General features: G+C 34.3%; 4 protein-coding genes and 2 long non-coding RNA genes across 68 annotated transcripts in view; 4 read left to right on the forward strand and 2 right to left on the reverse strand.

Moving 5' to 3' along the window:
• The window catches only part of LOC127854955 (uncharacterized), a 5481-nt gene extending 162 nt beyond the window's left edge, over nt 1-5319 (forward strand). The window contains exons 1-2 of the long non-coding RNA XR_008037250.1: nt 1-318; nt 2871-5319. The exon at nt 1-318 is cut by the window's left edge and continues 162 nt beyond it. This is a non-coding gene — a long non-coding RNA (uncharacterized LOC127854955). The remainder of the gene's footprint in view (nt 319-2870) is intronic.
• LOC127854943 (prolyl 4-hydroxylase subunit alpha-2-like) overlaps nt 1-12586 on the reverse strand; it is an 18487-nt gene extending 5901 nt beyond the window's left edge. Inside the window, exons 1-6 of one of the 4 annotated variants that reach the window (XM_052390129.1) lie at nt 12467-12586; nt 11008-12129; nt 9381-9568; nt 8406-8600; nt 7091-7210; nt 6212-6350 (exon numbers count right to left, since the gene is read on the reverse strand). In XM_052390129.1, the coding sequence (XP_052246089.1) occupies nt 6212-6350; nt 7091-7210; nt 8406-8600; nt 9381-9568; nt 11008-12098 (1733 nt within the window). In that variant the 5' untranslated portion in view covers nt 12099-12129; nt 12467-12586. The other 3 variants (XM_052390131.1, XM_052390130.1, XM_052390132.1) reach the window with 3 other exon arrangements.
• A 1588-nt stretch (nt 12587-14174) lies between these two features.
• LOC127854939 (ankyrin and armadillo repeat-containing protein-like) lies at nt 14175-106482 on the forward strand. 4 transcript variants are annotated; one of them, XM_052390110.1, is made up of 25 exons: nt 14175-14303; nt 20752-21379; nt 22813-23247; nt 37137-37169; nt 43051-43155; nt 47635-47803; nt 48865-49048; nt 51057-51279; nt 54685-54747; nt 62676-62877; nt 71956-72164; nt 72405-72509; nt 75997-76094; nt 76826-77141; nt 81534-81627; nt 81938-82085; nt 87883-88045; nt 90319-90440; nt 95635-95695; nt 96175-96287; nt 97405-97521; nt 98598-98756; nt 99321-99745; nt 103116-103171; nt 103741-106482. In XM_052390110.1, exons 2-25 carry the CDS (start codon nt 20797-20799, stop codon nt 104016-104018), a joined length of 4461 nt encoding a protein of 1486 aa, XP_052246070.1. In that variant the 5' UTR covers nt 14175-14303; nt 20752-20796; the 3' UTR covers nt 104019-106482. The 4 variants fall into 4 exon arrangements, with proteins under 4 accessions (XP_052246070.1, XP_052246073.1, XP_052246071.1 ...); XM_052390113.1 differs by lacking the exon at nt 54685-54747; XM_052390111.1 differs by lacking the exon at nt 37137-37169.
• Nucleotides 106483-107800: 1318 nt separating this feature from the next.
• On the forward strand, nt 107801-118153 carry LOC127855748 (sushi, von Willebrand factor type A, EGF and pentraxin domain-containing protein 1-like). Of its 8 annotated transcripts, none has more exons than XM_052391546.1 (9): nt 107801-108810; nt 109234-109308; nt 109909-109945; nt 111087-111286; nt 111827-112018; nt 113496-113567; nt 115264-115359; nt 115800-115882; nt 117202-118153. In XM_052391546.1, exons 2-8 carry the CDS (start codon nt 109260-109262, stop codon nt 115871-115873), a joined length of 720 nt encoding a protein of 239 aa, XP_052247506.1. In that variant the 5' UTR covers nt 107801-108810; nt 109234-109259; the 3' UTR covers nt 115874-115882; nt 117202-118153. The 8 variants fall into 8 exon arrangements, with proteins under 8 accessions (XP_052247506.1, XP_052247507.1, XP_052247505.1 ...); XM_052391547.1 differs by having other exon boundaries at nt 107802-108810; nt 115267-115359; nt 115800-115887; XM_052391545.1 differs by having other exon boundaries at nt 107802-108810; nt 113496-113561; nt 115258-115359; nt 115800-115887.
• Nucleotides 118154-133660: 15507 nt separating this feature from the next.
• Nucleotides 133661-138739, forward strand: LOC127855525 (uncharacterized). Of its 50 annotated transcripts, none has more exons than XM_052391207.1 (9): nt 133661-133794; nt 134908-134977; nt 135184-135981; nt 136039-136152; nt 136210-136725; nt 136840-137070; nt 137242-137466; nt 137935-138046; nt 138524-138739. In XM_052391207.1, the coding sequence occupies exons 2-8, from the start codon at nt 134914-134916 to the stop codon at nt 138039-138041; spliced, it is 2055 nt and encodes a 684-aa protein (XP_052247167.1). In that variant the 5' UTR covers nt 133661-133794; nt 134908-134913; the 3' UTR covers nt 138042-138046; nt 138524-138739. The 50 variants fall into 50 exon arrangements, with proteins under 50 accessions (XP_052247167.1, XP_052247183.1, XP_052247185.1 ...); XM_052391223.1 differs by having other exon boundaries at nt 136267-136725; XM_052391225.1 differs by having other exon boundaries at nt 136039-136095.
• Nucleotides 138740-142487: 3748 nt separating this feature from the next.
• LOC127856302 (uncharacterized) lies at nt 142488-143830 on the reverse strand. The gene is made up of 2 exons (XR_008037951.1): nt 143739-143830; nt 142488-143137 (listed from the first exon to the last, which is right to left on the reverse strand). It is a non-coding gene; the product is annotated as an uncharacterized LOC127856302 (long non-coding RNA).
• Nucleotides 143831-144179: the final 349 nt, after the last annotated feature.

Below are 144179 nucleotides of genomic sequence, written 5' to 3' on the forward strand. Positions count from 1 at the left end.
TATGGAGAGTTCAATCAATAAAGGATGTGACTATATTTTTGACTTTAATTGTTTCACCTGTCAGGAAACTGACAGAAATACAGAGGCTGAATTTTACTGTGAGGAGTATTCTAAATTTTACTGTAACAAATGTGTGGAGTATCATAACTATCTTTTCAAGAAGCATGCAATTTTGAGCAAGAAAAACATCAGCCAGTGGCCTGAGACTGATGTGGTTGAACAATAGAAATGTAAGGAGCACAGGAAAGAAAAACTGACCATATTATGTGAGGACCACAGTCAGCTGATTTGTCATGTCTGCCATGTCCACAATCATCAGTAAGTACAGGTGCACTTGTTATCAAGATATTTTTGCACCTTTGTTTTCAATTTAATTCTTTAGAAAAGAACATTTTCTCACTTTATTCCAGAGTCAGGATATACACCGAATATTTCTTGTTTATACTTAGATTTGACTAAGTTATTTGATGCACATGACCTAGATTAAAACTTGGATAAGAAACTGATATTTCCCAGATAAACATTCCCACCAAGTTTCATCAACATTAGATGAAAACTGTAGCCTTTAGAGTGATAACAAGCTAAAAGTTGACAACGACAACTATATATTAGACACGGAATGCTGCACGGTGATAGATTCCAACCATAAGGCGATCACAACAGCTCACCTTGAGCACTTTGTTCAAAGCTGAACTTAAAATATAAGTTAACAGTATTAAATATTTTCAGTTTTTCACTGTAACAACATTTTCTTTATTACCAAATCAAAACAGTTATTCTATAAGTGATGGTAAACATTTTCGGTGTCAGAATTTGCAAAAATGACCTCATTATTTTTACCATCGATATTATATTGCAAAAAATTTGTCAAGTAAAACACTGACATTATTTAGAAAAGCATAAAAGCATTTAAAAAAATCTTTGTTTTCCTAAATAATTGATTTTTACCCATTGCATCATGTTAAAAATGTACACTGCAAAGCTTCAATTTATTTTGTAGAAACAAATTTATTGTTTCAATCACATCCCAATTGATCCTAATCCTCAACCTGTTGACCTCTAAATTGAAAGGCGCTTTCCTCTCCTCTAAATAACCAATTTACATTTTTGTAGGTGAAAGCATTATCAAAATAACCAATTTACATGTTTGTAGTTATAAGCATTCTTTAAATAACCAATTGTCATGGTTGAAGGTCAAAGCATTCTCTAAATAACAAATTAACATGGTTGTAGGTAAAGGCATCCTCTAAATAACCAATTTAAATGGTTGTAGGTCAAAGCATTCTCTTAATAACCAATTTTCATGGTTGTAGGTCAAAGCATTCTCTAAACAACCAATTTGCATTGTTGTAGGTAAAAGCATTCTCTAAATAACCAATTAACATGGTTGTATGTCAAAGCATTCTCTAAATAACCAGTTTGCATGGTTGTAGGTGAAAGCATTCTCTAAATAACCAATTTACATTGTTGTTGGTCAAAGTATTCTCTAAATAACCAGTTTGCATGGTTGTAGGTCAAAGCATTCTCTAAACAACCAATTTGCATTGTTGTAGGTAAAAGTATTCTCTAAATAACCAATTTACATGTTTGTAGGTAAACGCATTCTCTAAATAACCAATTGTTATGGTTGTAGGTCAAAGCATTCTCTAAATAACCAATTAAAATTTTTGTATGTCAAAGCATTCTCTAAATAACCAGTTTGCATGGTTGTAGGTGAAAGCATTCTCTAAATAACCAATTTAGATGGTTGTAGGTCAAAGCATTCTCTAAATAACCTTTTAGCATGGTTGTAGGTCAAAGCATTCTCTAAATTTCCAATTTACATTGTTGTTGGTCAAAGTATTCTCTTAAGAACCAATTTACATGGTTGTAAGTAAAAGCATTCTCTAAATAACCAATTTACATCATTGTAGGTGGAAACTTTCTCTAAATAAAGAATTTATATGGTTGTAGGTCAAAGCATTCTCTGAATAAACAATTTAAATGGTTGTAATGAAATGCATTCTCTAAATATTAACATGGTTGTATGTCAAAGCATTATCTAAATAACCAATTTAATTGTTGTAGGTCAAAGCATTCTCTATATTACCAATTAACATGGTTGGAGGTCAAAGCATTCTCTTAATAACCAATTTGCATGGTTGTAGGTCAAAGCATTCCCTAAATAACCAATTAACATGGTTGAAGGTAAAATCATTCCCTAAATAACCAATTTAAATGTTTGTAGGTCAAAGCATTCTCTAAATTATCAATTAACACAGTTGTAGATCGAAGCATTCCCAAAATTACCAATTAACATGGTTATAGGTCAAAGCAATCTCTAAATTACCAATTAACGTAGTTGTAGGTCAAAGCATTTTATAAATTACCAATTAACATGGTTTTATGTCAAAGCATTCTCAAAATAACCAATACACGTTGTTGTAGTACAGACAATCTCTAAATTACCAATTTACATGGTTGTAGGTCAAAGCACTGTCTAGATAACTCACAAAAATGAATGATCTAAGGACTGCACGCCCAAAGTAGGGACACATATGCAAAGCAATATAACCCCCAATTTCTTTGAATATGGGCAATAACATTAATCCCCATGACCGCTTGTGTTTGAAAAGCGATAATCTACCAAAACCAATCATTTACTATGTATAAAAGTATGCAAGTAAATTATCATTAAATGCTATCTGCCATTCTGGTCTTAATTACAGCGTTAAAATATTTATTTGGGAAGATAAATTCACATTCTTAAGTTTAAAAATTGCAGCAAAAATACTTGTTTTTCATGACATTTGTTTTAAAACATATTTCACGTGACAAAATTACTTGATTCAAATGCATAGGAAAACACATAAATGATGGTTCTCTTTAAGGAAATGCAGTCATGTGGTACTAATAGCTGACAAAGAAAAAGACCTTCACCAAAAAGGAGACTTTAAGCAGTTGTCAGCATCGTTTGATACACAATACCAGGTGTTGATACGTAAAAAAGATGACTTGGAGGAAAATATGAAGTATCTGGAGAAATCGCACAAGAAAATAATGGAAGAAATCAATGCTTTACGAAAGAAAATTAATGATTCTTTGGATCAACTGGAGAAAAATACCAAGAGGGAGTTGGACACATTTCTAATCAATATGAGGACATCAATTCAAACTGACATCAAAAAAATGCACTGAGTCAATCAAGAATATAGCACGCTTAAAAGAAGATTGGCTGGGAAGAAAAGAACTTAATGAAGTGCAGAGTTTAATCAAGTATAGAAGATGCCTTGACCAGTCCCTCAAGGTAGAAGACATTTTACAAGAAATGACAAAAAAGAATGAGATGACACTAACCTTTAATCCTGATACAACTATCAAATAAACCTTGTCCACTCTCTCAGGATTAGGACATATTCTGAGCATAGTGAAACAATCACATCTGGCTAAAATTACTAAACAGAACACAGTTACCAGACATAATAAGCCTAAAGCATCCAGCCAGTCTGCCTCTGGAAACCAAACAGCTCAAGAATTCAAAGTAAACAAGTCCAATCCAGAATCCAGTTCATCCAGACAGTACAGCCCTGGAAACAAAACAAGTGATCTGACCAAGACAGGCCAGGGGTCTGATCAAGTATCAAGTCCATCACACCAGCTGGTCCAGGGCCATAAAATAGGGGCAGTAAACAAGCCTGATCAAATCATAAAAGTGAAGAGTAGTAAGAAGTACAGTGTGAATATTAAGGGTGCTGAACACAAATGCATTATACGCGGTATTTGTGAGACAGGTTCTGGAGAATTCCTCATCATAGATGAGGCAAACTATAAAGTGAAGCTCCTGGATCAGACCTACAAGGTGGTGGCCCACTTGGATTTGCCTGGGCAACAAGTGTCCATGTGCAGCATTGATGACAGTCTGGTGGCTGTCACTATGTATAAAAAGCAGGTCCACTTCATCAGAGTGTCCAATAGACAGTTGATAAAGGACAGGATACTGGAACTCCAACATGGTTGCAGGGGTATTGCCCATCAGCATAGTAACATGTACATTACAGATGGTACAACTCTGTATCTCTATACTATGGAAGGGAGGCTGGTGACCAAGATGTATGATGTTGGTGAATTATGTTGGGACACAGGTAATAATTATCACTAGCATTATTCTAATTTTCTTAACTTATAAGACCCGTGCTTCTATGGTAATTGAAGTCAACAGATAGTAAGCTTCACATACCAATAACCTTATGAAACAAATGCATGTTTTGTAAATAATAATCTAAAAACGTTGAACCATTAAAATAATGTAGTTTTTATTCTGATTCCCAAATACAGTTTAATTGAGTATTTTTTATTATCAGTTTTTATAACGATATTATGAAGTTAGACAATGATGTCTTAGATAATGACATGTATTCACAAACTAAAGAACTTAACCAATGTATCAAAATAGAAAATAACCATCCATGTATATCCAATTCACAATACATCTGATCTTAATAGTTTACATTTACTGTCCTTTATGTAAACAGTGTTATTTATTAATATTATTAAACAATACGTACGGTAGACTTACTACTTTTTATATCATATCATTTGTTTACATATAGTAACAACCTTTCATTCTCACTGTCTTCCATACCACAGTTACCTCCTGTGCAGTGAGTCCAGATGGAGACAGGATATACATGTTTGTGACCAACGCGGCCAGTAACCAGCTGGTCACTCTGTCCAGGGATGGCACAGTGATTTCCACCCTGACTGTACCTGGACTGGACTCACCAGTACAAGTACCTGGCCTCCATGTGACAATGACAAATTCAGGACAAGTTCTTGTGTGTGGATTCATGTCCCACACAATCTACCAGGTGGACAGGGATGGGAGACAGCGCCTGGCAGTGGTGGTCACACAGAAAGATGGTGTGGCTATACCTACATCTGTCTACTACAGTACAAACACAGGCTCGCTTATTGTAGGAATGTTATACACTAATGACATTATAGTGTTTTATTCACAGTGACTATTGGAGTTGGACTATGTTTGTTTTTAACCATTTATACAGTATATGTATCTTTATCATTAAAAACAATTTTACAGTTTTGTATACACTGTATATAATACGCAGTGACATGAAACCTGTCTTGAAAAAAACGATATCATTATGAAATTCGATTTGAAATATTCTCACGTGTTATTTGCAAAAACACCATAATTGGTTCAATCAAAACAAGGTTTTAAAGGTTTGTATAAACATTTAATAACAGTGAGTCTATTCACATGATTTCATTTGAGAGAATGCGTTAACTTATTGTTTGTAAATATTATCTTATGATATTGTTCATGATGTGCATGTTATTCATACTTTTATCAACATTGTGTGGTAGTGTGTCAAGTATTGTTCAAAATCATATTTATTTGAGAATAATATCTTACAATTATACCCAATTTTCCAAATGACACATCAAATAAAAAAATAGGTCGACGTGGTGTAATGGATATGGTGTCCGCCTAGCGACCGGGAGGTCACGGGTTCGATCCCCACCGTGGGAGCGTTCTTTAGATCTCCCCCAAAGACACCAAGTACTGGTTCTAGGCCCAGGAAACGGACTCGAGAGCGTTTATATAAGCCTTAGGCTTTCAATGCAATCGAGCTAAAAATAAATAGGTTTAAACTAAATAAAATAATATGAGACTCTGCAACCAGTAATTTAAAGATAAAAGGATTTAAAATCCATGAACAGCTTGATCCAAAAGTTCGAAATAAAAATTTAAAAAATGAAATCCATTTTAATTGAAATTACTCATCCTTATGTTTTGAGAAAGGGCCCTCCACCTGCCACTTTGTCACGGGGATTTGTAGTCTAGTCTTAAGAACTGCTTTCCCAAAATGCAAGCTTCCTACCTACGAAGTTTCATCTGGCTACCTAGCTACCTCATATTTAAGTCATGATTAACCATAGACAAAATAAAAGTATGAACATTCACAAGAGCAGTAACTGTGAAATTATGAAAGCAAGAGTTATGGTTTTAATGCACTGATATTTCACTCATTGAGATCTAATTACAAATTAAGTTCTACGTTTATACCTCTAACAAGTTTCCAGGCATACTCTGGACAAAATATAAGTATACAATATGTTTAGAGGGCAATAACTCTTCATATGGAAGCAAGGGTTATGACTCTTGTGAAAGTAACATTCCAACTGCTTATTAAATCGACAAGAATATTACCATCTCTGCAATATGACTTTGCGTCCCTTGATTACTTTATTGGCGCTGTGTACAGACAGGGGTTCGCACAAGCCTCCTGGGCTCATGTTGTTCCACACGATGGCCCGACCTTTCCGGGGCCGAGCCCATATTCCCAACTCTAAAAAGTGACAGAAATAAAGTAAGCTTTTGTTAGTCCTTTCCCACTCAGATAAACAAATATAAACACATTTTTACAAAGAAGGATTTAAACTGCATATGTGGAGCTTTAAATCACATGAAACGATGCATACAAGTTTGAATTGTGATTGAAATGTTGAATGTTGTATGCTTTGATAGAACTTACGTGTTCTTACTATCGATTGTATTTATTTGTGTTTGTATTCGTTAATGAATATTATTTGTTAGTTCATGTTATGTTGTTATGTCTGCTTATGTGACATAAAATAATGTGTGTATCTAAGCATAAAGATGATGTACATTTGTATAAGTCTGAATATACTTATCTGAATCTGTCTGTCTGTGTATGACAAGTGTACTGTGTTAACCTCGTTTGTGTATCTTTTGACAGACAGAAGGACAGAATAATCATTGACCTCCATTGTGAATCCAATATCGCCCATCTACATTTAAGTTTCAGGGGGTTCAACCCTTTCCCTCTCAGATTCTCATTTTGACGTATTTATAAAAAATATACATGTAATAACTATAAAGACCTTTCTTACTATGTCCATGTTTAAAAGGCTTTATTTGCAAGATACTAAGATACTTATGAGCAACAAACAGCATAAAACCTGAACAGCCTGCGAGTAACTTGCAGCCTGTTCTGGTTTTCTGCTGGTTGTATAAAGCCATTTTCACTTTGCTTCTGGATGGGAAAGGGTTTATAAAAGCACCAACCTGGGAAGTCTGTCTCGCCTCCCCCACCCTCCTCAATGGTGTCTAGGTAGACAAGGATGGTTGCAACGCGGTCTCGCTCGTCCAAAACATTCTCAGTGCAGTCTGTGTGTGACTTGTAACCTGTGAAACGAGAACAAGTAAAACCTATGAGTATAGTAGTAGGACTTGTAACCTGTGAAACGAGAACAAGTAAAAACTATGAGTATAGTCACATGACAACGAACATTTATAAATGAGAACAAGTAATAACTATGAGTAAAGTCACAGGACTTGTAACCTGTGAAACAAGACACTGTAAAAGACTGTTACACATAACAAGGAGCATTTATAAACCAATTGAAAACAAATACACAATAAAGGAATACAAATATATATACAAGATCATTTGTTTGAAAATAATGTGTGATTTTTTAACAAGTCAGCTTTGATCAATTTCATAAAACTTTGAATTTACCAAGATTGATTTGAGATTGTGCTTTTAGAGCATATTGGGTAAAGGTAAAGGTTACTACATGTAGTACTAAAAATATACAAATGGTTTCAATGAAAACAAATAAACAGATAAAATATAAATAAAATATCTATGGTTTCAAAATTATTGTATTCTTGTTATTTGTTCTCCGAAATCTATTTTTTATATTTTGAGGATTGCATAATGCCCAGCTACTCTTAATCTTGACTACAAGTATGATTACCAGGGTAAATCTTAACATACTCTTAAGAGGCATTTTGGAATTAAAAATTTATGACAAAATTCAATAATTATGGCTTGCAAAATCATAAAATATTAATCATTTTTAAATATTCACTTGTTTTAAACATGTTAAAGTAAAAAGACCTTAAGACAAACTAACCACATACAAGGAATTTTATGAATTTAATGAATTTCCTGAGGTTTCTCCTAATGAGCTTTGCAAATATTTGAACAAATGCGGGTTGACAAACTCGTAAGTTTAGCGGTGCTCATAGAGAAACAGAAAAGTCTACACTCACTGCTATGCAGTAAATGATTCCCCCAAATACTATTATAAGTATATAAAATATTATAATAATATCATTACACCATTATAATTTTTTTGGTAATAATTATTTCAGACAATGTGTTAAAAGAAATTTACAATGTGTACTGTACAGAAGTGTATAATTTGACAAGTGAATCACATAATAAACTTACAGATTGCAATCGGGTAAGAAGGTATTTGAAATTTCCTGACATCAAAATGGTTTATGGTTATATATTATTTCAGACAGACAGTCATTTTAGAAGCTTTCCATGCACACTGTACTAGAGTGTAATACGAGTAAAAAATCTTACCGATTCCTGTTGGGTAAGACGTGATTTGAAATTTCCCGCCATTTTCTGGCATCAAACCGGTTGCTTGCTTTACCCGGTCTTCAAACACTGCGGCAAACCGGCTTTCCCCCGGATAAAAGGCCGTGCTATAGCTCCAGTTGCCTTTTAACCAATCTTGAAGTTGACCCGAGAAAGATGCATTGACACATGTTGTCCCTGGAAAAAAGCACAAGCACCCGATTTCTCCTTAACATTATAACAAGAGTAAAACTTAATAACACGTGTTACTTAGCTAACTATTTTCTTTTATGCAAAGAAGAGTGCAATTACAAAATTGGCATTAAATGGTCTTTAAAAATCAAAATACATGTAGTTATTGGATCCTCAGATCTGAACCAAAAACAAAACATTCTTAGGAAAGAAAATGTTCCATGTCAAAAGCTTTGTCACAGATGAAACAGCAGTCCACTTGGTGAGTTATCGCGGGATCCCTATTTGGACTGACAGATGGAGAGACTGATCAACTGGGAGATAACTTATCCCCTCTGCCTTCACTAGTATGTAACTATAAAGGTTGAATATATATTACTTCGAAGCGATTAACAATGAGACATAGTCATTTCATTGTTTTCCTTCAATCTACTATTGGCATCCAGTGACTTCATACTTTAAATAATTGTGTATGTACTTATAGGCCCGTATTTTCAAACCATTTTAAGACTTAAAAGAATACAGAATAGACTTAAAACCAAGAAAATACATCCAGCGTTTGAATATATACAGGCTTCGACTGGTGATCATGTCCTTATTTAGTCTAAAATATTTTACAAACAGAATGATGTAGATAGAGGTGATTAATACCAAGTTTGACTAAGTCATTCCAATTTAAAGAATATTCTTTATTGAAGTCAAATAATTTATTGTTGAATACCGGAACAAGCCCATGTTACATGCGCATGCAGCATTTAATTGATTTACTTTTTATCGTGAGGATACCTTGCGTGAAGTCTCGTGGTGAAACGTTGATTTGTATCTTTACATTCTTCAGGTGTTTACGGAGCGTCGCTATGCTGTCAAAGCAGAGGATGGGATTGTCCTTTGACAGCTCCTGTACGTGCCTGTCATGCACTCGGATCAGACCCTCGCATTCCTCATTCGAGAGAAATTCTTCAAACAACCAGACTCTAAAATAGACAGAAAACAACCATACTCTAAAATAGAACAACCAGACTCTAAAATATAACTGACTCTAAAATAGAACAAACATACTCTAAAATAGAACAACCAGACCGAAAAAATAGAACAACCAGACTCTAAAGTATAACAAATGGACTTTATAAAAACAACCAGACTCTAAATAAGAACAACCAAACTCTTGAATATATAATATGTACCCTTTTATAAAACAACCAGAATCCTAAAAAAATAGACTGTAAAATAGAACAACCAGACTCAAAAATAGAACAAGTCTCTAAAACAGAAAAACCAGACGCGTATATAGAAAGACCAGACTCTCCAAAAGAACAACCAGACTCTAAAATAGAACAACTAGACTCTAAAAAAGAACAAACAGACACTAAAATAGAACAACCAGACTTTAAAATAGAACAAACGTACTCTAAAATATGACGACCGGACACTAACATAGAGTAACCAGACTTTAACATTGAACAACCATACCTTTTTTGGGAAGGGAGGGTTCGAAGTGCATTTACATGAAAGCTATATTTTGTATAAACTCCACTCATCTCTTAACAATGTGAACTCATCCAGTCTTATATACTTGTAATTGACATAATTGAATAATAAAATAAAGAATATGCCATCAATTTCATTCATAAACATTCAACAAATGACCAACAAGACTTTAAAGCATAAGTTTTTTTGGGGCATTGTGCTAATTTACAGTGCATATTTCCAGTGTTTTGTGCTGCTGGAAATTTCTGGAAATTATTTAGCAATTAACTTTCAATTTGTCTATCCAGGATCGAGACACAGCATCTTATAGGCTGCAGTTGAATATAATTGTGCATGGTTTTTTATTTAATCGATCGACTTCCAATCCTTGTGAAAAAGGCTGGACAAACAGAACAGCAGATCAATATACAATTTTTGTTAGATCTTGTTACACCTTTGCAATTTGTTATTTTTTGTTTTTTGTTTTTCTTGTTGCTTTGTCCCTAAAAGACTAAGGGAGTAAACTAAATTCATAAAATAATAAGCCCTGATGCAGTGTTCTCCCTTATATAAAAAATAAGTGAAAAAAATGGCAGGGGTCGTTTGATTTGTTGTCTCTAGGTGTTCTAAGAGATGCAAAACTTAAAAAAAACCACTATACACCCTACTTAACAAAATAAAATGATATATAATAAGCTGTTCTTTTAATATACAAAACGAAGGGAATTCAATAGCACTACTATACCAAATTAATAAAATATAGTCATTGTTTTTGTTTTGTACAAAGAAATAAATTATAACTAAATAAACTGAACAAAACAATCTAAAATCCTCTACCCGCTTGATTACTTTCTATTTGCTATGATTGTTCGTTCTAAAATGAAAGATGTAAAAGTTATTTAACAAGTGATATTAGTAACAGGAAAACACCACAGATTTCCCATACCTGACACTGCTATTATGTTCCTTCTGAGCCAACAGTTCCATTGGCGGAATCCTTCTCCCATCAGCAAATATCTTCTTTGGAGTAAGCTCCCTTTGATAACTTGCCTTAAAGTTCCTTATTTCCTCTGGTAGTTCCTTATCTGCTAAGTTGCCTTCTACATCTTTATCATTGTCTTCTTTTTTCTGTTTCTTTCCTTTATTAGTTGTCTTTTTTGATTTCCCTATTGAGTCTTTAGTTTTCTTTTCAGCTTTTCCCAAAGTCTTGGACTCCTTGTCACCTTCTTTTCCTTCTACCTTTTGTGTATCATCCACCAATGTTTTCCTAGTCAATTTAACTTCTTCTGCATCATCATTTGTACCTTTACCATCATCTACACCATCCATTTTAATAGGAAGTTCATGAAGAATGACCTTTTCAGTTCTGTCCCCTTCATTGTTTTCTTTATATGAAACCTCATTTATATCGTCATCAAGAGAAATCATTCCATCGTCTTCATCAATCATCAGATCTCCATTTTTCTTAGACACGTGAGCCCCACGTTCGGTGTCTTCTGTTTTCTTAATTGATGCTTTTACATCTGTTTCCAGCTTTTTATTCTTTTCTGCAGACAATGCTTCTATGGAAACATGTGATTTTCTGTGAAATACATTTTCCTCTTTAATTATTGTTGTTTCTTTTGCTTCTGTCACATTCCTTTGTAATACTGAGTCCCTATGCTCATCACCATCATCATCTTCATCAGTTCTTCCAAAATATTCCCCTGTGTCATCAATTTCATTCCTTTTGTGAATTTCATTGTTCACTGTTTGTACATTATCAACTGTTATACGTTTAACGTCAACATTTTCAGCATCTTTAGTTTTTAAGAAATGTTCCAGCTTAGGATAAGTGAGAGCTACTAGCAGCACAGCCAGTGTAATAAAGAATAAATATTTATATATATTATCAGACCCTTGATTATGTAAGTTCTCAAGTCTTTGCAAGCGTATTTCTAATTCTTCTTTGTCTCTTGTATTCTCTGCTTTTGCATCAGTAGTTTTCTCAACATGATTGTCCGGACCAGGCTTTTCTCTGTTCTTGATCTTCCCCATTGTCTTCCAATAAGCAGAAGTTGTTTATTCCCTGAAATGCATGAATGAATACTGATTAAAATTCACTTCATATGTCAATCTGTCACAGACATTTGAAAAAAATCAAGAACAAAAAACAAACAGCAACATTGTATTTCGCTTAGTTTACAACACTGTTAATGATTATTACAAAACTGTTAAGAGTATTAAAACTGATGATCGTTAATGAATAGCTCATTCAATATCGACAATATTACATCAACAGTTTGTCTATATTGACAAAACACACAGTTTATAAAATACAGAAAGATGAAAATATTGAAAATAAACTGTTAAATTATTAATATAGTATTCAGATAAATATTAATAAAATGTAGATAAGTCCACACTTTGTGTATTTACAATTGTAGATACAGTTTGTACTGTTGGATAAACCATATAAATTGACTGAGGTTAAGATAATATCTTAATAAAGTGTTATCTATGTTGGATATGATATGAGTGACTGTATCACTGTATTTCACAGACCTGTTGCACCAGCTCCTGATAATTTAACTTTGTGGTAAGATTGCAGTAAATAGTAAGATTTTACATTTGATCAGCAGTCATTGCGGGTCTCTTAAATGATTTAGGGAAAAAGAAGAAGAAATAATATAATTGTTTTATCATGGTTTGTTGTCAAATAACAGACAGTCAGGAGCATAGATGTGAAGGAATAAAATCACAATTTTCCAATGGTATCTCTGCCGAGTTCAAATTTGGGCATCATGGGGTCAATAACCAGGTCAATAGGTTATACTATAGAAGTCATATTTTTACCCAATCATTACAAAAACTTGCTCATAATTTGTTCTGATGATATCTCTGCTGAGTGTTAAAATTGCTTGTGTACATTGAGAAATATGGTTGTGTTGGAAAACTAACTGCTAAGAATAGTTAAGCTTCTTCAATCTCAGCTGAGCACCTTAGAGCATATGACACTCATACTTACAGAATGCATCTATGTTATAAACATGGCCACACTCACTTTCAGAAATTGTGTTTAGCAATGGTTTCATTTTTTTCTTTATTTTATGTTTTCTATAATTTAATTTCTACATTTCTCATCAGCACACACAAATTATTGAAAATTAAGGAAAATTAGGTAAAATTCCAGAAATTTAAGTACAGAAATACATGTACCCCATTTCCCTGATTTGAAAATTCAGGCACTTTGCTTAAGGGGGAAAAGCCTTTATATATGTAAACATTTTTAGATGACTTGTAACCTATCCCTGATAAGTTAATTGTTCGTTGTTGAATTAATTAATTTTGACCATTCTATTACCAAATCCTGTGCATACTTTTAACTTCAATTTTATTTTAAAGTATATTAAAAATACCAGAAAACAAGATATTATAATAGCTAATAAGCTAAGATATTTTGTAACATTTTAATTTGTGCGCTGATATAATCTACTTGACCTTCAAGAACAGGACAGGGGACGACTACTTTTAATTTGATCTAATGTGAAGAATGTATTTTTTGATTAGTTAATATTTTTACAATAGGCTAATTTTAATCTTGAATCAAAATGTTTAATTTATGACGCAAGTTTATTCTGGTTCAAAGATGTTACTTTACCTTTCTAAAAATAGATTTATGAGCGAAGTTAACTTTCACCTTTTTTATGATTGGACGAATTGCAAAGTTGGAAACAATACTTATTTAAATCTGAGTGTGGTTTTACAAAATGTGCGAACACAGTACCTATGTATATATTTGTAATGATACATCAATAAAAGACATTTATCTATAATAAATTAAATATCACATTTCTTTATGGGTTTCAATTTACATATTCCCATTAAACATTCTCCCCATTGTCTGTACAGTTTAACATGGTTTCATATCTAAAATTCAAATTTATTTATGTAATTTACTGAGTTTTATATTTCTCTAAAGCAATTTCGTGTATAATTGTGCTTTTAAAGATATTAAATGACAAACAATACTTGAAAAAGGAAAATTAAACATAAGAAATCATTACGACAGCAAGATTAAATTTCGCGCGCTTCAATCTGCTTACGGAATTTAACGAGAAGTTACGGAAATCACCGGGTTCCATTAATTGAACAGGTGCTTGTGTTTGCAAACACATTGTGAAAATTGTTGTCAATGAACAATTAATAAAATGGATACAATGTGCCGTTTGATAAAATAACGCATATAACGCACTTCAAATGGTAGGTTTATTAACCCTTGTTCAGTTTAAGTATTTTAAACGCGTATTTACTTAAAGTCTGAGTTTAATCTTGGTTACTTAGGACGCCAATTGGTGGGTGGGGTAACGAATACGAATTTGTTTTTTTGTTCAAATTTTCCTAGCAAGTACATACCGATGCTTAAAATGAGTTTCATTTCAATTAAGAGATGTTTGCTGCTTGCTCTTTCATTTATTGTGTTGTCGCGTACCAGGAATTAGTTGAAACAGTTAATAAATTACCTTTTAAAAATGCAACAATCTGAAGTCATTTTCTAATTGCATGCTTTATTATACCAAAGCAAATGATAACCTTAGAGGAAGATTTAGCCTGGTTTTAACCCATAATAACTAGCATTCATTCAATTTAACTGTCTGTCTAAAGCTGGGTTCCCACTGCCGATCCGTTCAACTCGATCAATCCTGACCAAACGGTCGGGTACTGGTCTGGTTCGGTTGGCATGAGTGGTCGGGGGCGGTCAGGTAGGTCGGCATTGGTCGGGCTTCCTACCAGATATTTTTTGACATGTTAAAAAATATCGAGAAGCGGTCGAGTAGGAAATAGATCGAGAAGCGCTCCTGAAGTGGTCGTGTATTAGTCGAGTAGAAGATCGAATTGATCATGAAGCAATCGTGTGGCAATCGGATTGACATCTTTTACACGATCTCTACCCGATCCGCTAGACCTCTACCCGAGTTATTTTAGATCGCAACACGATCCACTCGACCTCTATTCGATTTGATGTACAGATTTACTAGACTGCTACCCGACGGCTACTCGACCGTACACGATCACTTCCCGATTGCTATTCGACCGTACACGAGCTCTGTACCCGATCAGCTCGACCTCTACCCGAGTTCTTTTAGATCGCTTTATACGACTGTAGTATGACCATCACGATCTGATCGTGTGAAGATCTGGTGGCGATCGAGCTGAGGTCCACTTGGACGAGCTGAGATCGTATAGGGCTCGCGTATTGGTTGAGATGATCAAGCGGAAATCGGAAAGATGGTTGAGTGGACGTTGTGAATGAGTCATGTAGGGGGTCGTGTGTTATCAACAAGAGGTCGAGAAGAAGTTGTGTATACCCTTTTTAGTCGAGTTTGGTTGGGTTTGGTAGGGAAATTTCGGTGCTCGGGATGATCGAGTTGATCGGATCGGCAGTGGGAACCCACCTTAATTAATGTATGAAACCAGTGCTTCTTTGTACATATGAACACTGTTTAAATTGTCAGGCCATACTTGGTTATTAAAAGGTAAATAATAAAGCTAATTCTAAATTTCACAGGCCTAAATTGTGCATATTAAAAAAAAAAAAATTCAAAAAATTGCTGTGTTTCAGACTCCACTCTTTAGCCAAAATAATTATTTTGTGTAAGTACGTTTTTTGGGACATGCCGGTTTTCATCCATAATTAATGTTTCTACATTTTCTGAGGGTCTATTTTACAATGCTATTTCACCAGAAGTCTTCCCTGTTGCGCTAATCTGATGACACTTTTCATGTCTTTTTACAACCTGGCAGACAAGCGCCTTAAGGCAATGGACCATTACATTTGCAATATTGTGTAAATAACCATGTAAATGACGCTATACACAATTACAAATACTCAAGTTCTTGTATTTTTAGTCTCTAAATTTTCAGAAACCTGCAATATTTTTTATCTAAAAAATATGATTTTTAGTGTGTGAAGAACCTACAGTTATTACAGTTACTCTTTGTAATAATTCAAATTATAAGTACAAATCATATAAATTATACTTATATACTGTAATAGATGTAATTGAAATTAAATTGAGATATAATTCTCAGAAGACACTTCTTTTAATAAAAAAAATATGAATGTACTTTTGTTCAAATTGAGATTTTATTTACCATTTTGCTTTGGGAACATGTTCGTTTAAACGTTAATTTACTCATCAATTCCCCAGGAATAGACTTGGCAAGGAATTTTTTTGTTGGGCAAGTTTTTGCCCCCACTCCTGCAGGCTAGTGTTTGCAATATAAGCCGGGAATCTCTTTTCAAAATTAAAATGAAGTCACTAGTGCAAGGCTTTCAGATTTATGCTAGTGACAAGTGTTGAGAAATGGCTGTTGTAAGGCTATTGTAAGAGCCTTGTCCCTGTAAAAAGGCAAAGAAAAGGTAACCATGTGACCGAGCAGTTTTTTTTTCCAACTTTTTGGGAAAAGGGACAGGTCGCTTTGTATTGGGAAAATTAGTCGTGTTTTGACTTAAATTGGGAAATTAGTGTTGTTGTTGTTTTGCTGAAAAATGCTTCAAAATCGAGAATAAATGTGTTTTCAGTATTATATTTTACTTAGGTTTAGCTTCTATAGCTGGATGATGAACAAAATGTTGAGATTTAAAAAATAATATATTTTTTGGAAACATTCAAATGGGAATTTGTTGGTCCCATTTCGGAAAAATAAGCACTTTTCCATTGGGAATGGAACCGAATACTATACCCAATTTTTAACAAAAATACACTGCTGAGAAATTTTGGTTAAAGATATTTTGGCTATGCAACCATAACTTTAATAGGCAAAGAAAAGTTACTACATTTGTCTCAAAAAACCTTGGGAAAAAAAGTGACCCGCATATTTTGGCTATGCAACCATAACTCAACCATTAAATTTCAGGCATTCTTATAATATTGTAATAAATTGTCAGTCTTGGCTTCAACTACCGTACTTGAATGTATTGTATCATCAGTGTTTTTTATCATTCCAATTTGGGTTTGGTAGGGGGACCCATTCCCAATGGAAAAAAGGATATATTTTTCCCAAATGGGACCAAAACTTCCCATTTGATGGTTTCCACATTTTTTTTTTCATAGGTTCACACATGTCAATTATCTCCAAATCTAGCTTTATAAATTAAATTTTAGATAGTATAATATTGAAATCACTTTACAGAGCTCCAGATAAGGGTCGTATTTTCGTAATTACGAATTATTTTCAAGTCCGTTACGTATTTATTTTAAAATCTTGTCGTACCATTAAGAATTACAAAATCAAGTTACGAATATTATTTTTACATCGGTTCGTATCGATTTTTTATTGAGTTCTGTTCGCGTATTAAAGATCTTTGCGGTGCTTATATAGAATGGTTATCGGGTTTGTTTAACAAAGCGCATTTTTTCAATAAAAGCGGCGTATACAGTCTATCTGTCAAAAACAATTGCGGCGCCCAGAGAGCGTCCTAAAAAGCTGCAAAGCGCCCAAAAACACGCTTTTAACATATTGTACGCAAAATGAGCCGAAGTTAAATGTTTAGAAAGACATTATAGAAAAAATATTATACGATGTTGTATGTTCAGTTTCCGACACAGTCGGAAAAGCTAAACAAAAATGCGACACGACGGGTCCAAACTTAATCACAAAATAACATTGAACGAGTGGAAGAGACAAGTCCCGTGGCTAATCGTTGAAAAGATTGAAGGGGAGACCCGTTTAAATTGTGAAATATGTAAAAATTCATCTAAGGCATGCATTCTAAGCACAGTTTGGGCATATGAAGGTACACATATTTAACAAAATAAAATTGTATAATACTGAAAAGACACTGTTGAACTCGTATAAATAAAGTTGCTAGTATGTTTATTTTATTTTTTTTTGCATGAAAATAGCCATTATTATTTATTTTTAGGTCATTTATAAAAAATAAGTATTATTTTCCAAAACTTAGTTGTAACGTTAAGAATGAAATTTCAGAGTTAAGAATTCTTTTTGAAAATCTGGTAGTAATTTAAGAATTTCACAAAACCTTATCTGGAGCTCTGACTTTAATTATCAATTTGATAGAATAGGTAAGCATAAAATCAACGCAATTTATTTCCTGATTTGAGTCAAAAAGACGCGATTTTTCCCAATCCAAAGGCACCCGAAATGGTGAAAAAAAACACTGATCATGCTGGTAAGATAGTCCAAAGTTTGTTATCTTGGTCAAAGAATATCAACATTCATCTTATGCTGATAATTTTACTTAATCCAAATTCGAAAAGCTTTGGGTTTAAGATAATTTTTAATTGTCCATTCTGTTAGCGACAAAAATATTTCTAGACCGACCAGCATGCAGACGGAGCTAATGTCAATACGGAAAGATTACAACAAGTGGGGCAAAAGTTTCAATTTCTTAAATGTCTTGCTTTGGTAATTATGTTTAATACGATTTAATACCACATGCAGTTTTTGTATGCACTTTATCTTAATTTATCTTCATTTTAAGATTGTCATAAAATATTTTTTGTTAGCTCTTCTGTCTCTTATAATTCAGGACTTAATTTATTTATTAAAATTGGTTCAAATTTGCTGGCTACTAATTGTATAAGTTTTCCTCATAACATTTTGACAGTATTTTGCAGCATAAATCTTCAACATTTTATGATGAAAATTATTTAATAATAACTTTAAGGTTTTATTAAAAAATATTTATTTTTGTTGGTTTATACAGTACAGGCACCGTGTACTTAAACAAACGCCACTCGCCGCGGTGTTCATCTCACTGTGTTCGCCTACCAATATAAACCCTGCGATGGGTGTTCAGATAAAATGTCGCGGGGCCCGTTTGCAATAATAAAAGGGAACACCGGGAATCACCACGGACCTATAATACATGTATCTACCGCGGTGTTCATCGTGTTCGCTAAAAATAATTAATTGAACATAAACGTACTGTATTGATCCCTTTCATTTAAGTGATAATGAATAATTTTTTTCACACCCATGCCCATGACAGTGTTTACTGTCTTTTTAAGCGCGGCGTATAGAAGAAAACCATGTTTGCACCTAGCTGTAACATACCGCACCTGGAGGAGTGTTAATTGCGTGTTTGATTATGCAATTAACAGTTTGATGCAATGGAGAACTCATCACAACTGTTTGTAGTAATCGTATTATCCCAAGTCTCTGGATTACCCGATACATACGTGTCAACTGTCTCAATCGCATACATGCAACTTCTCCCATCTTTATCCATTACTCGATAATCCCATAAATGCCCGATTTCCATTTTTAAACGCAAATAATTGAACATGAACGTATTGATCCCTTTCATTAAATTATAAGTGTTATTATTGACGACAAAAGTAAAGTATCAAATGAATTTCGGCATATGTTTCTATTTAAAGATTTGATGAAATAAGCCTCCAATCGGGACAAGGGTATTCCTACGTGCGTACATGTAAATCACCTAATATGGTGTGCGCGCATCGTGTACAATTCATGTTCTGTTACAAATTGTAGCCACAAATAAATACATGTATATGCCCATGATATTTTCATGTCCAGTTTTGTCTTGACAAAAAGCGCGGGAAAATAGGCGGGGGTGTATTAATTTATACACAAAAAACTGCGAAGAGCAGACAACATTGTAAAAGCTTCGTAGTGAATTTCCATTCAAGTATTGGGGTACACATGTATCTCGAAAATGATTTGGAATTGGCATTTCCTCTGAATAAATAAAAGGCAAAAATGCTGTGTCATTATCATCTTTTAGTTCGTTCAATATTGCAACAATTATTGTACTGTACAGTGTATGTGCAAAATTAGTCTGTGAAAGAGGTATCTTTTCAGATAATTATTTTTTCTTCCAACGTGCTCATTCTTATTGTTAATTGTTACAAAATGAAACTTCCATCAATGCAACCCATATTCCTATAAAAATTTACCATAAAAAATACATGCAACAGTTTAATGCTAAATATCCTTGATTTCAATTTTTTCTTTAATATTTCTATTTATTGTGCCTTTTCTATCCTCAAATTTTGCAGTTTCATAAAATGCAGGAAGAAAGCTAATATATTTCTTAAATTTCAATGTTGTAAGATAAATTTTAAACATTTTTCTTTTGAAGAATTCATAAAGTAAACTAAATTGTTGTAGTGGATAAGGTGTCTAATAAACAATCAGGAGCTAACAGGTAAGATTCACACTGTGGGAGTGTTCTTGAAATCTACTAAAAACACCAAGTCAGGGCCCTCACTTGGCCGTATACTTAAAATAGTATACTTTTTCTCCTATTTCAGCTGAAAATTCCCCCCTCAAATTTTTTTTATTTTTTTTTATTTTTTACTTTTATACCTATGTTGCCAACTGGTATCGTGCTATTAACCTTTGATTAAATGTATACTTATGTAAATTACATTAAAATATAGCAATTTTAAGTGTTGAATGGTTGGTGAAAAGATCTTCTAAAATTCCCCTTTTCGCCCAAAACAACGTGGAATTCCCCCCTCTAAGGGCCCTGGCCCCAATCCCCCAAAGTGTAGCAAGGGCCCTGCAAGTACTGTTTTTACCTATGTAACAGGCTCAACATTGTTTATATAAACCTTAGGCTTTTGATGAAATCAAGCTAAAATAAATAGGTTCAGTGAGCCAGAAGGGAGAATGGCTTGTACAGGTAATGGTGAAGATTTTTCTCTTGTTGCAGATTTAACCCAAAGAAACCAAAGAGCCCACAAGGGAACAAAATAAAATGGCCGCCCCAGGAACTGAACCTGACAAAACTGAGGAGCAGCTTCAAGCTATTAGCATCGCTCGAAATGCTGTCAACTACATTGAGAAGTTTGAGCGATACGATTGCCAAGAAAACCTAGCGTTCATGCAGACGCATTGGATGCTCTCGACGGAGGATTTTCGCTACCCAACGGACCCGCCCATGGGGCTTATCAGTAATATTAACCCACAGAACTCCAACACTTGTGTTATACTCATACCCGAGGAGGATCACACTCCTCCGTTGGACTATCGAGAACTGCACCAAATAGTTCGCGAATTGACGATGGGCTTGTACGTGCTGAACCAGACGCCCACACTCTCTTTGGAGGCGAATTTTGATCAGAGTACGACCTGTCAGTTGCCGCCGGCGTATCAGGACACTAGGATAGGTCAGATAATGATCAGCGTGGATTACATGATGAAGTGCCTATGGCACGGGTGCTATTTCCCGAAAGACAAACGGACAAAATTTTCCGAAAAGTGGAGATCGAGTTTGGACGTGAATGCAAATGGGAAACCGGAGACAAAAAAGACGCTGATAACGGAATTTTTAAATTGTGGTATGTTACGTGCATGCATTTCAATCACAACTTTTTCTGATCTTAACGTAATTTTCCGCATTCAGGCTGCTTAAGTGGGAAATTAAATGTTTCCCAAAAAAGGTTCCAAGGACTAATTAAAAATTGCAGTTCTTTGAGTTTTGTTCCTTTGACCTTTTAAATTGGTCTCTCAAATTTATTTTGTATTTTCAATAAAAACATGATCAATTTTCATGTGAACCAGACAAAATTTGCAACAGCTGATTGTTATTGCAATTTAGCTTGAAATAACATCTTGATGCAACTGATATTGCTATTGATTTGGAAACTTTAAAAGGACATGCTAATTTTTAATCATACTTCACATGTTTTATTGCAAGATAAAACATATAGTTTCTAATATTCTAAACACAAGATGACATTTGAAAGCAAAACATTATTGTAATATACAGAAACAAAATATGACTTAACGCATTCATTCCTAGTGGACCCTCCCATCATTCTTAATTGGATCAATTTATTTCCAAAATTAGGGATGTCTAGTATATTTATTTCTATATTTAGAATATTTCTTACAGAAATTTCTTTAAGCAAACAGCGCAGACCCTGATGAGACGCCGCATCATGCGGCGTCTCATCTGGATTAACGCTGTTTGTCAAGGCCTTTTTCTAGACGCTAGGCATAAATGGGCTAAGCATTATGCCTCAGGAAATGTATATTTTGATATTTTTTAAGTTATAATTTTTTCATTTTACTTAGGACTGGCTTTAAATGTGTGGTCCTTGATTTCAGTTGAAGCAGAATCCTGCCTTTTGATGCAATCATTTTGCGTTTGACTCCTTCAACGTAGCTCCCTTGCATCATTTTGATGCAAATTTGATTAATTTTTTTTCTCAAATATAGTTTATACAGAGATTTTTTCCTTTTTTCTAAACTACCCTTAAAAGGTACTTTCCCAATTGAGGATTAACAACAAAATTCCCGATTGCCGTCTGAAAAATGCCCAAAAGCAAGACAAATTTCGTCATTTTTTTTCCCAAAAGTGCATTTTCTGCAAGTGAACAAATAAAATGAGCACTGAAACTTAACATTAAGCCAAAATGTGTGTAAATGAATATTTTACTTGGTTTATGCAATTTATACCATTCAATTAAAAAAAACCATAACTTCCAACTATGAGGATTTCATGATTGCGAGTTTTCATAATTTCAGGGTTTTTGCGCTAAATTTTCCCAATTGGTTTGGTACTGGTCCTTTTCCAATTGGGCAACAAAAAAATCGCTGTTATATCATACAATTTGTGTTGTTTGCATAGTGTTACAATCAAGTTCACACAAATTAACATATTTAGAGTATTTTATAAATAATATGCAGAAAGACGATTTCATGCATGGGGGTTATTTGATGCTTGATGTTCAAAATCTGTTGAAATCCTTGATTTATTTGTTTTCAGGGCTGCAAGACATTACTAAGGACCCTGACTATGCAACTGCGTATGACAAACTCCCAGTCGAGTCGTCCGGCGACACGGAAATGGCGGAAGAGCGTCGATTCTTCATGTCGCACGCGGACGACTTAACAGTGCAGATGACATTGTTTCAAAAGCATGTGACTCATTACAAAGATATGTTCGTCATGGATTCTGATTGGGTGGTCTCAAGTGTTGTAAAAGTTCTTGATGACAGACTCGACGCTTTGTCGTATGAACGTCTAAACTCTCGTCTGCAACTTCATGAGCAGCTGATCATGGAAAACCTCGATAAAAAGGCGGAGATTCGACGTCAGTTGTACCTGCTGAAGGTCATTGGGTACATGACCCCATTTTTGATAGGGATGAAAAAAAGGATGAAGATACCAGATATTAACCGTCTTCTCCCCAATCTAACAGGTACACATAGTTGAAAATATTTGTCTATATAAGCCTAGTTCTGGGAAGACTTGGCTTAATGCATGTGCATAAAATGTCATCCCAGATAGGCCTGAGCACTCCGCAAAGGCTAATCTAAAGAATCACACTTTCTCCTTAGTCAGGTTTTTTTTTGGCCCAATTTTATAGCCAAAATTCGACTATGTTCCCAATCTCAAAAAGTATACTTTTTTCCCAAAATGTGACAAAAAATTCTCAATTTCCATAAAAAAAAAAATTTTTTTTTTTTTTTAGAAAGAATTCTTATGCGTATTTTATCTAAATTTTAATTCAATTACATCTTATAAAGTATTATATGATTTTGTTCTTTTAATTTGAATGATTATAAAGAGTTATATTAAATTTAGTATTTCCCTAATCAGTAGACTTTTGGTGTGGAAAAAAAGGCTAATGAATTTATTTTTCCAATTTCATGAAAATGCCGATAAAATTCCCAATTCCAAAGCCATGGGCTATCTTCCCAAAAAGTGGAAAAAAAACCTGCTAGTAGACTTGATTTTTGTTCAGTAGAGGCTTTCTTTAAACAAAAATTCCCATAAAAGCGGACAGGCACAGGCTAATCTTGGATGACACTTTACGCATATGCGTTAAGCCCCGGTTTCCCAGGACAGGGCTCATTCAAATTCTTGTCCATTATTATCAGGCTTTCTTGATAGTTAAATTCTTGATTTTGCCGTTTTCTTAAATATTTACATATTCTTGCTTATCATTCCTGGTTTTGTAGGTTATTGAAATCTTAACAAATGCACCGTTTTTATCAAAATTCTCATTTTTAATTAGTATATATTCATATATATTAGTATCTGTACCTTTCATAGTCTTTTGAAGTATCAATTTATAGCTTGTATAATGTAATTTTGGCATAGTCTTTGCTTATATCAGTTCATTGATGATTGATTGCTTTTTATGCCAGTTTGCCATTCATTAAAATTTAAAGGATATTTTTTCAGCGTTAATTGAAGGAAAAGGTTGTTATTAATCCTATGACCTTATATATTCTATATCACTTTTTTAATCGAGTCTGTGAAATATAATGTGGAAACAAGAGATGAGAAATATGCATTAAAAAGTAAATAAAAAATATTCCATCTGATACAGTACACTCCACGCGTTTTCCCCAATTTCCCTCCATACTCCGCGGGTTTCGACCTGGAGGGAGATTAAGAAAATCCCGCTATACGCGGCGTTTGCATGATTTTGGATGCGGCGGTTAACGATCGGCAAAACTGATAAGCCGACGCGGCGGCCCTCGGCGTTGGCAACGCGGGGGAAACTCCGCGTTTTACGAGATAACGATCAATTTAATTTTGTTTGACTTCCTGATTTTCAAATAAAATTACATTTATTAAAAGTACATACATGTACATGTAGTATAATGTTTACAATTAAACAAAAACAACCAAGATAGATCGATCCCGACGTGGTTGTAGAAGTAGTTGTTGTTGTATAGAAAACTCGTTGATTTACGACACACAAAACGTCGTCTTTTAACTAATACTTACCAATTAATATAAACACAGTTTGCAACATTGTTTTTATTTTGATAATTTAATCCAAAGTGTTCATGTTAGCAGGTGATTTTCTATACTGAACATGTATACAAATGACCAAGGACCCTAAAAATCTCGCAAATCTGTGTGAATTGACAGTTTGACGTAATCAAAGAAAAGCCGCTTCCTGTCTAAAGGCATAACTTACTCAAGTAAACACGTTCAACGAATGCATAAGGAATGGTTTTAATTGTCGGAACAAAGTCAATTCTCTGCTCGCTAATGCATTGATTTTCTCTTTGTTTGTAGGTTATTCCATTGATTGCTAAAAGGTGGTACATTTGTAACTATTGAGTTGATAATTGCATTTAATATTCACAGTTGTATTCTTGTTGCGTCGACATTCTAAACAATGTTTACCAGTAATTATGGACCAAATCGGCAGAGTGACATTCACACATGTTAATCCCTTTTGTCAAAACACCGCAGACAGCAGTAGACAAGCTTTGCGTGTTTTCATAACGTCAAACACTTAAAATCCAGTTCCGCCCAGATGTCTTCTGTAATCAGTTTACAGTACAATTAGTGTTTAAATAATTACTCTACTAAAATACCGTATCGATAAAGATTCGGCGTGTTCGATTTGAAATTATTTTAGAGGAAATATCAACTTATTCGAGATATAATTTCGTAAATAAATACCAAAGAAACTTTTAACCGAAATCAACAATGTTCTCTGCGCTAAAAAGTTTGTATAAAAAAAATCAATAAACGCACGCTTTGCAGGAGTATACGTTGTACCTTGACCTTGTACATTGCAGCATAATTTTCGCGCGCTTTTGTCGGGAAATATACATGAGGACTGTATATTGGAAGCATTTGTAAACGTCGTGTTAACAATTAAAAATCGTAGTGTGTTTCGGATTACTAATTATTATTCTCATTTGGAAATTTTACGGAACATTTATTCTTGTGTCATATGTGTTGATTTAAATATTAATTTGTCAAATGTATTATATTAGACTAATTCATATTGTAGACGTACCTGTGAATTAAAAAACATAATTTTTATATGTATTAATTTTCTCTACAAATATCTTTTTTATACATGTACTACAGTATTTAAACAATTTATTATAACAATGTTTTTATTTTTTGGCATGCCCAGTAGCACACTGCTAACGCGGCGTTGCGCGGCGATCACTGATAAGAACGGAAAGTGTCTGCATTTACCGACTAGCCTAAAGTAATACACGCCGCGGGAATTAGCGAACGCGGCGTAACGCCGAGCGTTTTATCGAGTTCACCTCGCTCTTCCAACGCCGCGTGAACACTCGCTAGCAAAAAAAACCCGCGGAGGGAGCGCGTTTTTTGGGGAAAACGCGTGGAGTGTACTGTATTATTCCATAAAATGCAAATACTTTTTTGAACAAAAGTATCTCTGTTTCAAGATTTTTAATATTAAAAAAAAAATTGAAAAATTTATTTAAAAAGTGATTTTAATACAGTTCATTGCAACTGCTTTGTTTCACAGACTTTCCTTATAAATTCTGTTATTTGCAAACCATTCATATCCACCGAGTTAATTAATAATGTAAAATTAACTAATTACCGAGTGTGTTAAACTATTGTTATTATTAATTTTTCATTTTCAGCATTGTTGTAAAAATGCTCCCTTTACCACCAATCAAAGATTTGTCTAAAGTTAAAAATTAAATTTGGACAAGGTCACAATGACAGAATGTCTGTACTTGTGACTCTTAATTGATCAAAGTTTTAGGTTAAATATCCGCTCTGGAAACATTTTCAAGATGTTCGTCAAAGACACCCTGGAATACTGGTTCTACCCATCAAGAGAACTTGTGGAATTCTTTATTAGCCATTGGATTTCAATTTAATAAAAAAATAAAGTTTAATAAAATAAATGAATGAAAACGTAAGTTTATATAATTAAGTGAACTCTCTCACACACACACACACAAATAAGACATTACAGTGTAAAAGAAGATTTAAGTTCTAATTAAAGCTTGATTTAAGCTTGCCTAAGTCAAAGTACTGGTTTTACCCAGGAGACATACTCAAAGGCATTTGGTAAGCCACATACTTTTTATATACAACTATGTATTATAGTAAAAAATGAGTGCTAAACCAAAAATATGTATGGTAAAACTGAAGTTCAATCTGTCAATTCCTGATCATCAACCATCAACAATTTAATAAAATGAAAGAAATCTTTGTAACCAGTACCAATTTATTTCATTGATGTATCCAGGTAGTGGTTATTTACTAAATTAATTGGCCCATTAGGGCCCTAATCTCTTGGTTGAGGAAATGTTAAACTTAAAAAAAAAGGGGCCACGCTTTTTTAAAAGAGGGTTTAATGCATGTGCATAAAGTGTCATCCTAGACTAGCCTGTGCAGTCAGAAAAGGCTAATCAGGGACAACACTTTTCTCTGCTTTTATGATATTTTTAGCTCACGGTGAGTCACCTGATTGCTCAGGTGAGCTTTTGTGACCCGTCTTTGTCCGTCCTATGTCCGTCCGTCTGTCCGTTAACATTTGCTCGTTAACACTCTAGAGGCCACATTTCTTTTCCCATCTTCATGAATCTTGGTCAGAAGCTTTGTCCCAATGAAATCTCGGCCGAGTTTAAAACTGGGTTGTGCCGGGTCAAAACCTAGGTCACTAGGTCAAAAGAAGAAAAACCTTGTAAACACTGTAGAAGTCACATTTCATGCCCAATCTTCATGTAACTTTGTCAAAATGTTTGTCTTAATGATATCTTGGTTGAGTTGAAAAGTGGTTCCAATCCGTTGAAAAACATGGCCGCCAGTGGGTGGGGCAGTTTTCCTTATTTGGCTATAGAGAAACCTTGTAAACACTCTAGAAATCACAATTTTTGCACAATCATCATAAAATTTGGTCAAAACATTAGTTCAATTGATGTCTCGAACTAGTTTGAAAATGGTTGAGATCAGTGAAAAAAAGTGGCCGCCAGTGGGCGGGGCATTTTTCTCTATATTTGTATAGTGGCAGTTTTCCCTATTTGGCTATAGAGAAACCTTGTAAACACTCTAGAAGTCACAATTTTTGCCCAATCATCATGAAAATTGGTCAAAACATTGGTTTTATTGATATCTCGGACGAGTATGAAAATGGTCGGGATCGGTGAAAAAACATGGCCGCCAGTGGGCGGGGCATTTTTCTGTATATGTATATAGTGAAAACATGTGAACACAGTAGAAGTCACATTTTTGGCCCAATTTTCACATAATTTGCTCAGAACATTTGTTTCCTTGATACAAGAGTTGAGTTAAAAAATGGTTCCGGTCAGTTGAATAACATGGCTGCTGGGAGGGGGGCAGTTTTCTCATTATGCCCCCCTCCCTTTCGAAGAAGAGGGGGTATATTGTTTTGCTCATGTCAGTCCGTCCGTCCACCAGATGGTTTCCGGATGATAAGTCAAGAGCGCTTATGCCAAGGATCATGAAACTTCATAGGTACATTGATCATGACTCGCAGATGATCCCTGTTGATTTTCAGGTCCCCAGGTAAAAGGTCAAGGTTATGATGACCCGAAATAATAAAATTGTTTCCGGATGATAACTCAAGAACACTTATGCCTAGGATCATGAAACTTCATAGATACATTGATCATGACTTGCAGATGACCTCTATTGATTTTCAGGTCACTAGGTCAAAGGTCAAGGTCACGGTGACCCAAAGCAGTAAAATGGTTTCCCGATGATAACTCAAGAACGCTTATGCCTAGGATCATGAAACTTCATAGATACATTGATCATTACTCGCAGATAACCCCTACTGATTTTCAGGTCACTAGGCCAAAGGTCAATGTCATGATGACTGAAATAGTAAAATGGTTTCAGGATGATAACTCAAGAACGCTTAGGCCTAGAATCTAGAAACTTCATAGGTACATTGATCAAAACTCGTAAATGACCCCTATTAATTTCAGGTCACTAGGTCAAAGGTCAAGGTCAAGATGACCCGAAATAGTAAAATGGTTTCTGGATGATAACTGAAGAACGCTAAGGCCTAGGATCATGAAACTTCATAGGTACATTGATCATGACTCGTAGATGACCCCTATTGATTTTCACTATGTCAAAGATCAAGGTCACGGTGACCCAAATTGTAAAATGGTTTCTAGATGATAACGCAAGAACGCTTATGCCTAGGATCATGAAACTTCATAGGTACATTGATCATGACTCGAAGATGACCCCTATTGATTTTCAGGTCACTAGGTCAAAGGTCAAGGTCACGGATACCTGAAATAGTAAAATGGTTTCTGGATGATAACTCAAGAACGCTTATGCCTAGGACCATGAAACTTCATAGGTACAATGATCATGACTCCCAGATGACCCCTATTGATTTTCAGGTTGCTAGGTCAAAGGTCAAGGTCACGTTGACCTGAAATAGTAAAATGGTTTCTGGATGATAACTCAAGAACGCTTATGCCTAGGTTCATGAAACTTCGTAGGTATATTGATTATGACTAGCAGATGACCCCTATTGATTATCAGGTCACTAGGTCAAAGGTCAAGGTCCTGCAGTGCCAAAAAAACGTATTCACAAAATGGCTGTCAAGGTCACGGTGACTCAACTTAGAAAAATGGTTTCCAGATGATAACTCAAGATAACTTACGCCTAGGATCATGAAACTGCATAGGTACATTGATCATGACTCGCAGATGAAATAATGATGAAATTTGACCAGGATGTTGGTCTGGACAATATCTAGGTCAAGTAAGACATTTCTTAAAGATTGAATGAACCGACTCCTCTCAGGTGAGCGAACTAGGGCCATCTTGGCCCTCTTGTTTGTTTAAAGAAAATCTCTTCTTAGCAAAAATCCAATTCAGGCAGAAAGTGTCATCCCTGATAAGCCTGTATGGACACCTTAAGTACGTACATTAAACCCCCTTTTCACAGAACGGGGCTTAAATATATTATGTTTGCATAAATTTTTTATTGAATGTTTAAATTATGTCATAAAACACTAGAAATGTTTTTAAATTTGGCAAATACAAAGTATTAGATGTCCATTTGAAATCAAGTGTTTTTTTTAAGATCCTATTAGAACATTCAAAAAGGTGTTTTATATCCAGGTATTCCAATTACTAACTGTATCCATGAAAATAATGATTTAATGTTGTTGTTTTTCGGACAGAAAAGCATGTAAAGAAAAGTAAGCTACAGCGAGCTATTCTTGTTCAATGTTTGCTTTTTTTGTTCTCTGTATGAAATATGTGTGCAATATTTGTAATCTGTTTAAAATTTGTTTTTATGAAATAATTATAGTGAATAGGTATACATATACAAAGAATAAATAAGTAGTAAATTATGAAAATAAGATTTTTTTTAAACTTAAAATTATAAATTTGGAGAGACAACATGCTCTTGAATTGTGTGATGATGAATTTTATCCTCGAGAAATTAAAGATGTTAAATATCTTGGCCCACGAGCCTGGTGCCTGGTGTTTAATTCAGGGCATACTCTTACCTTTGAGGGAAAGGGTAGAAAAAGCATGGGGGAATTTGAATGCAGAATACCTTACAAGGAGTGATATAAGAATATGTACATTAAATAATGAATATTAGATACTAAATTAAATAGATACCTTGTTGAAATTAATTGCAGACATCTATTTTATAGCATTTCATTACTTTTTTTTACTAAAATTATCTGAAAATTATAATTCTTCATATTTTTTTTTAATCAGATTTTTTTAAATATAATTTGCAGAAAAAAAATAAAAATTTTCTGGGGAGGGGGAAAATATTAACAAAAAAGCCCTGGCCTTCCATGTTATGTATAAAATGTGTTTCATGTACTGGCATTTGGAGATTTCGAATTTAATTAATATTCATGCCTTTAACCGTTTGTTGCCACAGTTGTTATTGTCACCCTGTTTTAACTACGTGTCCAGATTAATACACTTAAATCACATAAACCTCTTAACCATTGACCATATCAATGCTTCAATATTTGAATGTTGATAGCACATTATCATAAGGCAAACGTTAAGTACATGAAGTCAAAATTGGTTTATAATCTTCTTCAGATTGCCGCTTGTGTAATAGTTCAAATTGACCGTATATAATCAGTCCATTGCCAAATTGAATAAAAAATCACTTTCAAAAGCTGAACTTGGTTTAATTGGCACTCTGACAAAATTGCTGAGTGGGAAATTGACAATACAATTCACCGATATTGTCATTTTGTTTACGCCTTTGTGCCCTAACCTTGATCGAACTAACAGATAACAATAAATCTACGTTTGACGAGTGTTCCTGACTAACAGTTGGTTGTTTTGAGTTTTTTGGTTATCTGACATGATAACTAATTTAAGCATTGTTTCTCATATATTACTTAACTTTTCAAGTGTCTCTTACTGTAGTTTTCAATATAAAGTTGTTCTATAATTAACATGTAACATGAATTTGTAAATATTGCATAATACAAGTTACACAATTGCCTCTTTTTTTAAAACAGGTAAGATATGTAGATCTAGCCTTAATACATATTAAGGTAATTTTTATTTTGATATTGCACTGTGTTTGAGGTTATAACAAGACAACAAACCCAGAACTGAGTCAATTATACCTCTGGAAGCTTTTGAAGTATTTAATTTCTAGATTTTAATGAATGAAAGTACAGAATCTTATATCAAGAAAGAGTGCTGCGTCTTAGGAAGAAATAACACGTTTTCCACTCTTTAGTAATTTGAAAGGGTTAGAGTGACTTTACCAATGACTACATTATCTTTTATGCTTTCCGGTGGTTTATAGAGAAATATCAGTAAATTGAAACTGATTATATAATTCACTGTTTCAAACACAGTGTGTATTTTTTCATTCAAATTTGGGTCCGGTAGGGTGACCCATTCCCAATGGAAAAAAGTATCTTTGTTTCACAAATGGGACCTAATAATTCCCAATTTAAAGTTTCCAAAAAAGATTTTCTTTTAATAAGTCTAAACATGTCTATCTCCAAATCCAGCTCCATGAGTAGAACCTTAGAAAATATAATATTGAAATCACTTTTATTATGCCCCCCTTCGAAGAAGAGGGGGTATATTGCTTTGCTCATGTCAGTCTGTCGGTCGGTCCGTCTGTCGGTCCGTCCACCAGGTGGTTGTCAGACGATAACTCAAGAACGCTTTGGCCTAGGATCATGAAACTTCATAGGTACATTGATCATGACTCGCAGATGACCCCTATTGATTTTGAGGTCACTTGGTCAAAGGTCAAGGTCACGGTGACCAGAAATAGTAAAATGGTTTTTGAATGATAACTCAAGAACGCATACGCCTAGGATCATGAAACTTCATAAGTAGATTGATCATGACTTGCAGATGACCCCTATTGATTTTGAGGTCACTAGGTCAAAGGTCAAGGTCACGGTGACCCGAAATAGTAAAATGGTTTCTGGATGATAACTCAAGAACGCATACGCCTAGGATCATGAAACTTCATGAGTAGATTGATCATGACTCGCAGTTGACCCCTATTGATTTTGAGGTCACTAGGTCATAGGTCAAGGTCACGGTGACCCGAAATAGTAAAATGGATTTTGGATGATAACTCAAGAACGCATACGCCTAGGATCATGAAACTTCATAGGTAGATTGATCATGACTTGCAGATGACCCCTAATGATTTTGAGGTCACAAGGTCAAAGGTCAAGGTCACGGTGACCCGAAATAGTAAAATGATTTTCGGATGATAACTCAAGAAAGCTTTTGCCTAGGATCATGACACTTCATAGGTACATTGATCGTGACCCGCAGATGACCCCTATTGATTTTCAGGTCACTAGGTCAAAGGTCAAGGTCACAGTGACAAAAATCGTATTCACACAATGGCTGCAACTACAACGGACAGCCCATATGGAGGGCATGCATGTTTTACAAACAGCCCTTTAAGCATTAAATCAACAACATAAATTTCCCAATTTGAGTAAAAAAGACGCGATATTTCCCAATCCAAAGGGACCCGGCCCCATTCCCAAAATGGTGAAAAAAACACTGAAACAGCGAAAATGATCAATAATTTTCACTGTGATACTGTGAAATGACGTTGCATTTATTCAGTTACTACGTCATTTTTTCAGCAAAACTACACAAATAATCATTTGCAAGAATAAAATCAATCTCTCCTGGACATATAAATAGAAAGGGAAGTGCATTGGACATATAAATAGAAAAGGAAGTGCATTACCAATTTATTTTTATGTCCCCCACCACTATAGTGAGGGACATATTTTTTTGTGTCCCCCACTACTATAGTGGGGGACATATTGTTTTTGCCCTGTCTGTTGGTTTGTTGGTGTGTGTGTTTGTTTGCTCCAACTTTAACATTTTGCCATAACTTTTGCAATATTGAAGATAGCAACTTCATATTTGGCATGCATGTGTATCTCATGGAGCTGCACATTTTGAGTGGTGAAAGGTCAAGGTCATCCTTCAAGGTCAAAGGTCAAATATATAGCTTCAAAGCAGTGCAGAAGGGGACATAGTGTTCCTGACAAACACATATCTTGTTTCAATCTGTAATTTTATAAACTTAAATAAATTTTATAAATAACATTTGTGCAGTGGTGTTTTAACCCATTTTTACACTGCATTGTATTGAACAAAAGCCAGTTAGTTAGTTAATGATTTTACTGTTGAAACAAGTGTCTACATTTCTATCATGTTTTATGAAGAATCACGTTACCGAGGCGCGAAAGGTGCGTAAAACCCCTGTAGCTAAAAATAGACGTTAATATGTCATGTCACCTCTAAATTTAGAATCGTGCAATTATTGATTTATTCACTCACTCATATTTTAGTTGAGTTCCTTATATTTTAGTTGATAATTCCTTATATTTGAATGTACCACTACATTATTAATCTAATTAGCTATATAATATACTAAATAGGTCATGCCATCCACTGTCTGTATAATAGACTAAAAATGTCACTTGTAATATTGTCCCATAAAGCATGACATAGAGCATGTTTAACAAACTAAATAGATAATTCACATGATTATCTTAAACTCGCGTTACCTGAAATAGTTAATTCACATGATTATCTTAAACTCGCGTAACCTGAAATAGTTAATTCACATGATTATCTTAAACTCGCGTTACCTGAAATAGTTAATTCACATGATTATCTTAAACTCGCGTTACCTGAAATAGTTAATTCACATGATTATCTTAAACTCGTGTTACCTGAAATAGTTAATTCACATGATTATCTTAAACTCGCGTTACCTGAAATAGTTAATTCACATGATTATCTTAAACTCGTGTTACCTGCAATAGTTAATTCACATGATTATCTTAAACTTGCGTTACCTAAAAAGTTAATTCACATGATTATCTTAAACTCGCGTTACCTGAAATAGTTAATTCACATGATTATCTTAAACTCGCGTAACCTGAAATAGTTAATTCACATGATTATCTTAAACTCGCGTTACCTGAAATAGTTAATTCACATGATTATCTTAAACTCGCGTAACCTGAAATAGTTAATTCACATGATTATCTTAAACTCGCGTAACCTGAAATAGTTAATTCACATGATTATCTTAAACTCGCGTAACCTGAAATAGTTAATTCACATGATTATCTTAAACTCGCGTTACCTGGATGTTTTAGTTTTCATTTAATGTTCGTAGAAGACTAAAAGAGTGCACAATATTAAAATATGTCCTTTCCATTCACTTTTGCATACAAAGTATGTATTAAAAAAGTATTTTAAAATGTTTAAATGGTGCAAGTCCATGGTTACAATTTTATGCAAACCGATACTGAACATTTATCAAATGTTTTCTTTCTTGACAAATGTCTTGTTATCAAGTATTCAACAATTGTTTCGTTATCCATAACTATGCAGTTTTCCTATTATTCTCTACAAGGTATAAAATTTTGTCCTATTATCCTTTACTACTGGCAGCAGAGCTCCAGATAAGGTTTTGTGAAATTCTTAACGTAACTACCAGATTTTCAAAAATAATTCTTAACTCTGAAATTTTATTCTTAACGTTACTACTAAGTTTTGGAAAATAATTCTTAACTTTTCTAAATAACCTAAATATAAATAATAATGGTTATTTTCATGCAAAAAATCAAAATAAACATACTAGCAACTTTATTTATACGAGTTCAACAGTGTCTAGTCAGTATTACACAATTTTATTTTTCAAATACCTTCATATGCCCAAACTGTGCTTAGATTGCATGCCTTAGATGAATCTTTACATATTTCACAATTAAAACGGGTCTCCCCTTCAATCTTTTCAACGATTAGCCACGGGAATAGTCCCTTCCACTCGTTCAATGTTTTTTTAGTTTAAGTTTGGACCCGTTGTGTCGCGTTTTTTTAAATAATTTTCCAACTGTGTCGGCAACTAAACATACAACATCGAATAAGATCTTTTCTATAATGTCTTAACATTCAACTTCGGCTCACTTTGCGTACAATATGTTAAAAGCGTGTTTTTGCATGCTTTGCAGTTTTTTAGGACGCTCTTTGGGCGCCGAAATTGTTTTTTGACAGATAGACTGTACACGCCGCTTTTATTGGAAAAAAATGCGCTTTGTTAAACAAACCCGATAACCATTCTATATAAGCACCGAAAAGATGTTTAAGTCGCGAACAGAATTCAATAAAAATCGATACGAACCAATGTAAAAATAATATTCATAACTTGATTATGTAATTCTTAATGGTACGACAAGATTTAAAAATAAATTCGTAACAGACTTGAAAATAATTCGTAATTACGAAAATATGACCCTTATCTAGAGCTCTGCTGGTGGGTATAAGTCCTACCATTGTTTAATAGAAATTTGTCCCATTGTCATTGACAAGGTATTTGTCCTATGATCATTAAATTTCCATTTGCCCCATTATCATTTGCAAGGTATTTGTCATATTTCATTAACTATCCATTTGTCCTTGAATCCTCTACTAGGTATTTGTCCCATTATCCTTTACTAGGTATTTGTTCCATTATCATTTACAAAGCATTTGTCCTATTATCATTTACTATCCATTTGTTCTATTATCCTTTACATGGTATTTGTCCTTTAATTCTTTACAATGTATTGTCCCATTATCCTTTAAAATGTATTTGTTCTATTATCCTTTACTAGGAATTTCTCCTTTTATTTTTTACTAGGTATGTTTCCTGTTAGCCTTATAGGTATTTGTCCAGATATTAATGGCATAAGATTTTTTTTTTATCTCTTCATATATTTATTATTTATGTACAGGAAATATCATAAACATGTTTCAGTCAGGTTGTTTTCTTTCTTTGATGATTTTATTAGCATGCATTAATCTCTTGTTTGGTGTTTTTTAACAATTTGTTTGAAAGTGTGTGCATTATGTTATTTGAATGTAGTGAAAATGATGTTTATAAATGCAATTGTTTTGAATGCTGTTGTGATACAAATAATTATTTCCAGTCATGTTTCAGTTTCAGGCCTGGTAACTAAATAAAATAGATGATTTCATTTTTCTATGTCTGTTAAAAAAAACAACAGGGCACTTTATAGGAACGCTCAATAAGTGTATGAAATATTGAGTTTTTGTAATTAAACCTTTTTAAGCTTAAAGTCATTGATGTACCTGTGCAACTGGATTCTGAAAAGATAAAATAATTTTAAATAGTATGACCTAAACAATGTTATTTTGCTTTGGTCACACTGATGCAAAAAACAATACCTAAGAAAACAAATTTATAGTAATATTATAATTGACTTCTTGACCCTTTCAGTGCTGGAACTGAATTTTGAAGGCCTTTGCAAACAGTTTGAATCCAGATGAGACGCCACAGAACGTGGCGTCTCATCAGGATCCAAACTGTTTGCTATTCTGATAGTATTCGTTGAAACAAATCGAAGAAAATGCTAATTTTATAAATTCAGCAGACAACATTATAGTAGACAACAAATTTCCCAGCATGCAAAGAGTAAATCACTTCTACAAACCATGTTATGTTTTGGTCATACAGATGTGAAAAAAGTAAGAAACCAGAGTTGTAGTATTAATAATGAACTAATAAATCACTTAACCCATTTATGCTTAGCGTCTAGAAAAAAGGCCTTTGCAAACAGCGTAGACCCAGATGAGACGCCGCATGATGCGGCCTCTCATCAGGGGATGCGCTTTTTGCTTAAAGGAATTTCTGTCAGAGATATTCTAAATATAGAAATAAATATACTAGACATCCTTAATTTTGGAAATAAATTGATCCAATTTAGAAGGATGGGAGAGTCCACTAGGCATAAATAGGTTAACCAACAATGTTATTATTTTTTATGGCAGGCGTCCCCCACGCCCCGATGCCCTATCATAGTAGTAAGTGATGACTGCGTTTCCGTGGTAACCAGGAGCAGTCGGTGCCTTTTTTTAACAAACCCGCATGACTTGTTTTGCCTTTGCCATACGGATGCCCACTAATGGCTGCATTGTTTGACCTGTGATGTTCCTCTTATGTTTTATTATTTGATTTATTAAAATGATGTTTTTAATTTGTAGTGCATGCTGCTGCTGTTTATCTTTTGAATCATGAGGTTTTTTATTATTCTTATAATTATTATTATTATTACTTTTATGCCTCCGGTAGGGTGGCATATAGCAGTTGAACTGTCTGTCAGTATGTCAGTCCGTCCGAAAACTTTAACATTGGCCATAACTTTTGCAATATTGAAGATAGCAACTTGATATTTGGCATGCATGTGTATCTCGTGAAGCTGCACATTTTGAGGTTTGAAAGGTCAAGGTCATCCTTCAAGGTCAAAGGTCAAAAAACAAAAACCAAGGGAAGTAACAACCTTTAAAGGGAGATAATTTCTATTTTATATCGTTTGGCAGGTACAGATCATTTTCACAAGGGAAGTAATATTTTTTTAAAGGATATAATCTGAAACAAATTTTAAGGTCAATGTCATCCTTCACGGTCAAAAGTCAAAAATTACAATCCAAGGGAAGTAATAAGCTATAAAAGGGAGATAATTTCTAAACCTGCCAAATGATATATTGAAATTTTATTTCAAAGCGGCGCAATAGGGGGCATTGTGTTTCTGACAAACACGTCTCTTGCTATTATTATTACTGTTTATATCAATATTAATATTGTTATTATTATTTTATGTAAGACTATAATAATAATAATAATAGTTTTTATTAATATTATCATAAGATGATTTAACAAATATTTTGTATTAAATGAAATTGAGATTATTATTTGTATTATATATTGTATTATTATAATTATTGTTATTACATTATTGCTTTGAAACAACCAATGAAGCTGAGTGTTAAATAACAAGGACTTTTATTTGCTTGTTAAAAAAGGATGTTTGAATCACAGTTTTTATGTGCTTGTTTTGATTTTTTTGTTTTGAAAGATTTTATTGTACATGAATTAAGTACAATTAAGGTGGTATATAGCTGTTATTATTCTTAAAATTCTGAATAATATAAGTTTTTATTGAATAACCAGGCTTTTTCCGCCCTATGCCACGGGTCCGAAATTCGGCCCCATTCCCAATGCAAATCTGGTTGTTTTTTTCCCAATTGAAAAAAAAAAATCCCAATTCCAAAAAAAAAACCAAAAAAAAAATTTTTTTTTTTTTTTTTTTAACCTTAAAATATAAAAGTTAACCTGATCCGGTGTAGAAAAGAGAAAGTATTTCATAATTTAATTATCTGTTGCCTTGAATTTGTTTTAAAAACTGTAAAATATGTTAATGATTATTTAAGACTTTCCTTATTTTCCTAAAAATCCAAATTTTTTTCACCTCAAAAAAGGCCAGGCTTTTTCCCCAAATTCAGATTAAACAACCTGCACTTATCACACATGTTCATAATATTTTGTTTAATTTTAATAATAAGTTATCAAAATAGTCGTTATTTACCAGTTAACAGCTTCTTTGAAATATAAGAAACACTGTTTACGTGTGATAATTTTTCCCAAATGAGCCAATTTTGCGATTAATTTTTTTCCCAAAATGGGGGTTTTCACGACGCGAAATTCCCAAAATTCCAGTGTGGCGTTTTCCCAAAATGGAGCGGAAAAAGCCTGATAACTGTATTATTTTCATTTTCACTTAAATGTTTGCTTTTTTTATCTCGAAAAGAAAATTGCCAGTATTCAGTGAGTTACCTTAATGTTTTGTTGTTAATTTGGTAACATTTTGTTGAAATGTATATTTCCACAGTTTTGTTCTATATTCCGCTGTACAGTCCCCCCCAAAATAGTTTTCTTTACTGAAATAATACTCAAATGCAAAAATATGCAAATGTTATGTTTTAAAGTAACTCGAGGGCTTAAATCTTGCTATTAGTTTTACACAAATAATTTAAAGAACAAAAAGGGCAACTGTTGTCCAAATGTTGGTTTGTAACTCTGAATCAATCAGTTAATATTTAGATGTGTACAAAAATGTCTGATAATTGAAGTGTATCAGAAGGACTAGCTAAGTTTGGCTTGCTTGCGTAAAGGATCCCTGGGTCCATGTTTATAAAGAGTCTTAAGATTGTCAAATATTAATTTGTTAATAAGTCAAAATTTGAATGTTTTTTTAGAAACACTTTTTATATCATGCTCATGACAATTTTTATCAGTATCTTATACTTCTGTTATACAATTTGACTTCAAATGCAAATTGTGGGTCAAACTGTAAAAATATTGAATTTTCTTTGTGTGAAAAAGATAACAATTAGACAGATTTAAATTAATTTTTGACAAAAATTCTTTATAAATCCTTACCCTGCGTTCAAGATTTTGATCCTAATTCCAGAACCCCAGATTTCCCTTCCATAATATGCTTCATATTATACATTGTGGATTTTCCCTAAACGTATAACACATTTGTTCCCAGCTTTCAGTCAAGGTGTTGCCAGCATTCCTGATCATTTAAAGCTTTTTACAGAGATTATTTTTCTGATGATGATATGTTTAAATTATTTTGTTACTTGTTCATTACGTTGTCATACATTTAAACTACTTGTTCTTCAATCCTTTGTGTCATCCTCATACGCATGTTACATTCAGTTGTTTGTGTTGTTATTTTGGGGCGTCCCCATTTGCTTGTCAGGAGTAATTAATTCTTAGACTAAAAGCAATCGACATACAACTTTCTGCCTAGATAGTGAAGAATTTCCCAGATTTCATTGGAAAAAATTGCAGTGTACAAGAACTTTAACTCTACACTATAAACTTCTTTTGTATGAAGTTATTGTCCCTATTTTCATATTTAGTTTGTGTAATTTTCATATTTAGTTTGTGTATGGAGAATGTCTCATAAATATTATGAAAGGAGAAATGTAGTGCACTCTTGGAGTTATTGCCCTTTGTTTATTTTCATATGTAATTTTTGTCCAGAAATTTATTTTCATCTTTAATATTTGTTCAGAAAATAACTTGCAACTTCATATTTGAAAAATCTCAATGATAAGAAGTGCACTCTGTGCATAACAACCATTGTTCTGCACCTCATGCTGTGGGAGTTATTGCCCTTTGTGTATGTGCAAGACTTGCTTAGCGACCATAATTACACATTATTCATGTACGTTATGAGGTGTCAGATTTCTTCCTTGCTAAGTTCTATATGAGCCTCATTCTGGGAAAACTAAATGCATTTGTGTAAAGTGTCATCCCAGATAAGCCTGTGTGAGTCTGCACAGACTAATAGGGATGAAACTTTCCCCCTAAACTTGATTTTACTAAAAAGATAATTCCTTAAAACGATCAATACCATGAAAGTGGAAAGTGTCGTCACCAATAAGCCTGTGCACAGTGCACAGGCTTATTTTGGACGAAATTTTACGCACATGCCTTATGCCTGTTTTTCTCAGAGCGAGGCTGATATACAAGCTGATATTCCTCGTTTCTCTGATATTGTCTTTCTCCTCTTCATAGTATGCACAAGTTGTTTGATTTTGTACAGTGTGTATATTATTGTCTTAGGGATGTTATAGGTGTTAAGACTGTTTGTACAACTTTGCTACTTATCTGATTTTAGAGATCCACCAATTTCTTACATTTAATGGGGTTGTTATGTTCTGATCATTTTATGTTCGCTTTGATCAATGATTGCCTAATGTTTTGAGGCTTGTTTTCGTTTAGAAGCCCCAAAACCTCCCAATCCTCACCAAGAAGCGTTCATGAGACATATATCAATGCTGAACAATGGTATATTGTAAATCACCCACCTGTTTGCAGTGTCAGCAGTTTTCTTGTGGAAGAAAAAATGCGCTCATCAGGGCATTTAAATTTAGCTTTATTTTTTGGAATATCAAACAAATAAAAGATTCAGGCAGTTTTGTCTGTTGCTTCATTTTTCATTAAAACTCAAGTAAAAGGCATTTAGTTGTCATGCAGTGTTGTCTATTGTTGAACTGTTTTAAGACTGGTTCAAAATTTTTATTTTATTTTCTGCAGTTTTGTCTTTTGTGGCACAATTTTGTTAGATGGGTTTAAAGGGCATTTTGTTTTCATCCTGGGTTGTCTTGTTTTGCACTTTTGTGAGACTGGTTTAAAATATTTTGTTTGATTTTATGCCGTTTTGTCTTTTGTGGCACTGTTTTTTAGACGGGTTTTAAAGGCATTTAGGTTTCATGCAGTGTTGTCTATTGTGGCACTGTTTTGAGACTGGTTTAAAGGGTATTTTTGTTTGTTTTATGAAGTTTTGTCCATTGTTGCACTTTTTATTGAGACCATTCCATTATAAGCTAATATGAGCACAACATGGGCATGGTGAGTTTTGTAATTACCGTTTGTCGGTTTTTCAAAGCCTGTCGTCAACATTTACCTTTTAAACACTCTAGAAGACCAAATTTTAATGAAGTTTGCTAAAAGATAAAAACAGGGCTCCAATCCATTGAATAACAGGGGCAGCCAGGTGGCGGGGGGGGGGGAGGTCTCCAGATATGGCTATAGTGAACATTCTAGTCTCACTTTTTGCCCTTTACTGATGAAACTTGTTGACTCCGCTGAAAAAAGTGTCCACCTGCATATGACTATAGTTAAACTTTGTGAACCCTCTAGAGGCCTAATTTATTGCTCAATCTCCATGAAACTTGTTGAGATCATTTCTTGTCACTAGGGATCAGAAAGTAGGTCATTGAGATCATTTCTTGTCATTAGGGATCAGAAAGTAGGTAAAATTAAATAAAAAATTTGTGAACACCCTAGTAGCCACATATATTGCCTTATTCTCATTAACTTTAGTGAGAACATTACACCAATGATATCTCCCTTAAGTTCCAAACTGGGTCACATGGGATCAATAAACTAGGGCACTATTTTAAAATGAACAAATCATTGTGAACACTCTTAAGAGGCAAATTTATCTTCATGAATTTTATCAGACGGAACATTTGTCCTTATGATATCTCGGTTGCTTGGAAACTATTTCACATGATATAAAAAAACTACGTCAATGGGTCAAATAATCTCAAAAGCTTGGGAATTATCTAGAGGGTAAATTTTTTGCTCATTCATCATAAAACTTGATCAGATTATTTGTTCCAATGAAATCTTTGCGGTGGTATATATTTGTTCTTGAAACATCACAAAAGTTTATGAAAACAGCTTGGTTTTTCTAGGTCCTTTTGCCTTCTGGTATATTTTCAATATTGAATAAATATGTAGAGTTTGAAATGCTTTTCATGGCATAAACACAATACTATTTTTTGATACAGTCAAATTTGTTTTTGGTTTATTCACATTCAATATTTTTTTCTTGAAGTAATAACTCCAGCAGCAATCTTATTCAAACATAACATTATTTGCAAACAGGTGAGCTTGGATTGTGTAATGAATTTTGATTGTAAGTTATTGTATTAATAATAAAATTGATGATCTTCCTTAGATTTTTTATAGTAAAAAGTTCTACATTCTTTTATTCTAAATGTTCGTAGTTTTAAAGTGTTGGGTAACTTCCAAAGTTTCTTTGCAGTACTTATAAGTCTTGCTGTGGGAAAACAGGACTTAATGCATGTGCGTAAAGTGTTGTCTCAGGTTTGAAGGGACCACACTTTCTGCTTACATGGAATTTTTCTGCAAAGGAAGTCTTTTCTTTACAAAACTCCAGTCTAGGCAGAAAGTGGTGTTTCTGATTTAAGTCTGTGCAAACTGCTAAGGCTTATCTGGTACAACACTTCGTGGGCATGCATTTAGCCCTGTTTTTCCAAGAAGGAGGCTGATAGACTTTTGATCTACCCGTTCTAGGTGATGAGTGCAGAACAGAACGAGAGTTACCCCCCCTGATGTTGAGTTCAGATTTTAAATGCAAGAATTTCTATTTCGGAAACCACTATTTCCATTTGCACGGAGGTGAGTGTACCAACTTTTAAAATGTTATGCTATATCTAAATACCTCAATGAGCATTTTAATTATACCATCAATTGTATAACTGTATTGAATCTCAAAAATGTATGTGTTTTTAATCCCCAGCCAAGGAGGGAGGGGGGTATAGAATTACCCCATCTTCTGTCAGTCCATCTGTCAGTCTGTCTGTAATTTTTTTTTCTCTGCTCAATATTTCTTATAACCAAGGACAGATTGTCATAAAACCTGCCTCAAATAATGAATGGCAATGAGTCAATGTGCAGAAGGCATGAGTCAGTTATGCTGATTCAAGGTCAAGGCTGTACTTCACTTGAAGGTCAAAGGTTTGAGTTATGATCCTCGATCGTGTCTCCTCTATTTAGGAGATATTTCTACCGGTACTCTTAGCAGATTTTCATTAAATTTTACTCAAATGCAATGGCGTTGAGAAGATATGCAGAAGGCATGAGTCGGTCATTCCTCCTCCTGAGGAAGATTTTCTTCAAGGTAAAAGGTTTAAAAGCTTTCACAGTGTTTTTGTTCATCAAAATCAGGTCTGGTAACCGGACCCATTCCCAATGGAAAATAGTATATATTTTTCCCAAATGGGAGCTAAAAATTCCCTATTGAAGGTTTCCAAAAAATTATTATTTTTATGTCCCCCACTATAGTAGTGGGGGACATATTGTTTTTGCCCTGTCTGTTGGTTGGTTGGTCGGTCTGTCTGTTTGCCCCAACTTTAACATTTTGCAATAACTTTTGCTATATTGAAAATAGCATCTTCATATTTGGCATGCATGTGTATCTCATGAAGCTGCACATTTTGAGTGGTGAAAGGTCAAGGTCAAGGTCATCCTTCAAGGTCAGAGGTCAAATATATGTGGCCAAAATCGCTCATTTTATGAATACTTTTGCAATATTGAAGATAGCAACTTGATATTTGGCATGCATGTGTATCTCATGGAGCTGCACATTTTGAGTGGTGAAAGGTCAAAGTCATCCTTCAAGGTCAAAGGTCAAATATATGTGGCCCAAATCGCTAATTTTATGAATACTTTTGCGATATTGAAGATAGCTACTTGATATTTGGCATGCATATGTATCTCATGGAGCTGCACATTTTGAGTGGTGAAAGGTCAAGGTCAAGGTCATTCTTCAAGGTCAGAGGTCATATTTATGTGGCCCAAATCGCTTACTTTATGAATACTTTTGCGATATTGAAGATAGCAACTTGATATTTGGCATGCATGTGTATCTCATGGAGCTGCTCATTTTGAGTGGTGAAAGGTCAAGGTCATCCTTCAAGGTCAATATATGGGTCAAAATTGCGCATGTAATGTCACTTCTGCAATATTGAAGCTAGCAATTTTATATTTGAAATGCGTGTGTATCTCAAGGAGCTGCACATTTCGAGTGGTGAAGGGTCAAGGTCAAGGTCATCCTACAAGGTCAAACATCATATAGGGGGACATTGTGTTTCACAAACACATCTTGTTTTTTTATGATCTCAATATTTTGTTCATCTCCCATCCATAAAAGTTCAACCTTAGTAAATATAATACTGAAACCACTTGTATTTTCAATTTTGATGCATTTTTTAGAAAAACAACAACAACACTAATTTCCCAATTTTAGTCAAAACATCGCAAATATTGGTGAAAAAACACTGCTTTCATGGAAGTGTCCACTTCTCTTCTCCAAAGATTTTCATTAAACTTGCATCAGACGAATCTAATGTAACATTTAGGAAGCATTACTTTTGTAGTGGTTTTGTTCTCAGAACTCTGCCAGCGGCTTGATGTGATGACCCTGGATTTTTTTTCAAGGCCAGGAGAATTTGAGAAGTGTTGTCATCTACCGGTATCTGCTTTACAGTAATACCCGGGTATATTGAACGGGATGTGTTATAGTGCTGTTATTATGACAGTTGCATAATAAATATCTCTGTATTTTGTTTATATTATCATTGATTGTTACCGATAACACACGGGCCCCTTGCTGACATTCGGGTCAAGCAGTCATAATTTCAAAAGAAAGAAGCAGAGACGCTGTTTATTGTTTTCACATTTAATTCAATTTGACAATATTCGGGACGATAATAATTATAATTAAAATTAAGTAATAAGAAGACAAAATGGTTACTTCCGTTTTTATAGTTGTCTATATGAATTACTTTTCCGAAGTGTTACAAACTCGATACTTTAATATAACTTATAATACAATTAAACCGCTCGTGTTTTTCATGATTTTTTAATTAAAATACGCTGCTGTCATTAAGGCTAGTTTAGGAGTAAAAAACAAATTAATTAATTATCACCTTTCAATTTAATTCCTCCCGTTCTCACGTTTCATTCGAAAACGTCATTTCATGTGTAAGCTCAATGTTGATTGGCCAGCTACCATGCGCACTTCAATAACAATAAGGCCAAGCGATGTCTCATAATCGGGTACAGACCAGGTTTCGTTTACTGTTCTATAATTGCGAACACTTTCATTAAAACAAAGAGACAAATATAGAAAACCAGTCCGATAAAAATGGCGGATGTTTTCAATGAAATTTTAGTAGATTTTAGCATTTTCACAAATAAGATTTTTATTGAGCCGAATTCTCAATATTTTCGCTGATGACTCAAATGGCGATTGACAGCCCGAGCCCTGTTTCACCCCTTTGATTTAACCGTGAAGTTCAAAATGGCTGCCGCGAAGCGAATAACAGCGATTCAGTTGAAAATTTGCACAGGAAAAATGTTGTTCTGCTCTAAACTCGTATATTATACGCACCCCCTACTTGAAGAAAAAATCGGCAGGTTAAAAAGTGCGTATTATATGCGTAGATTTACGGAAGCAGACACATTCTTTATAAAATTTCTGGTATACTTCTTTTTAATTTAAAATACCAAGTAGCATAACATATACATTATTGTTGTACAAGTGGTAACATCATTACATCAAAGGGAGATAATTAACTTTTACTTTGATATAATTGCTCATGAAAATAGTACTTGTCTCCCTTTTCATATAAATATCCTCTATATTTTAATCTGCATCTGTTCCTGCTAACACAGCTTTAACTGTTGAAAATGTATATGTAATTGATTGATAATACATTATTGATAATTTTTTACATGATATTGAAGAGATTTTCTACAAAAAATAAAGATCTCAATGTTCCCTGCAACGTTTTTATTCATCAATTAAATAATAAAACTCACACTTTCCATGAGGGTGATTCAACACTGTATGTGAAGTAAATTTTTTGCATGCTTTTAGTCAGGACCAAGAAGATTTACATGAAATACATGAGAACTGTTTAACTGGACTTTAAAGGGGCCTTTTCACAGATTTTGGCATTTTTTAACTTATTCATTAAATGCTTTATATTGATAAATGTAAACATTGGATCGTAAAAGCTCCAGTAAAAAATCAAGAATAAAATTTAAAAAAGGAAAAGAACATTGCCCGGAGCAGGTTTCGAACCAGTGACCCCTGGAGTCCTGCCAGAGTCCTGAAGTAAAAACGCTTTAGCCTACTGAGCTATTCCGCCAAGTACACATGTTTGACGTATTTTATACCTTATATAAGCAATCTTCGTAGTTTCACAAAATTTAACGACAAAAACAGAACTCTCCAAATTATTCAATCGTTTCGCGTTGCAACGCTTTATAATTTTTAGGTTTTAAAATCGTCAAAAGATGCATATAATGGCTATATTAGACCATGGTAAATGTTCAGTATTACTGTTTCCTCACAAATATCATAACTAAAACGAAAATTTGCGAATCTGAAACAACTTTTTTCAATTTTGTCAATTTACCAAAGCGTGAAAAGATCCCTTTAAATGATGTTCTTGATGTTATCGTTACTAAAATTCTAAACTGTTAACAAGTCAATTTAAGACATACAATACAATATATTTTGTGTTTTGAATGTCTCTTCATAAAATCAATGCAATATGAACTATTCCACATGTTTAGGAATCATGATCGACCTTGACACTTATCAACTGATGAATGATCTGTTCATAAAATCCATGCATTATGAATTATTCCACATTTCTAGGCATCATGATTGATCTTGACACTTATCAACTGATGAATGATCTGTTCATAAAATCCATGCATTATGAATTATTCCCCATTTCTAGGCATCATGATTGATCTTGACACTTATCAACTGATGAATGATCTGTTCATAAAATCCATGCATTATGAATTATTCCCCATTTCTAGGCATCATGATTGATCTTGACACTTATCAACTGATGAATGATCTGTTCATAAAATCCATGCATTACGAATTATTCCACATTTCTAGGCATCATGATTGATCTTGACACTTATCAACTGATGAATGATCTGTTCATAAAATCCATGCATTATGAATTATTCCCCATTTCTAGGCATCATGATTGATCTTGACACTTATCAACTGATGAATGATCTGTTCATAAAATCCATGCATTACGAATTATTCCACATTTCTAGGCATCATGATTGATCTTGACACTGATCAGCTCACGGAGGATGACAAATATTCTGGCTCCTATGAGAAGACAATGAAGGAAGCGTCGACGTACTTGGCCAAACTACTCACTCTCGAGAACACCATGCTCGAGCACTACAAGGTGCCTACCACGGTTATAGATGGCAAAAGGTGAGTCGCAGAACGGCACATTATCAAGAACATTCTCTTTCTTGTGTGCTCAATTCAGAAAATGAAATTTGAGGTTTGAGATTCCAGGCAGCTAAGAATGCAGAATATTGGTCAGTGTAGGAACAAAATGAAATCTTGGCTAAAAGAATATGCTCATATTCTTCCTCAAACTCAGGGTTGAGTCAGACTTAAAAGTTAAACCCAAGCAACTTCTGTGAACACTAAATTGTACATAATTATGAAAACATAATGGTGAGTCAGAATGTTGGCTAAACCCTTTGCCACTTAGATAAATATTTAATGCATTTGTAGTCTCTTAAATTAAATACCTTTCTTACTGGATTCAACTTTTAAAAGTTTTATTTCCAACCCTTGGATACTGGTGAGCAGCAAACAGCATAAAACCTGAACAGACTGTTCTGGTTTTATGCTGTTTGCAAATAGCCATTTTCACTTTGCTTCTGAGTGGGAATGGGTTAAGTATGTAAATAATACTAGGCCCTTGTCCTTTCCTTGGTCTGTCTAGCAGTTACAACATAAATTTGAAGTCACTGGAAACAGACTTGAGAACGTTTCCTGTAGCCTTAGTATTCGATGAAATCGAGCTACAGTGATTATTTTTTTCCAAACTGGTAAAAGTACCGGTACCAGGCCAATTGGGAAAAATAAGCGCAATAAACCCTGAAATTGGGAATATTGATGTCGTGTTATCTTCTAATTGGGAAATTGGTATTTTATTTTTTGCTAACAAATACATTTAATTTGTGAATAAGTGTTGTCAATTTGTCAATATTAATTTCCTTAGGTTCAACCAATAGAGCCACATAGGGATATTTATAAAGTGTTGCATTTTATTTAAAAATAATAATTGGGGTTGGAAATCTTAATTTGGAATTTGTTCGGACGTCAATTGAGAAATTGTTCCACAATTGGGAAAGTGCCGTTTTCTGATACTTTATAAAGAAGGAAAAAAATCATTGAGCTAAAATAAATAGATGATGTTATCCCCAGACAGTTACTACATGATGTGCCTTGACTTTGATGTTATCTCTCCCCAACAGTTACTACGTGATGTGCCTGGACTTCGAGACGTTCTACCCCACCAATCCCCAGAAGCCCCTGTGGGTGAAGGTGTACCACGAGGAGCTGAACAAGTTGAAGCCCAAGAAGCTGCCAGTCAGTGACATCCACCTGCATGAGCAGTTCAAGAAATACTTTGGCTACAAGAAGGCCATCAAATGCAAGGTTAGGTCATTTTTCAGGCCATTTTCCTGGCCATTTTTGGAAAAACGCCGTGTTTGGATCGGGAATTTTTTCCAGCAAAAAGTCTACTAAATTGGGATAAACTAATTCAGTATTACTTTTACTCTTATAGTAATTCAAATCAAACAACAAAATCATATAAATTATAGTAATACAATTTGTTATATAAAACAGAGATAAAATAATCTTTTGAAACTTCTATTTTCAAATTGGGATTTTGTTTACCTTGTTGCTTTGGGAAAGTGTCTGTTAAAAGGACCCGTAGATAAACCCGGAAAAGGCCTGTTTTGGGCTGCTTATAATGGCCATAAAATGCTAGGTGAGATATGTTTATGATACGAGAGGGCTAAATAACTGTAGTTGGATGGAGAAATTATATGCACTCAAATTGTGTCGTACGTAGCTCATATGTAGACCTAGTTTTGCACTGTAGGACACTGGGTTAAAGGTCACGGTAGGTTCTACACAAGAATAAAGAACAGTTTTTCTCAATAACTTTTATTGGATCATTTGTGTTTAATGATTCAAGCTAATGAAACATGTAAATATCTGAGATTAGTTTTATTTCTAGCTGGGCCATTTTGGTCATGGTAACTCACTAAAAATAGAAAAATGGTTACCGTAATTACTCTATGTTTTCGGACACTTAAAAATAATATAAAAAATTTGTGTCCGAAAACTTAAATACGAAAAATATTCACAAAAGACAGGTGTCTGAAAACTTAAAGTCGAAAATTGAAGTGTCGGAAAATAGCGTCAATTGTATAAACGACTACCGGTAATAGCATGCGCTTGTAAAATACCATGCCGTATAGTATAAATTACAGTTATATATGTTTGCACTGCAATTTTAATAATTTTAAATGCTTAATTTATTTGACAGAAAGTTACTACAAGGTTGAACTTTGACCAACGAGTTCAAAGATGGGCATGTGATGTACCAATACTCGCTAGTATGAACCTGTAATTAACGCAATAAAAAGCAAACTATGAATTCTTTGTTTGTTCATTTCCTTTAGTTGTTGTCTAACACCTTCCATTCTTTGTAAAACTTGCAATAAGGTGCATCACACTTTGAAGCGTTTGGTATTTGTCACAGTTATTTAACTGTTTATTGGCACTACCCCTAGTAATTGTCATAACGCTTATGCTATCGGGCGAAACCAATGTTTAATACCGGTTTACAAGGTTATTTACCCAATAACACAAATGTAATGGTCCGTTGCCCTCAGGCATGCACCTGCCATGTTTTATGATGTTAATCTCGTTGTAAAACCCCATGATTGAAGTGTCATTAGATATCAAAAACAGGACCGAAATTTGGTAAAATAGCGATGTTAAATATACTGTCCGAGAACTTAGAGACATTAATTATGGACGAAAACTCGTATGTCCGAAAATTAAGAGTCACGAAAAATAATTATTTTTGCTAAAAAATGGGGTGTCCAAAAACTTAAGAGTGTCCGAAAAAATAGAGTAATTACGGTAGTTCAAAACTTGAGTTTTGATTGGATGTTTGTGCTTTAATTAGGTGCATTTGCAGTTTTATAATAATAAATGGTCAAGTTAAAATAAATTAGGAAAAAAACCTGTCTTGTTTGATTACCATGTATCCTCATTTTTAGCTCAGCATTTTCGGAGAGGTATTGTCATAGCCAGCCTGTCTGACGTCCGCCGTCCACGTCGTGCTAAAACCTAACATTGGCTCTAAAATCAAAGTGCTTCCACCTACAACTTTGAAACTTCATATGTAGATGCACCTTGATGAGTTCTACATGCCACACCCATGTTGGGGTCACTAGGTCAAAGGTCAAGGTCACTGTGACCTCTAAATATTTTTTTAAAAATCTGACAAGCTTTCATTTATTCAAAATTGCACCTGTAGCCCAGCATGGCACCCGTTATTGAATGCTCTTGTTTTTCTTTCCAATAAGGCTATAAGATTAAACCATAACATGATGGTTTAAAAATATTGTATTAATTTTTCTAGACTCCGTACAATGGGCTGAAAGAATGCGCAAAGCGCGGGCTTGTGGCCATGTTCTTTGCTCTGACTCGGAAGATGATGCAGGCTTCGAGACTTGGTAAACAAGATGAGCATGGGCTGTCGTTGCTTCACTATGCCGCCATGAACAACCACCCGCAGATAATCGCCATCCTGCTCATCCAGTCCATGGATGTGAACGTGAGGCGTAACAATATCATGGGAACCGGTAAGCTTTGACGTTATGTTGCAGTGTGTTTTTTTTTCATTAAAATTGGGAGGGCGGTATTCGGCCCTATTCTCTTAATTGAAATAAGTATATATTTTTTTCCAAATGGGACCTACAAATTACCAATTGAAGGTTTCTAAAAACAAAAATCTTGAAAAAAAACTGTGTTGTTTTGTTCTCTAAAATTTTGACAGGCAAAACAGATGAGCCTCTCTTTAGTGAAATATAGTGTTTAATTTTTGTGTGTTAGGTGTAGTCCTAAACTAGCCTGTGCACTCTGCTATAGAATATTTATTTTTAGAAGAGACCATCTTTAAGCAAAACATTTGATAAAAGTGGAAATTGATGTCCCTTATGAGCCTGTGCAGACTGCACAGGCTAATGTGGTACATTATTTTGCTCACTTGTATTCAGCCCCGTTTCCACAGAGTGAGGCTTCAATATTCATGCGGAAAAAATAATGCAGGCATTTTCTGAACGTTTCTGTGTTAAATTGGGAATATTTTACTTATATTAATATTATCCCCCGCCAAAGGGGGAGGTATATAGAATTGGCATTGTCTGTCTGTCCCTCAGTCCATCTGTCAGTCCGTCCGTGAGTCTGTCTGTCTGTCGGTCACACCATTTATTTGTTGTGGGGGATATCAATTCAACAAATTTGCTTGTTTTTCTTGTGTTTTGTCACTTAGAACTTCAAATTAATTAAAACAAGAATTATTTACTTGCTAGAAATGTAGAAATTAATTTTTTGTTTGTATTACCGTAATGAAAATTAAGTTTTGATGAATTTTTAATTCTGTACTGTATTTTAAATGAATCTTCAATGTACTATTAATTAAATAAAAGGAAATGCATTTTTGTTTGCTAAAACATGTTTACTAAAAAGACATCTTTTAAGGGAAGGAAAGATAACTGTATCATTAAATGTAAAATTGGTTGCCTGAAGTATCCTCCCTTTTATATTTGATTAATGACTCATTTTTATAATTAGGGAAAGATAAGTTTATCGAAGTAATGTTTGTTCTTTAGAAGTTGACTTACTTGTATATGATTTTATTATAGATTTGACAAAATATCTTTAACTTTTTGTTTTCAAGTGATAAACACAAATGGTTGGTATAGCACAGACACTGAAAGGGCAATTGATATTGTGCGGATTTAATTTTTTTGGCACACAATTTGCACACAATTTCTCAAACATCACATGTGCTTTTTTTTTCTTCATGTCTGATTTATATTGCAAGCAGAGGGCATTTATTTCTTTGATTGTGGTATATTGAGGTATTGAGGGTGTGTTGTTAACTTTAATTGTATTAGATGAAGAAATTATCATCAGATAATCAGCAAAATTGCCAATTGCTGGGATGGGGCGAAGGTGTTTTGGGAAAACTATATCAAAAATGTGGTGAAATGAAAAAAAGAAATGGGTGAGGTTAATTTTTCTGGAAAAGAAGGAAAAAAAACCTTGTATCCGGCTTAATCCAACATATTTATACTGAAGAAAATTTAATAAGCAAAGATAAAGGTAAATGTACTTTTAGATCTATTTTTAATCTGAAAGTTTGCATTGCCACATTCCCACAATATGAAGGTACACATACATTTATATATTCAATTTCTAACAGCAGACTCCACTAACAAGAGGTTCGCCAAGAAGGCTATAAGTGATTCTGGCACGGGTAATGATGCATTTGGTTATTTATAATGTGCCCTTCACATTTTGTCACTTTACCTACTGTTGTCATGCCCACTTATCGATAATTACACAATTGAACAGAAATTAATTTAAGAGGATTAATTATCCAGTCAACATATAATGTTCTTAAAGGAAGGAAATACTGTTAAATTGTTTTCATTCTTGGAACAATTTGTGTCCATTTTTTGTGGGCTGATCCACAAATTTGACACAAACACATTGGATAATTACCAACGCAAATTTGTTATTATTGTCCTCAAAATGGAGATATTCAAGAATTAACATGACCACAAAATAGTAAGTTTTGGAAAAGGCAAGACATTTAGTGGCAGCAAATATACATGATTTTACAGAAATACAATTTTTTAGGTTAAGAGCCAGTAATATGCTACAAGCAGTACTTATCGATGTTATCGAGACTCCACAGTCCATACCTTTTTAGGACATCTTCTGTAAATTCCTTAAATTCTTCAAGTCTGTTGCTGTATTGTGTCTGTTTTTTCCACTTTAAAATGAGTTAATCTTGCTTGCATGTAATTGGTGATCGCTAAACACTGTACATGTTGTTTTTTGCACGATTGTTGTGCGAAAGTTAGTGTGAAAATGTCACAGGGACACACATACAAACACAGCACCAAAGCAGATTCATTGTTTCACAGGTTTTTATGTGAAATCACTTCCCGTTTGATTTAACTGACCAAAATAAAAATGCAGAAACTGTTTTACTTATTGTAAGTAACAGTGACCTTGACTTGACCTCATTGGTCCCAAATGAATCAAATAATGTCTTCATTTTAGCTACCTACTCACAAAATGCCAGTGAAATATCTCCATCAAAACGCATGTTATTGAGCAGAAACTGTTTTTCTTATTTTTAGTAATAGCGACCTTGACCGTGACCCAACAATCTAAAAATATTATCCCATGCTAGATCTCCATGCAACACAAGTGATCATATCTATGAAGTGCAGCCTTAATGGAGCAGTTCATGAGTTGGTATTAGTCTGCCAACAGACTGATAATTTTTTTTTGTCTTTTCTAATTTCATAATTACTTCTTGAGATGTACTGCAATACAATATCAAAGCTCCTTTTCTCTTCTGGCTGAATTACCTGCATTTTAAGCAGATAAGAAAAGGTAACTCTGTATATAAGTACAGTACAAGAAGTAGGAGAGAGTTATCTCTATAAAAATGATAAAATGATAATGCAGGACTGTTAACAGTCTAGATTTGGTATCCACAGTCATTAAAAAAAAGTATCAGTGCCAAACATATAGAAAAAAATAACTACATAAATTAGCACCAGAGAATGTTGGGACATTATTCAACGCTGTCCCACTGTTCATGGTTTCTTTTAGGGCCATTATGGTTAAGACTTGCAAGCAGTTCATGATCTCTACAAACAAGTTTTTAATAATGTAGCTCATGCAGATTGATCACCACTATGATATTATTTGGACAAGTTTATTTAGGTGTAAAATTCTGGCAGAGACTTAGGAGGTTTTATACCATTAGCCATTTGTATTGAGACCTTGTCTGCTGCATGTTCCTGTTAACTGGATGTATTGCATAATGTATCATTATACTTTTTGCATTATCATTGATATGTTCATGGCATGTGTTTTCAATTTGTTATTTTGTCTTGTTTCTATGTTTATATTGTCTGTGTCAGTCATTAATGGTGTGATCTGATTGGTTGAAATCGCAGAGGGCGGAGATAACAAGGGAACCAATGCACCAGGAGGGATGACCTACTATTTATTGGAAATATGTAAATGATTTGCATACATTATGCAAATAATATGCAAATTAGATAGCTTTCTTCCAGATTTAATAATGATGGATCTATAGCATGAAGAACAGAATTTAATTTGGAAATGAAAATGAAGCCTGTTTAACAATTTATTGCAATTACCAATCATAAACAGGTATTTGACAAATTTGACCCCTAACAAAAATATTTCAAAATATGAATTGTGAAGCAATAATACAAAATTAGGAAAATTATTAACCTTTTTGGATGTCACTCATTACTAGGTTTAATTGTTTTGATACGTATTGCCAAATGCCTTATTCATTTATTTAATTTGTTCATAACCAAGACAAAATGAACATGAGTCATCTTAAAACCAGGATTCTACTTTTCTTTTCTTCATGTTATTGGTCCATTATTTTTACTTTTTTTCATTGGTGAATTTTAGCACTTAATATTTCACAGGATTTTTTCCATGAATTTAATTCTCTTCACACCTTGTACGTGCTTGAGAATAGCAGACCTATTTACTTTTTCTTCAGTACTAACTTTTTGATTTCTAAGCTTTTTATAAAAAATATACTTGTATTCATACATCATTCGTGTTGCCTTTTTACATATATTTTTCACTGATTCTTGTTTCTACAAGAGCACACCTTGTACTTTTTACTCATATTCTTTACATATTTACTAATTTCTTGTGACAAAATAATATAACACAATTATTTACTTATGTTCAGGCTTAAATCAGATGGGGTAATAACGTGATAGCCAAGATGGCGACGTCCGTGCCGATTGAGACAGTTATTTTTCGCCATTTTATACCCTTTTTTTCTTTTGTTCAATTTTAAAATAACACCCACTTTCCAGCCATGTCAGTAAAAGGGTGATTTTGTATTAAAATTGGTTTTATATCTCGACTTTACTACCCGCAAATTTTCTTAATTAGATCACGAGAAATTGTGAAGCGAGTAAAGTAGAGATATAGAGCAAATATTAATACAAAATAAACGCTTTTAACTATCTTGCTTATATGGCTGGATAGTGACCGGCATTTAAAAAATTAAAACAAGTAATATATAAAGGGTATAAAATGGCGAAAAATACTTGCCTCCTCATGGACGTAACCATCTTGACTATCACATGATTACCCCCTTTGTATATGCAGTTCTAGTTAACAATAGTTGCCTTTGTCACTGGAAGCACTTTTTATTCTCTTACCATTTAGAGCATCAACAAATAAATACTGTTCAAGAACAGAATTTCCAGCTTCGAACCAGCAGTTTGTGTTTGCCAAATCTGACAACCTTACAAACTTAACCCTCTCAAGCCCTGATTAAATGTAAAATTGTACAATCGTTTCAAAGCTGCAAGTTCATTTAAACGGTTTTGCTTCTTTTCAACATTAAAGTTGCATTCAAACATTTTTTGTTCATTTCCAGAGTTCAGGTAAATTGCAGCAATTGTGTTCATTCCATCATTTAACCTTCATTTTACCACTTTAGGTCCATTCAATCACTTTAGGTTGATTACAAACTAGATTGATGTCAGTATGATACATCCATGTCAACACTGGAGCTTCATTCAAACACTTAAGGTTTATTTTAACACTATAAAGTAAATTCAACATTTTTTCGGCGTAAGCTGCATAAGCCAGCTTTTCACCCTGACTTGACCTTTGTAAGTGTCCAATAAAATTCAAATAAAATTTCCCGCGTCTAGGTACGAATGAATACACTTCATTTATTCCATTGGCTGATTTGAGTATACCACCAGAACATTGGAAACATATCCGCGTCTTTGTACCACTGTTTTACTGTTTGAAACAATTTTATCTCTAATGAAAAGGCTTAATAGATAGAACAGTTTTACACTCAATTCTCGACATCAATACAGTTTGTGCGTACACCTTTTATTTTCAGAGTATTACCAGCGCAAAAGCGTTTATACTTAAAAGGCTGTGTTCTCATATTTAGTACTTATACTTCCATATTCCTGTCAACATGTTAACATGTAAAAGTATAAAGAGCAGTGGAAGCGAGGCCTCACTTTAAAGAATTGCATTTCAACCCGCGAGGTTTCGGGTCAAGTCGCGGACATTCAGAGTTTATATACAGGTCATCACCGGAGTTCGCGGTCAGTAAAATAATCGTTATATAATAAAGACGCTATCCGTGAACTAGGTTACCTGGAATTTTCTTTAGACCAGAAATATGTTAAAAGAAGATATTCAGCAATATAATTATGGTATGTCAATAATAGATTCTTAATGTGTTTTCAACAATACAATGATAAATATTATTTTTAATAAATTTAACAATAATTATTCCACCATATTGCCTAATGTACTAAAGTGATATTATGAGCATGTAACAGTTTATAGGTGTCTATCGCAACCGTTGATTATTTTTGATGTTTCTACTTCATATACACTTATAGTAATTAATGCAGCATCAACATACTAAAACAATATACCAGAAAGAGAAAAATAATGCATTTGAATATTAACCGTACTTTCGTTTGACAACTGATCATGCGTTTACGAGTTGAACCTAAATTTAGTTTTAGTGCAGATTTGTTCATACGACACAAAGACACAATATTGTTTTACGGATCATTTCGGCTTACAGGACTGGGTGGGTCACGTAAGATATCGAATATAAAATATATTTTTATAAACAACTGGTAGCAAGGTGAGTTGCAGATAATTAATCAGTAACCACATTTTAACTAACTATTTTGACCTGTTAATTCTTTTCAGCTCAATTCAACAATGCAAAATGCCCATAATATCACTTTAAGCATGAGCACGATGTTTCGATACTGTTAATAATCGAATCAAATAGCAATGCCCGACAGACCACTAAAACAGGTTTGTTCTCGTGTGGCCAGTTGACTCATATGTTTAAATTTCACTTCCATTCTTCTTTTGGTTTTCTGTTTTGTATCTATAGGTTTATGACCAGCAATATGTTATAATGTAAAATAAGCCGCGAAAACTCCCCGTAACATCCCGTACTGCGTGTGATGCAGCTAAGAACTGCACAGAAAAAGACATTCGCTATCCTTGATCTCATTCATTAAACTATTTACGCCGTATATCTTTTTTAAAGATATTTCTTGTTATAATTCATTTTCTTTTAGGTTTGTTTCAGCATTTTGGATTTATTTCGTCATTTTAGGCTCACGAGCAGCAAGTGCTAAAGATAATAGGGAGATGGTTATGGTGACCCCTCAGCCAGGGTCACTAGGTACTTTGACCTTTGACCTAAAAACGTTTGTGACCTTGACCCTAATTGTTTGACTTTGATATTGAAATATGTAACATTTTGCCCTATGTTCATGGCTATATTTAACGTAGATTGCCTTGTGCATAATGTTTGAATAAACTCTAAACAAATAAACATATTTAGTTCAGTATTAGAGTGTATATTTGAATTTATAACACTTGTGAGCTGTTGGTTGTGAACTTTGACCCTTGTGTTTGAAATTAAAGTAATATTTGAGTGGTTTCTTAACACGTGCATGCCGAATGTTAAATCTTGCAGTCCACTGAAGTATTTATGAAATAGCATGAATCAATAGATTAATACGTGATTGCTGATTGGCTGATGAATTATTTTGTCAAATGTTCATTACCAACGGTGTCATGAATTCAAGATGACCACATAAATTATTCAACAAAAAGTGCTACTGTCTCGAAAATACTAAAACTTCCCTCTAAATATACTATACATACATGTCCTTGTTCAATAAACCAATGATAATTTTATTTGTTTTGTCTCATGCATGATTTTCATTTTCGTATCCCATAAAGAAAATATTGATTACTAATACATTTGTATAAAGATGTATTGTTAAATGTATTGAACACTATAAAGATGTATTGTTATATGCATTGCACATATCAATTATTCGTTGTAATAAATAGACTAAGTATTTATAAATGTTAAATGTTTTCTCCTTCCAGGTGTTAATTCATTTAAAACAATTAAGTACCTACATAACTAAGTATGATGTCCATTTAGATGAATCAATATGTTTAACTCTTTCAGTGCGGGAACCAAATTTTGAAGGCCTTTGCAAACAGTTTGGATCCAGATGAGACGCCACAGAACGTGGCGTCTCATCTGGATCCAAACTGTTTGCTATTCTGATAGTATTCTTCGGAAAAAAAAATCGAAGAAAATGCTAATTTTAGAAATTCAGCAGACGACCTTTTAGCAGTTGACAAATTTCCCAGCATGCAAAGGGTTAAGTCTTTAATCACTAGGCTGACAAGTGTCATGGTGAGTTTAACAAACTACCTATGTATAATAATTTATAAAAAGTCACATATATTCTGTCAGTTTTAATAATGTTTTATTATTTTTTATTTTTTGCATTCTTGATTTAATTTGCATCCACACGAAAAAGTTCACATTACAAGTTGTGAAAATATGATGAAATATGATATGATATGAAATATCCATTATAAATACTTAAAATATAAATATTTTTAATTGATTCATCATTTCCTTTAGTATCTGATAAATCAACAGATATTTTGAGTACTCATTTCAACCTTTAATATGTAAAAAGGTATGCCAATAATGTTTGTATTTTGAAACACAGTAAAATTACGTTAAAATTTGTCAGCTTTTTTTTTTTATGAAACAAAGCTTCCTTCTGAGATATGAAAAGCCTTAAAAAACTTTGGATTCAAAGATGTTTAGAATGCACTATTTATTAGTTTTGCTATCACATGCAATTGCACAATAATTTGACAATTAAATTGCATATTTCTAATATTTTGATTGCTTCCCCAATGAATATGATCAGAATGAAATAAAGAGTCTTACGTAAGCCGTAAGCAATTTGATAATTTCATCGGCCATGACAAAGCTTTCTCCAAATTTCAGATAAGAAGCCCTGCCAGAACATATCTTAGGAATGTACTTAATTAATCTCTCTGACCCTTTTGATCGCTGAACGTTTATTGACACTTTCTCTAGCCTTCTATCATCAACAAAGGGCATGAATTTATTAAATAGTGTGAAAAAAAATTGGACAGGGGAGGGGGTCAGTTCCAAAAGGATGTAACTCATTATATGTATAATTAAAGCCACTTGTGGAAAATTTGTTTTAGTGGTAAATACAGTGTTATATGAGTGAAATTTGAATTGTAGGTTAAATGAATTTTTTTTAATTTCTAGGGTAATGCGTAAAAATAAGGGCTGCTATGAAAAAAATTGTTTATCAAAAATTTAACAATAAAAATATTATTTATATTTTATATTATTATTATACTGGGTTTGCTACAAGGGGAAAACATACATTGAATTTCATGACAACTCTGTAAAAATGCTGTTAATCTTGGTCTGTTAGAAGTTGAAAGTACAAGAGTAAATAAAGGTTTTCATAAATGATAACTTCTGCAAATTGTAGGTCAAGATGTAGTAAATTGGGGGCCGTTAAAGTGAGCAAGTACTTGTTTCAAGTTTCTTTCTGTCATATCTGATAAATGAGTCCGGTTCTGAACAGCTTTATTGGGCAATTTATGAAAAGGTGATGGCTTTTGATTGCCTTATTTGCCTGACTGTTGAGTGAAGAGGGAAGGGAGGTATTTTAAATTCAAGTTTCCATATTTTGTGTTTTATGTTGTTTTTTTTGTGCGATTTATATTAAATATTTTACATGACATAATTGATTGTAGTATACATTTGTTGTATAATTTTGTTATCTTATATCATATATTTAATAAATGATAGTTTCAGATTTAACAATATTGTATTATTTTTTTTAAAATAGTAAGGTTACATACCAGTGAATTTTGGACAGTCAACTAAATTAAGACTGTTTGTAGATCTATTTAAATTATGTATTAATTACTTGTACTGATTATACCTTAGTATACAAGTTAAGTTTTGGGAAAAAATTATGTCCTAAAATCGCTTGTAATGCATAGCATTTTATATAGAATGTAATATAGGGTACTGTCCAACTCTCCTACATTTAACAAAGCAAAATTGCTATCCAAAGTTTCCAAACAAAATTTTCATGGCAAAACTAGTACTGTCCAAAGTTTTCCTCCACTTTCCAAACTGTAACTTTGTATGGCCTTATTTTAAATTATAAAATAATCATTGTATTTCCAAATAAAGTAAATTATATTGGATAAACAATAAAATTCAAGAAAGATGGTAATATAGCAATTTTGTTGTCAATATATATCGGGGATATTCTACGAAGCTTATAGGAACAATTTGTTCAAATGCAAGCCCCTTGCAAATCCTGTCCGAACTTACCAGGGATTACTTTCCCATATCTGTGGACATTGTCCGTGAACCACAACAATTTTTATCTTCTCCCTCACAAACATCGAATAAATTATAACTGAAGAGGCTTTCAGTAAGTTTATTAGATTCACTTATGGCTGTGATAAATTTCAAACAGAACAATATGTACTCCTGCAGTTGAGTTTATGGTAAACATCTGTGAAATATAAATTTTCTCTTGAAATGTTTTTGCCACCAGATGGACTTTTGTGCTGTTATTTTATGCATGGACTCGTGTAATGCATGCATAGTGCCGTACGTCTAATAGAATAAATTAATATTTAAAATGATGAATATTTTTACGACTGAAAAAAGCAAAAATACCGAGATGTTTATCTATTGAACTATTTTAAGAAAAACAGATACTGATCTTAAATAGACTATGTAATGTTACTTAATATATTTTAACGTTAACATGTTAATCAATAACAAACAAAGGATATCTTATTAATACTGTATTGCACATAAAAGTGGTTTTCTAAATGCATTATACAAATCATAAGATAAAGTCCAGGACTAGGAGTTATTCAAACTGCCATCATTTGGTGATTTAAAAAAATAAAGCAACGCTTTTACGATTTGGCAGCAAATGATGTGACATTTTAGTTATTTTAAATCTGAGTGCTTTGACATTTAGCAGTTTTTGACATCAAATACTGATAACTTTACACCTTATGACAGATGAAGGTATTATTCTTTCTTTCTTTTTTCAGCATTTTAATCTTTTGCTCTTGCTTATTAAAACAACCTAACAGTTTTTTTTTCAAGCTGATTGTATTTTCTTTGCATTTTGTATTATCATAAACATTTCTTTATCTTATCTAACACTTTTAACATTGCTGTGTAATATTAAAAATGCCACCAACATTTATGATACCAAGACATTACTCATGAATGTGCATTAAATATGAAGTAGAAATTAATTTCGTTGATTTCATATTTCATCACTTATTTGTTCTTTATGTTACTTATATTCGAACAATTATTCATTATTATTTATTATAATTGTTTTCAGTATTGATTTGAAAAGCTTATTTTTCCATTCTCGTTTATTTACTTAATATTTGTTTACCAACTTTCTTTCCATGTTTAACATTTCATGGCTGCTGTCCGTCGGATTGAATTTATAAAATTGTACATATAATATGTTGGGTTCTACAAAACATGATCTTTAATTACTCTATTAATATTTTACATATTCTTGCATCAGTGTAAGGCCCTAAATTTAAACCCATTGTTTAACATTTCATTGTTAGTCCACACTTTGAAACAAAGTTGTACATATCCGTTTTAAGAGTCCAAAACCATTACTAAAACACATTTTTTATATTCTTCATCCAGGAGTCCAAATTTAATATTCTTTGTCCAGGAGTACAAAGATCCAATCCAGGTTTTACTTTTTCCTGGCTTTAACCATGTTTTACATATTAATGTTCTAGACTCAAACCATGTTTTACATATCTATGTTCTAGACTCAAACCATGTTTTATGAATCTTTTCTCACTGGTGCCAATATGCCTGTTCAAGAGACCCAAAACTTAAAAACTCAGCTCATAGATACTTAACCATGTTTTACATATCCCTTTTCCAGGTTCAGGAAACTCATGTTTTACATATCCCCTATTCCAGGCCCGACAGCCATTCATGTAGCAGCTCGGTGCGGGGCCCTGGACACGGTTGCCTGCCTTCTGGCAAACTACGCCAACATCTTGGCCACAGACCAGGACGGCTGGGCGCCAATACACCACGCTGCGTTCTTCGACCACTACCCAGTGGTGCGACTTATGATACGAAAAAACAAAGGTCTAATGGAGCTTGTAACCAAGAATGAGTAAGTTATGTACTTAAGTTCTGTTTGGGTTCTATTTGGGTTCTATTCGGGTCACTGTGTTGTATTGGATATGGTGTCTTTCTAGCTACCGGAAGTTCACAGATTCGATCTCCATTGTTTGATTGTTCTTTAGATCTTTCCCCAAAACAACAAGTACTGGGAAAAGGACTTTTACCCAGGGAAAAGGACTCAACAGTGTTTCAAATAAGCCTAAGGCTTTTGATGCAATCAAGCTAAAATAATAATTATTTTTAGCTCACCTGAGCACAACGTGCTCATGGTGAGCTTTTGTGATCGCCTTTTGTCCGTCGTTCGTTGTCCGTTGTCCGTTGTGCGTTGTGCGACGTCAACATTTGCCTTGTTCACTCTCTAGAGGCCACATTTTTTTCCAATCTTAATGAAATTTGGTCAGAAGATTGGTTTCAATGATATCTTGGATGAGTTGGTTACGTTTGCTTGAAAAACATGGCAGGGCAGGGCATTTTTCCTTATATGGCTATATATGGCTATAGCAAAATCTTGTTAACACTCTAGAGGCCACATTTATTGTCCGATCCTAATAAAACTTGGTCAGAAGATTCATCCTTATGATATCTTAGAGGATTTAGAAAATGATGTCCGTTGGTTGAAAAACATGGCCGCCAGGGGGCGGGGCATTTTTCCTTGTATGGCTATAGTAAAACCTTGTTAACACTCTAGAGGCCACATTTATTTTCCGATCTTCATGAAACTTGCTCAGATGATTTGTCCCAATGATATCTTGAATGAGTTCAAATATGGTAACTTGGCTTGAAAAGCATGGCTGCAAAGGGGCGGGGCATTTTTCCTTATAAGGCTATATGGCTATAGTAAAATCTTGTTAACTTTCTAGTTTTCTCAATCTTCATGAAATTTGGTCAGAACATTCAGGTTTCCTGTGTAGTAAAGTTTGGTTTTATTATGTCAATATTATGTGACATTAACTGTGTTATGTAATTTTTCATAATACAGAATTTTCATAGGAGGTTTTTGTGTGACACAAGAGGGGTTTTCCGTACTAAAAATAGATTGGCCGTCAGCTTCTCGATCGCGGCCAATTACATTGTATCAGAGTAAAGGTCGTCTTCCCCGTCAGCTTCTCGATTGCGGCCAATTACATTGTATCAGAGTAAAGGTCGTCGGAAGACTTATTACTTACAATTTCACAAAACAAAACTATAAATACCCGTATTCTTTTTTAAGTAAGACTTTAATAAATGATGTTTAAAAAATTATAAAACTTATTATAATTTGAATATTATTATAAGTGGTGTGGATGCGATAGTGTTATTTTTCATCAGAGATTGAAATTTAGTGTAAAGGGTGTATTGAATCAGTTATAAAACAAAGCCCTTAAATAGCTCAATACATTTCAATCTTAAATTGTAGTTTTAATTTTCTTTTACATTGAATGAATTTTCGTTTCGTAAATTTACATTGAATGAATATATTAATACATTAAAGCATTCCAATTGAAAAAACACCTGCATATTTTGCAAATTGAACTGTCTTTGCATGTACATGTATATTGAAAACTCTTCTCTAGTGATAATGAGCGATACAAATCTAGCATTTTATGATACCATAAATCTACACATTTAATTTATTTTACGCAAGTATTTTATATCCCTATAATGACCAAACGTGATTGCTTGTTTTCTTGATGATGTTTCGAACACTGCAGTAACGCACGATCTTTACACATTATAGCAGAGTTTTCATTTGCAGGTACCCGTTAAATACATTAATTGTGAAGCAGTAAATTTGTAAAATATTTTAAATGTATAGTTATTAAACACTTTATTGTTATGTTTAAACTGGCTAATATATATACTTAATAGTTCCTAGCTGTAAATCCATTTTGGACAAATGTCTATTTTTTTAAATATGTTCAAATATCTTATAAAAGCAACTGTTAAGTTTTTGACTTAATATGCCAAGAGATGACATGGAGGTATCATAAATTGTGTTTACCGGTAATGATCGACCAGACACATGTGGTTTATGCAGAGACCTTATACAGAGTCATACATGTATAGGTCCCTGGGTTTATTACACACTGTTTTCTTAGTAATTGTCTGCACAGTATCCGATCATATCGAGATAATCGGTTTGTGATAAACAAAGGGGCAATTAAACACTGGGTTAAAAATGCTGAAACAAAGAGTGTCAAAACTGGTGTGAACAATTAAATAAAAGCATTCACATTTATCAAGAGGATTTAGTTAATCTGTAACAAGGTAAGTTTTTATAGACAAATAGGTTCACATCAGTTTCTATATGTTGATTACATAAATTAAATCAATTTGTTGTTTGTTTTCATCTTTATTTGTGTTCGTTCATTCAATTCAATTTAATCTGAAAGAATTTCAATTTCTGAGTATTTTTTGTTCTTCAAAGGGTCGCGAATATGATTGTAACCATTTGACGATGCGGTTCATCACATGCAAACAATAGCAGAATGGCCGCAGTTTTGACGGGCAAAATTTGAGCATGCGCAAACGTGACGTCATTATTGGAATCCCCAAAACCTCCTATAGTTAACATTACTGTTTTAGTCATTAACACTTATGATAAGCCTTTCAACTAGGAGATAACTGAAAGAAAGACAACATGTACATGATTTTGCAGTATTTATGCAGTATTTATCTCCCTTGTTTAACCTGGTTCAGTAATCTATTTTTAGTTCTGCTCTGGAATTTGGGAAGATATTGATCATTGATAAATGCACTGTTCTGAGGGAAAATTGACTACTCTGCCATTGATCGCTTCTGAACTGTATAAAATAAGCTGTTTGGGCTGATTTAAACACCTCTTGATGCTTTCTTGAAAAGTTAACAGCATCACATTTTGGCATTATTTTCTAAATTATTCTTATTATTTAGATTATTTTTATTTGGCATTTTCTTAATTAGAAAGACTCTATTCTATTTCAATAAGGCCAGAGTTTTTTGATCTTCTGTTTAACGGGAGCGCCATATCCAATTTTCCGAAAAGTGAAATAAAAATAAATGGAAACAAAATAATTTTATTTTTTATTTTTTCCTCCGCATCCAACAAAAAGTGTTCTTCTAAAAAAAGTTAATAGTGTATTTTAGCCTTGGCTGTTTTACAAAACAATGCTGTTTTTACAAAACAAATAACTTTGAAAACACCCCGAAGTCTAAACATTTTATCGGTGAAAAAGTATGTCCGAATATAGTACACATCCGAAAAATAGGTTGGTGTTACATCATGTTTTTTGTTTATCGGATGAAATTCATTTTGCCCTAATTTTCAAGTAAATCCATAAACAAACAATACCTGTAAAGCAACCTCCCATTTAAATTCTAGCCAACACAATTTATTTCCTCACACCCAATAAAAATAAATACAAATAATCCAATAAAGTTAAATCTCTGATAGTTTTCACACATTGCATCCTCTATGAAGCTAATGTATTAATTCTGTATCTGACAGTACTGCATGCTGCCGGTAACGTAGTATTGATCAATGCCTTTTGGCCGTTTACCACCAGTGGAGGTGTTACAAGTTTACAGTTTTAACTGCTAGAAATCGGCCCCAATATGAAAGACCTTTGATGTCTACCGACAGCATTGACAGCTTGCTTTTTGAGGGATTGGTTTAATTGACGTCATTTGGTAACACTGTTGTGATTGTCAAAGACTTGTGCATGTAAATGTTTTCATTGTTGTTTCTACGTTAGTTTGAGTATAGGGTAATTATAATGTTTTATTCAGAAGACAAAATAAATATTTAATATTTATGTATAAAACCAAAATACCCCCCCCCCAAAAACAAAAAATAAACACTTTTTTTAATTGTGTGGTGGATGGGTAGTGTATGTAAATACAATTTATATTAAGCACTTTCATGCACACTTGAATGCCGTAAGAGGGTTGTTACTTGTGTTGTTTTCTTTTTACTTGATTGTTTATTTAATTAACTATAGAGAGAATTGAATACCGTAGGTTTCCATGTATAGCGCGCTCCCGTGTATAGCGCGCAGGCTGTTTTTTAAATGCAAAAATGGAGAAAAAAATATTTAAAGACAATGAAACCACCAAATCGGACTGAAAATTGCCGCCATTTAACTATTGCACAATCCAATAATCCGGGGCATTGGAAAGCTTAATTTAGCATTCGAAATAGGAAGCGTCATTATGAATAGGAGCATGGGTTGCAGTGCACTATACTTTTCTGACAATTTTGTAATTTTCTAGCAAAAGAGTAACAGTCCACGTGCATTTCGTGAAAAACGTGAGAAAATAAGAATTAGTGTACATTGTGTGAATTTTCCTTGGGGACAGCATGGGCATTACCGGTAAATTTGAAAGTCGCATGGGAGACAGGGATACAGTTGTTGAGGTACACCACTGTCGAACGTTCAATATTTATACACACAAAATGCAATTGCATATCTTCACGCTTAAAGTGTCAATTAGTGTCTCAAATGTCAATTAGGGTCTTAACAAGTCGTGGCACATATTACTCAATAACATCTGCCAATTACAAAGTGCAAAATGACCCCCTTTCACACCTACCGTTACCCGCAAAAAAGACCTCGTTCGCACCTACCCTTGCCTGCTCTCCGGAATGTCAACAACAATCCCCATCGGAATTCATCAATAAAGAAGTGTAAAAACACAAACAAAGAAATGTCCGCAAGTTTATTCAAACAAATTTATTTTTGACCAAAACTTCTTCTACCGCATTCATATCTACCAGTAGCGACTTCTTGTTGTTTCGACAATGGCCCCTCAGTCGGTACGATTATAGGGTGGTAGTTTTCTGGAAAAAATACATGGCGGCCATTTTGATTATTTACGATTACACAACATATTTTTTACCAATTTAGCAGCCAGGATAGCGTTGTATCAATGTATAGCGCGCACCAGCTTTTTAATTTGAATTTTGGAGGTAAAACACTGCGCGCTATACGTGGAAACCTACGGTAAGCAGGATTCATAATGCACATCTTGTATTTAGTAATTTAAAAGGGTAAACACTAATGCAAATAATTACATGATAAAACAGAAAAAACAAGACTTCTCCTTATTTCTCTCTAAAAAATGCCAGTCAAGACAGAAGTCACTTCTCCCTAAAATTTGATCCTAGACTGACCCCTGTAAAACTGTTAATTAGCTGTAATTATTCTTACTATTAGCTCACCTGAGCAGGAATGCTCATGGTATGCTGTTGTGATTGACACCATCTGCTTTTTCAACAGTTTGTGTGTCCTCAAAAGTTTGCTTAAACATTTAACTTCTTTTCATGTTTTTAAACTTTTTTGAGACCCCTCACACTTTTTACTGACTGGACACTGTCTGGCAATACCAGGAAAGTTTACAGGTAGTTTTTTTTTACTGTTTTTAGTAATTTCCAAAAATATTTTTTTATTTTTTGTTTTTTAGTTTTTACTTTTTTTTTCCCCTCCTCCTACTCAAACTTTCAAAAAAAAATCTGTTAAACAGAAAATAATAAAACTCTGGCCTAACTGTAGTAAATTTTTCTTATTTTTACATTTGATTCACTGAAGTTTCTTAATCTCCATAAATATTGTTCTTTAGATTAAATTAGACCTATTTTGTAAACTAGATTTTTTAAGCAACAGTTACTTATATTTATATCAGTTTTTTTGACAGATTTTGAACTTCTTTTTACATTCATTAAGGTATTTGATGTATGTTGTTCATTTTTGTAACGGTTCTTAGATTCTTTAGACTTTGCTTGTTCCTGTTCTTAATTTCCTGTCATTGTCTTCATTTTTCGAGTTCTTGGAATAAAAATTAGTTATTTTTGTTAAAGCTGCCTTGGTTTTCACTAATAAATAAATTCTTTGAGTGTATTTAGGCGTCCCTGACTGAACGCCTTTAGTTAATTGAATTACAACCAGTCAGTATATTCATCCTGACCGGAAATAAGAGTTTGTCAAATAAATATTTCCGCATTACATAAGTGCTTACAAAGTTACATAACTTGTTACCGTCCTGTGACCGGTTCATTTGCGTAAGCGAAGGAGACTGCACTACCACACCAGGATAGGACAGTTGAGTTCGATAATGGTTTGTATCGGTAAAAAACATGGCCGCCAGGAGGGGGGTCTTTTTCCTTATATTTATTAAGTAAAAAAGCTTGTGAACACTCTAGAAGTCACATGTTTTGCCTAATCATCATGAAATTTAGTCCAAAGATTAGTTATGTGGATGTCTCAGACAAGTTTGAAAATGGTCGTGATCAGTAAAAAAACATGGCCGCCAGGGAGTGGGGCAGTTTTCTTTATATGTATATAGTGACAACATGTGAACAGTCTAGAAGACACATTTTTTTCCCAATCTTCATGAAATTTGGACATATCTTTGAAGAGTTAACAAATGGTTCAGGTCTGTTAAAAAAACATGGCCGCCAAGGGGCCATTTGATGTTCATTCTTCATGATTCTTGGGTAAAACATTTTGTTCCATTGCTATCTTGGGCTGCAAAGAACAGGTCATTTCTTATAATCTCAGGTGAGCGACTTTGGGCCTTTCAGGCCCTCTTGTTAAAATAAGTTTTGTACATCAGTCCACATAGAAAATTAAAAATTTTAACTTGAAAGAAGTATTTTGTCATGGACATCACTTACAGTAAAAAACCTACAACAAACCGGCATTGAAATGGGTAAAATTATTTGGTACATATCCATTACTCGGAACATTTTACAAGTTTGTGCGGAAAACTAGGAATATATAATAAATGTTAATTCAGTGTTCTCCATAAAAATTTGAGTAGCCTGAGTTAAATTTTTAAAGAAGCCAGCGACTGAAAACTAAAACTGGCATTTTTGGGGCTGTTTTGAATCGATATTTTTGGGAAATTAGTCGGGGCCAAGATTGTTAGTAACTTGTAGAAAACCGGAGGCTGCCGGTGCTAATTCCGGAGAACACTAATGAAATACTAAATGCAGGCCCCGTAAGTTACATAAAATGACAACAAACATGGCTGGCACTGTACGTGACAGTTGGGTCGTTTTAAAGGCTCTATAAAGGTGAAAATCCGTAATTATTTACCGATTTTTAAATATATTTTTTCATATTTTATTTATGAAGGTTATCAAAAAAAATATATATATGCTATTGGAAATTACAATAAAAAATAAGCAATGCAACTTGTTTTGAGCTCAAAATAAAGTGTCCTCCAAGTCGATTGTGTTTACAAACAATCAGTTTATTTACATCGCTGTTTACTCGGAAACGAGAAAGTGAAAGTGACTCAGGTCACCAAAAATATAACGATGATTTTTAACGTTTTCCGGTATCACCCACAAAGAAGGTCTCTTCTAAATGGTTAAAACATTTGTAGTGATCTAATAAGTTACTTTCTGCTGGTTAAAAGTTGTTTATAATAGAATTAAAATTGAATTTTCTTTCGGCTATTTTTAGCATATGTCACCCCTCTGAGGCTACACATCTCGTTAGTTGCAAAAATGTAAACATTTCTTCCAATTATGAAACAGGTTTATCTTCCATAATTCTTGACAACGTTGTACCTAAGCTGTTTTATTAGCAGTTTTTATGCAAGAGTAACTGAAATCCGGTAAAAATCAGACCAGTTGATATGCATAATAATTGGCTTGTCACCTTTATAGAGTCTTAAAGAAAAACCAAATTGCCATCTCTAAAGAGAAAGATTGCTAGAAATGTTATAACATTAAACTAAAGCAATAGCATCACACTTGTTATAACACAGAGGTGGAACACGACTGCAGGCTCTTATTGTTTTACTTAACCCATTTATGCCTAGTGGACTCTCCCAGCTTTCTAAATTGGATCAATTTATTTCCAAAATTAGGGATGTCTAGTATACTTATTTCTATATTTAGAATATTTACTACAGAAATTCCTGTAAGCAAACTGTAGCGCAGACCCTGATGACACGCTGATGCGGCGTCTCATCAGGGTCTACGCTGTTTGCCAAGGCCTTTTTTCTAAACGCTAGACATAAATGGGTAAAGATTCCAATGTTTGTGTTGGTTTGGCCTTATGTTATGTGTTTGTTTCATGTTCCGATTTGGTCAATGATTCGTATGTAAATTTGAATTGTTTGCCTTAGTAAATCTTGGCGATTGCTTGAAATATTTAAGTCTTGACATTATCATGGCACTTGATGTCCAACTTTATTTGCATAAATAAATTTGAATAACTTGCCAATAAAAGAATAATTAGCCGCCAACAAAGAAAAGATAAAGAATACTTAAAAGTGAAATTAAGTATTCTTTAAACTCTTTATTCTTTTGTTAAAGGAACGGTTCTGTTTGTCTGTTTCTGTTTGAACATCTAAAAAAAAAAGAAGCACTGAAGTCAAAATAAACTATTCTGTTCTGCTCTGTTCTGTCAACAAGTCTAAATGTTGATTTTGAGTAATGGTGAATTACAATAATATGTTCATATATAAATTCTCCCACCCTTATACTCTTCCTTCTTTTTTGTTATAGATCAGAAAATGATGAAGCCTGAATATTTCAATTTCCTTTAAATGCAAATTTAAACACGTTATTAGCTCACCTAGGTATTATGGTAGATGGCCCTCAAGGGTCTGACATCATTAATTTTGTTGTCTACAATTTGCTTCAAATGACATCTCCTAAACAGCAGGGCAGATTTTCACAAAACTTCACAAGAATGATCCTTCGGTGACCCCAAAAAATTGAGAGCCTCCTGGTGGAGTTTAATAGTGAATAACTATACAGTCGAAACTGACCTTACGGCCACCTGAGAATAACGGTTACCTGCAGACAACGGTCATTTTGGATTCTTGTTCTGAGAAAACTAAGGCTTACTGCATGTGGTCAAAGTTTTGTTCCAGATTAGCCTGTGCAGTAATCGCAGGCTTATCAGGGAAAAATATTAGGCTTCTTTTTTTATTATTACTGAGAAGCGAAAAATATAATGAAATTGGAAGGTGTGGTACAAGTTACAGTGTCTCAATATCTTTATATTCTAGTTCATCATTGTAGTCAAAATGTTTGCATTAATTTTGTGTATGGTTGTAATTTGTGCAATTTGACCCACATTTACCCCAGTTTGAGGTCGACCCCTATCCTGCTGGCGGCCAGTTCTGGGGGTCTTTCCGTTCTGAAGGGTCTGATCTCATCTGGGGCGGACTACAGGAGACTTGACGGGGAAGGAAATGGGATTGTGAGTCTGGCTGCGCTGAGGTTTCACACCAATGTACTGGAGTACCTGATCGAGTGGAACAACCCAGACGTGCATGTGTGGCAGATACTTGTTGGTAAGAGTTTCTTTTCGTGTTCAAATTTGATGCCTTTATAAGAACCCATTTCCAATGAAAACATGTACACGTATATATAATTTCCCAATTGGGAAAAATCTGATTGACATTGATTGATTGGTCGAAGCCTTATATTATGAAGGATTAGAGATTGTTTGTATTAAGCCGGAAAGTGCCTCTTACTGCTCTATGAAATTTTCTTTGGTAAGTATCTAACAGTACCACACAATTTTCTTGTAGGTATGTTGAAGAGCAATGACCAAAAGAAGAAGGACAGTTCAGTCAAGTGTCTGGAGGTCCTGTCCACCTCCAAGCCTGACCACTGGAAATCCATACTGGAAGCTGGTACGTGTGGACTAAACATAAAATGACAAATTTATTCATTTTTTATGGTGTCATTTCGTAGGCTACTAATAAAAGTTATCTTGTGTCAATAATTTCATGTTTATAATTAATCACTTATATTTAGAATGATTAACTGAAGATATTGATTTATGAAAGTTATGTTTTACAAATGTCTTATTTCATTAACACAAGTAAAAAGTATACTAGTCATGGGGTGGTATTCCAGAAACAACTTAAGTGATTTTTTAAATAATTTCACTTAAGTTCAAAATTACAATGTTTTGTATTTCTTTTATAAATAAGGAAACACATGTTTTTTATGCCCCCGGATCGAAAGATCGGGGCATATGGTTTTTGGCCTGTCTGTCTGTCATTCATTCATTGTTATGTGTTCAAAAACTTTTACCAAAAATGTAACCTTCGTTAAAGTTTGGTCATAACTTTTTGAATATTGAAGATAGCATCTTGATATTTGGCATGCATGTGTATCTCATGAAGCTGCACATTTTGAGTGGGGAATGGTCAAGGTCATCCTTCAAGGTCAAAAGTAAAAAGATACAATCCAAGGGAAGTAATAAGCTTTAAAAGGGAGATAATTTTTAAACCTGCCAAATGATATATTGAAATTTTATTTCAAAGCGGCGAAATAGGGGCATTATGTTTCTGACAAACACATCTCTTGTTTGGTATTCCTAAAATAACATTGGCATAATGCTGTTATTCAAATGTATATCTTGAGGCCAATTTATTGCAATATGAAATGAAACACTTAAGAAAAATTCCCAATTTAAGGATTAGAATAAAATTTAACTTAAGATTAACTTAAGATGCTTCTGGAGTAGTATTTGAGCCTTGCCTTGGGAAAATGGGGCTTAATGCATAAAGTGTCGTCCCAAATTAGAATGTGCAGTCTGCATATGCTTATCGGGTGCACCATTTTCGGCCTTGACTGGATTTTAGTATAGAAGCGATTTCCTTTAAATGAAAGGTTTAATACAAATGGAAAGTGTTGGCCCTGATTAGCCTGTGCAAACTGCAAAGATTAATCTGGGATTATATAACACTTTATGCACATGCATTAAGCCCAGTTTTCCCATAACAAGGGTATTTATTGACAAGGCTCAATTTATTTTGTAATGGTGTTATTTGATAACCTACTAACAAAACACATTTTTAAATGACATAGGCAAATTGGTAAATTGACAAAAATTATTTGAGTTGCTGAAAAGATGCAGACTATTCTTTCATGTTCTAATATTCTTACCTGTATTTAAACTGACTAGGTAAATGTATTGATTGATTAAAAATATGTTTTATAAATTATTTATTTCATTGTCACAAGTAACAAGTCTCTGAGAAAACAGGATGACACTTTGGGCCTATATTGAATTTTGCTAAGTAGTGACTTCCTTTAAACAAAGAATACAATAAAACTGGCCAAATGTTGTCCCCGATTAGCTGATGTGGATAGCACATTTTAATCTCAGGGATGACACTTTACCAATGTGCATTAAGCCCAGTTATTCCAGAATGTGTCTAATTTCTGCAACACAAGTAACAGTGTCTTTCTTAGTTTATGCTAATACATCATTGTAGTCAACAAACTGTTTGCATATGTTTATGGAGGTAATATTCCTATTGTCATATTATGAGTCGTGTTCTGAGAAAACTGGGCATAATGCATGTGCGTAAAGTCTCGTCCCAGATTAGCCTGTGCAGTCCGCACAGGCTAATCAGGGACGTCACTTTCTGCTTTTTTGGTATTTTTAGTTTCAAGGAAGTCCCTCCTTGCCGAAAATCAAGTTAAGGCGGAAAGTGTCGTCCCTGATTAGCCTGTGCGGACTGCACAGGCTTATGTGGGATGACACTTTATGCACATCCATTATGCCCAGTTTTCTCAGAACGCAACTCTTATAATATTCCTATCTCTATTGCTGCTTGTGATAAGGCTACTTTCTTATGGGTAAGTCAAATGGTAAAACACCATTCAACACATGTCTCTAGCTGTGATATCGTCATTTATCTTATGTTCCTCTCTAAAATACACACTCTTTTCTCTTCAACTGTTGTCATGCATGTTCAAAAAATGTATTTTCATCAATTTTATTTCATATAAATATTCGTAAAGCATTTTGGCAATTTATCATTTGCATATTTCAATACACATACATGGATTTGCAAATTTTGCTTTTAACGCTTATTTGTGTTAATATTCCAATGTTTTTATTTTGCATGATTTGGAATTGTGAGCTTTCTTCTGTTTGGTATTTGTACGCAATAATCATTTGTGTTATACTTGTGATCATATCTTTCAAATTCATTCTCTTCATTTTGTCATCCATTTGGGATTCATTTTGTTGATGTCATTTTGTTTGCATTTGTTGTCATGCAGTATGATTTTGCATGGTGAAAGTTTCCTTTTTTTTTGGAGGATATTTTTGTGTGCTCTATAAAGAAATGATTTGAGCCGAAGCATCACTGCAGATATTGGTTGCCAATCAAACAAAGTATGCTGTTTCTTTTTGATAAATTTAGAATGTTGTAGCATTTCAAGGAACATGAAAAAAAAATTAATAACAGTAGTTGAAATTATATTAATACAAAAAATTAGAATTTTTTTATGCTTAACTGTTAATTAATATTATCGTGTGTTATAAAGATTAATGTAATAATCAAAATCAAGTTTGCAAACATAGTCATTTTGAAATTTACAATTTTACTTGTAAGTGTCCATTCCATAGGCTAACAAAAGAACAACAAAAACAAAATAATGTTAAATGGAAACATTGCATTTTTGATTGTTCTGGAAACCATACATAAATTGAATGTGAAAGTAGTATTTAACCCTTAAAGTGCTGGAGCTGAATTTTAAAGGCCTTTGCAAACAGTTTGGATCCAGATGAGACGCCACAGAACGTGGCGTCTCATCAGGATCCAAACTGTTTGCTATTCTGATAGTATTCTTTGAAAAAAAATCGAAGAAAATGCTAATTTTAGAAATTCTGCAGACAACATTTTAGCAGACGACAAATTTCCCAGCATGCAAAGGGTTAATATAAGAAACTTCATTCAGATGTCTCATGTTTATTTTAAATCCTAGACAAGTGTTTATATTCACCATTATGGAACTGGGGCTCGGTCTCTAAAGTTTGGGGAAAATCTTGTCGCTTCAACTAAAATTGAGAAACAATTGTTGTTGCTTTTTTGGAAAGAAATCTTTGCAATTGAGAATAATAGTGTTTTGAATATAATATTTAGTAAGGTTCAACCTTAAGAGCTTTATGGGAGATGAGATCAATGCTGAGATTGATTTTATAAAAAAGATTTATTTTTAAAGCCTTCAATTTGTAAATTTTTAAAGACCCATAAGGAAAAATAATATATATATACTTGTTTCATTGGGAATTGGGATAACAGCCCCAAATGTTTATGAAAAAAAAAACTGGAGAGTAATCTGTTCATTTGTGTGTGCTTTTGCATTGTACAGAGGGAGTACCAGCACTTGTAGATCTGCTCAAAATAGACAATGAGGAGCTCCAGTGTGTGGCGGCCTCGGTCCTTTGTAACATCAGCGAGCAGACGGAGGTAAGCCAAGTGTTTGAATCACCCTCTGAGACAATGGGATTCAATTCATGTTCGTAAAGTGTCATCCCAGACTAGCCTTGCTGTCCTCACAGGCTAATCAGGGAAGACACTTTCTGACTAAGCTGTCATCCCAGACTAACCTTGCTGTCCTCACAGGCTAATCAGGGAAGACACTTTCTGACTAAGCTGTCATCCCAGACTAACCTTGCTGTCCTCACAGGCTAATCAGGGAAGACACTTTCTGACTAAGCTGTCATCCCAGACTTACCTTGCTGTCCTCACAGGCTAATCAGGGAAGACACTTTCTGACTGGATTGTTGGCAAGAAGAGTCAGCCTCTAAACAAAAATTATAATAACAGTGGAAATTTTCATCCCTGATTAGCCTGTGTAGCTTGCACAGGCTATTCTTTGAGGTCACTTTACACACATCAATTAAACCCCCTTTCAGCAAGACTTATTTGCTTGTATTTTGTTGTTTTTTCAAGTTATGCAGTTTTTACTTACCTCAATATATTACAAATCATATGTAAAAAAGTGTAGCTTTTATTGAACTCCATATATTTCAACCTGCATGTATTGTTTGTTTACATTTTAATATGTTTGTATACAAGAGAGTTCCTTTAACAATTTTTTGAACATGCTTGATATAACTTTATATTAAAGATGGCTATAAAATAGATAAAATCCCTGCATAACATTATACAAACACATACTCACATTTCCCACACAGGTACGACAAGCGCTTACCAAGTGCAAAGCGGGACCGATTCTCATCAAACTACTCTCGTCTCCAGTGGATGATGTTCAGTCACGGGCATCGATCATTCTCTCTGACTTGGCGTGCGTGGAAGGGAATCAGGAGCTGATCGCGCAGGAAAACGGCATCACCCCATTGGTCGCTCTCCTGGAATCGGAGCTCGAGGACGTGCTAGTGAATGCTGTGAACGCGATTCGGGTTTTGTGTGAGAACAATCGGACGAATAAAACTCTGGTCGCCGAGGCTCAGGGCCTTGAACCCCTAGTGGAGTTTCTTACGGTGGATTCTGGTAAGATCTACTTGAGTGTTTTTAGCTCCACTGGCCAGAGGCTTATGTCATGGTCCTGTGTCCGTCGTGCGTGCGTGCGTCCATGCGTGCGTTCGTGCGTTAACTTTTTCTTTAAACATCTTCTTCACCTAATCTACAAGTCCAATTCTGATAAAACTTCTCACAAATGTTCCTGGGGTGAACCTCTTTCAAATTTGTTCAAAGTATGCCCCTGGGGTCAAATTTGACTCCTCCCCGGGGGTCAATAAATTGAACATATGCTTATATAAAGCCTATTTTGTGCAAACTTTAAAAACTTCTTGTCCATAACCATAGGGCCTAGTGCTACCACATTTGGTATGTAGTGACATCTAATAGTCCTCTACCAAATTTGTTCAAATTATGCCCCTGGGATCAAATTTGACCCTTCCCCGGGGGTAACAAAAATGAACATATGCTTATATAAAGCCTATTGTGTACCAACTTTAAAAATTATCTTGTCCATAACCATAGGGCCTAGGGCTACCACATTTGGTATGTAGTGACATCTAATAGTCCTCTACCAAATTTGTTCAAATTATGCCCCTGGGATCAAATTTGACCCTTCCCCGGGGGTCACAAAAATGAACATATGCTTATATAAAGCCTATTGTGTACCAACTTTAAAAATTATCTTGTCCATAACCATAGGGCCTAGGGCTACCAAATTCGGTATGTAGTGACATCTAATAGTTCTCTACTTAGTTTGTTCAAATTATGCCCCTGGGGTCAAATTTGACCCTGCCCCCGGGGTCATAAAAATGAACATACTCTTAAATAAGGCCTATTACGTGCAAACTTTAAAAAATCTTCCTGTCCATAAACGTATGGCATAGGGCTGCCAAATTCGGTATGTAGTGACATCTAATAGTCCTCTACCAAATTTGTTCAAATTATGTCCCTGGGGTCAAATTTGACCCTGCCCCGGGGGTCACAAAAATAAACATATGCTTATATAAAGCCTATTTTGTGCAAACTTCAAAAATCTTCCTGTCCATAACCGTAGGGCCTAGGGCTACCAAATTCGGTATGTAGTGACATCTAATAGTTCTTTACTTAGTTTGTTCAAATTATGCCCTTGGGGTCAAATTTGACCCTGCCCCGGGGGTCACAAAAATGAACATACACTTAAATAAGGCTTATTTTGTGCAAACTTTAAAAATCTTCCTGTCCATAACCATATGGCATAGGGCTACCAAATTTGGTATGTAGTGACATCTAATAGTCCTCTCCGAAGTTTGTTCAAATTAAGCCCCTGGGATCAAATTTGACTGTTCCCCAGGGGTCACAAAATTGAACATATGCTTATATTGGGCCTATTTTGTGCAAACTTTAAAAAAATTCTTGTCCATAACCATTGGGCCTATTTCTACCAAATTTGGTATGTATTAAAATCTTAAAGTTCTCTACCAAGTTTTTCAAATTATGTCCCTGGGGTCAAATTTGACCCTGCCCCGGGGTCACAAAAATGAACAAATGCTTAAATAAGGCCTTGTTTGTGCAAACTTTAAAAATCTTCCTGTCCATAACCATTGGGCCTAAGGCTACCAAATTTGGTATGTATTAAAATCTTAAGTTCTCTATCAAGTTTGTTCAAATTATGCCCCTGGGGCCAAATTCATATATAAAAATGCTCACCCTTCCAACTTTAAGCGCCAAGTGGGACGAGGGATAGAAAGAGAAAGTCACATGCTTGAGTACATTTCAACCCATGCGCATTGCACACTTTTTTTGCATAAAAAAAACAGTGGAGCAATACAGGGCCATCATGGCCCTCTTGTTTAGCTCACCTGATTGCTCAGGTGAGCTTTTGCGACCGGTCTTTGTCCGTCGTATGTCCGTTTGTAAACATTTGCTCGTAAACACTCTAGAGGCCACATTTCTTGTCCCATCTTCATGAAACTTGGTCAGAAGCTTTGTCCCAATGAAATCTCGGCCGAGTTTGAAACTGGGTTGTGCCGGGTCAAAAACTAGGTCACTAGGTAAAATAAAACAACAACACTGTAGAAGTCACATTTCATGCCCAATCTTCATGTAACTTTGTCAAAATGTTTGTCTTAATGATATCTTGGTTGAGTTTATAAGTGGTTCTGATCCTTTGAAAAACATGGCCGCCAGTGGGCAGGGCAGTTTTCCTTATTTGGCTATAGAGAAACCTTGTAAACACTCTAGAAGTCACAATTTTTGCCCAATCATCATGAAAGTTGGTCAAAACATTGGTTCAATTGATGTCTCGGACGAGTTCGAAAATGGTGGAGATCGGTGCAAAAAACATGGCTGCCAGTCGGCGGGGCATTTTTCTCTATATTTTTATAGTGGCAGTTTTCCCTATTTGGCTATAGAGAAACCTTGTAAACACTCTAGAAGTCACAATTTTTGCCCAATCATCATGAAAGTTGGTCAAAACATTGGTTTTATTGATATCTCGGACGAGTTTGAAAATGGTTGGGATCGGTGAAAAAACATGGCCGCCAGTGGGCGGGGCATTTTTCTCTATATGTATATAGTGAAAACATGTGAACACAGTAGAAGTCATATTTTTGGCCCAATTTTCATGAAATTTGCTCAGAACATTTGTTTCCTTGATACGAGAGTTGAGTTAAAAAATGGTTCCGGTCAGTTGAATAACATGGCTGCTGGGAGGGGGGCAGTTTTCTCATTATGCCCCCCCCCCTTTTGAAGAAGAGGGGGTATATTGTTTTGCTCATGTTGGTTTGTCCGTCCACCAGATGGTTTCCAGATGATAACTCAAGAGCGCTTATGCCAAGGATCATGAAAGTTCATAGGTACATTGATCATGACTCGCAGATGACCCCTATTGATTTTCAGGTCACTAGGTCAAAGGTCAAGGTCACGGTGACCCAAAGCGGTAAAATGGTTTCCGAATAATAACTCAAGAAAGCTTATGCCTAGGATCATGAAACTTCATAAATACATTGATCATGACTTGGAGAAAATCCCTATTAATTTTCAGGTCACTAGGTCAAAGGTCAAGGTCATGATAACCCGAAAAAGTAAAATGGTTTCCGGATGATAACTCAAGAACGCTTAGGCCTAGGATCATGAAACTTCATAGGTACATTGATCATAACTTGTAGATGACCCCTATTGATTTTCAGGTCACTAGGTCAAAGGTCAAGGTCACGATGACCTGAAATATAAAAATGGTTTCCAGATGATAACTCAAGAACGCTTAGGCCTAGGATCATGCAACTTCATAGGTACATTGATCATAACTCGTAGATGACCCCTTTTGATTTTCAGGTCACTAGGTCAAAGGTCAAGGTCACGGTGACCCGAAATAGTAAAATGGTTTCCAGATGATAACTCAAGAACGGTTATGCCTAGAATCATGAAACTTCATAGGACCATTGATCATGACTCAAAGATGATCCCTATTGATTTTCAGGTCAGAGGTCAAGGTCACGGTGACTTGAAATAGTAAAATGGTTTCTGGATGATAACTCAAGAATGCTTATGCCTAGGATCATGAAACTTCATTGGAATAATGATCATGACTTGCAGATGACCCCTTTTGATTTTCAGGTCACTATGTCAAAGGTGTAGGTCATGGTGACCTGAAATAGTAAAATGGTTTCCGGATAATAACTGAAGAACGCTTAGGCCTAGGATCATGCAACTTCATAGGTATATTGATCATGACTCGCAGATGACCCCTATTGATTATCAGGTCACTAGGTCAAAGGTCAAGGTAACAGTGCCTAAAAACGTATTCACACAATGGCTGTCAAGGTCACGGTGACTCAACTTAGAAAAATGATTTCTGGATGATAACTCAAGAATGCTTAGGCCTAGGATCATGAAACTGCATAGGTACATTGATCATGACTCGCAGATAAAATAATGATGAAACTTGACCAGGATGTTTGTCTGGACAATATCTAGGTCAAGTTTGACATTTGGTTAAGATTGAATGAACCGACTCCTCTCAGGTGAGCGAACTAGGGCCATCTTGGCCCTCTTGTTTGTTATTTGTGCTTGGATTGTGAAGTTTGCGTGTCCATTGTAAAAATGACATTTTTTTGTTTCTTTGTGATTTGTGCTTGGATTTTGAAGTTTCCAGTCCACTGCAAGATGACATTGTTTAAATATGTGACTATATTAGTCTTGCTCTGGGACAACTTGATTTAATGCATGTGCGTAAATTGTGGGCCTAGATTAGCTTGTGCAGTTCGCAAAGATTAATCTAGGACAACAATCTCTGCCTTAACAAAAAAATAAAATAAAATATTAACTTTCAATTGGGAATTTCAGGCAGTAATTTGTGGGGGAAAAATCGACATTAAGAATGGGGCAAAATATCGGCCCTTAATTAAACAACAACAACAACACTGTCACACCATGTATTTTCAGCTATTCTACAAGCAGCGACAGCAGCCACTATAGCGGCAGTGGCATCAGGGCATGAGGAGAACCAAAATATACTGCTAGATGAAGGGGCCGCAAAGTAAGCCTGTGTTTTGTCTTGGGTTTAGATTAAATAGCTTTCAAGATCACAGTTCTAGGGGTGGCAAAGTAAGCAATTGTCAGTTGTAATGTCTTTCAAGGTGGCACTCTCTACAAGGTACTCTTTTTGCCCAATGAGCATGAACTTTGATGATATGTTCAATCAACATTTCAAGATAGTTGAAAAATGGAACCAGGTAAAAGCAAGAAGCAACTATTATCACACTTACATCACAAAAGTTGGTCAGAACTGTTTAGTTGCTTAAGGACTTAAGTTCATTTGTTTGTTATTGAATACATCTACTTTTCAGGCCCCTGGTTGACCTAATTAAAGGTCGCAACGTGCGGGTTCAGGTCAAGGCTGCAAACGCTCTGGAATCCATGGCAACTAATAACGCACGTTGTCAAAAGGCTTTTCTTGATCTCGACGCTCCAAAAGTGTTGCTGAAGCTACTTAAGGTTTGTAAAATCGCCCCATTTGTGCAAAAAGGTTCCATTCACCTTCTAATTTTAATGTCACATAGTACTTTTTGCATCCAGGGGACAAAATAATGTGTTGAGTTTTTAAAGCTGCATTACGTGATCAAAATGTAAAATGACTGAGATTCTGTTAAGGGAGCATATTTGTATGCCCCCGGATCCATAGATCGGGGGTATATTTTTTTTGTCCTGTCTGTCTGTCTGTCTGTCTATCTGTCTGTCTGTCTGTCTGTCATTCTGTCCCAAAACTTTAACTTTGGTTAAAGTTTGATAACTTTTGCAATATTGAACATACCAACTCGATATTTCTGCATGTGTATCTCATGTAGCTGCTCATTTTGAGTGGTGAAAAGTCAAGGTAAAGGTCATCATTCAAGGTTAAAGGTCAAATATCGTTATATTTTTCTTTCCTAAAACTTTAACCTTCGTTAAAGTTTTATCATAACTTTTTTAATATTGAACACAGCAACTTCATATTTGGCATGCATGTGTATCTCGTGGAGCTGCTCATTTTGAGTGGTGAAAGGTCAAGGTCATCCTTCAAGGTCAAAGGTCAAAATAAAAAATAAAAATAAACGTCAAGGTCAAAGGTCAAATATCATTGTATTTTTCTTTCCTCTAACTTTAACCTTCGTTAAAGTTTTATCATAACTTTTTAAATATTGAACACAGCAACTTTATATTTGGCATTCATGTGTATCTCGTGGAGCTGCACATTTTGAGTGGTGAAAGGTGAAGGTCAAAGGTCAAAAAATAAAAAAATTCTTAACTTTTTATGCTTCCGTATCAAATGATCGAGGGAATATTGTTTTTGGCCTGTCTGTCTGTCTTTCTGTCATTCTGTCCCAAAACTTTAACCTTGGTTAAAGTTTTGGGATTATTTTTGCAATATTGAAGATAGCAACTTGATATTTGGCATGCATGTGTATCTCATGAAGCTGCACATTTTGAGGGGTGAAAGGTCAAGGTCATCCTTCAAGGTCAAAAGTTAAAAAAATGCAATCCAAGGGAAGTAATAAGCTTTAAAAGGGAGATAATTTCTAAACCTGTCAAATAATAAATTAAACTATTATTTCAAAGCGGCGCAATAGGGGGCATTGTGTTTCTGACAAACACATCTCTTGTTTTTTTTATATGATGAGTATTCTTTTAGTAAACATTTTATTTAATTAAATATTACAATGTTTGTAGTATAAAACAATAATGAGATATGATTAATTTGAATGTATGCTGAGGATTTATAAACAGATTTAAACTTTGTGATAGGAAATTATACTAATTTAAGATGTTTGTGGGACTATACCCCTCTCTTAAATTCTCAAATGAAAAATGTCTTTAACTAAATAGGTTGAAATAAAGAAAGAAACCTCAGTTCAGGATGTCCCAACATAAAGGCTTTAGTCAGAAATATGATTAACTAAAAAAGTTCTTATTATCCCCCACCAAAGGTGCAGGGATATTGTTATTGCATTGTATATCAGTGCGTTTGTTTGTCTCAAACTGATCAAGGCTATATCTCAGTAACTATATAAGATTTCAAGATGAAACTTCATGGATGTATAGATATTAAAGAGGAGAGTTCTGCGTCCATCAATACACAAAATTTATTTGGTAGGGGGACATCATTAAGACTATTTCACTTGTTTTAATTACATTTAAATGCATAGTATAATGTGAATACAAATATGTATCAACATTATGCTCTTTGTCAGAAATAATATTTACTAAACAAGGTGTTAAAATTACACTTAAATGCATTTTGAACTATTTATATTCTAAATATATGTTTATTCCACTGCATCTGCTTTAGAGTGTGGTAAGTTATCAACCATGTAGTTTTCTGATTCCCCACCTACAATTTAATGTAGAAGACGTGAACATAAACTGTAGATTTGTTAGCTTTAGGTATAAAAAACAGCAACATGTGTCCTCGTTTTCTCATATTTATGTTAGGTTAGTTGTGTGGTGGCTGTTAAAGGGATCTTTTCACGGTTTGGTAAATTGACAAAATTGAAAAAAGTTGTTTCAGAATCGCGAATTTTCGGTTTAGTTATGATATTTGTGAGGAAACAGTATTACTGAACATTTGCCATAGTGTAATATAGCCATTATATGCATCATTTTCCGATTTAAAAACCTAACAATTATAAAGTGTTGCAACGCGAAACGATTGAATAATTTGGAGAGTTCTGTTGTTGTCGTTTAAATTTGTGAAACTACGAATATTGCTTATATATCGTATAAAATACGCCAGTATGTATGCTTGGCCGGATAGCTCAGTTGGCTAATGCGTTTTTACTTCAGGATTCCGGGGGTTACTGGTTCGAGCCCTGCTGCGGGCTACTTTTTTTTCCTTTTTTAAATTTTATTTTTGATATTTTACTGGAGCTTTTAAAATTTAATGTTTACATTTATCAATATATAGCATTTAATGACAAACTTCAAAACATGCCAAAATCTGTGAAAAGGCCCCTTTAATTCCTGTGTCACTTCATTCCTGTGTAAAGTAATTTTAGTATCAAATCTGTTCTTTGTCGATTCAGATATTATCAATATTGTATGTGTCAAATTTTGTTGAAATCTAATCTCAATACTGTTCCTCCACATGTTTCAATGGTAATGAGAACCAATTCTTGTTTGTGTCAATTCTTTCCCATCTTTTTTGTGTCAATTATAAATCTTCAAAATTCTACATAAGTCTTGTAAGCATAAATTCTGTTCAATTTCAGTTATTGTTTGTGTGAAATCTTTCTGATGTTTTTGCAAGTCAATTATTGTTTGTGTCGATTTATTCTCTCTGATGTTTTCGTTAGACAGGTATTGTTTGTGTCAATTCTTTCTTATGTTTTTGTTAGACAGTTATTGTTTGTGTCAATTCTCTCTTATGTTTTTGTTAGACAGTTATTGTTTGTGTTAATTCTCTCTCACGATTTTGTTAGTCAGTTATAGTTTGTGTTAATGCTTGACAAACACTTCAGATTTTAAGAAATGTTCTGAAAGAATGATAAATGTGACTTTTAATCCTGATTTTCATTATACCCCCACAAACGAAGTTTAGGGGGGTATATAGGAGTGAACTTGTCTGTCGGTCAGTCAGTCTGTTGGTCTGTCTGTCGGTCCGTATTAAGTGTCCGCTCTCTAATTCAAGTAGTTTTCATCTGATCTTCACCAAACTTGGTCAGAAGTTGTATCTAGATGATATTAAGACCAAGTTCAAACATGGGCCTTGCCGGGTCAAAAACTAGGTCACGGGGTCACTTAGTGCGTTTTTTAACATTCAGCATGGTGTCCTTTCTCTTATTCAAGTGGTTTTCATCCGATCTTCACCAAACTTGGTAAGAAGTTTTATCTAGTTGATCTGAAGGCCAAGTTCAAACATGGGCCATGCCAGATCAAAAACTAGGTCACAGAGTCACTTAGTACGTTTTAAACATTGAGCATGGTGTCCGCTCTCTATTTCAAGTAGTTTAAATCCGATCTTCACCACGCTTGGTCAGGAGTTGTAACTAGATGATGTGTAGGTCAAGTTCGAACATGGGCCATGCCGGGTCAAAATTTAGGTCACGGGGTCGGTCACTTAGTGTGTTCTAAACCTCACAATGTTGTCCGCTCTCTAATTCAAGTAGTTTTTATCCAATCTTCACAAAAATTGGTCAGAAGTTGTGTCTTGATAATGTCTAGGGCAAGTTTGAATATGGGTCATGCCGGGTCAAAAGCAAGGTCACAGGGTCACTTAGTGCGTTTTAAACATCACAATGTTGTCCGCTCTCTAATTCAAGTAGTTTTCATCCAATCTTCACCAAACTTGGTGAGAAGTTGTATCTAGATGATGTCTAGGTCAAGTTTGAATATGGTTCATGCCTGGTCAAAAACTAGGTCACGGGGTATCTTAGTGCGTTTTAAACCTCACCATGTTGTCTGCTCTCTAATTCAAGTAGTTTTCATCCAATCCTCACCAAACTTGGTCATAAGTTTTATCTAATGATCTCTAGGACAAGTTTGAACATGAGCCATTCCCAACCTAAAACTAGGTCACGGGGTCACTTAGTGCGTTTTTTAACATTCAGCATGGTGTCCGCTCTCTAATTCAAGTAGTTTACATCCGATCTTCACCAAACTTGGTCGGAAGTTTTTTGGAGATGATCTTAAGGCCAAGTTTATAGAACATGGGCCTTTCTGGGTCAAAAACTAGGTCAAGGGGTCACTTAGGGCGTTTTTAGCATGGTGTCTGCTATTTTTTGTGAAGACGACATGCAAAATATTATGTGTCAATGTGGCATGTGGGGGTATTCGTCACGTCTGTGACAAAGCTCTAGTTATAATTTGTTATCGATATTGTTCCCCCAACAACATGGAACATAATTCATTATAAAACATTGAAATCCTCAATATCAGATATAAAACTATGGCAACTTGTTACAACATCTAAATTCAATATTAATCATTCATATCATCAAAATCAGATATAAAACTAAGACACCTAGTTACAACACCTACTTTTGTTAGAATGGCAATGTTTAAGGTCTTTATTTGTTATTCATCCCATGAAAACACATTTCGCTGAACAAATTATGAAGCTCACTTGTGTTTCCTGCCAATTTGCTTCTTATTACAAACCTTTCCATAAAAAGTCACAAAATGTCCTTTATATTTTTTTCTAATATGCATTTAAAAAGCCTGGGTATACCAAAAAGGTGTTTGCATTGCGCTTCCAGCATGGATGTTTTTTCAAATAACTTGGCATAAGTGATCAAAATGACAAGATGTTGCGTTCCAGAATATACACATGTCAATGTATGTGTATTAGTTCAGGAATTTAACCCTTTGCATGCTGGGAAATTTGTCGTCTGCTAAAATGTTGTCTGCTAAATTAAAAAAATTAGCATTTTCTGAGATTTTTTTTCAAAGAATACTATCAGAATAGCAAACAGTTTGGATCCTGATGAGACGCCACATTCTGTGGCGTCTCATCTGGATCCAAACTGTTTGCACAGGCCTTCAAAATTCGGTTCCCGCACTGAAAGGTTTAAAGATTATTAGTGTTTTTTGTGTTGGTGATTGTTTGTTTGAATGATGATGACACTATCAGCTGACAAACCATCTAAAATGTGGTCACTTGCCTTTAGCAGCCTCTATGGTCTCTATGATAACATTATGAAGGTAAAGAGAAAATATGTTTGTTCACAATGTGATAACCATCTGTATGAGCCACATTCTGTGAAATTGGTCTTTGTGCATTTTCTTGCAGTCCACACAGGCTAATCATGGACAACACTTTTTGGCCAAAATGTATTTTTGTTGAGAAGTGACTTTCTTGACAGTAAAGATGCCATAAAAGCCTGAAATGTCATCCCAGATTAGCCTGTACAGACTGCACAGGCTTATCTCGGATGACACTTTACAAACATGCATTAAGACCATTTTACCATAGCAAGGCTTTTGGCATCATATGAAAGGGAGGAATTGTTAAAAAGAGAGACAAGTATTGAAAAGGGAGACAATTATTGAAAAGGGAGACAATTATTGAAAAGGGGGACACTTAGTGAAAAGGGGGAGACGATTATTGTCAAGGGAAACAAGTATTGAAAAGGAAGACAATTATTTAAAAGGGAGACAGTTGCTAAAAAGGAAGACACTTATTTGAAAGGGAGACAATTGTTGAAAAGGGAGACAATTGTTGAAAAGGGAGATACTTATTGAAAAGGGAGACAATTATTGTAAAGGTAGATCATTATTGAAAAGGGGAGATATTTAATATCTGTTCTGCATTCTCTAGAACATCAGCGAGGAGGTGCGTGAGCAGGGTGCTTGCGCGCTGTGGTCGCTGTCTGGAGGAACCAAGGGAACCAATACACAGCAAAAATACATTGCTGAGATCACCGGGATCACGCTCATCCACCAGATGCTGCTGGAGAGCACAGAGAAACTGCTCACTGTCGGTAAGAGAAACTGCTCACTGTCTGTAGGGTTTTGAAGGAGAAACTGCTCACTGTTGGTAGGGTTTTGAGGGAGAAACTGCTCACTGTCTGTAGGGTTTTGAGGGAGAAACTGCTCACTGTTGGTAGGGTTTTAAGGGAGAAACTGATCACTGTCTGTAGGGTTTTGAGGGAGAAACTGCTCACTGTTGGTAGGGTTTAAAGGGAGAAACTGCTCACTGTCTGTAGGGTTTTGAGGGAGAAACTGCTCACTGTTGGTAGGGTTTAAAGGGAGAAACTGCTCACTGTCTGTAGGGTTTTGAGGGAGAAACTGCTCACTGTTGGTAGGGTTTTAAGGGAGAAACTGCTCACTGTCTGTAGGGTTTTGAGGGAGAAACTGCTCACTGTTGGTATATGGTGTCCACCTAATTACCAGGTGGTCACGGGTTTGATCCCAACTGTTTGAGCATTCTTTAGATCTCCCCCAAAGACACCATGTACTGGTTTTACTCAGGAAAAAGACTCCAGCATTTCAATAAAGCTTTGGCTTTTGGTGCAGTGGAGCTAAAATAAATAGGTTTAAAAAAATTTGTGAATCATGCACATCATTTTCTGATGCATAGTATTAACATAATTTCTATGATGTCTAAAGTGCAAAATGTGCATAATTTTAAGGGATGTATGATCAGCATTATTTGCATGATTTAAAGGATTTCTGATTTAATTTGCAAGCTTTTATAATTGTGAGGATGGTCATTTGTATTATTTTCTTAATTTTCAGACTGCCTAATGTGCATACTTTTAAGGATGTTTGATGTTGCATTGTTATGTCTCTGATTTTTTTTTTTTTTATGTGCATCATTTTCAAGATATCCTATGTGCAGTTTGGTGTTATTTTCTAGGTCCTTGATATTCATAATTTGCTAATTTTTCAGGGTGCCTGATGTATATTATTGGCATAATTTTCTAGATGTCTAATGTGCATTATTGGCATTACTTTTAAGATAATGGATATGCATAATTTGCTTACTTTTCAGGGAAACTGATGTGTATGAATGGCATAATTTCTAGATGTCTTATTCGCATATTTGCATCATTTGCTTATGATGCATGTTTTGCATACTTGTCATCCTTTTCTTGATGCCTGATATACATAATTGGTATTCATATAAATAATTGGCATCATTTTCAAAATGCTTGATGTGCATAATGGCCCTCCTTTTCTAGATGCCTAATGAATAATGTCATATATTGCAGGGTGCTTGATGTGCATAATGGCCCTCCTTTTCTAGATGCCTAATGAATAATGGCATATATTGCAGGGTGCTTGATGTGCATAATGGCCCTCCTTTTCTAGATGCCTAATGAATGATGGCATATATTGCAGGGTGCTTGATGTGCATAATGGCCCTCCTTTTCTAGATGCCCAATGAATAATGGCATATATTGCAGGGTGCTTGATGTGCATAATGGCCCTCCTTTTCTAGATGCCTAATGAATTTTGGCATATATTGCAGGGTGCTTGATGTGCATAATGGCCCTCCTTTTCTGGATGCCTAATGAATAATGTCATATATTGCAGAGTGCTTGATGTGCATAATGGCCCTCCTTTTGTAGATGCCTAATGAATAATGGCATATATTGCAGGGTGCTTGATGTGCATAATGGCCCTCCTTTTCTAGATGCCTAATGAATAATGGCATATATTGCAGGGTGCTTGATGTGCATAATGGCCCTCCTTTTGTAGATGCCTAATGAATAATGGCATATATTGCAGAGTGCTTGATGTGCATAATGGCCCTCCTTTTGTAGATGCCTAATGAATAATGTCATATATTGCAGGGTGCTTGATGTGCATAATGGCCCTCCTTGTCTAGATGCCTAATGAATAATGGCATATATTGCAGGGTGCTTGATGTGCATAATGGCCCTCCTTGTCTAGATGCCTAATGAATAATGGCATATATTGCAGGGTGCTTGATGTGCATAATGGCCCTCCTTTTCTAGATGCCTAATGAAAAATGGCATATATTGCAGAGTGCTTGATGTGCATAATGGCCCTCCTTTTCTAGATGCCTAATGAAAAATGGCATATATTGCAGGGTGCTTGATGTGCATAATGGCCCTCCTTTTCTAGATGCCTAATGAATAATGTCATATATTGCAGAGTGCTTGATGTGCATAATGGCCCTCCTTTTCTAGATGCCTAATGAAAAATGGCATATATTGCAGAGTGCTTGATGTGCATAATGGCCCTCCTTTTCTAGATGCCTAATGAATAATGTCATATATTGCAGGGTGCTTGATGTGCATCGCCCTGGGACGTGAGAGCATTGAGAATCAGAACAGACTCGCCAAGGCAGACTGCTTTTCTCAGCTAGTTCGGTTGCTACGGAAACAGAAAACATTATTTCTAGAGGTAGAGTGTGGCTCCACTGTATTTTTATTGAGTTGAATTTTGTATGGAATTGAATGCAAAATGTCAGTAAATAATACCAAATGGTGAACTATTATGGTTAAAACGCTTATGATTTGGGCTACAGTACAGCCAAAGCGGAACAAACGTATTTCGCGATCCGCGGCGCCAAGGCAAAACGAGTCGATGCCACGTCAGTCGTTAAAGCTGCGTCAGTATGCGGCGGCAAGTCGCATTTCGCCGCAAAACTTCGCATCTGTCCGCCGAGGCATGCCGCGATCCGCGGCATGATGCCGAGTCGATGCGCATCATGAAATAAAAAATCTTTTTAAAATTATTAGTTACATGTAGTTAACAAATTTTGAAAGAACAATTATAATAATAATTAAAATCATAATAAATTTATTGTGCGCGGATTGTATTATCACATACATGTAAGCATAGTTAATGTGTCTGGCCAATTAAGTTTGTTTACCGCCCGTAGTGTATGTATTTCACACATAAAAAAGGTCACGTAATTATGTTTTCGCACATACAAGTGGTCAATGCTCCAGCATATGGTGGATTTATAAATTAATTGCATGTTGATACTGCTATTATATTTTAGCTGAGAAAATTCGCAGTTTGAAGCCACATCAATAATCAAGACGGTGACGACGTATTTGTTGTTTTGTTAATTATCAGCTTATTATAACTATTGTTTGAATATGTGTATATAAACACGTTTTATTTTGTTCATATTATACAGTTAATATCGCTACTAATTACCAGATAATCCCGTATATTCCAGTTTTAAAGCAAATGCTGGTAAATATTTACGATACTCAAACATTCTCACTATTTCCTTAAGTATCAAATACATTTTGGCATTTGTTACTATTTATAGAGATGATGAAACAACGTCTAATCGGGGCGTTTTTTTTTACGCCTGACGTGATGTTCATGTATTTATACAACACAAAATACACCCAAACTTTCCAAACGACGTTCTACATGTCTGCATAATTTTCGCGTGCTTTTTATGAAACAAAGGATATTTTAGCACTGTTTATTTGACGCTAGAAATGCGAAAGGACGCATTAGCATTAAAATTCGGAAGTGTGTTTCGGATTACAAATTTAATAATGATAATCGAATGAAACATAAACAGTTGCGCGTAATTAATTCTACGCTACACATACATGTATTACATGTAGGTGGATATCTTTTCACTCGATCCGCCGCGTACGTATGCGGCGGATTTACGCCGCGAAAGTACGCGAGGTTAATACAGACTCGGCGTCGTTGCGCGGATCGATGCCGAGTGCCACAGCGATACGCCGCGTGAACACACGATTCGGTCGCCGCGGACTAATAATCTGGCCGTGGCGTAGCCGCGGATTTTGTTTGTGCCGCTTTGGCTGTACTGTATGTGCATAACAGATACAGTGTTCTTTTTTGTTTAAATTCAGGGCCAGTATTCGGCCCCATTCCCTATTAGAAAAAGTATATATTTTTTCTAACAGGGACCTACAAATTCCCAACTGAAGGTTTAAAAAAATATATATTTTTTTTTTTATAATAATTTTTATTTTACATCTCAACATTAAGTTTATCTTCTATCCAGATTTATAAGTTGAACCTTATTAGATATACAGTCAAACCTAAGAACAGCGGTCAGTCAAGGGAAATGACCAAAGTGACCATTGTCCACAGGTGACCATTGAATTCGGATCACAATTTTAAGATGGTTTGTCAGTTGGTAGTATTGATACGTCGTTACCCCACCCAGTGGTTTACATACAGTGTTAAACAAATGCTCATTGCCGTTAACTAAGCATAATAACAGAAATAACTTACGTGTGCACATTGAATAATACAGAAAAATGTCTTATAGATTGATTTAATTTCATATTGTTAAACTAAAGCAATGACTTTATCGACGCTGGTAAAATTGTTTACTCATGCATCTCTTTCATTCAGTAAATAAAGCTTGTCACGTGCCGTTGACGTCACATCCGTACAAGTCAAAAAAGCGGATTTGCTGTCATAAACCGATAGTAAGATGTAATTGTACCGTTCTTATTCAAAGAAAAAGATGCAAAAAGTTTGTTAAAATTTATTCGTACGCAAGCATCACACAAAAAGCATTTTAATTCAACAAACCGTCTCAACATCTTAATATGTGTTTACTCGCAGCGGGCCGCTTTTATAATATCAAAGACAATTACCGCTATCAGACGCTTTAACCGCAAAATAGACGGACAAATGATGTGCTGCGTTTTTAATTTTCGCGAGACAACTGACGGGTGACCATTGATTTCAGGTCAAATGTAATATAGTGGATATATAATAGAGTGGAATATAGTGGCCGTTGGCCGTTATGGACAGGTGGCAGTTATTTTCAGGTGTAATATAGAGTGTTTTTCATCGGGTGGATTCCAGACTGACCGTTGTCTGCAGGTGACCGGTCAATTCAGGTGGCCGTTAGGTCAGTTTCGACTGCAATATTCAAAACACTTATATTCTCAATTTTGAAGCATTTATTAACAAAACAACTACATTACCTTTTTCCCATTTTAAGTAAAAAATCTGCAATATTCCCCAATCAAAACAGCCCGGGCCCCATTATAAAAATGGTAAGAAAAAAGACACTGTAATATTAAGCACATGAGTTACCCTTAACAGGTACTTTTGTACAGAAAATGTTTCCACATCTTGGCAAGATCTCTTTGTTGTGTTAAATACCTGTACAAAATTGATGAACTTCGATACTTTTTAGCTCACCTGATTGCTCAGGTGAGCTTTTGTGACCGGTCTTTGTCCGTCGTATGTCCGTCAATCCGTCCGTCCTTCATGAAACTTGGTCAGAAGCTTTGTCCCAATGAAATCTCGGCCGAGTTCGAAACTGGGTTGTGCCGGGTCAAAAACTAGGTCACTAGGTAAAAAAAAAGAAAAACCTTGTAAACACTGTAGAAGTCACATTTCATGTAACTTTGTCAAAATGTTTTTCTTAATGATATCATGGTTGAGTTCAAAAGTGGTTCCGATCCGTTAAAAAACATGGCCGCCAGTGGGCGGGGCAGTTTTCCTTATTTGGCTATAGAGAAACCTTGTAAACACTCTAGAAGTCACAATTTTTGCCCAATTATCATGAAAAATAGTAAAAAACATTGGTTCAATTGATGTCTCGGACGAGTTCGAAAATGGTCGAGATCGGTGAAAAAACATGGGCGGGGCATTTTTCTCTATTATATGTTTATAGTGGCAGTTTTCCCTATTTGGCTATAGAAAAACCTTGTAAACACTCTAGAAGGCACAATTTTTGCCCAATCATCATGGAAGTTGGTCAAAACATTGGTTTTATTGTTATCTCGGACGAGTTGAAAATGGTCGGGATCGGTGAAAAAACAGGGGGTATATTGTTTTGCTCATGTCGGTCCGTCCGTCCACCAGATGGTTTCCGGATGATAACTCAAGAGCGCTTATGCCAAGGATCATGAAACTTCATAGGTACATTGATCATGACTCGCAGATGACTACTATTGATTTTCAGGTCACTAGGTCAAAGGTCAAGGTCAAGACGACCCGAAATAGTAAAATGGTTTTCGGATAACTCAAGAACACTTATGCCTAGGATCATGAAACTTCATAGATACATTGATCATGACTTGCAGATGACCTCTATTGATTTTCAGGTCACTAGGTCAAAGGTCAAGGTCACGATGACCCGAAAAAGTAAAATGCTTTCCGGATGATAACTCAAATAAGCTTAGGCCTAGGATCATGAAACTTCATAGGTACATTGATCATAACTCGTAGATGACTTCTATTGATTTTCAGGTCACTTGGTCAAAGGTCATGGTCACGATGACCCGAAATAGTAAAATGGTTTCCGGATGATTACTCAAGAATGCTTAGGCCTAGGATCATGAAACTTCATAGGTACATTGATCATGACTCGTAGATGACCCCTATAGATTTTCAGGTCAATAGGTCAAAGGTCACGGTGACCCGAAATAGTAAATGGTTTCTGGATGATAACTCAAGAACGCCTATGCCTAGGATCATGAAATTTCATATGTACATTGATCATGACTTGAAGATGACCCCTATTGATTTTCAGGTCACTAGGTCAAAGGTCAAGGTCGGGGTGACCTGAAAAAGTAAAATGGTTTCTGGATGATAACTCAAGAGCGCTTATGCCTTGGATCATGAAACTTCATAGGTACAATGATCATGACTCGCAGATGACCCCTATTGATTTTCAGGTCACTAGGTCAAAGGTCAATGTCACTGTGACCTGAAATAGTAAAATGGTTTCTGGATAATAACGGAAGAACGCTTATGCCTAGGTTCATGAAACTTCATAGGTATATTGATCATGACTTGCAGATGACCCCTATTGATTATCAGGTCACTAGGTCAAAGGTCAAGGTCACAGTGCCAAAAAACGTTTTCATACAATGGCTGTCAAGGTCACGGTGACTCAACTTAAAAAAATGGTTTCCGAATGATAACTCAAGAATGCTTACACCTAGGATCATGAAACTGCATAGGTACATTGATCATGACTTGCAGATGAAATAATGATGAAACTTGACCAGGATGTTTGTCTGGACAATATCTAGGTCAAGTTTGACATTTGGTAAAGATTGAATGAACCGACTCCTCTCAGGTGAGCGAACTAGGGCCATCTTGGCCCTCTTGTTATAATTTATCTGCAGAGATGGCTTGTAAATAACCAGGGTCATGCTTATTGACTTGTGTTACATTAGAGCTATCTTGAACACGTTTTTCCCGTTTTAATGCAACCTTGTCATAAGTTCTTTTTTAACCCTTTCCCACTCTGATACAATTTAGTGAAAATTGCTATGTGCAAACAGCATAAAACCAGAACAGCCTGTGAGTGACTCGTAGTCTGTTCAGGTTTTATGCTGTTTGGTGCTCATCAGTATCTTTAGGGTTGGAAATGAAGCCTTAAAAACTTGAATAGAGTAAGAAATGTCTTTTATTAAATTTAACTTTCTGAGGGACTACAAATGTGTCAGAATGTGACCTATCTAAGTGGTGAAGGGTTAACACAGATCTTGATGTGCAATTGTATTCATGTATCTTTGCTGGATAGTCAGATAGAGAGAGTGAATCCCTTTCAAATGCAAACTTGTCTTTGTGAACACAGGACTTGTTGTGCAATTGGATTCTTGTATCACTGCAGGATAGTCAGATAGAGAGGGTGATGCTATGGGTTATCAAGGTGCTGGGAATACTCTGTATAGGTACGCATATCAGCAGCGGTCTGTAAAAAGGGGCATGATGCATTTCTTTTGTGCAATATTTCTATGATAAATGATATTCATACATATATTCAACTTTAATTAAGTTTTTATGGTACAAGCTCGTGTTTTTTTTTGTAAAATACTTTAAGTATAATACAATTAGATTTGTATATGAATGCACATTGAATGTACGGTAATTATATGTATGTACCCATCAAGAAGCTGGACATGAAATAATTTGTTTATTAAATTCTTAATACTATAATTATGTAAAGCTTTGTTTGTATGTATGCAATTTTTTACTTATGTAAATATGTACAGAAAACACTTTCCTCTTGGGTTGAATTTTTCATCAAAACAAAAATCAAGTCTAGGTAGGTAATTTAGTCCCAGATTATCCTGTGTGGACTGGTGACACTTTACACACATGCATTAAGCCCAGTTTTCTCATAAAATGGCTAAATTATATTTTTTTACAGGTGTTGCGTACAGGAACAACAAGACCACCCAGAACCGGATTGCAGAGGAGGGCGCGATACCACTGCTGGTGAAGCAGCTGAATGAACCCATCTCTGATGAAGTCCAAGTGCAGGTAATTATTCCCCACACAGGTCTTAAGTTGAGGTAATTATTCCTCTCTCAGGTCTTAAGTGGAGGTTATTATACCTCTCTCAGGTCTTAAGTAAAGGTAATTATTCCTTGCAGAGAGGTGCAAGTGGAGGTAATTATTCCTCTCTCAAGTCTTAAGTGAAGGTAATTATTCCTCTCGCAAGTCTTAAGTGGAGGAAATTATTCCTCTCTCAGGTCTTAAGTGAAGGTAATTATTTCTCTCTCAGGTCCTAGTGGAGGAAATTATTCCTCTCAGGTCTCAAGTAGAGGTAATTATTCCTCTCTGGGGTTTTAAGTGTAGGTAATTATTCCTCTCAGAGGTCTTGAGTGGAGGTATTTATTCCCCTCTTAGGTCTAAAGTGGAGGTAATTATTCCTCTGTCAGGTCTTTAGTGGAGGTAATTATTCCTCTCAGAGGTCTTAAGTGGAGGTAATTATTCCCCTTTGAGGTCTTTAGTGGAGGTAATTATTCCTCTCTCGGGTCTTAAGTGGATGTAATTATTCCTCTCTCAGGTCTTAAGTGGATGTAATTATTCCTCTCTCAGGTCTTAAGTGGAGGTTATTATTCCTCTCAGGTCTTAAGAAGAGGTAATTATTCCCCTCTCAGGTCTTAAGTGGAGGTAATTATTCCTCTCTCAGGTCTTAAGTGGAGGTAATTATTCCCCTCTCAGGTCTTAAGTGGAGGTAATTATTCCTCTCTCAGGTCTTAAGTGGAGGTTATTATTCCTCTCTCAAGTCTTAAGTGGAGGAAATTATTCCTCTCTCAAGTCTTAAGTGGAGGTAATTATTCCTCTCTCAAGTCTTAAGTCGAGGTAATTATTCCTCTCTCAGGTCTTAAGTGGAGGTAATTATTCCTCTCTAAGGTCTTAAGTGGAGGTTATTATTCCTCTCAGGTCTTTAAGTGGAGGTAATTATTTCTCTCTTAGGTCTTACGTGGAGGTAATTTTTCCTCTCTTAAGTCTTAAGTGGAGGTAATTATTCCCCTCGGAGGACTTAAGTGGAGATAAATATCCCCCTCTGAGGACTAAAGTGGAATAATTTTTTCTTGGCTGAGGTCTTAAGTGAGAAAATAACTTGCATGTTGCATTTTTATGTTCTCAGGTTGCGATGTCATTGGGCTGTTTAATTCTCAGCAACCCAAAAAATCAGGACCTTCTGAATGAAGTGCCAAACTTCAAGTTTGAGGTTCTTCTCGACATGTTAAAGTCAAAAAACACGGTGAGCCTTAATTTTGAGTTTGCTCCAAATATTTTAACAAACATTTTTATCATAATTTTTTAATTTTTGTAACGTTTGTGAAGCTTCTTTGTATGTTAAAGTCAAAGAACGCTGTAAATCTTCAAATTGAGTTTTTTTCCTCAGTATTTCATAAGAACATATTTTTTAGCCAGAGGATTTTAAAAATCAGCCTGGAATCAGGGTCTACTGACATGAAAACTGCTTTGTTAAACATTCTTTTAGCATGTTCTTAATTCTTTTTTATATATCCTGGTAATTGTTTATTGAAAAGGAAAGCTTTTCTTTTTTTGGCCAAGTTTCATGGTCTTCTTATGTTTATTTGTTTTTGTTGAAATGCTAGTTATGAGCATGCTTTCCTATGACTGCTCTTGGTGTGGAACCTTATGGAATTTAAACTTTTATTTAATACAGTGTGTTTTTTTTATTCAAAATTAGGTCTGGTATTTGGCCCCATTCCCAATGGGATTTTTTTTTCCCCCCAAATGGAACCTACACATTTTTTTTTGTAGATCTAAACTTTTTGTTCATCTCCCATGCAACTATATACATTCAACTTTAGTAAATATAAAAATAAAAACACTTTTATTCTCAATGTTAAAGCATTTTATAGCAAAACATCAAGAACACACATTGCCCAATTTTAGTCAAAAGGCCGTGAATTTTTTCAACTAAACGGACCCCATTCCCAAAATGGTGAAAAAACACACTGTAATATTATTATTGAACTTTTATATAAAATAATGTTTTCAGATGTTAGTCAAAACAGAAGTTTACTACATGTTTTTTTTAAAGAGCTATTGCATGTGTGTTCTGTACCATTTCTGTGAATAACTTTTTTATTGGTTCAGTATGTTTTAGGCCATTATTTTCCTGTCATGCCAGTTGACAAGATTTGACTTTCATTTAGATGATAATTGAAACATGTCATTTTTAAATGCAAGATACAGCGCGAACGCCAAGAAGAAGATTAATGCAAGATACAACTGAAACATATATCCATCAGTAAAGAGATTATTTTTTTCAAAATTGACATTAAATCCACCACAATTTTTTAGGAAATTCGTCTAAATGCGGGCATGGCGCTGACGATATTTGCGTTCAACAACACGCCACAGCAGTATGCCATTCGAGAGGCGGGGGGAGTGAAATACTCGGTGTTCAAGGAATTCATCAAGTCACCAGATGAGTTCCACAACTGCTATGCGGCATTCCAGGTAGATTTCCTTATTTTTAGTTTTTTGTCAATATAACTACAGTTTAACAAATTTCATTACCAGCCAGATGTGTGAAATGCTGTTTATTGTCATTTTCGTGTACACTTTTAAGTTTTATGTTTGATACCCGCTTGTGTTTTTTATGCCCTGGTAGGGGGGCATATAGCAGTTGACTTCTGTCCGTCCGTCTGTCAGTGCAACCGGCATTCCGTTTTACGCAGTTTTATTTGCTAGGTAGACTCCTAAAAAATCAGGTCAATATCTTAAAGCATCAAGAGAAAGGCCAGAAAATTGTTATTTTAGATATAACAATTAATTTTGTCATGATGTTTTCATATAGGATATAGCTGCTGTATGACTTCAAAGTGCAGTAGGGGGCATTGTGTTTCACAAGCCCAGCTATTTTTTATATAATTTTGTAATTGTTCTTTATCAAATGTTTCATTCTGTATGTTGAATTCTTGTATGATTAGTCAGTCATAGTTGGCCATTTCTATGTTCTAATTTTATTTATAAGGAAATACGGAGCTAATTTTTTTATGACCCTGTCCTGGTTAATTTCAGATCGTAGTCCTAGCACGAGTTATCATCGACAAAGACCAGGTGAAGCTAACAGCAAAAGGCGTGAAACTCCTCGTTCAAAAGATTTCATCGGAAAACGACAACACCGTTGTTCTTGCCAGCAGTCTGCTGTCCAGTTTAGCGCACACCCGCGCAGGAATTCCCGATGCAATGGTCACTACAGGTGCAATCGACGTGCTTATCGTGAAACTGTCTTCACCAAATGAGCAAGTTAGAGCGGCGGTGGCTGTTGCCCTGGGTTATTTGACTTTTAACAAGACAGCTGCCAGGTTGTTGCTGGGCGCGTGTAGAAACACACCTGGTCTGTACAAGAAACTCATCGATAACATTGGAGAAGACGCGAAAATCAGCCCCGACTTCAAATCAGACTTTAATCGTGCATTACATGTGGGACTTCCTTCACAGTGGTATGTATTATTAGTTTTTTTTTTATGGATAACCTTTTAATGCAAATGTTTCATAATTACAGAGCATTTTATTTTATTGGACTGATTTAAATGTAAGTGTGTGATGTCTTACTTCCTCCACACATTTTCGGGTACTTTTGTCCCGCTCCTTTTATGTTTTATTGCTACCCTTTTGAATTCAGTAAATACCAATAAATGAGCAGTCAACTTAAATAACTGAAATAAAAATAGTGTAATACTGTTGACATCAAAATAGAAAACCTCTGGGTTGTCAATGAAATGAGTCAGGGCAAAGTTTAAAGCCTATTTATTTGATTGTTAAGTGTTGTATCCATAAAATAGTGATATTTACAATCCAATGTAAGTCCATTTTCTGGGTAAAACCACGACTTTTTGTCTATGAAAATTTTTAGCTTAGGATTTTTCAGCACACACAATCGCAAAGTGGACTCAAACAACAAAATTAATTTATTTTCTCCTCTTCAATTGATTGAAATTGTTTAAGGATGTAAGTGGTTTTTACTAAATAATTTTCTGTAAATAAAGTGTTTCTGTAACAAAAACCATAAATATCTATTTAAAAAATAATAATTTGTGTTTGTATATAGGTAATGGTAAGTCAAGAAGTGTTCTTTTATTGGAGGTCTTCTTTTATTTCTTATTACTATTAATTTAGAAATATAGAAATTTGTTTTTATGACCCCGGTAGGGTGGCATATAGCAGTTGAACTGTCTGTCAATATGTCATTCTGTCCGTCCGTCCAAAAAAAAAACTTTAACGTTGGCCATAACTTTTGCAATATTGAAGATAGCAAATTGATATTTGGCATGCATGTGTATCTCATGAAGCTGCACATTTTGAGTGGTGGGAGTTCAAGGTCAAGGTCATCCTTCAAGGTTATAGGTCACCAAATTTTTTTATTTCAAAGCAGCGTTCTCATGAAGCTGCACATTTTGAGTGGTGGAAGTTCAAGGTCAAGGTCATCCTTCAAGGTCAAAGGTCAAAAAAATATTTTTATTTCAAAGCGGCGTTCTCATGAAGCTGCACATTTTTAGTGGTGGAATTTCAAGGTCAAAGTCATCCTTCAAGGTCAAAGGTAAAAAAACCCGAATAAATAAATTTTTATTTCAAAGCGGCGCAATAGGGGGCATTGTGTTTCTGACGAACATATCTCTTGTTGAAATTGAAATTTGTTTAATGACTCAAGTGAAAAATAAAATTTGATTGCAAAAGCAAAAATATATTTGAGTACGGAGCCTTTTTTCATCAGATTTCATAGTATGCCCTTCTTCAAAGGAGTTTAGGTAAATTGCTTTTGCACCTAATAATGCCACTTTCAATCTGTCAGTCAATGGACCATTTTCTTTCAGACAATATATCTAGGAAGCTTTTTGATATGATCATTAAAATGCAGGTTACTTTTAAGGAAGGGAATTATCCTGTTAATTCAAAGGTTAGAAGGTCAATTCTCACATTTTTTTGATATAGAAGAAATATGCTTTTCAACTTTTACGTCAAAGGTCAAGGTCACAGGGGCTTTATTTGTTTTGGCATGATATCTCTCGTATGATATCTCTAAAACTCTTCGACCTGTTGGTATATGGGTATGCTGGTAACTTTGGAGGAAAAGCAGGTCAAATTTTGGGACTTATAAACTTTTAGGTCAAAGGTTAATCTCTCATATGATATCTCTAAAACTCATCAATATGTGGTTATATGGGTATTCTGGTTACTTTGGAGGAAAAGCAGGTAAAATTTTGGGACACATGGGCATGTTACATGAAATTTAATGCTCCGACCTACTTTCATATGAGCTGTGCACTGTGAAAAGGGGGTTTAATGCATGTGCGTAAAGTGTTGTCCCAGATTAGCACATGCTAATCAGGGACAACACTTTCCTTTTAAACTGGATTTTTTGCTAAGAAGAGACTTTCTGTAATCTAAAAATCCCATAAAGGCAGAAAGTGTCGTCCCAGGATAGCCATTTCGGACTGCACAGGCTAATCTGGGACGACACTATTCGCACATGCATAAAACCCCCTTTTCACTGAGCACGGCCCATTTATGTTACTCTGATGCAAAGAAAGTAAGTACATTTTGAGGTCAGTAACTATAGAATTCTTTAAACTAGGATCATATACTGGCTAGTCTTGATGCACAAAAGACCAACAACAGATTTGAGATCAATGTGCCAGTGTTATGTTAAAAATAAATTTAATAAACATTTGCTACATATTGCAGATGCATGCTTGTTGAGCAAACATGTTTTTAAAACATCTTGATTTAGCTTTATCAGCTAGCTAATCAGATGGGTTTTTTTTCATTCAAGTTTTGTGCAAATATTTACCTGTGTGTATCATAGGAAAGAGTTTTGACAGAATATTCTAAGATTTAAAAAACATTCAAATAAGTTAGTGTTTTTTCTAAATTTTTCGGGGGATAAAGATTTTAAGATATTTTTTATATTTTTTTATTTTTTTTATTTTTAAATGCTTTGGTTAGATTTTACATTGGAATTTTGTTTTATAGCTCTGGCAAAGATTGTTTGTAATGTTTCCATAGTCTTATATACTGTTTAACATAGGTTTTAGAAAATACTTTTAATGGTACGTTCTATAAAAATATTTGTTCTTGCCTAATAAAACAGACATAAAATTGTTTTGCGAAAAATAAAATGGCACACTTGTAAAGCAATTTACCCCTTTGCATGCTGGGTAATTTGTCGTCTGCTAAAATGTCGTCTGCTGAATTTCTAAAATTAGCATTTTCTTCGATTTTTTTCCAAAGAATACAATCAAAATAGCAAACAGTTTGGATCCAGATGAGACGCCACGTTCTGTGGCGTCTCATCTGGATCCAAACTGTTTGCAAAGGCCTTCACAACTCGGTTCCCGCACTGTAAGGGTTAAGAGGGTTATTGTAACATCAATCTTTCTTCTTCTTAGGGAGAGGTCACACTTAGAGGTCAAAGGTCGAATTTGATAACAGTTATAAGTGGAATGTTGGGATTCTGTAACCTGGAGGTCTAATGTCAAATTTTGAAAAAAAATGTAATGCTCGGATTCTGCGCCCTATTGACACATGTGTTGTTTGAATAACGAAACAAAAAAATGATGTTAAGTAAAAAGTTGTATTATAATAAAAACAGCCATAAACACACTCATATGCTAACCAGTCAAACTTTTTGATTTGGTTGCGTATGTGGGTGATTATTTATATAGAAATTAATTTGAAAAAAAATTGTGCTAGTCACAAGTGTGATTTGTTTATTGTAAATCATTATGAACATTTTACGCAGCTGTTAACAATCCCTTTAGTGCATCCCTTCTCTGCTAACCTGTCCCCTAACTTTCCCTGTTCTATTTGCAGCCTGGAGATTAACGGAGGGCCCCCTATCATCCCTGCTAGTCGAATGGGACTCAACGGTAAATAAACTCTCACAACAGTTCCTTTGAATTATATGTAGGGTGTCTGGGTGTGTGTGTGCATATGTGGATACATACACCAAACACACTCCATACATGCACAAAATCAAACCCCATACAGATGGAAAAAGGACCGATACGGGCATAAAATGAAGAGGAAAATTTCAGCAATTAATTAATTTGCATAATTAAATTTTACATTTAATAGCTACATGTTAGTTATAAATTTGAAACACAAATTTGGTGCCCTTTCATTAGCCTCAACATTAACTCAAATTCAAAATGCTTATGTCTATTTTGCATGCTGATTACAATTCTGAAGTCCTTTTTTCTCTAAAACCTTACGTAACCCATTATGTCCCTAAAATATATCTAAACATAAAGAAAGAAAAGAAGAAATACAATGGGCTCAAAATCTTCCCTTTTCTAAATTGTAACTTTTTAAGGGCTCAAAGTACCACAAAAGAATTACAGATTCGTGACTAGGGAGGTTTTGTTGATTATTGATAAAACAAGATTTTTGAGGAAACAAGATATTCCAGTAATGATATGAAGACTTCCATTTCCAGGTAAAAGACCCATGACGACCCAGCCAAGGTCTCGAAAGGCTGAAAACATAGAGAACGAAAACAGAGCCGTCTCAGCCCCAGCCCGCACAATGAAAGCCCCGAGTATCTTCAGTCGATCAAACGAAGACAGCCGACCATCGACCTCCATGACCCGACCTTCCACTGGGCACACCCGACCTCCGTCGGGGTCAACCACAAAGTCGACTCGGATAAATCTGCCCTCCCCAGACCATAGTCAGTTCAAGTCAAAGTTGCGTGCCTGGAAAGAAGAAAAGTAGACTTATATGTGATACAGTGTATTTTATGCTCATGTGTTTCATTTGGGTGTGGCAATTTTAGCTCGCCTGTTTTCAGAGAAAACCCGAGGTATTGTCATAGCCAGCTCGTCGTCCGCCGCAGGCATCGTGCTAAAACCTTAACATTGGCTCTAAAATCAAAGTGCTTCCACCTACAACTTTGTAACTTCATATGTAGATGCACCTTGATGAGTTCTACATGACACACCCAATTTTGGGTCACTAGGTCAAAGGTCAAGGTCACTGTGACCTCTAAAAAAAATAAAAAAAAAATTCTGACAAGCTCATGCAGCCGAGCGTTGGCACCCGTTATGCGGTGCTCTTGTTGTGTCTTTAATTTGATGCTGCATTTATGGTGCAAGATGTCTGAAATAATATATAGTTTAGTCTGTAATTAAAAAAAAGAGAAAGATTACTTACGTTTTGTGATTAATGTTAGGTATTGAACAATTTCATATCTGTGAAGTACTTCACATATTAAACTTGTCAATGAAAAGATTATTAGAAACCTGCATTAAGATTGTTCTCCAAGGAAAATAAAATTAAAATTTGTAATGGCAGTAAAGTAATAACTATCTAATTGTATTGAATCGTTTGTGAATGAAAACGCTGTGTTTTTAAAGCGTCATTTTCTGCAGCACACACATATTTTTCTTTTTCTCTTTAGAAAATCATTAAATTTGAAATTGAAATTTGAAGAAGTTGATTTTCTTTCCATGATTATACATTTAATAATATATGATATACATGTTTTTTTCATAGTTTTTAGTGTATTGGTCAAACATTTATATTGTATATTCAGAGAATATCCTATTTAAGGAGTTTAATGTTTCACAGCAGTAGATGTAGTAGGATTTTATAAAATTATTTTATTATGATATTGATAAACTGTCTCAGTTTGTTTGTTTTAGTTATTTCATCTGGATAAATCATGGAATTTATGGACCAAACTTCAATAACTAAACAAATATAGTTGCTCAACAAAATGCAATGGAAACTCTTAAGACATTTTCTCAAATTCAGGAAGATTTAATGTATTTATTGTTTATTACATTATTCCATATGTATTGCTAAAGTAAGCAAGAATCAGTGTTATACATTTAGCATCCCCTACATATGTGTTTTATTGTTTTTTTCTTATAATAATTATGCTTTACATTAAAAAGAGAATTATGTATTGGAAGCGTGTTTTTTTTAAATTTAGTTGTTGTTGTATTTGTTCTGTATTTCTTTATGTGTGTGTATAATAGGTTGTAAATAAGTTATTAGAGCAAAATAAATTTATTTATTCTTACTTTCAATAAAGTCAGCCCGATTTTTTTTGCAACCCGTTATAATTTCTCATCTTAGCCTGTAACCTTGTTCTTTTGTAACTTGTATATTTTTAATATGTTGTCCTTGGAGTTTTATGTTCATTTGGAGGTATAGAATCTATTGTCATTTGTTGGTATTGTTGTTATTTTGCTTGTTTGAGTTTATTGAATGTTTGGACTATGATGGATTTAACTTATTTGTATGCTCCACAATTGTTTATGAAATAATTACGAACTTAAAGATGTGTTTTTTTTTCACAGAGATTCACAGAGGGACTAGGTCTAATAGATATATCAATACCGAGTTATTTTTGTGATATATAATGTTTGTGTTATTTATTTGCTCATAGCATCAAATCACATAGAGCTTTTGCTATGGAAGGAATGTTCTTTTTATACTGCCTGCAGATGTCAAAGTTTGCTCTTTGTTGTCTGTTGTCTGTTCTGATAATCATCAAGTAATTGTTAAATCATTAATAAGTTCACATACACACATGGCTTGATATATCTTATAAAGAATTTTTGTAACCAAATGATTCACTAAGTCTTACGTTGTATACAATAATGAATGAATTACAAATATAACTTTTATAAATCTAATAAATTATGGTAAATAAGCCTTTTGGCTTCATGTCTTTGATCACATGATATCAGATGAAATGCAGCTGATAAAGCTTATCAGTAAATAATAAATAATCAACATTTTAACATATCAACTTGCTGCATGCAACAACTTGCATGTCGTTATCTCAATAACACGACTGCTTTAACCCTTAATCACTTGGATACATAGTCCCTTAGAAAGATAAATTTAATTAAAAACTTTTCTAACTAGATTCAAGTGTTTAAGGCTTCATTTCCAACCTTAAGATTACACTGATGAGGAGCAAATAGCATAAAACCTGAACAGGCTGCGAGTTACTCGCAGGCTGTTCTGGTTTTATGCTGTTTGCACATAGCCATTTTCACTTTGCTTCTGAGTGGGAAAGGGTTAATGTTGACAGAAGTTTGTCATTATGTTAAATTAGGTTTTGTGATGTATTCTGTTGTTTTTATAGATTTTTTATTTGTTTTCCATTTTGTTGTTTTGTGGAATGTGATAGTTTTGCCATAATACATTTTATTTTTGTTGATTGTGAGTTGTGTTGTTTTTTCTCAAAGTATTACCAGTACATCATTTTCTTACTCATTCAAAAAACGTTTACAAATCATTTCACTCATGATTCTGCTAGTCATGAATATTATAACATGCCATTTCTATACATGTGCCTTAGACTATAACACTGCTACTAATAAACCTATTGTTTCTGCTCCCACCGAGCTGCTAATAAGAAGTTGAGTTCATAAAAAATCTGGGGTCAAAGGGATGGACAAGTTTATAGCTGAATGCCACTATTTACTTAGGCTGTACAAGTAACTGATTCAAAAGCATCTGAATAGCTATTTAATGTTAGTTGTTTATGCTTGTATCTCCACAATAGTGACGATGACACACCGGATCATTCTTGTTTAAGTAAATCAAAACAAGTAAGAAAACTGAATATCATGTCTGTCATTATATTTATCAACAATTCTTTTTGTGTAACAGGTTGACATTATTTTAACAGATTGTCTTTAAGCGCTCACTAAGAAAATCTGGAGCCATTAAAGAACTTCAACCCTCACAAGTTATCATTTAAGACTACTTTATCCACCCTTTTATCTAAAAATAAATAAATCAGTGTTTAAACATCACTTGAGTCTTGCTTTGGGAAAACAGTACCTAATGCATGTGCTTAACCCATTTATGCCTAGCGTCCTGAAAAAAGGACTTTGCAAACAGCGTAGACCCAGATGAGGCGCTGCATAATGCGGCGTCTCATCTGGGTCTGCGCTGTTTGCTTAAAGGAATTTTTGTAAGAAATATTCTAAATATAGAAATAGGTATACCAGACATCCCTAATTTTAGAAATAAATTGATCCAACTTAGAAGGATGGGAGAGTCCACTAGGCATAAATGGGTTAAAGTGATGTCCCAGATTAGCCAGAGCAGTTTGCACAGGCTATATAATTATGGACAACATTTTCTGCTTAATGAAGAAAGTCTCTTCTTAATGAATATCCTGTTAAGGTGGAAAGGTGGAAAAATCGAATTTGATTAGCCTGTGGGAACTGCACAGGCTAATCTGGGACTACACTTGACACACATGCTTAAAGCCCCGTTTTCACAGAACAAGGGTCAATTTTATTGCTAATTTCAACAGGAATCTGATAAATGCATTTCTGTCCTGACCTACAATGCAAACTCATGAAGTCAATTATTTGTAAAGGCACATCAATTCATGTCAGCGCACTGAAGAGATTATTTTTACACTTTGTAGTACTTGAAAACCGGAAACGCAATGGTTGCCATGAAAACCTTTTTATCTTGAAGGAGTGTTTAAATAAAGGAGCGTGACATGTGAAACTACCATGAGTCATTTAGATTGAGCCCACAATTTATGCAAATGTATTAACGACGGTGACTGAAACATTATTAAGTAAATGTGTGATTAACTTGATAATATTATGTTCAAAATTGTACTGGTACATCCAGTTATGTCTAAAAAGTATGTCCAAATAATGGCAAAAAGATTGAAGTAATAATGTGAGGCAACCCAAACATGTATACATATATTTAGTCATCAAGTGAAGGAAATGGACAAATGACACTGGAAACTGTACTGATAAATCACATCAATTCAAATGAAAAAAGATTATGCTAAGTAATTGCTTGATGCGATGTTAGCAAGTATTTGAAACTGCTTAGTCAAGTGCAACATTGGAATGATGTGGAAAAGTGATGACCTTAACTTTATACAGCTAATACTTATTTAAAAGGAGGTGATAAATAATTGCTGGATATAATACATTGTATTTGTTTGTAGAAAAGGATGAAGCATACTAAATTACATTTCCATATTTTTTCCATAATTATTTAAATCAACAAAATTGATCATTAAATGCTTTGACATGATTATGAGTTGATACACTGAAGGCAGAGTTGATCCTTTTTGTCTTATTGGTGTTGCTTGTACTAAAACGTTGACTGGCAGTGAATAGCTTATCCAAACTGACGGACACATGATGCAGATGTAGTTTCATTTACTTGTATTTTAGACGTTATGATAACTTACAGCTGATTTGCCATGCAAGTAACTTTTTGAATCCTTACATGAGGTATTGATGAATTTCTGAAGCATGCTCTAAGTGTCTTTATCTAAACCGAACTTCGATCTGTTGAAACAAACAAGGAGCACAAGGGATTTTTAAAGATAAACCCACGTGAAGGCCTTCCGTATGCTGTGTTATGCAATGGCGCCAAATTGAAGAGGACTGCTCTATCTTACTTTTGGGGTCATAGCCCCAGTGATTGAACTATTTTAGTGATTGCAGAGGCACATGCCTCTTTTAAGATTAGGCTGACTGGATTCTTTGATAAGGTATGAATGTCACTTGGGAAATTATTTTTTTTTAATTAAACTTACGAAAAATTCGGAATTCAGTGATCATGAATTAAACTGTGGAGTATTAGTACAGTGAAAGCACAGAGATTTTTTTGGTTGATTTACACATAAATGTGAGTATTATTTGTATTTTTACATGAATTTGCTAGTAATTTTTCAAAATTAGATATGATAGATGCATTTAATTATGTTCTGGTAGATATCATGATTTCTGTTGTGTTTTGTTATATTTTTTTGGGTGGGATAAAAACACTTTTTTTTGTTTTTTTCATCAGCAAGAAGAGCAGATAGTATGTAACCAGAATGTTCATTTTATACGATGTATTTATGTACCGGTATATATACTTACATTATGTATATATGAAGAAACATTTTTACGAAATTCGTTGTTCTTTTCAGTATTAATTTTGAAAGAGAATTCAACCATGAAATGCCAGGTGCTGATGGTCGTTTTGCTCATTGCCTTTGTCTCATGTAGGTTGTTATCTGTATTATTTTACATTATAATGTGAGCATGTTACAGTCATGTTTACTGTATATTAAATGTGGGTATTCTACTGTGACATTTTACTGAAATCTTGTGAGCACTGTCTTAACTTTCCAATGAAAGTCGCCATTTTTTTAGTGTGCTTACATTTTCAGAACAACTCTACAAAGTTGGCGAAACGTCAACCTTTTATATCATGCTTTCAATTTTGCAACATTATTGTAGTGTTCCTGTTAAGCATGAATACATAATGAAAACAAAAGGAGAACCCTATTTAAAAAAATGAAAACTAGACATTATTTAACATGTCTGTTAAGAAGAAATATTGAAAACCATATTACAATACCTGGACTCGTGGTCCGCAGATAAGATTATTTCGTCTGCCAATAATGTCTTCAATCTATCAAAAAAAGTCATATGGGTTTTCTGCATTGATATTAAAGTGATTTTTAAAGCTCACATGAGCACATCATTACACATTTAAATATGTTATGGTGATACACTTAGATGTAAAATGAATGTGTTAATTTGTATTATAATGTTTGTGTTTTATAACTTCAAAAAACTTGAAGAATACAATTTTACAGGTGAAGCAACTACAAATTGCACTTCCAACACAACAGGTAAAGACGCTACTTTTAACTTATACAGTTTATTGTCATTTAATTATTCACAATTACCTTTATGTCATAGCTTGACCATACTATAATAAAACTATAAAGATGCAGAATGAAATTATGCAACTCACATATCATTACAATACAATAATACTATACACGCGTCCATATAGAGCAACGATATCTCCACATTCACTTCTGTCTGAAAACTCCACTTATTTCAAGCACAAGGTGTTAACGGCCACATCTGAGCTCATAATTGACCTTTTAGGTAATGAGAAAGTATAAAGTCTCCTCATGGTGGCCATTGCTGCAAGTTATTTTTTAAATTGCGTGTTGAACGACAAAGTTACAGTTCAAACAATTTGGCTTTTGCTTGGATGAACATTCAAGACCAGTTTTTAAGGTCCTTCTGCGCCTGATGCATATGATAGTGGTAACCGGATTGCTTCTAGGAACGGGAATTGAACACTGGTCGCCTAGGTGAGAAGCGCGTGTACCAATCACTGGGATAATCGGACATCCCACTGGCACAGATGGACAGTGCGACTAATATATGCCCCTTTTTTCAAAGGGAGGTGGGAACAAAGGGGGTACATATGGAAGTAATAGTTAAAGATCTCAGTTAAGAGTTGATACAGTTGATTTGGGCAGATTTGAGTACACCATGTAACAAAATGGTATAGACCTAAAAATTGACGAGCAAGAGTTACGGTTCTTGTGCAGAGCATTACCCGGCAATAAGATCTACCGACTAATGGAATATTGAAGAAAGATTTATGGTCCTTGTGCATTGAACATTCCCTTAATGAGATTAAACTACCTATATAGAAGTTAAATCATCTACAAAGTCTATTTACATCATGCTCCTGGGTAGGAAACTGACAATATCTCACCTCTTACAAAACTGACCTTATCCGATTGGCTAAGAACGGTCACGTACCCATGGTGTATTTTTCATACACCCCGAGTAATCGAGTATTCGGTTGAGATATAATCGTCACACAGATATAAACTGACATTGTATGGGAACAACGCCCTCAGTAATTTCATACCATACGTGATCGTTTTTTGCTGAAACAATAATCTCTATACAACTAAAATCGTATGTTTGAATATGTAATAAAAAAATGGGTGCATATTTCCGCTATTGTAGATTGTGGAACGACCGCTGCTCCTCCGAACGCAACAGTTGCATACCCTAACTGTACAGTGTTTGAATCCATTGCAAATGTCACGTGTAACGACGGGTACAGGCTAGTCGGGAGAAACAATAGCGATGTTTTCGAAAACATTCAGTGTCAGAGTAACGGCACGTGGAATGCATCAATAGGATGCACGCCAAAAGGTAAGACTAGGCATCGTGTTGTAAGTTAGAGAAACAGAGTGTCTGCATGTTACTAATTAAAACAGTCTTTCTAACGCCTTATCGTGTATTCTATTGCCGATTTATTTTCTCTTTTTGTTTACGATCCTGCTTTATCTACACATAAATATGTATACAAGTGTAAGCATGATGTTCGTTTATGATTTTCAAACATAAACCGAGATTCTAAATGAGGGTATTCGTGTTATCGTGAAAAAGTTTTAAAATATTGACTAGCAAATGCCACACAAACATTAACCAAAAAACAAGTCTTGAACACAATTGTACCAAAATTGATATACTGCGTCCTTTATCTGAATGTAAAAATATGTCCGTCTGTCTGACTGTCTGTGTGTATATCGATTATTATCTAGCTATCTATGTTTCTGTTTGTTGGTCTGCATGTCACTCTGCCTGTCTGCCTGTCTATTATTTTATTGCTTGAACAATTATCTCTTAACAACTTACATCGTATGTTTGAATGTAATAAATGAAAATGGCTGCATATTTCCGGTTTTGTAGATTGTGGAGCGATCGCTGCTCAGAACACAACAGTTGCATACCTTAACGGTACAGTGTTTGAATCCATTGCAAATGTCACGTGTAACGACGGGTACAGGCTAGTCGGGAGTAACAACAAAAGCGATGTTTTCGAATACATTCAGTGTCAGAGTAACGGCATGTGGAATGCATTAAGAAGATGCGAGCCAAAAGGTAAGACAAGGCATCGTGTTGTAAGTTAGAGAAACAAAATGTATGCATGCTACTATTTAATACCTTCTATTATTCGCCTTATTAAGTATTCCCTTTCCGATTTATTTTCTCGTTTTGTAAACGATCGTGAATGACCTGAATGACTGCGATGCGTCCTTAATCCGAATATGAAAATCTGTCTCTTTGTCAGTCTCACTTTCTGTCTGTACAACAAAGTCTCCTCATGGTTGTCATTTGGGTAAATTATTTTTGAAATTGCTTGATGAATGACAAGGTAACTATTCAATTAATCGTTTTTTGGGGATGGAGATTCAACACTTGCACAGAGGGACAGTGCGACTCATATACCTTCTTTAATGAGAAGTGGAGAATACAAATAAACAAATATAAATAACTCTTAAAATATGGATGCAATAGTCAACTATCTCAGTTTAAGATGTTACCTCTTTCAATGTTTGAGATATGTCAAGACAAAATAAAAAATAAAAAATTAACACAATGGTATGGCTCTAAAAAAATAGCAAGAGTTATCTTTATTTTCGCAGTGCACAGCAATTTCAATTATATATACAAGTCGACGCATTTTCAACTTCTGGCGGCTCTGGTTAACCATATAAACATTGTTATGCACCTAGCCTATCTATGCAGCAGTACTAAACGGTATAATGTTTCTTGTTTGAGTGTAAACTATAAGTCGAAAATTATTTACCCTTGTTTGGAATTTACATTATTTTAAGATAACGTTGTATAAGAACGATATTATATTGCATCTGCAAGTCATTCAGCTTTGAGAAACCTATACGAAAACAAAGATAGAGATGATATTTGTCTTTAGATTAAATAAAAAAATAATAAAAGTTCTGATCCTGTTATCTATGCTGTTCATGTATTTATTGTAAAAACATAACGAAAAAAAACCCACTTAAATCATGCGTTAATACATATTATGCTTAAATGTTTTTTATGTAATACAATAATATGTTTTTCTTTCTGCGTTTTGAATGGCAGACCAAGTTATGTAAAATATAATATCAGTCATTTACAGGAGAGAGCAATGTTATCAATGTTGTTTAAATATGTGGTATCAAAATGAATAGATACTTCGGTTTAACTAACATACGTATATATATGCATTGTTGAAGCGATCATGTTCATTGGTTTCTCAGAGAGCTATATCTAGATACGTATTACACAATATCTTGATAAAATGAGATTGTTGTGCCTTTTTTTTACAAATTAAAAAATTGACTTTTTTTCAATCAACAATCAAGAAAAACAGTTAAAATATATTTCGGAAATAAACTATCGTTAGCAAATTCAAATATATCGAGGACTTTCAATTGTAATGATACTTAAGATTAAAATGCATTTTAATAACAATTTTACATGATAACTGCCGATAACGTTGTGCTATATTGCATTATTATTGTGATATTTTATGATGTGGTTAAACAACCTACAAACAATACCACTGCAGAGAACATCATTTCTACTTCGACACCAAGCAATTCTTCAATGACAGAGCTTTCATCATCCCCATCAACTTTAGGTATTATACATATTTGATTATAACTTTAACATTTGTATTGCAATTTTGTAAAGAATCCAGCTTTATTTTCTTTCACAGAAATAAATATGTTATGTATCTTTAAAATGTGTATACTTAATTAGCTATAAATCATTTAATTCCTTACATTGTATGTGCAACTTGTATTATTTGTTTTCCAATTAATCTTCATGCAAAGTAAATGCCAATGTAGATTTAAAATACAACATTTATTTTAAAACAATGCGCTGGATATCTCAAGTTTAAGTGAAAATTTAAACATGAAGGCTATGTTCCTCTTCACTTAAGAATTTCTACAATTCTAATGCTTGCAAACAACCAATCAAAATGTTGTTTATGTTCTACGCATAGTAATATGGGTGTATCAAATTAAATCTACTAAGAACTGAAAACCCTCACAGTATTTGTAGAAATATATGATTTAAATTTGCAAAGGTGGAACAACTACACCAAATGTAACTTCCGAAGCGAATGTTTCTACCACAAATTCAACAAGTGAACGTTCCACAACAAACATATCTGGTTTAGGCAAATGAAGCTAGTTGTTAATAGCATTATATCTTTTTCACTCTGATTTAGATTTATTAATTAATCACCCATCTGCTTAGTTTACTAGTAATATTATAATTCATTTTAAATAAAAAGTTTAATTGTGCTCGTTTATAAGTGTTCAAATGTTAACTTAGTTCATGCGTTAATACATATTATGTTTGAATTTTTATGTAATATAATTATATGTTTTTCTTTCTCCGTTTTGAATGCCAGACCAAGTTATGTAAAAAAAATATAAGTCATTTACACGAAAGAGCAATTTTATCAATGTTGTTAAAATATGCGGTATCAAAATGTATAGATAGTTCGGTTTAACTAACATAAATATATATATGTATTGATGAATCAATACTGTGCAAGCATCGTTTTCTAGAGAGCTATATCTAGATGCGAGATCTCAAAATATAATGTTTAAATGGGACTTTTGTGATATTTTGCTCAACTCATGATATGCCAATGGAGACCAACATTAGTACATTACTACATTAGTACATATAAAAATCATCGAATATTTATGTTAATTTGGAATATACCCGGTAATATCAATCTTGTTTAATGTCGTATTTAAAAAAAAATTTACTATGCAGTAGATACATGCATATAATATTGACTCCTTTCTTTCTCCCAAAATCCCCATATGTATTTTTTTATTTTATTTTTATTTTCCGAAACAATGCGTACTTGTCGATGCGTGCTTGCGCAGATATTTAAATTACTTTTTCAAAACACAATCAAAACAAGGCTGTTATAAAAAAATGTGGTGTATGTATTCTTATGTGAAACCCCTTACCAATTGAAAATTGCACTCCGTCTTTATTGCCATGTATACCCTTTAAACGTTTTATGACATAAAAAACAATAATCATGATGCAGATAAATGTTATGATTTTGTGTTAAACATTCTCCAGACCATGACCTCTGGTAAACAAAAGGTTGTGCATATTTAGACTGATTAACAAAGGAAGGTATTGACAGAGAGATAAAGTAAACCTGTAGCTGAAGTTTTGTAGCAAACAAAAAAAAACAACATGAATGTTTTGTGTAAGAAAATCACCAAAATTATGTCCATGATAAGATTGATGTTTTATTTTAAATTCACAAATTACCGTGTTTGTACAACTTTCAGCAGCAAGCACGCAGGAACCATTTGGAAACTCCACAGCCAATGGACAGGATGGATCAAACAGAACTGTAGCAGCAACAACGAAAACATGGGACCAAAGTATTACATAACTCTTTCTTACTTTATAGTGTTCGTCTATCCGCCACTTGTGCAGTGTTACTGGCAATAAAGTTTGGCTAATATGCAAAAATATATACAGTTAGGGAATGAATGGAAAGGTTGTTAAAAGAAAACCTCCTGAAACTCATAGGTTAGAAGCACAGAGCATTGGTTTGTTTAAGTGTTTTCTTCTTACTTTAAGTATTTAAACAATGTAAAATATTACAGATTTTTCTTAGTAAATGCATTTATTTAATAGCAAATAACTGTGAACAAGTCCCTTTAAATAGAACATAATATTGTGCTGCTTTGGAGGATTTGTAGATATGAGAAGTCAAAGCCTTAAGAAGTTGTAATTAAGAACTGTTCATAAAATTATCGAAGTTCTCAATACCTTGTAATGACTATATTTTTCATGTTCTTGACTGCTTTCTTGACAGATGGATGTTCAAGACTAGAAGCCGTTTGGTTCGTGATAGCCATACTGTTGCCAGTAGCGACCACCAACTTCTGAACAATGTCTGTAAGGTACAGCGTCTTAATTTAATTGTATGCTATATAAAGTAAGTATGTTCTTTTCTTATGTGATCAATGTTGTTTTATTACTCTCAAACATGTACACTGCTATATATACTAGTATCATAAGCATGTGCCTCATGAAACGAATGTAAGTAAGTATTATTATTATTATTTCAAATTTTTATGAGTAGACCTATAATATGTGTACTACAATATATATATGATATATGGTTGTAATTAATTAGTTCCATTTTAATATTACAAGATCACTTGTTATCACCTGATCAAGCTGCACTAATACAATGTACCATGTTTGACCTTTAGTGTGACCTTGACCTTTGCCCAATTATCACAGGACTTGAGCTTGACACGTCTTCTCCAAATAGTTAACATTTATGGTAAATTATTTTTAACATTGCTAATGAATTACAATTTACCAGAAAAAAACAGTACAATACCCACTTTGGACATTTGACCTATACATTCTGCTGTGACATTTCAGTATGAGATATGTAGATATGTAATGTAGTCGACATGCAATCTGCACCTGGCAAACAGTTGTGGTAAGTTATTTAAAAAAGTGCATGGTTAATTCTGACAAAGCTGAATACTGCTTATAGTTGATCTTTGCTCCAATAAGTATGACCGTTACTATGAAGCTCGGTTCAAACACGCTGTTTCTACATGGTAAAAGTATCTGTTGAGTTAATTTTTAATTGAATGAGAATTGAGATACAATTACAAATTACAATTTGAACCTAACCTTTATGGTGACCTTTACATGACCTTTGCCTAAGGGAGTCGTAAATATTTTATGTATTTTTTTTTAAATTGCACATTGATGTTAAAATCTTTTCACGCTATTTTATGTGCAGATTTAATCTTTGACCTCTAAGTATGACCTTGACAATGACAAAGTAGCAGTCTCGACAAGCTATATATGCCCAAATTAAACTTTAAGTATGACATTTAACATTGGGGTAGGAAGGTGAGTTTTACACGTAACACAATGTCTATTGAGGGTAGGGTACGTTATTTTGAAATTGCATGATGAATGACAGGTACAGTCGGCCGTCGTTATGTACTCATGCACATACACTCAACCGCTGTCACTGCTATAGTAAGCTTTCCGAAACAGGGATTCAAATGAAATACATACACGATTTTCATACAGTTCCTTGTTTGTGTTCAAAAGAAATATTATATTTATATTTATTGTAATCAACAACCAATGTTATTATCCGAATATAAGCCCTTGCTGCTTTCATCTTTTGTTTCTTTGAATTAATATTATGAAATATTTTGCCACATTGTCTTTTTCAGGCACAGACATCAATCACAGCTGATTATATGATGTTCATTTTGTCAGATGCTTCATTTGCTATGCTGCTTAGCTGTTCATTTTTTTGATAACTTCTTGTGTGCATTAGTAAACGAATGTATTCCCCCAAATGTATCAAAACCATTCAAAGTTTTCTGAAAGTGCTTCGATTCCTATAAAATAAACTGCTGCTTTATAGATTGTAATAATTATGTTTATGTTTGAACGCGCTAGGCGCCAAACAAAAAATACAAATGTATGATTACTATAATTACCCCCAACGTATCATAGAATTTTGCGTTTATATCTGTATTAATAAATCTTTATTTTTGTAATTTTGTTCACAAAATTGAATGAACTATTTCGGCATTTTTTTAAATTTTCATTTGAGGACTGGGTCTTTATTTTTTACACATCTTTAATTCAAAGAAATTTCAAATTACATGGAACACCAATGGTTCTAAGACATGAATCACCATTGCAATATAATTGACATTAGCTTTGGTCTATGATTGTTGAAAGACCATGTGTTCGTGTTTACATATTAATCTCGAAAAACAAGAGGGCCAGTATAAATACCTGAGGGTTGTATCGTGCAGCATTGTGAGTGCGGTGTGTCGAACTCAATTGGCGACAAGAAAACCAAAGTCCGTTAAGTTACATAGTAGCTTATCCTGTTATTTTAAACGCATAGATTAAAAATAAGGCTGCAAACTACACATTGAATGAATATCTCATTAAAAAGAAATGTTAAAGGTAAGATGACTTGTAACCCAACCCACAAATATGACATTGCTGAAACATACAACTTTTTACGCCCCATGTTCATTAAGAGTTCAAGTTTATATATTTATCAGAGATTTTTTTCGCTATTTGTATTAATATAATTTCATTAATTTAATAAGTTTCGCCATAATTCAGAATTAAATAAAGGAAATAAAATTTCACAAATTTCTTATCGTTATTATATATCACAGGTTATCAGATTTACATTTATTAGAATGTTCGAACTTAAAGAATGTAAACAAGGATGATTTAAAGTTAAAAAGCACGGATACAATGCCGCCAACAACTTTTAATTAAGCCTGATAATTGTTCATACAAAACCCATAGTAATATTTCCTGCACATACAGTGACACTGTCAAGAAATTTAATAATAAATACAATGTCACTGACGATTTTTAAAAAATGTGTGCATTTCGTAGAGCTCGAAAAAGACTTTTTTGACATTATAAAAGCTCCGTTCACGTTTACGAAGTATCCATTTTCCTTGACGTGAGTTATATTATTCTTAATCATCAAACCATTCGGAAGAGTATTTTGGGGTTACAATATACAATCTTTTTTTAAAGAAAGGAAAAGTTGCTGAGTCCGATTTACTAGTTCATACTAATAAAACGTATTTGATCCTGTTCAAAATTACACTGGAAACATATTTACGTGATAGATATACGAATAAAACAAATGAAAATGATTTCTTAAATTTAAACAAGTCAAATGAAAAAAGAAGACAAATATCAGATTACATTAATTCGAGTGTCAGTGTGAAAAGAAAAGCAGATCGTCATGTCTACTTCAGCCAACCACTTTTCTTTATAACAAGCACTGTCACTATCCCCAGTAGTATTTTTTCTGACCCACAAGTGTGACCTTGACGTTTAACGTTGGGAAAAACAGACCAGTTTGATTTATTTAAAAAAAGAAAAAAATGTCTTGGCTGATTTGTGAAATTTAATGACATTCCATTGTTATAGGTACAGTTATGCTTTGCACAAAACAATAAAAACAAAGCGTATTAATCCTTCAATTAAAAGATAAGGGAATGGGTCTTGTACTACCCATTTCCTCTACACTCTTCTATTATTACAAGAATTGTATTTGAATCTCTGTAATACTTTAAGTTATATATCAATCTACAACGTTGTATTTAAATATGTTTTTTTTTAAAGAGTTATGCTTTGCATAAGAAAATAAATTGATCTAAGGGCAATAACTCTGTAAATCTTGAAGAAATAGTTTGCAAAAGTTGCATTTTGTTCATTATGTTGAATGTAATGAATTATACTACCTAGTATTTATTTTATATCAATCGTTCTTCGAAATGCTTTTTTTCGTTTTCGGTCTAACTTAGTCCAGATACACGACAAGTCAGATACTTTACATGCGTTCTATTTCGCTTTGAAATAAGATCAAACGATTCAGTTGATCAACATATTTGTGTGGGGTGTTTTTCTGTAATGCACATTAAGATTAAATGTTACAAGCAAACCATTATTATTATTGGGATATTAATTTCTATTCATTTTGTTGGTTGACCGATCACAAATTTAAAACATGACCGACGCAATCTGTCTTACGACTTCCACAAATTTACGTGTACACGAAAAAGTCATATTTTAAAGGTATTATGCTGATGAATATCAATGATTTTAACGTAACCCTGATTTTAAGTGTTTGCTTTTAAATAGATAAAATATAAACACTTAGCAGAACTGAGTAAATAATTCTACTTTTTGGATACACTTCGGTGGCTTTATCTTCCGACAATCGACAGTTATCCGGATTGTTTACATTGTTCGAAACCTTAGTTACTTTAACATTACATGGCTCATGATAAAACATATTTGATGAATTACATTATCAATATGACGAAACACAGTGTGCAATGCACTTCAAATTGTCTTTTTGAATGATGATAACAGATAGTTACCATAATAACGTTCTTTCAAGGCAGGTTGAGTATATTGACATAAGAAATGTACTTCCAATGACTGAAGATAATTTGTCTAAACCTATTTATTTTAGCTAGATTTCATCATGGCATGCGAAGCCTTAGATTAATTGAGAGTTTAAAGGATGAAAAGCATAGTTTGATCTCTAAAAAAATGTTGCTGCTATCTTGCTCTTGACCTCTAGCAAACTTGATTGCAATGTGTTGTTACCTCATCTAATCGATTCTGAAACATGAACAAGAAGGCAATCGCTCACCTTACTTCGAGGTACAGCAATTGTCAAAGATTTAACCTGGTGTTCTAGTTGTTTACCCAAATTGAACAAGATTTAAACATAGTGTGCATAATGTCAAGATACATGTTTATGCTCCGTTTCATCTAGAATGAGTCATAAATGTGGCTTCTATAATGATAATAAGGGTATTCAAGAGATTTTACCTAGTGACCTGATTTTCGGAAGCAAGAATCGAACTTGGTCTACCTATTGTCAACATAAACATTCTGACCATGTTCATCAAGGCTGAGTCTTAAATGTGACTTTTAGAGATGCAACAAGTTTTTTTGTTGAACTGGTGACATACTTTTTTGAGACACGTAAGCCGGATTCAAGCTTTAAGACTGCTTGTATATTATTAAGATAAATATTCTGACGAATTGTAACCAATTTTGTTTTATTATTGGCATATGAAGTTCTAACATTTATATTCACTTAATTTGACCTGGTTACCTAATTTTTCAAAGCACGTGATCAGATTCAATATCGGTCTAAATTTAGAATAGATAACCATTTTCAGTAAGTTTTATAAACATTGAGGCATAAAGGTGGCCTTGCGATTGGTAACACATTTTGTTTTCTAAGAATTTACCTGGTGGCCAAATGTTTTCAGGCATGTTACTCATTTTCATATTTATCATAGACATTAAACATTCAGACAAATGTTAATTTAGATTAAGTCATTATTTTGGCCTCTTGATGGTAATAATGTTTTTCTAAGATTTTACCTGGTCACCTAGGTTTCGGATGCACGTAATCCAGGTTCAAACGTTACTTAAATATTGTCAAGATAAACACTCTGACTTCGTTAAATCAAGATTGAGTAATATAATCAGTGGCTTATAGAGAGCTAACAACAACTTTTAAGATATAACTTGATGACCTATTCTTACCAAGTAACCATGAAGATTGAATAACGTGAAATTTGATAACCTCACATCGGATGCCGGACAAAGACTGTGCCAAATTGCTCAACTTGAGAGCTTCATGCTCAGGTGAGCTACAACAACACTATTTGACACACCATAATCCCGATGTGTACATTGCACTTAGAGATGTTTGTCGAAGATGCTGAAAGATAAAGCACTCGAAACAGCTCCAGGTGATACCCGTCCGATATTATTTAAGGGAAAACTGAAAGAGATGAAGAATTTGTGACAGTACCAATGTTATCTTACAAATTGGTGTTGGAAAAAATGTAAAAACACTTCCTTGATAAAGTTGTATTTTTCCTTTCGGTTTTATAACATTTTATTTGTGAAGGAAAGCGTTGCTAAGGAAAAAAGCTCTAACTATCAGTAGCTCTAGTCCCCATAATCTTATTTCTATGTGGACATCGAGGATTTCGGTGTGGATGGACTGTATTTTGAAACTTTTCGAATCTCTTATGAATCTGAATGTGTTTTTATCGTACTGTTTGCATTTGCAACGTTGGTTTATCTGATTTGAAATCATATATTTACTAGATTTTTAAATGTATTTGCATCTGTGCGCGATTGAATACATGATAGAATTCAAAACATCTTTCGTTAATAAATTGTCTTTTGTTAATAAATTGTTGATATACGCATTAAACATTACCCCGAATTAAATGGTTTTAGCCATGAGGGTAATTGAGAATTATCTGATGGCGTTCATGTTGGTGGATGACTGAAGTAACTGTAAACATGTTCATAAATATTCGTAAATAATATTTTTAACAACCGATTTTATGTTGAAATCCATCGTTCTGAGATGATATATAACTATTTGGAGACTTTCTTATTACCTGTTGGCAGGAATATGTTAATGTACTATTTAACAAACAGTTATCAAATATTTATACACGATTATTACACATATGTGTATACATATTTTGTGGACTGTTCAGTCCACAAATTAAAAATTGGAACACAACAGAGATGTATGTGAAAATATGTATGCCTCCAACCAGCGTATCAGTCATCATAATGTTCAATTATTTATAGAATTCTAATATTGCGTGCTCATGTGTTCTTGAGCTTTTATCGTTTGATCTCAAAATCAATAAGGACCATGCATGTATCAAGACAAACCAGTACACTAGTCTTAATTTATTTGATCCTAAGCATGAAACGATCTTACATGGAAATCTGATTGGTTGACCTCATAACTCATTGACTTCTGTCGTTCCTCAAGAACTAAAAACATATAAATCTGGTATTTTTGATAGGTACAGTGTTCTAGATATCATGTGGAAACACACTGGTCTATGAAGAAAACAGTAAACCCCATATGACCTTTACGTTTTACGAGTTAAACGCAAATTTGACTTTCTTTGTCTTTCCTTCCTCCAGAGAAGCCCGGAAATCATTGCGGATGATCATGGATTAAAGCCTTCTTTAGCTACAATTCAAACATGCTTCAGTGACCTTGACTATTAACCTTGTGACCTCGAAATAAATATGTGTCCTCCGGCTCGAAAAAGAAATGTACCATTACAATTGGTTCCTGTAACATGATCACAACATTCAAAATATCCAAATTAATACCGTCCATTCTGTCAATTTCGTGAATATATACAAACTGATTTCATGTTTGACAATAGGCATGACAATAGCTTTACAAATATGATTCAAAAATATATTACCCCGTTAAGTAAAAAGAAACAATATCCTTTCATTTATATTTTACAAATAATTACCATTTTAATAAGATTCTTGTTATCAAACTCACTGTAAAATGAGTATCGTGCAAGCATCGACAAAAGTTAATATGACATTGGGTTACAATAAATATGACACCTAAATTCCATCTTTAAAAGCCCGGTGCAATGTGTTGATCATCTCATGAGAACGATCATATAGTAGGTTAGTTTATGTGGGAACGAACCATCTTACTATAGGGTGCAAATCCTGCATCAAAGCAATAGTAACCACATATCATCTACTTAATATTTATACTTATACGTATCAATGCAATGAGTAATGTGTGATAGCACAATCTGAAACAAGTTTTATTAACGAATGATTAAAATGAGGATTTGTAAAGTGTTATGTTATGTTTTTAAAAAAGGTCCATAGGTTGACATTTTGTTTGCAAGTATCAACATTCTATATCTTATAAATAATCTTCTAAAACATACGTATGAGTCGACTTATCAACGTAAGACTACTTAGAGCAAGTCAATATAAAGAGTTATCTTAAAGGTTAAAAGCAAAACACCACAACTCGACCATTTTATCTTCATTATCAAGCAACTTAAAAAGTTGCAAAACTAAAGAACATAAAGTGCTGACCTAACATGGTTTGTCAAGCATCCCATTTGATTCTTGTCACTTCATGGTTTATTTGGATTTCCGTGAATATAATCAGATATTTATTTATTTTTCGCCATTTTTTCCAACGTCATTCGCTGAAAATGCAGATTTGAAAAAAAAAACATTCACCCGAAGCTTGCTGTTTATGTGTTAAAGTTTAACAACATTGCATTGGGTAAACTAATGAAAGGGCTACAAATAAATTTGTTATCGATACATTTATCCATCGATATGTGTAACTATTTTATAAGCATGTTTTGTCTTAAAATAAAGAAATAAAAATATAACATAATAATCCAACACAATCTACTTTTAAATTTTTCTCCTAAAGTTTATATGGTATTTATCAAGCATTTACATGTATGTGTGTGTGTGTAATGTTTTTATTTTAGATTGAAAGTCTGCAGCGAATTGAGACAATCTTGATAATGCAACCTAGGTATAGCCAGTTTTTACCCTAATAAGAAACAAACGATGGAATATCCATAGTAAAAACATGGTCAACCCAAGTGTTAAGACCGTGTCCTGTCGTCTTTTTGATATGCTTTGACCATTGACATTGAAACGCGTTTGAAACTCGAATGTCAAATAGAACCTTTTCATGTAAGACATTGACTTTGATTTAGTACAGTTCATTGGCATCGTTTTGGAAGTGAAATTGCTATAGTTGATATCGTTCCAGAATATTCCCACAAGATCATATGCATTAGATGGTCAAAACAGATTTTCACCTAAGTTTCAAAACCTGCCAAATTATATTCTAGACAAGAACAAATAAAAATTGAAACTGCACGTAACATGGTTTGACCACATATGGAAAATTGCTCCTTCGAAACGAATATGCCCATCATAGAGAGAGCATTATTTTGTCTTAAACTCAAATGTTTTACAATTTTCGTGCGCTGTGAGGACATAGCGCCGGATTTGACACTATGAGGACAAAGCTAATGATGTTATTTTGATCATTGCTTTGCTTTTAAGTGTCTCCACCAATAAATGCTGATAAAATAACACATCTATATTGATTTTTGTGATCACCATTTAAATTTACCAACAGTGGAGACAGTGCAATACAATATGTCTATTATGGAACTCTTGCGTTAATGTGAACAATTGTATTAATAGTTCACATTTACGCAAGAGTTCCATGGCTGACTATATAAAGAAAAAAGTCGCTTTTAATCTTTAATAACTATATCAAAAGAATTTAGAATCAACCTTTCACTTTAATTGCGGTTAAACAGAATACAATTTATAAAACAAACTCTATCGACGGAATTCTCAGCTTCATATTTTAAACAACTGGCTTGTCAACAAAATGTCTGCAATTGAATCTAACTAACCAATATATAACGATTTCATGAACATGCAAAGCTTGATCGATAATAAAAATTGCACATATACATCTAACGATACTGACCGCAAACGTTTAAAAAACCATCGAGCTATTCTCTGATCGTTAAAACCCGTCTTAAATCTAATCACACAAATGTTCTCTATAAAAATTATATTTAAAACAATTGTTACTGCAACACTGTCAAATTTAACGTTAAAATTGTAGTTAAAATACTGTTTAAGAGTTACTGTAAGATGTATTTTAGGTATTCAACCCATCTAAAAATATCTAAAAGATAATATTAAGTCATCGTTTAAAGTACCAATCACGCTAAAAAATATCGAATATTTCGTTAAATAAAGCTAACCCATAAAAAAATCAATGTTCGTTTTAGCAAAATGCAAAATTTCAACGTTAGATGTTGTCTGGTAGAATTGATTTAACGAGATACAAAATGCTCGTTTTTATTTTTTTGTAGCCACAAATAATTCCATTTATATCTCCCGTGAAATATCCGAACATTTACGGGCGAACACGAGATTGGATACGGTAAGCGTCGGAAGCATGACGTAGCTCTCATGAATAATCATTCTGTGAAATCAAAATGAATTCTGGGTAACTGGAACTTAGCGAATGCGAAAATTGCTTGTATAAATTATGCAAATGAACGCAACCCGAATGAATCCGATCCTGACTCGAAAGCGAAAGTAGATTACATCGTGGAACGATATTTAGTTATTTAGATGCTTAAAACTTGCCGAATGCTTGTAATATAACGTTTTTACATCAATGTTTATTGTTTTTAGGGTCTTCCTATTGTAATTAAGCATCGTATGGTACTACTTGTTGTCGAATGTTTTTTTATAGCATAATACAGTAGCCGTATGTATTGGTGAGCGTGATAGTGACTTTAATGAAATGTTGGTCTATTATGTAGGGCATGTTTTCGAATATTCGTTCGGATATGTCTGTCTATATGTCTTACGATATTCTTAGAGTATGTCCCTTGGTATGTCTTAGGGTATATCTTCGAATATGTCTAAGTATATTTCTTAGGATATGTCTTAGATTATGTCTTCGGATATGTCTTAGGTTATGTCTTCGGATATGTCTGAGGATATGTCTTCAGATATGTATTAGGATACTCCTTAGCATATGTCTTTGGATATTTCTTAGGAAACGCCTCATGATATGTATTCGGATATGCCTTAGGAAATGCATTGTGTATGTTTTTGGATATTTCGTCGGATATTTATTCCTATATGTCTTAGAATATTCTTAGACAATGTCACTGGGTATTTCAAAGGGTACATGTATGTATTTGGATATGTCTTTGGATATGTCTTAGTATATGTTTAAGCATATGTCTTTGGATATGTCTAGGCATATGTCATCAGATATTTCTGAGGATATGTCTTCGGGTATGTCTTTGGATATGTCTTAAATATGTCTTCGGATATGTCTTCGAATATGCCTTAGGAAATGTCTTGTGACATATCATAGGATGTGTTGTCGGTATGTCTAAGGATATTTCATAGGATATATCTTAGGATATGCCTTCGCATTTTTCTCAGCATAAGTCTTATATGCTTTATCTTCGTACATGTCTTAGGGTATATTTTGGGATATAACTTAGGGTGTTTCTTAGGATATCTATTAGGGCACATCTTCAGATATGTTTTAGAGAACTTTATACAAATTAGTTAAAAGTTTAAACAAGTACCAAAACAATGATTTATACTTATCAATTAATGTTTATATTACTCAGCCGTCAACATCATTCCATTGATTTTATCATGTTTTATATAAGGCAAACATGAGAAGTCTCAAGCTGATGGTTTTGATGATTCTTGGACAATGCCTGTTCAATCTGTCACGAGGGAAATTTAACGATTACTAATACAATGCACATGTGCTTGTTACTATGCAATTCATGCAAAATATCCGTTTGTACCACAAACTGAGTTTCATGATAAGTTGTTTGAATAGCTGTAAGATTAAATATAACTCTTGTATGTGCAGCATTAATCGCATTTAGTATTTTGAAGCATTTGTGTAACTAATACTGGAGTGACATTTTATAATATAAATTTCAGCAAACGGAACAAATACTGTGAAACCATTATTAATCGTCAGGCATTAATTTTCATAAATTTCGTCAGTCGACCGATCGGCGAATTTAAGATCCTTACGAACAATCATGCTCTATATTTGAACAAAAACAAACACTAAGTTGAACAATATTTTAAAACTTTACCGTAGACATGAGGCATTAAATTCCAACATAATCCATGCACACATTCACTGCTGTTTCGTAATCAAGATTAATCCGGTTTTGACACAAAGGGATGTAGATTACACAAGGTACTTAACTGACACGTTACACTTCTTTAAAACGCGTGTGCAGTACAGCTGTATCGAATGCGTTGACTTCGTTTATGTAGAATGGTAATGAATTAGCGCTAATTGTTTATAACTTTATTACCCATAAGGTGCATTGTGTTTTTCAGGGGTGTTTCATATTAGCCATCATGCAGCGAAGGCCAATGAAAGACAATAAACCAAATGAAAAGATGACGATGTGTGATCAACATGCGTATTTATCACAAATTAATAAAGAATATTTTAATTGCTGTTTGTTGTTTGATTGTTTGCGTTTAACCACACTTATTACTATTTTATATGTATCAATTTATTTATTTTTAAATTATTGACATTCTTGATTTATATACCGGTAGTTTACTTTTTAAGAACAAACACACACATAGAGTTTATAATTTTAATGTTGATATCAGAATAAAAAAGCATTTTATTTGAAAAAAAAAACCTTAACAATCTGGAACCTCTTTCGTATAACACAAACAGTTTTAAAACGATATTGACAGCATTTTAATAAAAATCATACCAACTAGAACACATACCCAAGAAAATAAACAAATTGGCAATTGGCTTCGTTGTTACAAACACTCGTTAACGGTTATTCGATCCCACTTGTCCGCTAATCATAACAATGAACGTGTGAATGGCATACATTAAGAGGGTCCATTACTGTCCCTTGATAACAAAAGACTAGTTAATTGGCATGTGACAAACAGGCCCCACCTCATGCAGTGATTCTCAAGTGTGTTCCCGCATTCGTACCACGATTTTTCGCAACTGCGATTGATCGCGAAATGTATTACACACAAATCGGATATTGACTGACGCATTTTTAAAAAATTCAAAATCAGAAATCGGCGAAATTAAGTGCTGACGAAATCGTCATTTTTATAAAAATGACGAAATTTTGTGCTGTCGAAAAAAAATGGTTTCACAGTACTAGTACCAACTCATCAGCTAAGAGTATCACACAAACAACTTTGAGTACCACATCAACACCTATAAAGTCTACATCAACATTTGCAAGGAACATATCAACATCTGCTAACAGAACATCACCACCTTCAAACAGCGTATTAACATATTTGAATAGTGCCCTAATACTTGCAAGTAACATATCAACATCTGCTAATAGTACACCACCACCTGCAAAAAGTGCAACGACACCCACGAACAGTAGATCAAAACCTGCAAATAACATATCAACATCTACTAATAGTACACCACCACCTGCAAACAGCGCAACGACACACACGAACAGTACATCTCCACTTGCAAGTAACATATCAACATCTACTAATAGTACACCACCTCCTGCAAACAGCGCAACGAAACCCACGAACAGTACATCAAAACCTGCAAGTAACATATCAACATCTGCTAATAATATACCACCTCCTGCAAACAGCGCAACGACACCCACACATAGTACATCAAAACCTGCAAGAAACATAACATCATCTGCTAAAAGTACAACACCGTCTGCAAACAGCTCAACAACACCCACGAATAGTACATCAAAACCTGCAAGTAACATATCAGTATCTGCTTATAGAACACCACCACCTGCAAACAGCGAAACGACACCCCCAAATAGTACATCAAAACCTGCAAGTAACATATCATCATGTGCTAATAGCACACCACCACCTGCAAACTGCGCAACGACATCCACGAATAGTACATCAACACCTGCAAGTAACATATCAACATCTGCTTATAGTACACCACCACCTGCAAACATCGCAACGACACCCACGAATAGTACATCAAAACCTGCAAGTAACATATCATCATCTGCTAATAGTACACTACCACCTGCAAACAGCGAAACGACACCCACAAATAGTACATCAAAACCTGCAAGTAACATATCATCATCTGCTAATAGCACACCACCACCTGCTAACTGCGCAACGACATCCACGAATAGTACATCAACACCTGCAAGTAATATATCAACATCTGCTTATAGTACACCACCACCTGCAAACAGCGCAACGAGATCCACGAACAGTACATCAAAACCTGCAAGTAACATATCATCATCTGCTAATAGCACACCACCACCTGCAAACTGCGCAACGACATCCACGAATAGTACATCAACACCTGCAAGTAACATATCAACATCTGCTTATAGTACACCACCACCTGCAAACATCGCAACGACATCCACGAATAGTACATCAACACCTGCAAGTAACATATCAACATCTGCTTATAGTACACCAACACCTGCAAACAGCGCAACGACACCCACGAACAGTACATCTCCACTTGAAAGTAACATATCAACATCTGCTTATAGAACACCACCACCTGCAAACAGCGAAATGACACCCACAAATAGTACATCAAAGCCTGCAAGTAGCATATCAACATCTGCTAATAGTACACCACCACCTGCAAACAACGCAACGACATCCACGAATAGTACATAAACACCTGCAAGTAACATATCAACACCTGCTAATAGTGCACCACCTGCAAACAGCGCAACGACACCCACAAATAGTACATCAAAACCTGCAAGTAACATATCAACATCTGCTAATAGTACACCGCCACCTGCAAACAGCGCAACGACACACACGAACAGTTCATCAAAACCTGCAAGTAACATATCATCTTCTACTTATAATACACAACCACATGTATACAGCGCAACGAAACCCACGAATATTACATCCAGCCCTACAAGTAACATATCTACATCTGCAAATAGTACACCACCACATGCAAACAGCGCAATGACACCCACGAACAGTACATCAAAACCTGCAAGTAACACACGCATACCGCAAAATAGCGCTTCAACATCGGAGGAAGCCAAGATAGTGATATCCAACATTCAAACATCAGTGCCATCAGATGGGGCTTACACAAGTATGTTTTGACAGCTATACTATATAGTACCGGGTTGATATCCTATGTAATTTATAGAATATATAATTGACTGCAATAATACTTGTTTATTATTACATGAAATATCTATTATGTAAACAATTATTTTATCACTAGCCATTTAATATTCAACACTATGGACATTGATATGTTCATATTAATATTTAAATATAATGTATCTTACAATGCCCATTTAAACTATAAACAATACGCCCATTATACTGAAATTGAAATTCAATGTTTTTATTTAACAATATAAAAAATATATATAGTGTATATATCGGTTTTTAATTATTTTCAGCACCTGTAAATGAAGGACTAACAGTCTTCGAGCCCAAGACCTACATGCTCTACATGATGGTCGCTATGACAACAATAAAACATTTGGTCTAGAATGGTTTACCTTTACACTCTTCGAAAATTTAACAAAACACCATCAAAAAGCATTGCTTGCTTAGGGATTCATTGGTGCTAATTAATATGGATAACTTTGAAAACATGAAGAACCATTGTTACCAATTCGAACTAATGAATTTGATTTAAAATGTATTTGTTGTTAAAATAATGTTTACTATATACAGTTGTATATAAAAAGTTCTACTTATTATTGAAGTTTGTTGAAAGTGTGATTATGCAGAATTTTGTATAATGTTATTGTGTGTATGAAATATAAACAAATCCAACATAACACAACTGTTTCAATTTAAACATAATGTTTGTAATAATTATTTTTGCATTTTGTCATATATTAATTAGTTTTTTTCTAAACTACCCATTACTTATGGAGCTTTAGTATCTAATGAATGTAATTGTTTCTTATTGTTTCCTAGTTCTGAATATTAGATGACTGTTTTTATTATGAACTTGTTCGTACTTTTTATTTCTCTACGCCCATTTTATTATATCTGTTGGCTTTAAATTATGAATTGTAAAAAATACGTATTATAGAAATTATTTTCTTATATCCAATAAATTGTCCAATACATTTTTCATACACATATTGAGTCAATTTGTTTATATTGGAAATCTATTTAAAATGTTCTTTATCAATAAATAGATCAATAAGTATGACAAGACATATAATTTAGCATACTTTACTTGCAAGTCGTTTCTTTGTTTTCCTTTCAAACAGAGCTAATATTTCAGCTTATAAATTAAAATTGACAGTTTGTATGTGTTATCCCGACTAAAAGTTATTGTCTAAACATGTCATGCCTGGTTTTTGAAAAACCTTGAAATGCAAATTAAAATGTATTACGTCTGAACTAGTATATTCTCTGATATTCTGTACTTTTCTCACATCGAATGATCGGCACTTGTTGTCGTTTCCCTCTTGACCACACAAAGATATTGATTACTGCTTTCGGTTACTTAAACTTAAAAAGGACCCTTATTCAAATAAATGACAAATTCCTTTTTCGATAGGAAAAACACTGGTGTGAAATACATTTACAACAGTCTTGATTAAAATGATAAAGAATTTACAGTTATTTGCACGTGAACAATTAACAAAAATACAATTAGTGTGAAAATTAGAATAAAGATGGTTCCAAAAGCAATTTCAAAATCATCATTAACTAATATGTGTCTTTTATATTGACCGTGACCGTTAGCGAAATCGATTGTGCTGTTCTGCTACCTTACCTCATTTATTCTGATCTGATTAAAGAATACTTGAAAAAGAATATTCACCATCTGATCAAGTGTACACAGCACTTCAGGGAAGCTAGTCAATGGGGCTGAGAGATAATGCGCTTAAAATGGCCTGATCGCATTTGGCAAAGTAAACATGGATGATGCCGATTAAGTGAAACATGTTTGGTATGGTTAGCAATTCTATCTTGCAAAATGGCTTGAACTTGACAGCTAAACTTTAATAAATGAAAAAAGTAGGTAAATATTTGAGTCCGCTCTAACTATATTTACAATAATTGTATTTCTTATTCTTAAAGATTTAATATGTGAGTGAGACTGAAAAATTTCCGATTTTCAGATCATGAAAGTTTCATTGGATATTACAGGCACACAGTGACTAAGTATTTGTTTCATACAAAACATCTCTAATGTCTTTCGATAGTCAGCAAAATAATTAAAACTGTTTCAGAAATAAAATTATCTTAAGAAAGACCATCTCTCTTATAGCATATGTATTTTGGTTTTTAAAGATGACCTTTTTAATTCAAGAAATTTAATATTCATATGTATTCTCTAATCTGCATACGGATATTAGTTTTCAGTATAATGGGTACCAGATGAAACTGTTGCCATTTGCCTTATTATGCGGTGGATGGCCACATAGATCACTTGCACTATTTGTTAATAGCATGTTTGTTTGCTTTCAAAATGATTTGATAAATTAGTTAAAACACCTTTTTTCTCGGTTGTTCCCCTGTAGTCAATATTCCGATTACCTGTTGCAAAAATGGCATGCCTAGTTTGGAAGACTTTGCGATCTAATAGACATTTAATATGTCAGGTCTAGTGGTTACAATTAAAGCTCGTATGGCAAATCAAGCTGCGGTTACATGCTATATTGACATAACATTTCTATGTGAAGTTTTCTGATAACAAAATAATAATATTAACTTTTAGTCAATTTTAAACTTCAGGTATCTAAATCAAAAACTACTTAATCATGAACAACCAACAGACAATGAATTGATTGTATTAAATGGATTTAATCAATGTATCTTCCCTAAGTTGCTTTGCGAATAAAGACATTGATCTGTTTGTTTTTTTCTATTTTCTTTACATGGGAAATACAGAATAGTGCAATATTATATTTCAATTTGGTATCTTTCTTATCATCATTAAGTTTATAATGGTAAAGCTAAGACATTTTCAGAAGACTGAGTTGACCCTAAATAGCATATTTCTCTTGACCTTGAACAAACATGTTTAATATGTTGATAACTTAGGCCTTATATGGATCCTGATATAAAAATATTTGACGGATCACGAGTTAAATTGACAAGTTACGTCTGCGATGCACTTACACCAATCTTGTTATCTTGAAAAGGTTGTTCATTTTTAAGTATTATATCAACAAAAGAAATGATATTAAAGCAAATCTCATTTGTCTAAACATGTTTATTTCGGCTTAAAATTGCATCAAACCCCTGATTTATATATCTATCAGTTATACAGACGAACGCGATGAAAAACGAGCAACATAAATGTGTACTTTAGAATGAAGATGTTTATGAAAGCATTTTTGGAACACCCTACAGGACAGTCAATGTGCCTTTGCTCACATTCTTTTTGACCACAGGTTAATTTTATTCTTACGTCATCTTATTGATTCTGATACTGATAAAACAAAACTTGACACGAAATATTTCCTAGGTAGCAAATGAAATATACATTGTACTTAAGGGGCACACTATGAAGGAACTAGAGATCGAAACGGTTTATACATGCCTATTGTTATCTGGCAAAGCAAACATTTATGACGAATCAAGTTATGTTCTTAAAAAAAGGCTCAATACTATCGCCATCGCTATCTAACAAACTGATTTTTGAAAAACGTACAATGATGGTACTTAAAAAAAGCCCTGCTTTTCTAATGCTTCGTTTAAACCTGCATATTAGTTAGGAAAGCGTTTGTTTGGAATAACTGCAGATAATCAATAGATTTTGTCTCCAAAATCATATTAATCTGTGCACAACGAGGTTTATATTGTGACAGGTAAGTATATGAATTAACGTTTTTTTTAAATATACATTTGCCTAAATTGTGTTTGAGACAACGTTGAATTATTTTTATTTAAAACGTAATGTCATCCAGCGAATATCAAAATTGTTTTTTCGAATATTTTGTTAGTAAAATATTCGAATATTTGATGGTCCGTCATTAAATGTACGTAAACAAGATTTGCAAGTTTTACATAATTTATTGTGTACGGATTTGCAATATATATGCATGGACATGTTCAACAGTATACATTAAAATAAAGCATAACGTATTCTAATACATCAATATTATATACGTTCAGATAATTTCAATAGTTGACTAATAAACAGCCCTACCTCGTAATGGCAATTCGTCCATATGGCTCTCGAGTTTTACGTTACTCACTTGAAAAAGGCAGCCTTTTGACGCAAAGGAATAACAGGCATTTAAGAACATGTGCAGATTTGTTGACAGTGTAAACGTTTTTTTTAAATGACATACGGTAAATGTCGAAAAGCATGTACATGGAACTGAATATTGTATAATGTGCATCATAATAATCCGCGTTTGATAATATCTACAGAGGGATAAAAAGTTTCAGATACATGTCAAAACGTAGACACTACAATATGGTAAAATTGCAATAAGACATATTTCTTGTTAGATCCATAGACGAACTGATGTGTTGGAAATTGCGTGCAAATGTATAACTCTATAAGCTTATGTATAAAACCAAATAACAAGAAACTGATATATGCATAGCAAAACCTTCTTGAATATTTTTAAAAATTTAAATATTTGAAAATTTCTTGCCATCCCGAAAATTTGTGTACTTGATGTGTATGCAATTTATTACTAAGTCATAATAAAAAATGTAAATAACATGTTATGTCTTTTTTCAACAATCTATATTTATGCCATTAAATGAAGGTTTGAAAATATAAACTGCAATGAATACATGCAGATGCCCCTATGAGATACGTGTCAGTATTGATTCATCGGAACATATGAATAAGTCTCAGTTCAAAAGTTAATATTTTAGTAAATCAAACAATTTACTTATTTTACACAAATAAATACGTAATGTAAACCACTACACTATTCATTCACTGATTTGTATTTTCACAGAAAGAAATGAGGACCCTGCTGCTTATAAGTGCACTGACCATCACCCGCTTGATTTCTACAGCTTTAATAGGTACAAAAAAGCGTTTGCTGGTGTTTTACTGGATTTTCAAAATGAAGCTGTATTTTTATGTTAGTTTTCAATTTCACCGTAAATGTAATCATTGCACATAACAATGCAAATTAATGCTCTTTTCAATTTAAGTGTGATTATTACTTTATCCTAAACATTACCATAAATTTACAATTCTTATTATCTTAAAACTGTGCAACCTGTAGCAGCAGCAAGTACTGATTCTACATCAACAGTGCTCACAAGTACAACTGTGCAACCTACAGAAGCAAGTACTGATTCTACATCAACAGTGCTCACAAGTACAATTGTGCAACCTACAGAAGCAAGCACTGATTCTACATCAACAGTGCTCACAAGTACAACTGTGCAACCTGTAGCAGCAGCAAGTACTGATTCTACATCAACAGTGCTCACAAGTACAACTGTGCAACCTACAGAAGCAAGTACTGATTCTACATCAACAGTGCTCACAAGTACAATTGTGCAACCTACAGAAGCAAGCACTGATTCTACATCAACAGTGCTCACAAGTACAACTGTGCAACCTGAAGAAGCACGTACTGATTCTACATCAACAGTGCTCACAAGTACAACTGTGCAACCTACAGAAGCAAGTACTGATTCCACATCAACAGTGCTCACAAGTACAACTGTGCAACCTACAGAAGCAAGTACTGATTCTACATCAACAGTGCTCACAAGAACAACTGTGCAACCTACAGAATCAAGTACTGATTCTACATCTACAGTGCTCAAAAGTACAACTGTGCAACCTGCAGCAGCCAGTACTAATTCTACATCAACAGTGCTCACAAGTTCAACTGTGCAACCTACAGAAGCAAGTACTGATTCTACATCAACAGTGCTCACACGTACAACTGTGCAACCTGCAACAGCAAGTACTGATTCTGCATCAACAGTGCTCACAAGTACAACTGTGCAACCTACAGAAGCAAGTACTGATTCTACATCAACAGTGCTCACAAGTACAACTGTGCAACCTACGGAAGCACGTACTGATTCTACATCAACAGTGCTCACAAGTACAACTGTGCAACCTACAGAAGCAAGTACTGATTCTACATCAACAGTGCTCACAAGTACAACTGTGCAACCTACAGAAGCAAGTACTGATTCTACATCTACAGTGCTCAAAAGTACAACTGTGCAACCTGCAGCAGCCAGTACTGATTCTACATCAACAGTGCTCACAAGTTCAACTGTGCAACCTACAGAAGCAAGTACTGATTCTACATCAACAGTGCTGACTCGTACAACTGTGCAACCTGCAGCAGCAAGTACTGATTCTACATCAACAGTGCTCGCAATAACAACTGTGCAACCTGCAGCAACAATTACTGATTCTACATCAACAGTGCTCACAAGCACAATTGTGCATCCTGCTGCAGCAAGTACAGATTCTACATCAACAGTGCTCGCAAGTACAACTGTGCAACCTGCAGCAGCAAGTAATGATTCTACATCAACAGGTCTCAAAAGCACAACTGCGCAACCTGCAGCAGCAAGTACTGATTCTACATCAACAATGCTCAAAAGCACAACTGCGCAACCTGCATCAGCAAGTACCAATTCTACATCAACAGTGCTCACAAGTACAACTGTGCAACCTACAGCAGCAAGTACTGTTTCGACATCAACAATTCTCACAAGTACAACTGTGCAACATGTAGCACCAGCAAGTACTGATTCTACATCAACAGTGCTCACAAGCACAACTGTGCAACCTACAGCAACAATTACAGATTCTACATCAACAGTGCTCGCAAATACAACTGTGCAACCTGCAGCAGCAAGTAATGATTCTACATCAACAGGTCTCAAAAGCACAACTGCGCAACCTGCAGCAGCAAGTACTGATTCTACATCAACAATGCTCAAAAGCACAACTGCGCAACCTGCATCAGCAAGTACCAATTCTACATCAACAGTGCTCACAAGTACAACTGTGCAACCTACAGCAGCAAGTACTGTTTCGACATCAACAATTCTCACAAGTACAACTGTGCAACATGTAGCACCAGCAAGTACTGATTCTACATCAACAGTGCTCACAAGCACAACTGTGCAACCTACAGCAGCAAGTTCTGATTCTACATCAACAGTGCTCACAAATACAACTGTGCAACCTACAGCAGCAAGTACTGATTCTACGTCAACAGTGCTCAAAAGCACAACTGCGCAACCTGCAGCAGCAAGTACTGATTTTACATCAACAGTGCTCCAAAGCACAACTGCGCAACCTGCAGCAGCAAGTACTGATTCTACATCAACAATGCTCAAAAGCACAACTGCGCAACCTGCAGCAGCAAGTACGTCAGTAACAACGATTTCTAACGGCTGTCGGAAGAGAGCGGTCGAAGAGGGCGAGTGTGTGGCTAACGCTGAGTGTGTAAAAGAAGGGGACGCATACTTGTGCAAATGTAAGCAAGGATTCGTAAATCAATCATCGCAGTGTAACAAAGAAGGTAAATATAAAATACATAAAACATTTATAACATATATGTTAATCATGTGAAAACTAAATATAGAACATTTTAAGGAAAGAATAATGATAACTATGCATATATATACTCATGCGTTATTTTATAAATGGTTTACTTGTACTCATCTGCCGACGACTCAAAATACTTCACAAAATAAACCATCAGTCTCTAAATTTATGGCGCCACAAAACCATTATTCTTTTAAGACAAGTTATTTATAATAATTAAGACCATTACTGTTTGAAGCATGTTTGTGTAAAAAAAAATTCGTATTACCTCATTTTCTACCTGAACTGAATCATGGGTCATATTGAAAGGCTTAAATGTATCAAAATAATGTGTTAAGCCTTATAATGCTCCTCCTTTGCCTATCTGAAACAGCATTATGAGAGGAGGCTTGTACATTTTCACTAGCAGTTGCATTGTGTTTTTGTTTTTTTATTTTTGCAGAGATGTCATGGGGCCAAAACAGAGGAACTTCTGGTAGATCCTTCATTGTTGCGTACTGGTTATTGATTGTAACTGCATGCGTACATCTTGTTCAGACAGTACCATAGAGTTGGTAACTATCTAGTCATTTATAAGCCCATTGTTCTTTCATATGGATCAACCAATTAACGAATTAAAATATGTCCTTAATAATGTTATTTTTTGTTCTAAATGAACTCCTTTCATAACGCATCCTTACTACTGCAGCTATGTTTGAAAGGCGTAAAAATGAATATAACCGAGTGTTTCCTTCTCTAGAGTCCATAGTTTTTTCATAGAACAAACTTTACATTGTATCAATCAATATGGTTTTTTTTTTAACTTTAATATTGTAGTTTGGTTTGGTAGTTTGGTAATATATGACATAAAAGAACATACAACAGCAAATAAGAATATGTATGAACTTAAAATTATATGAAGGTAAACTTTAATAAAAACAACATGCTTGCAAATGCATGCGTCCGCTCTATCTCTTTTTGACCAGCATTTTCCATTGTTATTCTTAAAGATCAAACAGTGTAAGGTAGATTGAAATGACTTTTATTTTCAGATAAGGGACACAGCAACGCAGTATTTGTTCTGAACATAAAATTCTCTACTGAATTTTGGCAGTCCGGTCAACCGTTAAAACATTTGTTTTAAAATAACACATTTCTCTTAAATGATGAATGTTTTATATATATATAAAAGCCTTTTCCTATCATTTTATCACCATCATTGACACTCTGTCGAATTTTGAATCTTTGTTTCGAACTTAACCTTACATGTTCATATATATATAACTTAACCTTACATGTTCATATATATATATATATATATATATATATATATATATATATATATATATATATATATATATATATATATATATATACTTGATTTCATTACTGACTCATGTACTGCTTTGTATGTAATTAAATGTAGCCTTTTCCATGTCAATTTATCACTATACTTGTATTACCATATATAAGTTATTGTTTGACATATTCTCTATGACGCAGAAGGTTGCTATGGTATAAGAAAAAAGTCAAATAGTAAGCTGTCAATTATTTACTTCCACAAGTTTCGTACACGTAAGTTTAAATACACAAATAAGTTTATATTCATTTAGGATGTGCATTCTTACTTTTTAAGGTAGGTAAATACTAGATTTTAACTATTATTTTAAACATGAGAAAATGAGTAAAACGGCCACTTCACTTAATTTATAAATATTATATTTAACCTGAGAACATGAGTAAAACGGCCACTTCACATTTTGAACGCTCGACATTTGAAAATAATTACTTAAGAATAAGCATTTAAGAACAGATTTTAATAGAACGTATTTGTATAACCTTTATTAAAAAATTAAGTACGTTGTAGCATCGTATACGTACACACACGCGCACCTGCACACACACACACACACACACACACACACACACACACACACACACACACACACACACACACACACACACACACACACACACACACACACACACACACACACACACACACACACACACACACACACACACACACACACACACACACACACACACACACACACACACACACACACACACACACACACACACACACCACACACACACACACACACACACACACACACACACACACACACACACACACACACACACACACACACACACACACACACACACACACACACACACACACACACACACACACACACACACACACACACACACACACACACACACACACACACACACACACACACACACACACACACACACACACACACACACACACACACACACACACATACCGGTTTATATCACATGGAGAGGTCCTTTGTTCCGTACCAACACACCGAGGTCTACCCCTATTTGATGAAATATTTGAATGATAAATATAGACAGGCAACAGTTTTGGTAACTTAAACCCATGCATCAATTGTATTTTTCAATATTTTGCATTTTAAGATACGAGTATTCTACATACATTGTGAGGTGCATACCTCGGGATGTCCCACACAGAGCACACATGTATCAGGTTATCATTTAGAGGTACCATCAATCAATGTTTTTATTACGTATTCTTCATCACACAGATGTATACCTTAATCAAATTATGCCTAATTCAATTAACAAATTTGGTGTATCACAAAGAAGACTTTTGGAGGTGTGTCGATCTGTCCAATTTTTTTTGTTATTTTGCCTTTAAGTGTATAGCCTCAAAATTTAATCCAGGAAGGCCCCCGAAAATTGGTTCGCAGCAATTTTTCGTGGGTCAGTTGCGTTACGCTAAACCATCTTTTTGTTTATTTAGGCCTTTTTCAATTTCATTCGACAGTATTTTGTGCTTTTTAATGCGTATTCTAATGTGTGTACAGACTAACTCATGAATATTAGTTTAAAGATATTAATATCTATAAATATAATCCACAAGAAACGTCGATTTAAAACAGTTTATTCCTCCAAAAAATACTCCCAAACATTTTTATGACAAAAAGTAGTTTCAAAATGTATTTACACTTCGAACAATGTCAAGTTCAGACAATATCATCTGGAAACAAGATACGCCCTGGCATAGGATACGCCCTTTTGAAGGTTTTGGAAATCATCTAGACACAACTTCTGACCAAATTTGGTGAAGATCGGATCAAAACTACTTTAATTAGAGAGCAGACACCATGCTAAATGCTTGAAATGCACTAAGTGACCTCATGACCTAGTTTTTGACCCGGCATGACCCATATTTGAACTTTACCTAAATATCATGTACACAAAAAAAACTACTTCAATTAAGAGAGCGGACACCATGCTAAATCCTTGAAATGCACTTGGTTATCCCGTGACCTAGTATTTGACCCAGCATAAACCATATTCGAACTTGACCTAAATATTTTCTAGATACACTTTCTGACCAAATTTGGTGAAGATCGGATGAAAACTTCTTCAGTTAGAGAGCGGAAACCATACTTAATCCTGAAATGCACGTAGTGACCCCGCGACCTAGTTTTTGACTCGACATGACCCATATTCAAACTTAACCTAGATATTGTCTAGATACAACTTCTGACCAAGTTTGGTGAAGATCAGATGAAAACTATTTGAAATAGAGAGCAGAAACTGCTGTGGAAACTGCCCGTCCACCCACCGGTGGCGTCCACCCGCCCGCCAAGGGTGAAACTATAATACGTCCCGTTTTGAAAAACGGGCGTATAAAAAATCAAATTATAGATGTATATTATGAAAATCAAACACTTACTTTCTTCAGACACAAATTATATAGAAGAGTCAATACCACAACATGAAAACGTTTAAGCAAAATATATTCATACATGAAACAATGCCTTAACCCTCCCACCTAGAACAAATGTCAAGTTCAGAATATCATCAGGAAAAAATCTAATTACAATTGTATATTATAAAAATCAAAGACTTAATTTCTTCTGACACAAAGTATATAGAAGAGTGAATACCGCAACATGAAAACATTTAAGCAAAATATCTTCATACATGACACAATGATTTAATCATCACACATAGAACTAATGTCAAGTTCAGACAATATCATCTGGAAACAAGAGATGTGTTTGTCGTAAACACAATGCCCCTTCTGCGCCGCTTTGAAGTGATATATTTGACCATTGACATTGAAGGATGACCTTGACCTTTTACCACTCAAAATGTGCAGCTCCACGAGATACACATGCATGCCAAATATCAAGTTGCTATCTGAAGGGACATAGAAGTTATGAGCATTTTTTAAAACCTAAATGCGAAACCTAAACGCAAAGTGTGACGGAAAGACAGACAGACAGACGGACGGTCCGATCACTATATGCCCTCTATCGGGGGGCATAAAAATCAAATTAATATACATGTCACAATGCCTTAACCATAAAGAAAACATAACAACAATTGTGCAAGTATGATCTGTTAATAAAGAAAATGGTCCAATGTTTCAAAGGAATTTAGTAACTCATAAACTATTGCAGAGTAAGTAAAACATGTTTATTGAGAGTGGAGAAAAAATAGACCTTGTTGTACAGTGTTACTTGCTAACAAAAACATGGTCAATTCGGTTCGCAACTCCGAACTAAAGTAAATTCTACAATGGAAATCAATTTGACGAGCTTTGCAAAAATTAAGAATTTGGTCGTATGAATAGTTATCTTCAGCCAGAAAAAATCCAACTGTTTTACACGTGTTTATAACAAATACCACCATCTTGTTTTCATACGAGTAATGCCCCCTCCCAATTTTGTATTATTTCTTTTAAGCATTGCTGCTTTGCATATAACAATATTGATTTAAGTATGGAGTATATGGCGTGTAAATTAATGTTTTTCAACCAACCGAAACCATTTTTACAAAAATATATCTATATATTTATGTAGAAAATTGTAGAGAATCTTCGTCTAAACATGCCATTTCAAATATCATAAATGAAAACGGATCTCAGATTTACTCTTCTTATAAACATATGTATAGCTCTGGCATCAGAGATATGAAATAGATTTTTTCTGAAGTAAATCTGAATGGAAATCAATATGACGAGCTATGCAAAAATTAAGAAGTTGGTCGTATGAATAGTTGTCTTTGGCCAGAAAAATCCAACTGTTTTACACGTGTTTATAACAAATACCACCATCTTGTTTTCATACGAGTAATGCCCCCTCCCAATTTTGTATTATTTCTTTTAAGCATTGCTGCTTTGCATATAACAATATTGATTTAAGTATGGAGTATATGGCGTGTAAATTATTGTTTTTCAACCAACCGAAACCATTTGTAATCTTTTCCAAGATATCATTGGGACAAATCGTCAAATAAAATTTCATGAAGATCGGACAATTAATGTGACCTCTAGAATATTAACAAGGCAAATGTTGATGCCGCAAGATGGACAACGGGCAAAAAGCGATCACAAAAGCTCACCATGAGAACATTGTGCGCAGGTGGGCTAAAAAGCTATAAAATCATTTTTGTTTTCACTTTTCAGCAGTAATCCAGTTATGAATCGTGTTTTTTAATTTTTTTCCATGACAATCCGTGTAGAATTTCATATTTTTGCATTACTCTTTCACAGTCTTCACGCTTAAGCTCCTTCCTCAACGCAATATTCGTTTTGAACAGCGTCTTCAAAAGATGACTCTGGTCTTCACCGAGTTTCTGAAGCCTCTCTGAAAAAGTAATAAAATCATATTCAATTGCCTCTTCTGTTCCATGATGACCACCAACAAGCATCTCAGAAATATAATAAGTTATAAAAAAGTTCATCTCAAAACTGTTCCAGAAGATGAACCATGATTTTAGGTGATCTTTTTATTTGAAATGCTGCTTGTAATTAATCAAATGAAAAGTTGCACAATATACTATTCAGAATGTGACTTTCTATTGAAACAAAAGATCTGAAGTGATATCACTTGAACATTTTCTCAATTCTCTTGAAGACATCTAAAAAATAATTATGCTTAATATAACCGGATACTTTGAGTAATAGTTACTTAGTAATAAATGTCCACACATTAAGATGTATCCATTTATTAAGTTTCATTTTGATATGTCTTACAGATTTTGAGTTATGAGCAAGATTGAAGTAACGATTTAAAGATAAGCTAGGAACACCTATGAAGCTTCTTGGCAAAGTTAAATTGTGTCAAAGTAGAGTGAGCTTATTTCAATTACTGTGTTAATTGTACATTCATTACGAATTTTTAAACAAAAACATTATACTGTGACTTTCAGGAATACCGTTTTGTTGTTGAAACAAAGCCTACTTACTGGGATGACCCGACATGGTTACAGTTGTGGACGGCCCAGGTTTTGCATGTGGTTGTCTTACTGGCACATCATGGTCTGTGTCAGAAGATTCAAGGTCTGAAAGAGGTTCATTTAAAAAATAATCTTCCTACACTATCTTATAACAAGAGATTGCCAAGCAATATTGTCCCCTACCGGTGAAACTCCACCATTATCAGTGATTTTTTTTTTATAAATTTGTTGCCATAGCAACCAGAATTCTTGACCTAGGAACCAAATGAAATGACGTGCATACTCTCCATATTGCATTCTATCCATGTTTCAAGTTTCATGAAAAATATGAAGAACTTTTAAAGTTATCTCAGGATCCAGTAAAGTGTGACGGACAGACAGACTGACACACGGAGCGTAAACCATAAGTCCCCTCCGGTTTCATTTGTAGGGGACAACAAGGATATCAGT

The sequence above is a fragment of the Dreissena polymorpha genome, chromosome 13, assembly GCF_020536995.1.
Source record: "Dreissena polymorpha isolate Duluth1 chromosome 13, UMN_Dpol_1.0, whole genome shotgun sequence".
Lineage (NCBI taxonomy): Eukaryota > Metazoa > Mollusca > Bivalvia > Myida > Dreissenidae > Dreissena > Dreissena polymorpha.

Coding starts and splice junctions, on each gene's coding strand:
- LOC127854939 (XM_052390110.1), top strand. CDS start 20,797: ATGGCCGCCCCAGGAACTGAACCTGACAAAACTGAGGAGCAGCTTCAA. Junction 47,804..48,864: donor ACGGTTATAGATGGCAAAAG/GTGAGTCGCAGA, acceptor TCTCCCCAACAG/TTACTACGTGATGTGCCTGG. Junction 88,046..90,318: donor AGAGAAACTGCTCACTGTCG/GTAAGAGAAACT, acceptor CATATATTGCAG/GGTGCTTGATGTGCATCGCC.
- LOC127855748 (XM_052391546.1), top strand. CDS start 109,260: ATGAAATGCCAGGTGCTGATGGTCGTTTTGCTCATTGCCTTTGTCTCA. Junction 109,309..109,908: donor GCTCATTGCCTTTGTCTCAT/GTAGGTTGTTAT, acceptor ACAATTTTACAG/GTGAAGCAACTACAAATTGC. Junction 113,568..115,263: donor ATCATCCCCATCAACTTTAG/GTATTATACATA, acceptor TACAACTTTCAG/CAGCAAGCACGCAGGAACCA.
- LOC127855525 (XM_052391190.1), top strand. CDS start 134,914: ATGAGGACCCTGCTGCTTATAAGTGCACTGACCATCACCCGCTTGATT. Junction 136,726..136,839: donor CACAAGCACAACTGTGCAAC/CTACAGCAACAA, acceptor CAACTGCGCAAC/CTGCAGCAGCAAGTACTGAT. Junction 137,071..137,241: donor CACAAGCACAACTGTGCAAC/CTACAGCAGCAA, acceptor CAACTGCGCAAC/CTGCAGCAGCAAGTACTGAT.